The sequence below is a fragment of the Eupeodes corollae genome, chromosome 1 (assembly GCF_945859685.1).
Source record: "Eupeodes corollae chromosome 1, idEupCoro1.1, whole genome shotgun sequence".
Classification (NCBI taxonomy): domain Eukaryota; kingdom Metazoa; phylum Arthropoda; class Insecta; order Diptera; family Syrphidae; genus Eupeodes; species Eupeodes corollae.
This window is the reverse complement of record NC_079147.1, coordinates 6,306,050-6,438,497: the sequence shown is the minus strand read 5'-3', so window position 1 is coordinate 6,438,497 and position 132,448 is coordinate 6,306,050. Positions and strand designations below refer to the sequence as shown.

General features: G+C 34.6%; 11 protein-coding genes across 14 annotated transcripts in view; 3 read left to right on the top strand and 8 right to left on the bottom strand.

Annotated features, from left to right (window-relative positions):
- Window positions 1–10,969: 10,969 nt before the first annotated feature.
- Window positions 10,970–19,626, top strand: LOC129941460 (neuropeptide F). 3 transcript variants are annotated; one of them, XM_056050091.1, is made up of 4 exons: window positions 10,970–11,022; window positions 19,061–19,247; window positions 19,331–19,394; window positions 19,464–19,626. In XM_056050091.1, exons 2-4 carry the CDS (start codon window positions 19,072–19,074, stop codon window positions 19,503–19,505), a joined length of 282 nt encoding a protein of 93 aa, XP_055906066.1. In that variant the 5' UTR covers window positions 10,970–11,022; window positions 19,061–19,071; the 3' UTR covers window positions 19,506–19,626. The 3 variants fall into 3 exon arrangements, with proteins under 3 accessions (XP_055906066.1, XP_055906068.1, XP_055906067.1); XM_056050093.1 differs by having other exon boundaries at window positions 19,460–19,626; XM_056050092.1 differs by having other exon boundaries at window positions 10,976–11,022; window positions 19,047–19,247.
- An 83-nt stretch (window positions 19,627–19,709) lies between these two features.
- On the bottom strand, window positions 19,710–44,243 carry LOC129940968 (synaptic vesicle glycoprotein 2B). Of its 2 annotated transcripts, none has more exons than XM_056049500.1 (10): window positions 44,091–44,243; window positions 43,858–44,019; window positions 43,623–43,785; window positions 43,440–43,561; window positions 21,652–21,958; window positions 21,486–21,593; window positions 21,276–21,408; window positions 20,063–20,346; window positions 19,863–19,990; window positions 19,710–19,802 (listed from the first exon to the last, which is right to left on the bottom strand). In XM_056049500.1, the coding sequence occupies exons 1-10, from the start codon at window positions 44,209–44,211 to the stop codon at window positions 19,768–19,770; spliced, it is 1,563 nt and encodes a 520-aa protein (XP_055905475.1). In that variant the 5' UTR covers window positions 44,212–44,243; the 3' UTR covers window positions 19,710–19,767. The 2 variants fall into 2 exon arrangements, with proteins under 2 accessions (XP_055905475.1, XP_055905476.1); XM_056049501.1 differs by lacking the exons at window positions 43,440–43,561; window positions 43,623–43,785; window positions 43,858–44,019; window positions 44,091–44,243 and adding exons at window positions 35,866–35,987; window positions 36,047–36,209; window positions 36,283–36,444; window positions 36,517–36,700.
- On the bottom strand, window positions 26,493–27,063 carry LOC129940969 (uncharacterized). Its single transcript, XM_056049502.1, has 2 exons — window positions 26,817–27,063; window positions 26,493–26,754 (listed from the first exon to the last, which is right to left on the bottom strand). Exons 1-2 carry the CDS (start codon window positions 26,929–26,931, stop codon window positions 26,522–26,524), a joined length of 348 nt encoding a protein of 115 aa, XP_055905477.1. The 5' UTR covers window positions 26,932–27,063; the 3' UTR covers window positions 26,493–26,521.
- Window positions 44,244–53,080: 8,837 nt separating the features above from the next.
- Window positions 53,081–58,693, bottom strand: LOC129942522 (uncharacterized). The gene has a single exon (XM_056051503.1). The coding sequence runs from the start codon at window positions 58,691–58,693 to the stop codon at window positions 53,081–53,083; it is 5,613 nt and encodes a 1,870-aa protein (XP_055907478.1).
- Window positions 58,694–70,708: 12,015 nt separating this feature from the next.
- LOC129939030 (ATP synthase mitochondrial F1 complex assembly factor 1) lies at window positions 70,709–71,795 on the bottom strand. The gene is made up of 3 exons (XM_056046891.1): window positions 71,452–71,795; window positions 71,068–71,392; window positions 70,709–70,998 (listed from the first exon to the last, which is right to left on the bottom strand). Exons 1-3 carry the CDS (start codon window positions 71,691–71,693, stop codon window positions 70,735–70,737), a joined length of 831 nt encoding a protein of 276 aa, XP_055902866.1. The 5' UTR covers window positions 71,694–71,795; the 3' UTR covers window positions 70,709–70,734.
- A 13,609-nt stretch (window positions 71,796–85,404) lies between these two features.
- Window positions 85,405–89,715, bottom strand: LOC129942506 (uncharacterized protein K02A2.6-like). Its single transcript, XM_056051482.1, has one exon. It carries the CDS (start codon window positions 89,713–89,715, stop codon window positions 85,405–85,407), a length of 4,311 nt encoding a protein of 1,436 aa, XP_055907457.1.
- Window positions 89,716–90,734: 1,019 nt separating this feature from the next.
- LOC129938562 (DDB1- and CUL4-associated factor 13) lies at window positions 90,735–92,331 on the bottom strand. The gene is made up of 3 exons (XM_056046198.1): window positions 92,175–92,331; window positions 91,403–92,117; window positions 90,735–91,344 (listed from the first exon to the last, which is right to left on the bottom strand). Exons 1-3 carry the CDS (start codon window positions 92,242–92,244, stop codon window positions 90,795–90,797), a joined length of 1,335 nt encoding a protein of 444 aa, XP_055902173.1. The 5' UTR covers window positions 92,245–92,331; the 3' UTR covers window positions 90,735–90,794.
- A 9,429-nt stretch (window positions 92,332–101,760) lies between these two features.
- On the top strand, window positions 101,761–102,764 carry LOC129938947 (zinc finger CCHC-type and RNA-binding motif-containing protein 1-like). The gene is made up of 5 exons (XM_056046787.1): window positions 101,761–101,908; window positions 102,088–102,199; window positions 102,253–102,320; window positions 102,390–102,567; window positions 102,623–102,764. The coding sequence occupies exons 1-5, from the start codon at window positions 101,793–101,795 to the stop codon at window positions 102,731–102,733; spliced, it is 585 nt and encodes a 194-aa protein (XP_055902762.1). The 5' UTR covers window positions 101,761–101,792; the 3' UTR covers window positions 102,734–102,764.
- On the bottom strand, window positions 102,747–103,605 carry LOC129938948 (probable prefoldin subunit 5). Its single transcript, XM_056046788.1, has 3 exons — window positions 103,398–103,605; window positions 103,106–103,315; window positions 102,747–103,045 (listed from the first exon to the last, which is right to left on the bottom strand). Exons 1-3 carry the CDS (start codon window positions 103,485–103,487, stop codon window positions 102,887–102,889), a joined length of 459 nt encoding a protein of 152 aa, XP_055902763.1. The 5' UTR covers window positions 103,488–103,605; the 3' UTR covers window positions 102,747–102,886.
- A 17,736-nt stretch (window positions 103,606–121,341) lies between these two features.
- LOC129939748 (uncharacterized) lies at window positions 121,342–122,516 on the top strand. Its single transcript, XM_056047868.1, has 3 exons — window positions 121,342–121,705; window positions 121,845–122,267; window positions 122,340–122,516. The coding sequence occupies exons 1-3, from the start codon at window positions 121,463–121,465 to the stop codon at window positions 122,409–122,411; spliced, it is 738 nt and encodes a 245-aa protein (XP_055903843.1). The 5' UTR covers window positions 121,342–121,462; the 3' UTR covers window positions 122,412–122,516.
- Window positions 122,517–123,646: 1,130 nt separating this feature from the next.
- Window positions 123,647–132,448, bottom strand: part of LOC129940671 (T-complex protein 1 subunit alpha) — an 8,826-nt gene continuing 24 nt past the window's right edge. Inside the window, exons 1-8 of the mRNA XM_056049073.1 lie at window positions 132,298–132,448; window positions 131,827–131,980; window positions 131,676–131,763; window positions 131,369–131,602; window positions 124,597–125,165; window positions 124,351–124,531; window positions 124,142–124,282; window positions 123,647–124,067 (exon numbers count right to left, since the gene is read on the bottom strand). The exon at window positions 132,298–132,448 is cut by the window's right edge and continues 24 nt beyond it. Of these exons, the coding sequence (XP_055905048.1) occupies window positions 123,834–124,067; window positions 124,142–124,282; window positions 124,351–124,531; window positions 124,597–125,165; window positions 131,369–131,602; window positions 131,676–131,763; window positions 131,827–131,980; window positions 132,298–132,367 (1,671 nt within the window). The 5' untranslated portion in view covers window positions 132,368–132,448 and the 3' untranslated portion in view covers window positions 123,647–123,833. The remainder of the gene's footprint in view (window positions 124,068–124,141; window positions 124,283–124,350; window positions 124,532–124,596; window positions 125,166–131,368; window positions 131,603–131,675; window positions 131,764–131,826; window positions 131,981–132,297) is intronic.

Below are 132,448 nucleotides of genomic sequence, written 5' to 3'. Positions count from 1 at the left end.
AAAGATTTCATCTCCAAAACTATTTTGTGCAACGAAAAATAAAGTTTTTAACATCTGCTAATCTTTTTAGAAAAATCGAGTTGACAGTTGTTTTTTATAAAAAATAAAAACCTAAGAAAAACATTACTCATAGTTGGTAAACATTGAATTTCGACTCAAATATTTTTTTTTAAAACTTGAAATTATGGCTGCAAACTTATTTAATCTTTTGAAAAATATTGTTTTCAAAATTCTGTGAAATTTTGAGAAAAATCGAATTGACAATTTTTTAAAAAAAAAAAAGCTTGAATGAAAATTTAATAAAAGTTCGTAAAAATTGATTTTAAACACAAACATCTTTTCAAAAATTTGAGATTATGGCTTCCGACTAATTTTAACTTAAAAGAAATATTGTTTGGAACATTCCGAAAAACTTTGAAAAAAAATCGAATTTACAGTTTTTTTTTACAAAAAATTAATAAAAGTTGGTAAAAATTGATTTTTAACTTAAATATCTTTTCAAAACTTTGAGATATTGGCTTTAAACTACTTTTATCTTTTAAAAAATATTGTTGTCAACATTCACTAAAATTTTGTGAAAAAATCTAATTGACAGTTAATTTTCCAAAAAAATTAAAACCTTAAAAAAAAAAACAATACTAAAACCTGGTAAAAATTTACTTTCGACTTAAATAGCTTTTCAAAAATTAAAAATATGGTCTTCAAACTTTTTTTATTCCACAGAAAACATTGTTTTCAAAATACAGTTGTTTTTAGTATAAAAATCCAACAGTCCATTTTTTTATAAAAAAAATAAAATCTACAACAAAAAGTACGCAAATTTGGTAAAAATTGATGTCCGGTTTAAATTTAAATTTAAGAAATGCTACTTAAATTTTTAAAAATTTGTTTTCGACTAAAAATCTATTTAACAAAACTAAATTTTCGAACTAAACCATTTCTTTATATGAAAAATATTGTTGGTAATTTTAAATTTTTTAAGAATAATTCCACTAACAACTTTCTTAACCCAACAAAAACCTACAAACTTTTAAGCAAATCGACAGACAGGATGGGAAGTTATCAGTGTGAGTCGCGTCTCAACCTCTTTTTCGAATTATCAATTAAAATCAAATCAAACCAAAACCAACTAAGGTTTTGTATAACTTAAACAGCAATAAAGCTCTAAAATGGGTATCAAGCGAGTTTTAAGTGTGTCAAATATAATATGTAACTTTGAAGATACGAAATTTATTAAAAAATCTAATCAGCCAACTCATTTTAAAGCATAATTAACATTTTGGTGTTCTGAATGAGAGTTTTCGAGATATTCTTATCTTACTTGGCAGCTTATTTTGAAATTCGCTATGATTTTGACATTTATAATACTTTTTCCAACATCATGATCTAGTAAGAAATTGTTTTTATACTAAACATAAACTATATTAAAACACTAATTTAAACTGTAAAAATACATTAAGTATTGTCTACACGTTTTTAATTAGCTTGATGTGATTCTAGGTACGCTGAAATCTAGAAACTCAGGATTTACAACAACGGTCCAATCTTTTAGAATTTATAGAAGTGGAAACAATATTGTCACTTCCAAAAGCCTTAAAAAGTTTATTGGAAGAAGAATGATTCTTGAAAATTTTAATTGGAATTTTGAACTTTAATGACATTTTTGAAAATGTATTTATATTTTGATCAAAAAATGAAAAAATATAACAAACTGTAGTTTTCAATTAAACTAAAGCAATGTATAAATACATCATACTTTCTGATGCGGAATGAGGCCAAAATCAATACTATACCACCTTTTTACCTTAAGTTATAGATAGTCTTCTTTGTTTTACAAAACGAAACATACATTTTTGCTTTTTGAAAAAAAAAATCAATGATAATTTTGATTCTTTTTAGCAGAAAACCGTTTGACCTTCCATCACATTAAATCAGTTTTATTATTTCAAAATGGTCATTGAACGAATTTTGTCTAAAAATAATAATTTTATGTTAAAGGTTAAGTCAAAAATTTGTTTGATTATTGCTTGGACTTTATGATAATTCAAGTCATTAGCTTTATTTTAGTATCACAATATTCATTGATCTTGTTTTCAATATTTACAATCAAATATTGTTTGACGCCAAATATAAGTATCAAAAAATAATGCAATGTTTTTTTATTCTAAATGCTTGCTAAATGCGGAGATAACGACGAGATTTCTCAAATAATTTTTTTTATAATCAACAATTGCAGAAGAATATTAAACACATATTGGTGTAATTTTGTAGATAATTGTATTATATTGTGTTACTCTGTTAATCGAATTAAAATATATCTTTAATAAACTGACAAACAATGCCCATTACTATTAAAAAATATTCGGCAAGCATACTGCAAACAATTCAAACTGACCAGTTTTATTTAAAGTGATACATTTTATTGTAATTTTTTTTTCAAAAAGTTTCTTTAACGAAATCTGAAAAGCAGCATTTTGATGGTTTTAAATAAAGTGACAGCGTATTTATCAAAATAGGTTCATAAATACCCTGCAAAGTTCAAATTTAACTAAAATATTTTGTTTATTTGAATTGCAAATAAGTAACGAACTCTAAAGAAAGGTGGAACATTCCAATCAGCATTTCCGCTTTCATAGTTGCGCCATCTATTCTCCAAAAGCTTAATCACTAAAGCACTACCTACACTAAAAAGCTTTGTTCATATTTAAACACAAACAGTTAAATTATTCAAATAATGTTATGAAACAAAAGTTCAACGTTTTTTATTTTATTGTGTGTGCAAAAAAGTTGTATTACCATTTTTAGAAAATTTTACATAAATTTAAAATTGATTTTTTCGTTATTGAAAAAATTCTAAAGGTAAAAAGTGAAACCAAAAAAGTCTGTTAAGAAGCAACATTTTGAACACTATTTTAAGTGTACGAGACAAAGTTTCGAGATAAAGAAGAATCAAGCCTATTGAGCAGATTGCCTAAAAGATTTAGGAGAGTATAACATGTAACTATAAAACTTCCGTGTTTGGTGTGTTTGGTACTGTACCGAGTGTTCTTTAATTAGCGCACACGCAAAGGGTTTTTATACCTTCAATTCGCCAAGGAGTTGTTTCACATTCGCGTAGTACGGCTTAAAAAGATCTCTAAATTTCATGGTACGGCTGAGGTTAGGATCAAGGTTATGCTGATGTAGGCATTGCTAGAAGCGCAATTATTACTATTAAATTGTTTAAGGGAAAGAATGCAATTTGACCTGAGAAAAGTCCGTTTAAAACACAATTTTCGAGTGGCGTAATTGAGTTTATGAAGTTATTATTACCAATCATTTAAAAAACTCTTCTTTGAATACAGTCTAAGAGGCAAAAGTTAGCCACTTCAGCAAAAGCAGAAAGTAAATTTTTACCGAGTTTTAGTATTGTTTTTTTTTTTGTAAAAAAAACTGTTAATTTCATTTTTCTCAAAATTTGTCCTAATGTTGAAAACAATATTTCTTATACGAAAAAATTAGTAAGAAGCTATTATCTCAAAGTCTTTAAAAGATATTTGAGTCGAAAATCGTTTTTTACCAACTTTTGTTAATTTTTTTTTCGGTTTTTAATTTGATTGTAAAAAAACTCTCAATTCGATTTTTTTCCAACTTTATCTGAATGTTGACAACAAGATTTTTTGAAAGGTAAAAGAAAATTATAGCCAATATCTCAAAGTTTTGAAAAGATGTTTGAGTCGAAAATCCATTTTTACCAACTTTTATACATTTTTTTTTAGGTTTTTATTTTTTGGACAAAAACTGTCAATTCGATTTCTCTCAACATTTTTGAGACTGTTGAAAACAATATTTCTTATAGTATAAAATAGGCTTGAAGAATAAATTTCAAGTTTTTGAAAAGATATTTGAATCGATATTCAATTTTTACGAACTTTGAGTAAATGTTTTTTTTAGATTTTTACTTTTTATAAAAAAAAACTGTCAATTGGATTTTTTTCAAAATTTTATCAGATGTCAAAAACATTATTCTTCGTTGCACAAAATTGTTTTAGAGATGAAATCATATTTAAGTCGTAAAATTTTGGAGGTGACAAATTTTTTTTTCAGTTTTATTGATTTATAAAAAAAAACGTTATATTGATTTTTTTCAAAAAATATATCTGTTTGATATCAAGTTACAATATACTATATAAAATTTAATTCAAGTCTCTAGCGTTTTTGGTTCGTAAGATATTAAGGGTTAACCAAAATTTTCACCTTTTTTTCAAACTGCTATGGTGAAAAAACCACCCACGCAATTTTCTTAAGAGCCCTTTCTGCATCTTTCTGCCTTTTTATCTATATAACAAAATTTATTTGAAGTCGATATCTCTTCTGTTTCTTGAGCTATAGCCGACAAAAAAAACGTCGCGAACGTACGTACACACGCACGCACAGCCATCTTTCTAATAATCTTTTATTTCGACTCTAGGGACCAATAAACGTCGGAAAAAGTCAAAATTTTCAATGCGACAAATCCGACCCATTGCAAAAACTTCCTATGGGAAGTTAATAAAATTAATCTTACAATATTTATATGCATTTTTGAAGTTTTTTTAAATATGTATTTCGAGACATCGTTCACAATTTAATTTGATAGATATTTACATTGAATAATAATTATTATATAACCAAAAAAATTCAGTGATTTTGCCTTCACCTTTCCTGTACTTTGACGTAAAGCTTGGGTTACGCCTTTTTGACCATTCACATTAGTCACTCGAGTTGTTTATGGTTAATTGGGACAGTTCTTTTAAAAGAGTGTTGAATTCCGTTTTAAGCCATGTTTTATACCGTTTTAAAATTCGCATTTTGTTGTAGCTGCGTTCTACAAATCTGTTGTTAGTTTCAAAAAAAGCTTTCGAAAAAATTCAAACAACTCTATTCTTTTTTTGTCATATAACATTATTTACTACCCAAAAAACACAAGCAGAAATAAGGATTTCTTAAAAAGTAGTCACAAAAAGTGTTTTTTTTACACTAAAACAAGTTTTTTCAAAGATTTTCTTAATGGTTAACCTTTAGTGAACCAATTTTATACCTTCAAATCTTATTTGGAAAAGATAACATAATAAGAGCCTGAAAAAAAGCAAACAACACAAATGCATTAAAATTCCATTAAAAAAAAAACATTCACAAAAATGAAAAAAAAAAAATCACCAAATGTCCGGAATTTTGTTCTAGACGTTCAACAGCCCTGAGATGAGAGCTATACTCAAGTCTTACTAAAGTTTTTATAGAGTGTAGCCAAATCAGTAGGTGAGACAAACTTCTTGCGTGCGTCATCTCAGAAAACCCAAATATCTTTCGGCATCTGAAGCGACATCCCGTCTGTGATCACAAGTGGTTGCTGATGCCCATACCGAGACTATCGAGATATTCAGTGTAGGTTGCAATTTAATGAGGTTATGCAGTTCCAGGTCCGAAGAGGAATATGTCTGGAAACAAATATGAAAAAACTAACAGTGTTATCGTCAGAGAAACAATTAACTTGATAAGAAGTGGCAGACAGGAAATTATGTACAAAAATTAGGAAGAGGGTCGGAGACAAAATAGAGCCCTAGGGCACGCTAGCATTGTAGGTTTCAGACTCGAATGCTTCTAAAATAATTTGTATTGAAACGTTTGACAGAGCATTTCTAATCCAACGAATAATACTTCATACAAAATGCACGCATTTTCGATAAGAGAATAAGATGCCAGATTAGATTTTATCAAATGCCTTTGAAATACCAAATAATATCACACACAAAAGTAAAGTTATGTGAACAAGTGAATCCGAGCTGGTAGCTCAGCCCGTAGTATTGACAAAAACTGGAATTTTTGGAACAGTGCATTCCGCAGATATGACTAGTCCATAACTAGCAACATATAACATATAATAGCTGAAAGTTCCTAACCATGTTAAATATACATATCTCAAAAAGGGGATCACAATTACTCACCGTGTCGCGTCCTCTTGAGATTTAACACGTTTCGATTTTTTTGTATAGCAATGTGAAAGATAAGGGATAAACCAACACTCCACAATCACGATCTTATCGACAAATCGGGTGTGAAAATTCTTCTTCAGCGGCTGCCCGTGATGGAGTAGGAGACAGAAAAACGCCAGCAAAGTCAGGAAACCTTAAGGATTTAGCTACATTTAGGGACTCAGAAAAGATCCCACAACCAACTCCGTACTTCATCTTTGAGTGATTTCACAAATCACAGACGTGTACTTCCTGACACCAATAGCACCAAATCATCCGCATAGGCTTCCGCCTTCACTCCACATCTCTCTAATTTAACGAGAATCGTATCCATGACCAGAAGCCATAGAAGAGGCGAAAGGACACCACCCTGGGGTGGGATTGTATTGCCTAGAATGGCTCGAATCTTCCAACCACTGAGCATGGAAATAATCCATTCTCGAATGAAATCTTCTACACCGAACTTAACGAGCGATTCTTCTATGGATTCGGTAAGGACGTTGTTAAAAGCACCTTCTATGTCTAGGAAGGTAAAGTAAATTCTTTATAATGGATTGTTTGTTCTACAGTACGCACTACCTCATGGAGGGCAGTCTCCGTAGATTTGCCCATAAGATAAGCATGCTGAGAGCTTTCGAGAGGTCGTCCAACTATGATTTCTCTAATATGGTAATCAAGAATGCGCTCCAAGGTTTTAAGCACAAAAGATGTTAAGCTTATTGGTCTGAAATCCTTCGCGGATTCGTGACCTCGCCTACCCACTTTCGGGATATAAACTAATTTGACCTGTCTCCACGACATGTTTGAGAAGGAGGCATCCTTTAAAAATTTGTTCTACCCATGGAGCTGCCACATCATGCAACTTTTGAAGCATAACTGGCAGTATGCCATCCATGCCTGGGGATTTATATGGAGAACAAGTGTTGATGGCCCACAAAATATTTTCTCTGGTTATAACAGAATTGACTTGCTCTACATGAGCTACGTTTAGCTCTGTGGTTTCAAGCGGTTCGGGGTTATCACTCTCGCAACCCGAAAAGTGCGTTTTCATCAGTAGCTCAAGAGATTCGCCTGGATAGGTTGTCCAGGTTCCATCAGGCTCTTTTAGGAATGAAGGATTACAATGTTCCTTCCATAAAACTTTGCTGAGCCTTGCGGAGTCCTTTATGTCTTCGATTGATTGACAGTTTTCTCTCCAGGCTTGTCTTTTGGCTGATGACAGGGCTTGCTTGTAAATTTTAAGAGAGTCTTTATACGGTTGGTAAAACTTATGTTTGAGGCAGATATTAAAAATTGTCCTCGTCATTTTCCTAAGACTGGACAGTTCTTCATTCCACTACGAAGGAAGGATTTTACGGCTATATTTAACTGGGCAAGAGACACTAAAAGCTTTACTTATAGAAGTTTCAAAGGTTTTCACCTTTGATTCAAGGTCTCCTATCGATTCTGTGAGATTCGGTAAGTTGCTTAGTTTGGAATTCGCAATTTGACTGAATTTCGTCCAGTCAGTTCTTTTGGGATTTCTGTAAGGCGGAGGGTTTTTTGACTCGAAATTAATTTGAAAAAGAATCCAATTGTGATCCGAAAACGAATTCAAAGGGGAAACTCTCCAATTCTCCACTAATAAATTACGGTTGTTTACTAAAGTAACATCAAGCACATCCTCCCATCCATCATAGTTTTCCGAGCTCGGAAAGACGAAAGTGGTTGTATTGCCTCTGTTAAATCATAATGGTCATATGATTTTCAATAATAAAATCAAAAAGTGAATCACCTCGTTCATTTATCACAGAACTTCCCCAAAGGGTACCGAGCATTTGCGTCGCCTATGATCAGAAGGTTTGCCTTTTTGATGTTAGCTTCGGTTATGATTTTGCACACCTCCTCTGGAGGTGATGGTGAATTATGGGCAAAGTAAAAAGAGGCCAACAGCAAACCCTGTGTATTCTAATCTTCAAATCTGACAACTATCAGATCGGAAGTGCTAACATTTGGACATGAAAAACTTTTTAAATGTTTCTTAGCTAAAATACAAGTTCCGGGATTACCTTGGTCTTGATCTGGGGTTTTATAAAAGAGGTCGTATTGGTTGTCTTGGAGGCCTTGCACCTTGAGGCCGTTTATCCACGGTTCTTTGATAACGCCAATGTCGAAGTTTTCCTCCCTAAGGAAAACTCTCAGATTATCTGAAGCACATTTAGAGTGCTTCAGATTTATCTGGATGACCTTCAGCGCGTTTTTTAGTTATTTTTAGCTGTAGAGCTGGGGCCCGTCAACTCGCTGGGGATGTCGACTCCGCTTATAACATCGTCAACCTCGACATTGTCATCACCTTTGTCGGTGTCTGTTCGCTGACTGTGCAGAATTTTAATTTTGGGCATTCCTTATGCCAAAACTGAGTTTGTATTTGGCCTTTTCGAGAGCCCCTAGACTCTCTTCGTTAATCCCCAGAAGGTAAGAGGCGCTGGTTTTCTGCGGTTCTTCTGCCTTAACTACAGCCCAATCGTCGGATTTTGCCTCTGAAGACCGCAGATCAGCTCCTGTCCGCTAGCCTTCGGTTGTCTAGGGATGTCCATAGCTGGGATAAACTTGAGTTTCAAGCCCTCCCAGTCATTGCTAACCTACGCAATGCTTTCACTAAGGAAATCCCTTGAAAACCCGTCAGCACACTTAATTACCTTATACCCCCTGAGCATCTCGCCAGAGTCAAAACTAGGGTAGGGGCCCTCACTGTTTGATATAGTGTATGAAAACACCATCTCAGAGAGCTTGCCGTCGATAGAGTTCCACACGTTCAGCAGACCTTTGCTGTTTGTGGAGAGCTCATCCGCAACTGCTACTTGGAGGTCATCCCTGACAACTTCACTAAGAGTACGCAGTTGCGCTTCTCCAGAAGATGGTGCTTTCACTGGCTTTGTCCGGTAGTCAAGCTTGGTCTTTTTCTGAGACGTGCAGCTATTGGTTTGCTTAGTATATCAAGAGGTCTTAGGTAAACTAAAGGGTCCAGCGCCGTAGATTGGGTAATAATCAATCTGAATGTTGGACTTCATTTATAGTTTGTTGCGGTCTATAGCTTTTTCTAAAGCAATCTGTGAAATTACCGATGTGTATAAAACTAATGCGTAATTTCGGATTGTAAACGCCATTTATTAACAATAACTTCTATATAAAAGCAAGCTATAGTATCTTTTTTGACTCTTTCTTGTATATTAAATTTCCAATTTAGTTTTTCGTCTAAAATAAGATACAGGTTCTTAGCCCCGTCTGAGAACTTTAATTGGATTACTTAAATTATAAGGATTTTTGTATTTCCTCTAAGACATTACTAATTCGTTTTCGTGTCGGTTAACACCTAGACCACACCGATCAACCTGAAGTAAATGTTTTTTCAAGGCATTTTGTAATAGTTGCTAGATTCCAGACAAGAGAAACATACCCTAAAGATTGTCTTAAAATATGTTAAAATAAAAACAATTATAAATGTAAGGTCATTAGCAATTTGAAAATTGTTAAAAAAAGATTGTCAAAGGGATACATACAAACTACAGTTATAATACATTCGAGTACATTTCTCGAGATTAAGTCTTAAATCAATATTGTTCTTTAAGATAGCTTAGAAGAACTTTTAGTTTACCTTGCTACATGACTTATTAAATTCAATGTTCCAAGATTGACCAACTATGTCACTATATTTGAAGATCATCACACATCATAATACTTCCTAAAGCGATAATAATGCTCCCAAACCACTCCCAAGTCATAATAAACATATTACGTGAAATTATATATAATAAACATTTACTGCTCCAATTCCGGTATTTTCTATACAAACTCAATTATAGTTAAATAAATAGCTCTCGGTAATCTCTCCTTCTCAAAGGCAGATCATCAGCATTCCCTATAACCAAACAAGTAATCCCCTAATTACCCATTAAACACTAGAAATCTCATTTAAACCCCACATCCGTATATATAGAACTATCCCATAGAACTAATATCTTCAACCAAATCACCCAATAATAGCACATCAGTCCCATATTTTAATTATAAAACATTGAAAATCAATTTAACACTTCGCGATCCTAAGCCCCTTGCTGATAAGATTAGATATAGTTTATTGATGACGATATTGCAACTAACTTACCCGCGTACAACAGACCAAATGCATCATTCTACAGCTACATGAGAATTTATATCTATACAAGTAGATAAGTACGAGATACATGCCTTTAGATACATTCCTACATTCTACTAAACGCATTGTAAATTTTTACTATAGATGTAGACTAATTTGTGGAGATATCAGTAGGAACTATTTGCGCGGCGCAAACAAAGGCTTAATATCCCATTAGAGAGAGTTTATGAATTATCAAAAACATTCCCACCGACCCACCTAATAACGATTTTTTGTGTACTCGACTCGTTGTCCCAGGTGGGTCTAGCTGGAAGTTCAAAATCATAATTAATGTTTTGCGACATTTTGCGATCCAAAAAATAACTAAGAAAAAAACATATCCGTGGACAAAGCCACTTCACCGTTTTCCGTTCACCCACCGACATTTATTCGACACATCTCCATAACCGTCACCATAAATTACCATTGACAGTAATCAGAAAACTTAGTCCGGATTCATCATTCCACGATATTTATATCCACAAATTAATATTCAGATAACTCGTATAGATGGAAGGACTAATTTAAAATTTGAATTCTTCATCTGTCTAGGGGGTGGGCAACCCGAGCTCCGACCCTAATATGAGCACTGAGCAGCTCTATGGGCTCTGCAAGCGCATAGAGATAGGTACTATACTGTACTCTTTAAAAACCAACCCCCCTGATGGATCAAATCGTATACCTCCGTAGGTGGATTTCGGTAAATATAAATGAGGACTTCTTGTGGCAAAAACCATCATTTGTCAACAGGACCCTGAAGTGAGTGTACCTTTTAAGTGCGCGCCAAATCGAAATATAATAATACAAATTACTATTTTATTCCGCCAGAGGGCATCGCACGCATATTATAAATAAAAAGTGAGTGCAATTTTTAATTTTGTTTGAAAAATGTTTAATTTTACATAAATTAAAGTCATATAGTTTTAACTTGGTAATTAGAGTGTAAACTGGATCTGTTATTGATACCAAAAATATTCAAATAGTTTGGAATTATTATACTTTTTGTTTATGTTTATTTTTTGAGGAAGAAGTGTGCTTTGAATAACGTAGAAATTTCATTAATAGATTCATATGTTTATGTGAAATGCTAATGTACTCTATTTCTACTATGAATTCAAGCATGCTAGGAATTTAAATGATTCTATATTCGAGGTAACAATCTACATATTTTGAACTTTAAACTTAATAATCCACAATGTGGAAGTTTAATAATGTTTTTATTAAGTATTTTGTTTGATTTAAAACGAACAAATGAAAATATGTACATAAAGTGTTTGTTTGCTTTGTTTGTTTGTTTGTTTGGAAAGAAGAGTATATTATTCAGTACTTGTTGGAATTTTAATTGAAAAAAAGAGTTTTTATCTATTGTAGAAGTTAATATAATTCCAATTATTAATTTCTATTATCTTATCACATTAGGGAAATTTTTTTTTTGCAATTCAGTTAATAATTTCAGTAGCAAACAAAAACAAATCTACCTTTCATTCATAAAAAATCAAATCAAATTTATATTACTATATCAAACGTATTTTTTTACGAATTTGAAAAGCGTAGTATTAATAGTTCGGTGTATTGACAGAAATTTTATCGAATTTAAAGTCTGCACCAAATGCGAGTTTGAGTAAAGAACACAAATATATGTATACACTTTTAAAAAATTTTGACGAAGACTAACCTTAAGAGAGACATTTATTAACTCGCCAACGGTGGTCTAAATGTCTTTGAGACCAGGCTGTCATGTTATGTTGAAATTTTGAAATTTCATAACTTAATCCCTACTTGAGAACATGTTTTTGATACAAACCTGGTCTGTGATTTTTTCTAAAAAATTACCAACACTATTTTGCATATGTTGAAGTATGCAGTTTGATTTCAAAATCTATTTTTGTTAACGAAATCTTTAGTCGAAAACCAACTTTTAACAATTTAGATATCATTGTTTGACAATTTGTATACAGTAAAATACATATTGGATTTTTCTAAGAACAATATGTTATGTTAACAATAAAATTTAACACAGAATGAAATCATTTTGAATTCAATTCCTTCATTTATTCAAAAGATGTCGAAAATCGAATACAAATTTTTAACAATTCTGAGTACTATTTTTTGTGAATTTTGATTTTTATGTAAAAGCTAGCTTCTAGATTTTTATAAAAATTGTATGGAATATCAAAAACAATATATTCTATATGAAGAAATTAGATTGAAGCCAATATCCTACGTTTTAAGAAAATATTTGAGTAACAAATCAATTTTTAATAAGTTTTAGTAATGTTTCGTTAGGTTTTTATTTTTTGTAACAAATTTTTTCAATTTAATTTTTCTCAAAATTTTACCAGATGGCAAAAACGTTATTCTTAGTTGCATACAATTATTTTGGAGATAAAACCGTTTTTTCTGACTGACAACTATTTTTTTCAGTATTTTTGCTTTGTTAAAAAAGGCTTGGATGCGACCCACACTGATAACTTCCCATCCCGTCTGTCGATTTGTCTTGCTTAAAAGTTTGTAGGTTGTCAGTTGAATTATTCTTAAAAATTTTCAAATTACCAACAATGTTTTTCATATAAAGAAATAATTTAGTTTGAAAATCTAGTTTTTTTAAATATATTTTTAGTTGAAACCAAATGTTTACCAATTTTTGTAGTGTTTCTAAATTTTTACAAATTGGATGAATGAAATTAATTTGAGATATCAAGAACCGAACATCAATTTTTACCAAATTTCTCTACTATTTCTTGTAGATTTTTTTTTTTTTATGAAAACAACTAACTTTTGCATTTTTATAAAAAAAAACTACTGAATATTAAAAACAATATTTTCTGTGAAATAAAAAAAGTTTGAAAACAATATTTTTAATTTATGAAAAGCTATCTGAGTCAAAAGTACATTTTTAACAAGGTTTAGTAATGTTGTTTTTTTAAGTTTTTATTTTTTGTAAAACAACAAAAAACTGTCGATTTTTCGCAAAATTTTACGAGATCTTAAAAACAACATTTTTCAAAAGATAAAAGTAGTTTAAAGCCAATATCTGAAAGTTTTGATAAGATATTTGAGTAGAAAATCAATTTTTAACAACTTTTATTAATTTTTTTGTGTAAACAATATTTCTTATAAGATAACATAAGTTAGAAGCCATAACCTTAATTTTTTGAAAAGATATTTGAGTCGAAATTCAATTCAATTTTTAACAACTTTGAGTAGTGTTTTTTTTGCTTTTATTTTTTATTAAAAAAAACTGCCAATTTGATTTTTCTCAAAATTTTACCAGATGTTAAAAACTTTATTTTTGTTGCACAAAATTGTATTGGATATAAAATCATTTTGTATTATTAAAATTTTCGAGGCGAAATCCATTCATTGGATTTAAAAAAAAATTCTTGTTTGGTATCACGTCACAATATAATTATACTTTCTTGTGAGATATTTTGGGTTAGTTACACACTCAATTTTTTTGAGACGTACATACGTACAAACGCACGTACAGACATCTCTCTAAAATCTTTTACTTAGATTCTAAAAGACTTGAAACGTCGAGAAATGTCAAATTTTTTTAATTCGATAAATCCGATAAAAATTTCCTATCCTATTGGAAATTAAAAATATTCCCTTCAAAAACAAGGTCTGCAAATGACCAACGATGTAAGTCAAATTGACGTCACAATTGGCGGGTTAAGCATTTGCTCAAATGTTTTCTTAATTTGGAGCGGAGCAAATAATTTAAAGGGAGGACATGAAAGGTTCCGAAGTATAGTATATTTTTTTGAAAACTCTCCGAGAACTACTTAAAAAGGTTAGGAACTTCATCAAAAAAAAAAGTGAAGGAACTTGAAAACCCCAAGTCTTCCAAATCTCATTTTGACAATGCAAGAATTTTGGACCGCTAAAACTTAAGCAAAAATGAAGGTACGTCATTTAAAGGGTAATTGTATTGTACTTAATAATTTAATATGGCGCTAGTTTGTTCTGGTCCCAACCTAAAATATGGATCTTTTATAAGGACTTTTTTACCACAAAACCAATAGAATAAATGTTACCCATCGAAAATAATAACACGAGAATTTCTTAAGAGTATAGTCATTCTTCCTAATACTTTGGGACTTTTCGGTCTTAGCTTTAAATTTGTCAGAGTGTCGATTAATCATTCTTGTAAATAGCATGAACTCATTCCTTAAAAATTGTTGGGGGAAGGTCCTGCCTATACAAAATTTCTTAAGATAGCCTGATTATTTCATTATTTAAGAGTCAGCAATTATCATTAAAACATCAGATAAAGAACGTTTATGAGTTAGTTCAAGTTTAAAATTTGCAAAATTCATATTATAGCCATAAAATAATATAATCATTTAAATACATAAACAAAAGACACATATTACACCACATAAAATATTTCACTGTTATTGCACGACTTTATAAATGGAGGTTTTACTCGAAGTTTGTTTTTATGTTTTTATTCAAAAAATGTGCAATTAACTCTTAAGATATTTCACACTATTGGCCAGAGAAGAGGAAATTTAGAAAAGTGGCACTTAAGTCACTATACATATATTAAATTTGAACAATTTATTAACTGAGTCTAACCACAATCTCTTTCATGGATTTTTAATCTTTCGTCAGGCAAAGTGCAATTCTTGGGTTGTTGGAAGGTTTCTTATCTTTCACCAATTTTCAAATCGAGATCACAGAATATAACTAATCAGAGACCCATATATGTAAAGTTTCTTGTATTCCGAAAATATTTGAAAAGTTAGCCTTTAAAAGTTTAACTGAGTTATTTCAGAATTATGTTCCAGTTTGTCAACATGAGTTTTGGCTTTAATAAGTAATTACATCATAATGAATATGGAGAATCGCCTTCAAACAGATATTATTTTTACAAATTTTGCAAAGGCATTTGATAGAGTCAACCACCAAATCCTATTGAATAAACTTAGTTCTCTAAGCCTTTACTCTTCTATATTGAAATGGTTTAATGAATAAAGTTGATAGTTAGCTTTCAAAATTTGTTTCGTTCCAATCTGATGTACAACAAGGAAGCCATTTGGGTCTATTATTGTTGTCATTTGTAAGCGACACACCGTATGTTTTTCAACATTCAAAATGCATTTTTTTCACGGGTAACCTTACTCTTTACCGTAAGTTATCTTTTCAAACTGACTGTTTTCTTCGGTTTAATTCACAAACGTCAAATTTTTTGGTAGTGATCAGGCATCACTGATTTCTTACGATGATGATCGTTGCTCAGCTGATTGCGATGCAATGTTAATTAACAGTTTTACGTTTAAAAACAACTTTTGCTTTATGATGGATGTGATACTAATAAAAACCCTCATTGTAATTAAGATCTGGAGCCACACATTTTATCTCCTTTAGAACTTTTCTCCACAATACTGACTTTGATTTTCTGCCGGTAATAAATTCACATTCATATTTTAATCTGTTTTCTATTAATAGTTTAATTTGTGCGCAAATAATTTACACAAAATTTAGAATTTGATTAAATACTTTTCATTGTCTCTAACTCGCGTCGTCATCAACAACTTATCAAGAAAATTCTTGATGCTTTTTTTGTTTATATTTGAGCATCAGTTTATCGAACTTTGCAATAATAAACAGTTGAGTTTTTAACTGATGCCAATTATTTACGTTTATGAACATTCTACAGTGATGATCGCAATATTTCGAAATGTCAAGTTTTGTCGTGTTTTTTCCAAAATTGTGATCCCATAGTACCCCTGTTTTGTTTTAAAATCTATCAATAGTATAGTAGGATTTTACACGAATAACGAAAACAATATCCCTAGTATAAATACTACCGATAAAATTTAAAGTAGAATCTTGCTACGGATGGGTTTTTGGCATTTATACGAGTCTCGAATGGTATGTCATTTTGTTCTCAAATGTTGGTACGATTGATATTGCATTTGTATCTCGATGGCTGTGTTCGTTGAGTCCTTGTGCATTTGGAATTATGTGTTTTCCATTGGGGAAAAAAATCAATCTGTTGCTGTTGAAATTATTTAGTTTTGTCAATTTAAATGGACTTACTGAGCTTATTTTGCAAGAGAAAACAATAGTTTTCTATTAAGTTTTGCTTTGCTTCCACCAAAGGTGGATCTCAGTTTAGATTTAATAAAACTGAATAGTTCAGCATCATTTATTTAAGAATATGCTACCTACTCCATGTACATTTTTTTTGTTAGTTTGATTAAAACAAAATTATATTTTTTGTACACAAACATGCAAATAAACAGACCTTAATGCATTATCTGTAAAACCACTCCCCCAAACAGGTTTTTCTTCACAAATTTTTGAATCAAGCTCATTTCAACTCGATTCAAGTATAGGTATAAGGAATAGAGGCAAGCTTCAAGCTCACTTCAACACCTCATGTTAATGTAGTAGTCTATGAACAAATCCCCTTCTTGAAGTTTTTATTTTATGTCAAAAATGCAATTGTTAAATGAACTTTTTTATAGAATCTCAATTTTTTTTGTAAAGTTAATTTTAACTTTTGATTTCCAAAAAACTTTTTTTTATTATTATTATGACCGATCTTCTTTCAACTGTACCAATTTTTAAATCAAAAATCTGACTTCTGTCGGTGCGTTTTTTTGGGAATTTTCTACTATACTATTTATTGAATGCCAAAAAACAAGGGAAGTGTTTGATTATAACATCAACCACACAAATTTAGAACGTCTCACTAGGACAAAGGATTTTGGAATAATCTTAGACACAAAATTTAGGGGTAGACATAAATATTTACAGATATTTGAGTTATAAGTTACTAATTAAAACGACCATGAATCACTTAACTAGAAAAAAATTGTATGCTTATCTTAATGCCTCCCTGTACACTACGTTGGTTGTGGTATTTTTGGGTGGCAACAAAACGTATTTATTTTCAGGAGATATTACTTGAGAAAGTGCTACATACAATTACCTTTGGGAAAAGCACTATTTATTGTTAGGGCAAATGATATTTTTAAAGGGAATTGTAACCTTTTAAAAGATATGGGCAGTTAGTATTATCGGGATCCGCGGCACATGTGCGAGCTGACCGGCCGCGTGACTTGTAAATCCGTAATGATAGTTGCTACAATCACATTATCTCTTAATTCTTTGATCAATAGTCTTTTACCGTTACACGTATTGGGAGGGATTTAATGTCTTTAAAGCATTACGAGCGTATCTATTTTTAATTTTAGTACATGAGGTGGCAAGCCAGCATTGAAGGAATTTAAAAATTCACGGTTTCAACAGATTTGTAACATTTAAAATCACCTGGTACTTTTTCAATAGTAATTTTGTTTATCTCATTTACTGAGTCGTTTCTGGGTGACTATATCGCTCTCGAACAGATCCAATGGAAATTTCTTACTGACTGAACTTTGACAAAAAGTGTGATTCCTAATACTAAAACTAAATAGCTCCAACAAGAACTTTTTAAGTAAAGCATTAAAATGTGTTTAAAAAAAACTCTAAGTATTCAATGTGGCTTTTGTCCACTGCGTAAGGAGTTCATAATGGTGGACTCTTCTCCGGCACTGCCCCTCTCTCGACGAGTTAGTAATTCGATGTGCTGCATGTATTTTATCCGATTTCAATTATTCATAAAGAATTCATCAGGTATTGAGACAGTCTTGAATATTAAATTATTTATTTGGATACAAATGTATAAATTGTATCTATAACACGGTCTGATTTTGATCGGTATTTCTATCAATTTGTTAAATGTAAAAAAGTAGTTATAGTGACGTAACTACAATAGTGAGACATATGGTCTCGCGAAGTTTCTTGTGGATACTGATATATTCTATAATATTGTCGAACATTTGTTTGTCTTATTATTAATACTCTTCTCAGCGTATGCGATGAAAGACATTTTATGGCTAATTTTTTTACACCTTCGGTTGGTTTTAATAGGAATTTCTAAAGATTTCTATATTATCTAGTACTAAATATAGCCTATGCTACTTAGTGATAATGTAGCCTTCTAATGAAAAAAGAATTATTAAAATCGGTGCAGTACTTTTTGAGTTTATTCGTTACATACAAAAATACAGATCTGTCCTCTTTATAATATTAGTGCAGACAAAGTAAATCAAATGCTTGGTTTTGGGAAGAGGAAACACGAAAGAATTCTTTGATTCAGATTCAAATACTTTAATCTCTTTACAATTCTCAGTTCTTGAATATTGTAGAATTGCTTAAAACCCATATTATAATAATTCAAAAGACAAAATTGGAAAAAAGTTCAGAAGCATTTTACAAATTATAAGCTCAACTGAAGAATTGCAAGGTCTTCCTTTTATAGTAGATGTTTGTTATTTGTTGTCAACTAAACTAAACTAAAGTGTGATATAGATAAATTCATGTTATTTTCCACCGAAAAACAACTAATAATAGAAGTAACATTAAGCGTCAATAACACACTTTTCTATTTCTGATAAGAGATTCTCATTGTTTTATATAGAAAAATGTATGCACACATTATTTCAGCTCCCGTTTTGAAGCAAGTTTTACAAATTTTAATTTAAAATTACTTGAATTACTCTACTGTCCTTGAATATTTTTCATTAAGAATATTAATTTAAATAAAGATATATTTTTCATTTCTTTCTTGGATTCCTTAAATTTAGAATATAAGTTCAACCAAAAAAACCCTATGTTCCAAATTTATTTGACGAGCCATTAGCATCGTTACCTTTTTTTATGGTTTCTTTCTCCAAACTTTTTTTGTAAATTTAATTCCATATTATCCGTATACATGGTACATACGTTCAATCTTCAAGCATTAGAATATATGATTAAAAAAGACCACATCTTTTTATAGTACCCCAACTGCAAAGTAAATTTTTATTTTTTAATCAAAGAGTTTTCTTTTTAGAACACACAAAAATGGCTTCCCAGACAGTCACACGATTCGGTATCTTCATTTGCATCATCATGTTGGTTAGCTATGTATCCGCTTCTATGTCTCGCCCACCAAGGAATAACGACATCAACAATATGGCAGATGCTCTGAGGTATCTCCAAGATTTAGATAATTACTATGGTGACAAGGCCAGAGTCAGGTATGTAATTCATACATTAACTAATTTTCTCAATTATTGTTTTCAAACAGACATATCAAAATATTAAACTTAATTATTTTAAGGTTTGGAAAACGGGGACCACTATTGCTTAGAGATAGGCTAATGGAGGAAGCAGCCGCCGATTTGGTAGGAAATATTCAATATTACTCATAATAAAAACAACTATAATAATTGCTTTCGTTTGCAACCAGAAAGACTCACAAAGGCATTACAGCTTCCGAAGATGAACCATTCTAATCCTAAAATATACGGCCAATGATAAAAACCAAACTAATAAAACTTCTTAAAATTATTAATTGTCATTTGATGTTAATGTTGATTTTTGTGAATACTGTTCAATATTTGATCAATTTGAATTTCAATTTGAATTTCAATTACTCAGTCTGAGTTTAACTGAACAAAAATGTATTAGAAAAATGGATTAAATAAAACACAACACTATTTAATTAAAGTAAACTTTTTATTTAATTTACAAATGAATTTAAAGGTTATATGATTTTTAGATGGGCAACACTAGAGTTAGCAGTGAACAAACTGAAATATGGATTCGTTTTTTAAATAAATTAAAACTAAATATGAGATTCAAAAACTTACGAATAATAAGTCCCGAAAATATGTAAAATGTTACTTCACAATAGGTCTCCAAGGCAGCTCCAATAATATTATTGCCAACCACACTTCCAAGCCTTCCAATCATCAGACAAATACATACGGCTTTTCCTCTGTTCAAAAAAGAAGAATGTTTTAAGATTTAATTATTTTAAAATAATTGCTTCATCAAGCATTTACTTTACCTCAAATGAGTGGGTATAAGATCAACAACAGAACCACTCAAAACCGATACACAAAGACCTGATAACATGAGATAGCCACAAAACAAGATTACTATAGCTGTGGGTTCATCAACCCATTGCAAGGAAAGACCACAAGCTCCAGATATGCCAAGAGCACCGGCTAGTACTGCTTTTCGTCCCAGGGGATTTATGATCATTCCAAGAAGAAGGTAAGCCACAACGTAAGATCCTCCTAGAGTTATGCTGTCAATGTAAGTTTTTGTGCTTATCTCATCATTGCAAACCTTTGGAATGAAAAATAGATGTTTAAAATAAGGTCAACAGGTTTATGAGGCCCAGTTTTTTCTTTAATGCGAAATGATTCTTGTTCTCTTCACAAATGAAAAACGACTTCTTCTGGTAAAAATTCTAGATTCTAATGATCCTAAAATTGCAGGCTATGTATTTGATGATTCACTTTTGTGGTTTTAAGAGCATAAGGCCAAGCTTGAAAAGCACCTTTCACAATTTTGCGATATTTTTGATGAAATCTCCAAATTTGTTAAGTTTCTGCATTCATTTTTGAGGTCAGATCTCGGGCCCAAACATTTGTTCAACTTAAATACCAATGCTCTTGGTATGGTGGTTAGTACGTTGGATTGTCATGCCAGAGGTCTTGGGTTCATTTCCTCCCTGTGACATCTAGTAACTATTGTCATAGAAAGTGCTTTTTTCAAATTAGCGGGTCGGATTTGGCTTACAACTGTAGGTCCCCTCCATCCCTAACAAAAGTACCCGCACACAAGAATAGTTGAAAGTTATAAGTCACTAGGCCCTCATTTGCAACGGACTGTTGCCCCACCTAATTTATTTTTATTTTAAATATTAATCCCAAAAAACACTTTCTATTACTCAAGTTTACGTGTTGCTATTTGTGAGATGGTTTTACAAGCTTTGCGGACGTAACTTATCCCAAATCAGGTTTTCAGTCTAAGCTATAATATTTAAACCTACATAATTGCAGCTAACTCTTCTGCTTTTTGAACTATTATTTCTGAATAATTCATCTTACCACTGAAAACCTAAACAATTTGTTCGGTACAGGAATATTCCAATGACAGCGTTAACTTTGTAAAACTCAAATAATTGGTACTTAAAAAGCTTTTCTATCAAATAGTTTTCGTCTTTTGGTCAGCTGTACTTTAAAAAAAACTGGGCCTTTAATTTTTCTTACAGGTTCCATTGTATCATCGATTGTCACATTAGGTTTATCATTTATAACTCCACAGATGGTTTTTTGTGAATTTACTGTTCCGAATCCAAGACGATTTTGAATTTCCGGGTACCACAGACCCATTCCAGAAGACCTAAAAAATATCAAATAAAATAAAGATTATACCAAATCCATTAATCAGGAATCAAAATTTAAATCAGAAATACTCACGAGAAGAACAAACCAAACATTACAAAACAGCAAACGCAGTAATTCAAAGCATGAGGTGGTTTGAAAAGCGGCACAGTTTGTTTCCACATCGATGATATTATTTCCCATCTTTCGAAAACAAAATTGTAATTAAAATCACTTTTTTTAATCAAAACAAAAAACTTACACTGTCTTCTTTGTTTGAATAGTTTGTATAAAAGCTGCATCCGCTTCCGGAATAAGTCGTTTTACTTCAAAGTCTTTCGAAGGCTTTCCAGTATTTCTCTCATATATCCAATACAACACTTTAAGAGCATCAGCATCTTTTCCATGGGATAAATATAATTTTGGGGTTTCGGGAAGTGTCCAAATCCAAATGGAACCAATTAAACCAGGCAGAAGATTAAAGAGTATCAACAATCTCCATGGTCGAAAATCGAATATTCCAAAAAATGAGAAACTCCATGTTTGAGGTAAAATAAGCCATGCAATAACTTGAAAAAGAGATCAAGAAATTGGTGAGATTAAAGGCTGGTCGATTTTAAAATTGAATTAAAGTTGAATTTAAGATATCATCAAGGTTTTATATTTATTTGAGAGCCCTATAAATGATATGTGTGAAATATAAAATGTTTTAAATGGGTCCAGTTTTCTATGACAGACTTAATTCGACCGATGTTGTGTTAAAGATTTGCTGCTCATTCGCATTAACCTACGACTTACGAAATTCCATCAAAAAAAGTCCGAAGGGGTCAAATCACATGATCTTGGTGGCCAAATGACGTCGTCTCTGCGCGAGATAAACATGTTAATCCGCTCGCGGAGAATATATATTGTGTCTTGAGCTGTGTGGCACATAACCCCATCTTTTTGGTTTCCATGTCATATAATTTAGGCGAACAACTTATAGCCATCGCCGCTGACAGTATCATGGCTGGAGAGCATCATTTTCGAAGAAGTATGTACGTACCGATGACGCCTGAAGCCCAAAATCCACACCAAACAGTAACTTTATTTGGATACTTAAGCAGCTTTTAAATCTCACGTTGATTGGTGTCGTTTAATTTAATTAATTTAAGATATTTTGACAGAAAGTAAAAGAAAGAATATGGACGCCACCAGATATAAAATTTGTAATGTTAAATAAAATAATCAAATATCATATTATTATTAGGTATGTTTTTGTGCTGGTACAAAGGGAAGTGCTGCCTTTTTACAAGAGATCGAAATGAACGCAAAAATTGAACGTCCTTTAAATGTAATGTCTTCTAATGTTTGAGAAGGAATTGGAACATCGGTTTAAATTAACTTAATTCTCAAAAATTACTTGATTGATTTTAATAAAATTTTGCAAGACCCAATAATTTTCAACATCTAATGTTTATAAATGAAATTCGAATCCTTAAATAAAAAAAAAGTCTAGGGTGTGACCCACACTAATAACTTCTTATCTTGTCTGTCGATTTGTCTTGCTTAAAAGGTTTGTAGATTTTTGTGTTTTTTTTTTTAAAGTTATCAGTTAAATTATTCTAAAATATTTAAAAATAACCAACAATTTTAGTAGCATTTCTTAAAAGTTTTTATTTCTTATATAGACAAAGGCTGAATTTTATGAATACAGCACTGACATTTTTAAGCAGATATTATCAGAAGCTCTGAATATAATTTTCAAATTTGGAACTGTACCAGATCATTTCTGTGAAGCTTGGCCACTATTTATTTTTAAGAAAGGAGATCCAAAAGAACCAGCAAATTATCGAGGAATATCTTTCTTAAATGCAACTTTAAAAATGTATTCATCTCTGCTTTATAACAGGCACGACAAATGGGTTCAAGCTCACAGGAAATTAAGTGAATTTCAATCTGGATTCAGGAAATAGTACTCCACTATTGATAATTAATTTGTGCTTTTTTTAATGCAACGGCAAATTTTACGGAGCCCAGGCTTGAGGAATGCATAAATTTGAACCAGTGGAATATCTATTGAAATTTATTCTCAGAAAAATTTTCTACCTGCCTATAAGTACCCCAAAGCATATGTACTACCTGGAAACAGGACTCTCAACGCTTTTCATTTTAACACTGAAATTAAATGCAGATTATATACTAAAACTTAAAAAAATGGAGGACACTAGGCTGCCCAAACTTATTCTTCAATATGGAGTTCTTAACAAAAGGCTATTTTGTAAGGATTGGATTAATCTTGCTGCCAACTGCGGTATGACGATTAATTTCTTGGACATGAATGCTGACAACTGGAAACGGTCTTTTTACGAAGTAATATCTGTAACAGACGAAGATGAGATATACTCATTCATTCATCGAAAAGGTAAGTATGTCGACTGAGAGAAAATTGTATGCCAAGAGTTTATATAATCTGAATGAGCGGAACTATTGCAACAATGCCGACTCTTGTTTATTAATAGGCACAGTATTCAAAATAACAGGAGAGCTATTATAATTGAATTACTCGCCACATCGAACAGAGAGAGCTGAAACATCTGCACGAAAATACATTGGGCGACTTGCCCTATACTTAAAGAGATAAGGCGATATCACTTTGGGAAAAATAATCTCACACAAGAAGAATTTTTCAACTATCTGAATGGTGCAAATTGGATGCTGCTCTACAAATTTACCATTGAAGCCAAGAACTACAGAGAAAAAATCCAAAAAGAAAATTTTTAAAAATTCTAAAGATCTATTTTTGCTTGTTTGATTTCAATACACGTAAAGTAAAGTTTTCAAAACCATTTTCTATTTTGTGTTAACTGAACTAAAAATTACTTTTATTTGATATTTTTTTTAACTAAACTGAAAGTTTCATTTTTTTGCTATTTTGTTTTAACTAAACTGAAAGTTACATTTATTTACAAATTTTTTTTGACTAATCTAAAAGCTCCAAACATACTTAAATTTATATGCCAACTAAATCTCAAATATCACAAAAAGAAAGCAACATTAATTTAATAACAAAATATAAAATGAAATTATCAACTTCTTTAAAATTTAAAAAAGAGGCAGGGATGCGACCTACACTGATAACTTCCCATCCCGTCTGTCGATTTGTCTTGCTTTAAAGTTTGTCTATATGTACTCGTATCAATTTTTAACAAATTTGCGTGCTATTTTTGTAGATTTTATTTTTATGAAAAAACGCACTGTTGGATTTTTGTTTAAATTACTGAATATCGAAAACAATATTTTCTGTGAAATAAAATAAATTTGAAACCAATATTTTTAATTTTAGAAAAGCTATTTTAGTCGAAGGTAAATTTTTACCAATTTTTAGTATTGTTTTTTTTTAGAGTTTTATTTTTTGTAAAAAAACTGTCAATTTGATTTTTCTCAAAATTTTACTGAATGCTGACAACAATATTTTTTGAAAGATTTAAAGTAAATTAAAGCCACTAGCTCAAAGTTTTGAAAAGACATTTGAGTCGAAAATCAATTATTACCAACTTTTATTAATTTTTTTTTTAGGTTTTAATTTTTGTAAAAAAACTGTTGAATGTTGAAAACAACTTTTCTTATAAGATAAAATAAGTTTGAAGCCTAAATTTCAAGTTTTTTAAAAGATATTTGAATCGATATTCAATTTTTACCAACTTTGATTAATGTTTTTTTTAGATTTTTATTTAAAAAAAAACTGTCAATTCGATTTTTCTCAAAATTTCATAAGGTGTCAAAAACATTATTCATCGTTGCACAAAATTGTTTTGGAGGTGAAATCATATTTTAGTAGTAAAATTTTGGAGGTCACAAATTTTTTTTTTAGTTTTTTTTTATTTATAAAAAACCGTTACATTTTTTTTCAAAAAATATACTTCTTTGGAATCACGTTACAATATATTATATACAATTTAATTCAAGTCTCTAGCATTCTTGTTTTGTAAGATATTTGGGGTTAACCAACATTTATACCTTTTTTTTAAACTGCTATGGTAAAAAAAACTACCAACTCAATTTTCTTGAGATTCCTTTCTGCATCTTTCTGCCTCATTATCTGTATAAAAAAATTTATTTGAAGTCGATATCTCTTCTGGTTCTTGAGCTATTGACGAGGAAAAAACCCTCTAACGTACGAACATACGTACACACGCACGCACAGACATCTCGCTAAAAATCTTTTATTTCGACTCTAGGAACCTTGAAACGTTCGAGAAATTTCAACATTTTCAATTCTACAAATCCGACCCATTACAATAACTGCCAATGTCCAAATGGAAGTTAATAATACTTTTTTATAGTTTTTCCTTTTTCATTTGTCCACAGTTAAATTGAAATTCTAAAATTACCCTTTTACCCGGTCCTTAAGCTGAGCTTACACAATGTCTAACCGATGAGTTGACAATTAAACGTATGTTTAAACGATTATTGCAAAACTACATGAATGTAAGACACTGCTTACATAATTTAAACTGACCGATTTGACAATGTTGTAAGACTTGTCACCGAGCGTAAACTTATTTTCAGGATCATTTACACACTTAGCTTTAGCCAATTTAAAGTTCCGAACAATGAACTACAATAACAAGTTCACCTCGATTCTTATTCTAATTATATTCCTCCATTGAAAGAAGAAGAAGAAGAATTTTGAACCTCTTAGTTTATAAAATAAATTCTTAAAGATCCAAACAATCCTGTTTGAAATAAAAAAAAACTTTAAATTACCTGAGGAAAAAATCAGCGATAATCCAAGTGGTATTGTCACATAATTTATAACAGCGGGACGATATTTATTTGCATTGAATTCACCCAAATAAGGATAAATAGTTGAAGTTGAACCAGCGATTCTAAAATAACATATGTGAAATTAGAACATTTTCTACACCCAACACAGGACATATTCTTACGCAAGCCCGGTAAAAAAACGAAACAACACGTAATACCACTTATTCAGAGCAAACATTGATATAAAAGAAAATATCGTGGAACCAGTTGTAGTGCATAACAAAACCGTTCGTCGTCCAAAAATATCAGCTAGATGCCCCCATGGATATGATGCCACAATTAATCCTATACGAAGTCACAATAATTATAGGAAGTCATTTGATTTAATTTAAATTTCTTGTTTTGAAAGTTGTTGAAATCCTTCGGAGGTCAAAAAGTTTTTCCGGGTACATACCAGCGAAGACAGATGTATTCATTATGGCTCTGTCCAGTGGAGTAGTTTCAAAATCGCATTGTGAACTGAGGACTACAAGGGACGAAGCAATTGTTTCGTTGATAATTCCTAGGACGACTAATCCGCATACAAATAGTATTTCAAAATGCACTTTTCCAAATCCTGATTAATATGAAAAGCTTTTCGAATTAACAAAATCTCATCAAAAATATGCAGACACAAACCAATGAAAGCGAGAGCGCGTTCAAGGGAATATTCTTCATCGGGTTCATCGTTGAGCTCAATTTGAGTAATTGGTTCAAATTTGCGCTTTTTATCGTTTAGGGCCATATTACTCATTATTAATCACTTCTCAAATTAAAAGTTCTGTTTTGTCTAATTTTGCCGCGTTATTTTATTTGCATTTGTTTTATAAATTGAATCTAACTGTAATGAACTTCTTACTGACAAAAAAAATAACTAACTAATCACTAAGAGTTGGAACTGTGAAGTGTTTGCAAATACCTTTGGAAGTTATCATTTAAGTTCTTGCTGGTCTACCTGGTTTACAAATTTTAAACAAAATAAACAAGATCAGTAGTAATACATATGATAATAACCGCGATAAAAATTTTAATTGATGGTTTATATTAACTGGTTTATTGGATATATTTTTGTTTTGATCAAAGTTGCCACTTAATTTAATTCGGACTCGAATTTTGGTATAAACTTCCCTAAGGTATTTATACTTAGTTAACAATACTTGACGATAAGCTGAAGACAAAAGTAGCCCATTAGTTCTCTCCCTCGTGCGCATTGATTTTGAATGTCTGCACATTGTTATGAGTGGGAAATATTGAGACTGAGCTTGAGCTTTCCACCTTCGTGCAGCGCGACTTAAAAAAGAATGTCTGTATTTTACAGTACCACCGAAATTGGGCTCAAGAGTTAACTGATAAGCATTCCTAGAAGAAAGGGTATTACGGTTGAATTATTGACGGGAGGAATGCAACTGGCTAATTAACTAGAGCATTGTTTATGAAAATATCGATAAGACAATGACAGACATGAAATATTACGAAGACCGTGCTCAAGAGATATAAAAGTTTCAGTTAAACAACGATAACCTATCATTTTTAGAGGTTTCTTTTGAATTCAGTCCAGAAGACTAAGGTGGGTTATTAAAGCATGCCCTGATATGGAATATAGGCTTTATAAATTATAGCCAGATCAGAAGGGTAAAAAAAGTCTTCCATTGACGAAGAAAACGGAAGATGAAATCGAATTTCGATTGTTCGATTGATGTTTCAAGCCCTGGTGATTGCAAATATATGTATTTTATTTTGCTTTTTTATACCATAATTGCCTTTATTTGCCTTTCTTCGCCATTTTTGCATTTTTTTGCCTGATTTTGCTTTTTTATTAATTTTTTTTAGAAATATCTAATAATTGGTTTAGCAAGAAATGAACATTTTCTCATTCCGTTGAAAATCTTTAGTTAAAAATTTTGTACAGTTTCAATCTGCGCAAAAAGGCTTGGTAACTCTTCCTCGCGTGCCTTAAATGCATACCTGTTGGCGTACTTTAGAGTCAATTTTGGGTTTTTAGTCGATCCGAAAAACATATTTTCAAAGACCTACAAAAAACAGTTATAGTTGAGAGTCTGTATGTACTTATTATTTTAGCTAACAATATTCTTATCAAGGAACATCAATTGGCGAAGTGCTGCCATTGAAGAAAATTAAAAAGAAAAAAGGAGCATATTGCTCAAGAAGTCTTAAAGAAGTTTGCTGCCGTTTCAATGGAAACACAGGGCTAAAAACGATTGAGCAGATAAATACTGTAATAAACAGCGACGTGGATTCCAAACCTATAGGAAACATTGAAGTGAATAATGTTGAAAGTCTAAGATGGGCTCCACTTGTTTCAGCTTTTCAGAGATCATTTAGCTCCTTTAATGGCCTTCTAAGGGACAACCGAAGAAGATTTGCTACCTGAGAACTTTAAAAAACTATTTGTAGTTTCATGTTACTATAATTAAATGTATTTTTTTTTATTTTCCTAGTATGCCTTTTCTTTACCTTTTTAACTTCCCATAGGAAGTTATTGTAATGGGTCCGATTTGTCAAATTGAAAATTTTGACATTTCTCGACGTTTCAAGGTCCCTAGAGTCGAAATAAAAGATTTTTAGAAAGATGTCTGTGCGTGCGTGTGTACGTACGTTTGTACGTCCGTACGTCCGTACGTCCGTATGTCCGTACGTCCGTACGTCCGTACGTCCGTACGTTCGCGACGTTTTTTTCGTCGTCCATAGCTCAAGAACCAGAAGAGATATCAACTTCAAATTAATTTTGTTATACAGATAATAAGGCAGAAAGATGCAGAAAGGGCTCTCAAGAAAATTGCGTGGGTGGTTTTTTCACTATAGCAGGTTGAAAAAAAGGTGAAAATTTTGGTTAACCCTAAATATCTTACGAACCAAAAACGCTAGAGACTTGAATTAAATTTTATATAATATATTGTAACGTGATACCAAACAGGTATATTTTTTGAAAAAAATCAATATAACGGTTTTTTTTATAAATCAATAATACTGAAAAAAAAAATTTGTCACCTCCAAAATTTTACGACTGAAATATGATTTCATCTCTAAAACAATTTTGTGCAACGAAGAATAATGTTTTTGACATCTGATAAAATTTTGAGAAAAATTGAGTTGACAGTTTTTATTACAAAAAATAAAAACCTAAAAAAAAATGTATAAAAGTTGGTAAAAATTGATTTTCGACTCAAATATCTTTTCAAAACTTTGAGATATTGGCTTTAATTTACTTTTATATTTCAAAACATCTTGTTGTCAACATTCAGTTAAAGTTTGAAAAAAATCGATTAGACAGTTTTTGTACAAAAAATTAAAAACCGAAAAAAAAATTAACAAAAGTTCTTAAAAAATGATTTTCGACTCAAATATCTTTTAAAAACTTTGAGATAATAGATTCTAACTAATTTTTTCTTATAAGAAATATTGTTTTCAACATTAGGACAAATTTTGAGAAAAATCGAATTGACAGTTTTTTTACAAAAAATAAAACTCTAAAAAAAACAATACCTACTAAAACGTGGTAAAAATTTACTTTCGGCTCAAATAGATTTTCAAAAATTAAATATATTTGCATCAAACTTATCTTATTTCACAGAAAATATTGTTTTCAATATTCAGTTATTTTTATATAAAAATCCAACAGTCCGTTTTTTTCATAAAAAATAAAATCTACAAAAAATAGAGCGCAAATTTGGTAAAAATACATATAGACAAACTTTTAAGCAAGACAAATCGACAGACAGGATGGGAAGTTATCAGTGTGGGTCGCATCCCAGCCTCTTTTTAATTGTTTGGTTTTGCCCTTTTTTAATTTTGTAAAAATCCTAACCGTGCTTATCAGCATTTTTGGCTACTTCATATATTATGTGCTCACACCACAAGAGATCAAAAACGAATATAAAAAACTGATACTGTCATCCGCGAAACAATTTAGTGGGTTACAAGTTTCAGAAAAAAACAACAAGGAAGTGATTCATCAAAACTAAAAGCACGCATTTTCAAATATCAAGTGCACTTACTCCAAAACGATGTAAAAATTTGTTCCACTGTGGTCGGTGAGATAAACCATAAGATCACCAATTGAACTATTGCCACAAAAGCCATACGGCTGGTCATTAAAAAGCTTTCGTTCTTTCAGATTTTTATAAAGTTCATAATCAGACCTTGGAAAAAAAGACACAGACGTAAGTACAATTTGACGATATTAAAGGGTGAGAAGGGTTCGCCGGTTACGGTGTACAAATGAGTAGGACAGTTGGAAAAGCTTGCGCAGTGGTTTTGCCAGCGTTAAAGATAACCTCTTTAGAACAATACCGGAGATACTATCCACGCCAGTGGAATTGTGAATCTCAATTACTCTAACAACTGAATGAGTGCGAAAGAAAATTTGTCCCATATTTACGCTTTCAAGTACAGGCGGAGTCATGTCACTCAATGGTAGCATCCGAATTAACATCAAACTGGGCTGCAAGCAAATTGGCTTTTTCAATCGAGCTTAAAAAAGGCATGTTGTTGGAAACGAGCGTCGGATCTTGACCTTGACATAGTGTTACGTACATTTGTTTTCAAAAGACCAGACATTTTTACTACCTTTAGGATATTGTGGTATTTTTTGCCGTAATTTCAGCTTAATTTCTATGAATCTTTTCTTAAAATAGAAATTGGTAAAATTGTTTGAATTGGTTCAATTCATCTTATTAAAATACTATATTAAAAGTTATATTAAAAGTAGGTCTAATGAAAATATAATTTGGTTTTATAATTGTCATTCAAATTAATTTCCAAAAATAAAGAAAATTCGTCCATAAAGGCCTTCATAGCGAAAAAGTGTAATCTATACAAAGAAAAGATAATCGCTTATCTCATAATTAACGACAGTCAAATCACCAGTTTTTCAATCTTTTAAAATACTTATTTTTTTTTTTAATTTTAATGAATCTCAAAGACTTTTTACACCAAACCAAAAACCCGCTAAGTTATCGGTGTTGGCCGTAAACCTGCATCGGAAAATCAATCAAACAAACCTTTCGAAACATTCAGCGCTCAGCTAAATGTAAGCAAAATTTAATTTTAAAATAAAATAGCATAATTATACATACGTGAGTTCACATAGAGTAGAGATATTTGATTTAAATTTATTTTGCTTTACAGAAATCAATATGTTTTGAAATTACTTTAAAAAAAGAGGCTGGGATGCGACCCACGCTGATAACTTCCCATCCCGTCTGTCGATTTGTCTTGCTTAAAAGTTTGTCTATATGTATTTTTACCAAATTTGCGCACTATTTTTTGTAGGTTTTATTTTTTATGAAAAAATGGACTGTTGGATTTTTATTAAAAATTACTGAATATTGAAAACAATATTTTCTCTGAAATAAAATAAGTTTAAAGCCAATATTTTAAATTTTTGAAAAGCTATTTGAGCCGAAAGTAAATTTTTACCAAGCTTTAGTATTGTTTTTTTTAGAGTTTTATTTTTTGTAAAAAAAACTGTCAATTCGAATTTTTTAAAAATTTTACTGAATGTTGAAAACAATATTTCTTATAAGATAAAATAAGCTTCAAGCCTAAATTTTAAGTTTTTGAAAAGATATTTGAATCGATATTTAATTTTTACGAACTTTGAGTAATGTTTTTTTTAGATTTTTATTTTTTATAAAAAAAACTGTCAATTCGATTTTTCTTAACATTTTATCAGATTTCAAAAACATTATTCTTCGTTGCACAAAATAGTTTTAGAGATGAAATCATATTTCGGTCGTAAAATTTTGGAGGTGACAAATTTTTTTTTTCACTTTTATTGATTTATAAAAAAAACCGTTGTATTGATTTTTTTCAAAAAATATACCTGTTTTGTGTCACGTTACAATATATTATATAAAATTTAATTCAAGTCTCTAGCGTTTTTGGTTCGTAAAATATTTAGGGTTAACCAAAATTTTCACCTTTTTTTCAAACTGCTATGGTAAAAAAACCACCCACGCAATTTTCTTGAGAGCCCTTTCTGCATCTTTCTGCCTTATTATCTGTATAACAAAATTTATTTGAAGTCGATATCTCTTCTGGTTCTTGAGCTATGGACGACGAAAAAAACGTCGCGAACGTACGGACGTACGGACGTACGGACGTACAAACGTACGTACACACGCACGCACAGACATCTTTCTAAAAATCTTTTATTTCGACTCTAGGGACCTTGAAACGTCGAGAAATGTCAAAATTTTCAATTTGACAAATCGGACCCATTACAATAACTTCCTATGGGAAGTTAATAAAATGCACGACTGGGTAGAACGAACTTGCTCATGTCTCCAAAAAATATATTTAAAAATATAGTTGCAAAAAAATTTTGTTTTCAAAAATGTAAACTGCAAATAGCTTTTCCTTTAATTAATTTGTATATATGTACATATATAAAACTCTTTCAATTTTAGTTTAAACATATTTTCGGAATGCAGTTATTTAGATCTTTTTAATATACATACGTTTTACATTTTAATTTTAAATAAAAAAAAGACATTTATTGAAATCGGTTGATTAGTTCTTGAGAAAACTGAAAAATAAATGAACGGTTCTATGGTGGGTTACCTTCTGGAGCAATACAAACATTTTTTGTTTTATAACGAAAGAAGTCACATTAAGAAAGGAAAATAAAGAAAGTTTAAAAAAAATTACTTTGAAAATTATTCGAATTTTTGATTTTTCAATAAACAGTTTTTGTGGGAACTAATGTTATTTTTAGCTTAAAAGAAATCGCCTAACGGCTCAGGTCTTAATTTCAAAATTTTAAGTCAATCGACCCATTGTTTTGGACTGTAGTTGGGTTTTTAATATACTAGTATATCAATTGCAAAATTATATGTTGCTTGTTACAGATATTCAAACGTAAGAAAAAAATAACTCACTTGAAACATTTAAAAATAGCTGACGAAAATATTTGTGAGCTCGAATATTTTACGAATACAAATTTGTAGTATCAGTACTACGATGACACTGTTGTTGACATATAAAAGTTTTTCTTAAATATCAAATGGACAGTTTTGTTTACAAAAAATAAAAACATGAGCAAAACTAGTACTAAAAATCTTTCTTCTATATCCTTAAAAGAAATACAAGAGTTGCATTAAATTTTATATTGTGTACAGTGTATTGAAACAATTTCTTAAAATATCTATACAAATTTTAAAACTACAAACAAATCTTGACAAAGTTCTACTCTCTAAAACTAAAGCCAACACATTTCTTCACCTACTTTTCAAGTGTTAGAAATCTGATTTAGGTCTCAATTTGAGATAGAACTTCGATTAATTAGACCCTTCCAAATGCCTTATTTTTTTTATTCGTGCAGGTTTTGGATTAAATTTTAGATGCTTTGCGCAATAAAAAGAAATATTTTTAGAAAAAACATTAACATGGACCCCAAAAAGTCTTAAATAGGGGTTGTATAATGTAAAGTGTTGTGGACACTGAACATTTAATAAAGTTTTAAATTCACATACGCATTTAAACCCATGAAACTATTTACTTTTCCTGCACTTTATAATGAAGAAGAATATTGAGTCTGCACGGTAAGACTTAAGAACTATTTAAATTATGTCAAGATATAGCATCAAATCTAAAATATTGAATATGTATACAATATAAGCAAATAAAAGTGTAGACAAATCTAAAAATAAACGAGATAAACGCCCGTTTTGAAATTATGTGCACCTGAAGAAATATTTATTAACACTTAAGTTCTATCAATACTTTTCCGTTGGAAATCCCAAAACTATTCTTTGGGTGCAACTATTGAACACACGATTTCTTGAAACTTTTCAATATAATACTTTGAAAATAAGCTGTTGAAAGAATCTCAGGCAGGCTTTAGATCCGGTTACTCAACAATCGATCATATCTTTGCTTCAAAAAGCATTGCGGATTCATTTATAATGAGAAGTAAAAAGTTATATGCGTTTTTCGTGGATGTTAGGTCTTTTCTATTAGCTCTTTGGTATGGGAATGTCGTTAAAATTTGGAAGAGTCCTGCAAAGCCTGTATATGAATACTAATTCAGCAGTTTGGAATGGTATAGAAAGGTCGGGTTACTAATGATAAACCGGATTTTTGAGTACTGCAAAATATGGAACCCAATATAGTAAACATGGAAATGTCCAGGATTATGATTTTCAAAAACGGAGGAGCTAGAAACTGCCTTAATGAAAAATGGAAGTACAATGGTGAAAGTATAGAGATTTTTAAAGAGTTCAAATACCTTGGAGTGATTTTGACAAAAATTTAAGTATGGAAAAGCATCTGAGAGAAATGCTTACAAGTACAAAAGCCGCCAAAGCGCATCTTGGAGTAGGTGTTTCTCAAACAAAAATATCGCACGCAGCAGTAAGTACACTAATTTTAAGACAGTAGCAGAATCAATCTTGTTCTATGTAGCTTAAATTTGAAAATTGATACGCTTCTACGTTAAAAGGATCTTCCGGCTGCCACCAAATACGCAGAACTATATAGTTATGTTGGAAACAGGACTGCAGCCACTCTTTGTACGAACAATCCGAATACAGATTGATTGGAAACTTAAAATCATGAATATGGATAATTACCGGTTACCGAAGATAGTGGCACTTCAAACTGTTCCAGAGAGGTCGGGATGGTATGCAGAACGGATGAAACTTGCTAGGGAGAGTGACATGGACCTTAACATAGATAAGTTCGATTTCAATCAATGGAAAAAATCACTGTACCACCTAATTGCAAAAGTATGATATGTTATATTATGCTCCTTATGTAATCTATAAGTGAGAGAAGATGTACCTATTTTACTTTACTAAATGTCTAATTCTCAAAGACATCGGGAGAAATGTTCTTGGAACGGACGTTTTAAACGAAAATGAAGTCGACGGAAGAATTTTTAATGAGAGTTTCAGAAGGTAATATTTAATTTCAGTAGTACACTTTTCAAAAAAAAAAAAATTAAATCATGTACCTAACTCGTTTATTTATAAATTACATTTTATAGAAAATAAGTTTCCAATTTATATTTTGTCATCTAGGCAGGCGACAGAATGCCATGTTTTTTTTTGATTTTTGTAAACAATGTAAATTATTTAGGACGAGCAATAAAAAAAAAATCTAAACTTGTTTTCCAATTTTGTTTGTAAAATGTCAAAGTTTTGAGTCAGGGGTGCAACAAAAATAGCAAAAAATACGTTAGAGTTCAAAAATGATTTTGAATTTAGTTCTAAAGATATGATTAGATGTGGAGATATGCTCGAGTTCAAAGTATTTTAAAAATGAAGTTCCATAGATAAACCGATAAATACTAGTATAGTTTTCGAAGTTAATTCTATGCCAATTTTTTTACAAAACAATACAAAAATATATCAATTCCAAAAATTTGTAAGCATCATCAGTGTTGGTTGCATCCCAACCTTAGTATATATTTACATATAAAGCACATAAAGTCTTAATGAAATCAATGAATTGAATAATGAATAAATAAAAACCAAAGAATCAGTTCTTTGGCAATAAAGCTTTGTTTAGAATATAAACATAATAATAATATCAAAACAACTTTTATAATACTTTTTAAAAACCATGAACAAGTTCACTTTTTCAAACACATTTCAATATATTAAAAGTTTTCTTAAATTTAGGTGCCATACAAAACAATACTTATTAAATAATTTCGTATTACCTCCAGAAAACACGAGTGAAAGTCCAAGTGGTATTGTCACATAATTTATAACTGCAGGACGATATTTCATTGCATGGAATTCACTTAAATAAGGATATACAGTTGAAGTTAAGCCAGCAATTCTAAATCGTATTTGTATATCATTTAAGCTCGTTTTTCTGTTAAAAATATGAATTCTTACGCAATACCAGTTAAAAAACGAAATAACACATATATCCATATATTCCAAGCGAACATCGATAAAAAAGAAAATATTACTGAACCAGTTGATGTCCATAACAGAACTATTCGTCGTCCGAAAATATCAGCAAAATGTCCCCAAGGATATGATGCCAATAGTAATCCTATACACAAAGAGACAACACATTTAACAATAATTACAAGTTATTTGTCCGATAAACGAATCCGGAACCATACCGATAAACACCGATGTATTCATTATGCCTCTCTCCTGAGGACTGCTTTCGAAATCACATTGGGATGCAAGGACAACAATTGACGAGGCAATTGTTTCGTTCACTATGTCTAGGACAACTATTGCACATGCTATTAACAATTCAAAATGCACTCTTCCAAATCCTGATGATTATTATAAAGATAATTTGTTTTAATTTCACAATTTTGATAAAATCAAAGGATTTAGTGACAAACCAATCAAATCGAGTGCATCGTCGAGGGAATATTCTTCGCCACGCACACTTCGACGCATTTTGTTATCCGCCCGGACACTTAATTCACTTGAAGTTGAAGCCATTTCGCACGAAAGATTGAAACTAACAGATAAATATTTTTATTTCATTATTTGCTCGAGTTATTCTAATTTTTATTTTCATTTGATGATCTTTTATTTTGCTATAAAAGAATGCGAATCACGAAGAGTTTTAACTTTGCAATGTTATTAACAAATACTTTTGAAAATCATAACATACTTGTTTTTATGCCATAAGATGACCAGAATTTGAAACAAGATCTGCGGCATGATAAAATATGGTATTCTACGTTTCACACGAGTAAATTCATTTTGTATTTAATGAAATAAACTGGTATTTTGAACTTTGTTTTAATTGACGCAATGTTACCAAAGTGTTACTTTTATATTTTTTTAAATTCCCAAACCAGCAGTAAACTTGTTATTTTGTTGACTTCATATAGTTATTGTGATCGGTCTTATTTATCGAATTGAAAGTTTTGACATTTCTGGACGTTTCAAAGTAACTAAATTGAAAATAAAAGATTTTTGGAAAGAATGTCTGTATGTGCGGGCATCCGAACGTTCAGGAAGTTTTTTTCGTTATCCATATCACAGCAGAAATATTGACTTCAAATAAATTTAGTTATCCTGATTATAATGCAGCAAGATGCAGAAAGCACTCTCAACAAAATCGAGTGGGTGTTTTTTCTAACAATAGAAATTTACAAAAAAAAAAGGAAAGATTTTGGTCAGTCCCAAATATCTCATGAACCAATAACTCTAGCGGCTTGAATTAAATTTTATATTTTATAATGTGACGTGATACCAACCGAATTCAACTTTTAATTAACGTTAATTAATTGTCACCTAGAATAATTTACGAATAAAAATAATTTCATCTCCAAAATAAAGATGAATAACGTTTTTGAAATCTGGTAAAATTTTGATAAAAATCGAATTGACAATTTTCTTTAAAAAAAAAATTAAAATAAAAAAACTTGGTAACAATTGATTTTTGGCTCAAATATCTTTTCAAAAATTTAAGGTACTAACTTCAAACTAATATCATCATATAGAAAATATTGTTTGCGACACTTACATATTTAAATCTTTATAAAAATCCAACAATCACTTTATTCAAAAAATTTAAATCTACAAAAACTTGTACGCATAATTGGTAAAAATCTTTATTCGATTGTCAATATGTCGTGAATAGGTATTGACTTTAAAATGATTTCGTTCTGTCTTTAATTTTGTTGTTAACGTATGTAAGTCATTGTTCTTAGAAAAATCCAATCTGTATAAGATATAGAAATTTTTAAGAAATGCTATTTAAATTGGTAAATATTGGTTTTCGACTAAAAATCTCGTGAACAATAATAGATTTTGAAATAAAAGTATTTCATCATGTACAAAATTTTTTGGTAATATTAAGTGATATAATTTCTTAGAAAAATTCAACTGACAACTTATTTATCAAAACACGAAAACCTAAAAAAACAACAAAAAACTGATAAATGGTTTTCGACTCAAGTATTAGAAGAACAAAGAAAGATATTGACTTCAAATTATTTATCTCACACAAAATATTGTTATGAATATTTTGTTAAAGTTCAAACCCTAGACTTTTGTACTATGAAAATTCTATTTCATAGAAAATATGATGTAGGTTGCTGAAAAATACGATTTTAATTTTTAAAAAAGTACAAGTTTTGCAAACAAGGTTATTAAAAAACAACAATGTTTTGAATAATGTTAAATTATTAAGATTTTTTATTTTTGTTTAAATTGGACTGTGTGTTCTTTGACGTTTTTGGAACGTCCAGTGGATGTCGAGGGTAAAAAAGTGTCATCACCTTCATTTTCTTTTTCATCATCACAAAATCCTGTATGAATATAACATTTTTCGCAAATCCTTGCGTAGTGCTTTGTACATGTAGCTACATAGCAAAAATTACGAACGGCTTTTGGTTTGTTATCTATTTTAAAAGTTTAACAAGTTTCACAACGTTGTCTTATATTGTTTTGTCTCGCGACTGGTAACGTGGAAAGAGTTTGAATCTCATAACCTACTAGTTTTTGAGCAATTTTCACTTTTGCTTGAAGTGTGGGCTTTATAATTCGTGTTTGAATGTGTATATCAGCAAGTTCCAATGCAAATTCTTTCAGAAAAAGTTTTTTTTCTGATCTTTTTTACTTGTGTACCAAGTGGGGTTAAGAATATCAAATATTCTGTTAGCAGCAACTCTAGTAGAATCCAGAAGATTATAAAATAAAGTCAGCCACCTGTTAGTTTTACGTTTACTGGTGTAAACTGTCACCATCCGATCTAGAGTGTCAACGCCACCTTTAGTTGCGCTGTAATCTAAAATAACTTGTGGTTCTCTCTTAGCTTGGTCAATTTTATCTTCTTGGGTTGTTGTCGATAACAAAAGCACATTTTTTTTGTATTGCTTGCGGAACTACACAATTGCATACATCGTGATAAGCAAAATACGGACTTTATCTTATTTCTGCTTCTTTTCAATTCTTTGTCAATGGGTTTAAAAACTTTTGGTGGTTCTTGCTTATTACTTTTTATAGTGCCGACTAATGTTGTTTTTTTTGCATCAAGTCAAGGCATTAGCCCTACACTGAAGTAATATAGGATATACTCTCAGACGATCATCGCCTGGTTGTTGCTTAATATATACTTATTTCTCCTTGTTGAAGGAAATTTTTTTAGCATGGCCATATTTTCCGGGTTTATTAGGCATGTACATTTTAAATGGGCACTTACCCCTTGTTGAAACCAGCTGTTCATAGATGGCCAGTTCCTTTGTTGGTTTATCCAAAATCCCACCAGGTTATTTTGGAATAAGTCCCACACATACCTTAAAAATAATCATTGTTTTCATACCTAATGGCAGCTAACTTATCAGTTTGTAGTCGAAATAGACGAGTTCTTCCATCACCGAAACGTAAAAACCAGTTCATCTGTTCAAACCTTTTTAAGGACATTACCGCGCGATAAAATAAAATATTACTCTTGACTCTACCCTGTATGTTTTTTAAATACCAGCGAACAGTAATAAGGCAATGTACGCATACATCTCATCCTCTGTTGTTTCATACCACCTACTCATTACTTTAGGTTGGTCAGATAACCGATTTTCGTCGTAAACTCTTTCGTCTTTCTTATTTGTTTCCAGAACTACATTTTGGATTATGTTTAGAATGATCAACGTTTTAAAACATTTCATTTTTGACGCAAATGTCCGAGAACATGAGGCGTTTATGTTTAGTCTTTTATTACGAGCTCTAGCTGCTTTTCGTGTTTCTCATTCATCAGGCATTAACCACCAAATATCAGAGAATTGTTTATTTCGAGCTGAGTATTGCATTCCTCGATTAGGTGCTGCAGGTTTATGTGTTACTGATTCCACATGACGAAGCTCTCGTTTTTGCTGCGATTCTACTTCTGCCTCTTCCTCCATACCCAGCCTCATGAACACGAATGTCCAAAATAGATTCGTTTGGATCGTAATTTGGATAATCAGCATCCGAAAAACCTGAAACATTTTCGCCTTCGTCATCAACAGAGTTTTTTGGACTAGCCACTTAATCTGTACTCTCTTCATCGTTCAAAAACCTATCATAGTGTGCAGTGCATCGAAAAATTCCTGCTCTGCTTCATTCAAATCTCGGCTCAAAGATGCAATGAACAGTATACGATTCATAATATTATTATCTATATTCTACCGAAAATTCATAAATATGAAAAAACCATATAGGTAGCTTCACACAGTAGAAAAAAAAACACTTTGTTCTCGTTATATAAGCACAAACTAGAACAGGCTCAATTATTATAGTTTCTTATATTGCTAATAAACAATAAAAAAGACACCAAACATTATGAAAACACCGTTGTCAAAACCGTTCAAAAGAACAAAAAAAATATCAAAAAAATAAATGCAAAACGTTCTGTACTTGGGTACTGTTAATGTATACCTGAAAATAAAATTCCTTTAGGCAAGTTACAGGGAAACTTATAAATTTTTTTTTGTATTTAAAAATTGTATAGGGCACTGAGTGCCCATGAGTGCGCTCCCATTTCCTCAAAAAGTAGGCTTTACGAAAGACGGAGCAGAGATGTTTAACAAAAAATTTTTAAGTCATGTAACTTAAATTTGTTGGCCTTCGTTCAAAAACGAAACAATCTTAACCAATAGAAACTGAAGTGGTGAAATGGTCTTAAATTGGAAGATTTTTATATCTTTTTAATTTCAATCCAAATAAATGTTGTAAATGTATATTAAATAAAATAAAATTGACCAAATACATATTTAATGCTTTATTACTTTTGTATTTTGTTTACTTAAATTATTTGCGAAAGCAATATGAGCTGCAACTGTTTAAGTATAATTGGAAATGGTCAAAAATGTAACTCAATACTTTGTAAAACAACAAAACAGACAATTTTTACAGCTGTAGTTTGCTAGAGCATTTTTTGGCGACGTTAGAAGTTCAAGTGGAAACAATAGGCGGGTGTCCCGTATTTTTTTTGTACAGACAATGTTACGAGAAGCATACTTGTGAAGTTCCATTGCCAACTTTGGCTAGTTCAGATTCCTCAATTACATTATTATTTTCATCATTAAAGCAGTTCGATAATTGCAAAAACCAAATTTTAGGTTTGTTTGTTGCAGAATTTTGGAATTTTGTTTGTAGTTAGTTTTGGAATTACAAATTTGAGGGAACCATGTTTTAAAAATAAGTTGCTTTGTGTAAAGCATCTTTGGAATAGAAATAGGCACTATGATTACACACAATACCAACTAGATAAGTGCAATAAATAGATTTAAGTAACTTTTTTTATTCCAGTATGGGGAAACCGAACACACTATAGAAAAAAAATCGGTGAACGCGCAAAAATGCTTATATACTTCTTGACTAAATAATGTTATCTTCTATGCTTACGAATAAAATTACGAATTTTGTAGCATATGAACATTTCTAGACATTTTACAATGTTAACAATTAAATATACTATGAAATAATTGGCTGCTATTATTGCTAATTTTTCAAATAGGTGAAGTTGAGCTGAAGCGGAAATTTCTTTAATGAACATACCTATAATCTTATGGGTTTTCAAAAATATTTGTCTACACTTATCTCTGCTTTATATCTGAAAACTATTGTTTATGTATATTTTCTTCTATGTTCTGCATTTATAAAATGTAATCTATGGAAGTATTTATTATATTAAGAAAAACATTAAAAACATTATTAGCAGCACTTTTATTAAACATACCCTTCAAACAATAATAAGTAAACTTGAACTTTGGTAACTTAACATTTTTAAGGAATGAATGAAAATTATATTTTGCGTTATACTGTGGGAATTCACTTCTATACCTCAACAATAAACATTCATGTCGAATATTTATTAATCGAAATGGAGTTGAGGAATAGTTGCAAGCTTAAATCATTAAAAACAAACTAAAAATATACTTAGATTAATTAAATTGAAACAAATTTTAATTACTTGCAAAAAAACTATTTGGGCCTTTCATTAACGAAAACTTAATACAATTCAATAAACTGCGCTCGCACCCTTAACTTAATGGTTCTTCGAACGCATCTTTAATATAATAATAACCGAGGTTACTTATAAAATTTTAAAGAATTTCGTAGTGATTACTGTAAGTTGGTGAATTAATTATAATAAACTGTTGTTGAACAAGTTTTTTGAAGACAAAATTGTACATTGGTTAGCTATCAAGAAAATAACTGCGAAGTTAAAGCTTAAAACTGAATTTTCATCGAAAAAAGTAAAATCCGAAAAAAAGCTTATAAACCTCCCCATTTTGTTTTTACTTTGCAAAGTGCAGCTAGCCCTACTCATCGTTTTTTTATCTATTCATGTATCAATTGTCAAAATTACAAATACAACAATGTAAAAAAAGGGGTTTTGAAGATAGAATATACAAAAGATTCCCATCTTGGTAATTGAAGTATTTTTGGTTATAACCTCTTAGAAAAGCAACCAATTGCGACTCCTTAGTTTTGTTTGAATGTTTTACCAAAGATTTAGTAGATTGTACCTAGTTAGGTAAACGGTAAATGAATTAAGTGTTTTTAAATACTACTGTCAAATACTCTCATTGGCAGCCCTGATACCCGGAAGGAAGGCTTAGTAGCAATAAAAAGCTTTCAATTCTTGCAAATTTCAAATTATAACAGATTTAATCTCATCGTCTTATGTCCCCAAATTTATAAATCATTTAGAATATCAATTCAACAAATTGTCAAACCAGATTTTAGCATCAAATTATAATCTAGAACAAATTGCACTTTTAAGTTTTTGTTATAAACAAATAATTTTTAAAATGATAATAAATAAATCTAGTCGATCGGAATGGGTGGTAACATTTTAAGTAGCAAGTCATCAAGAACTCGGATACACATTTTAATTTGTGGTTTCGTATTATTATGAAGTAATTATAAATGATTGATTAGAGGTGAAAGAAAGAACCTGTTGAGAACCCCACTCAGTTCAATGTTCTGACTTTACAAAACGTAGATTTTATAATTTCAAAAATCCGAAGTAAGTGGTTAAAATAAAAGCATAAATCAGCGCAAACCATGGATCGAGTTTTGAATTAATTTTTAAGCATTGTACAAAATTTCAAGACTTGCAAAGCTTGTTACCAGTTAAGCTTCATGCCCAAAATAAATATCAATATGCAATTATAATATTTTTCTTTTTGAATCACAACTGATGCCGAATGATGCCACCTGATCATCGCATGTAATAAAATCTTTATAAATAATTAACTGATTCCACCTCAAACAACTAAATAATAATAATAAAATTATATCGTTATTTTCTATAGATTACCTGGAGAATAAACAAGGGATAGACCAACAAATATGCTGGCGTAGTTGATAACTACTGCGCGGTATTTCATTGTGTTGAACTCTCCCAAATAAGCGTAAGTAGTTGCTGAGGCACCAGCAATTCTAAATCATTTTTTAAAAATTTAAATTAATTCTATTTATTTAATTTATCGTCTCTTCTTACCCAATGCCAGTTAGAAATCGAAGCAATACAAAAAGCCAAAAATTCGAAACAAATATTGACATAAATGAGAATGTGACTGCCGACACAGTTGCTCGAAAAAGAACTGATCGCCGTCCTGAACTATCTGAGGAATATCCCCAACCATACGATGCAATTAGGATACCTTTGAATTGAATAATAAATCACGTATTGATTTTTTGTCAAGGTTTTGAATTGCTAAGTTAGTTTAACATACCGACAAAACATGCTGCACCCATAATAGCTTTTTCCTGAGAATTCGTATTGAAATCGCATTGGGATGCAATTGTTAGAATACTCATTCCCATTGTCTCGTTAATCACCAACATTAAAAGAACACCACTAAACAGCGAAACTTCCACTTGCACTTTTCCAAATCCTAATTACGTAAAATATTATTGGGTTAGTCCTTTAAGTTTTTATACTTTCAACGGTAATTTATTGACGAACCAATTAAATTAAGGGCATCTTCGAGGGAGTACTCTTTAACGACTTTTTTATTGGCCTCGACATCAAATGAATTTCGATTTGGACTATGAGTCAGGCAAACATCAAACCCGTTTGGAGGCATTTTCTCAACTGGATGTCAGATAAATTTCACATTACGGTATTGAGTGTTACTTATCTCATCATTTAATCACTGTACGTCTTTTATCATTACACGTCTTGATAAGACTTTTTGCTATAGTTACTTAAGATATATAGGGAATCAAAGTTTTGAGATAATCGTAAGACTAATTAGTTCACTTCTAAATTAAATGCCTTTTAGATTTATAGGCAAATAAGTTAGGTGAAAGATGACGGTGATGCAACAAATAATAACAACTTTATGAGCCTTTTATCACTTTGTTGTTTTTGTGCAGGGGACTTTAAAGAATGAAAACAGAACTTACGCTTAATAGAGATTAAGTTTTGCGTTACACTTTGTTCACACCTCTTTTCCGGTCCAAATCTTTTGTGAAAACAAGCACCATTAGACATTAGAATCATGAAGATTTATAAGATAGTTGTATATTAATTGATACCGTTTAAAGACCAAATGAGTAATCGAGTAGTTCAAAAACGTAAACGTTCAAATGCGTAACTCTATATCAGTTTTCTTTTCAATTAGAATTCGAGGACTTGTATTTCCGCTGTACAACATAGAACATATGATTACTTCTGCATTTAGATGTATCCTTGAAATTACAACAATTAAGACTTTCCATCGTTAAGAAATAAGGAAGTACCTTATTTTAGTACATAAAATAAAAAAACTTAAAAAATAATGCATTCTTTTGTGAATTTAACCTTGAATAGCTTGAATTTAAAGATTTCATTCATAAAATTTACCTTTAGACTTTGGGATAAGTCAATAATAAATTTCACAAGAACAAGATTGCAGTCATTTTCTCGCAACATTCGAATGCAATCAGTTATGACTTAAATTAATCAATGTGAGACCATTCTTTTGTTTAATTGGTTATTTATTTAAGTAACCAATCTAGGAATTTACATTCAACAGATTTCAAATTAAGTTCATATATAATACAATTCAATTTTTAAATACATATTATATATACAATTTAAAATTGAAAAAAATTAAATAAATAAAGTGAATAATCGACTTTTAAATAAGTTTCTGGGCATTTATATATATAAATTAAAATAAATAAAAACAAATTAAAATAAAACATATTAAATAAATTACAACTTGCGGAAATCGGTTCACGTTGTCCATATAGCGTATGATGGGAATCAATTGACAAGAGCGGTCTGGCTCTTAAAGAAATTGAAGGAGTATACAGATGTAAGCAGTTAAGCAAACTCTCACAATCAATAGTTGAAGTCAAAACATCACGAATAAACATGACACTATACATTTTTCTTCTCGACTCAAGAGTTTGTATTCCAAGTAATAGGCCTTTCGAATTATAAGAATAATGAAAACATTCTATAATGTTTTCATAAATATTTCGAAAAGCAAATCTGAGAAACTTTGTTTGCACATTTTCAATTCTCTTTTTATAAAACTCAGTTGTAGAGCTCCAAACAACACAGTTATATTCAAGAATAGGACGCACAATACTGCAGTATAAAGATTTAATGGTGTAAAGTTTCCAATTAGTTTTTTTTATGAATCCAAGTAAAGAACTTGTAACGGTAAATTATTTAATGAATAGTTTGGAATAATATTTAACAAAGTTCTATTGTATGCCATACAAGCACACTTGTCAACATTTAACAACAAACCATTTGACTTGCACCAATCAACAAATGAATTTAGATCATTTTGAAGCAGAAGACAATCATATAAATTATAGAAATCCAAGAAAAGAACTTTATGTCATCCGCATACATAAGGCAATCAGAATTTTTAAGAACATTCAAAAGATCATTAATAAAAAGTAACAATAATGAAGGAACCATATGACTACCTTTTGGAACACCAAAATTACCTTAATCTCTTTTGGGAAACTGTCTCCGATCTTTACATATTGGTTTCGACCAAGTAAATATGAAGAAAACCATTGAAGCATCGGTCCATGGAAGCCATACGCTTGAAGTTTTTTTTAAAAAATGTGTAAATTAACCCGACTAAAGGCTTTTGCTAAGTCTGTATAAATCACTTGAACTTGTTTTCAATTATCCAGAGTTTTAATGATAGCATTTGTGAATTCTACTAGATTAGAATCCTACCTTTCCATAAACCATGTTGATATTTACTTACATGTTGCATTATACTCGTAGATTTAAATTTATCTTGAACAAGGCTATCTAAAAGCTTTGGAACAACAGAGTGTTTAGATATTGTTCTATACTTCGTTACTAAGTTTTTTGATCCAGATTTAAAAATAGGATCAATGACAGAGACTTTCCACGCATTCAGGAAAATACCATTGGAAATAGATTCATTGAATAGATGTAATAGCGAAACAGAAAGAGAATTTGCACAATAACAGAAAACAATAGGGAAAAATCCTAATATATCTGCAGTATTTGAAGGTTAAAGTTTAAGCAAAACATCTTCAATATCAGTTAAGTCAAATTCTATACTAGAACAATCAAAAATAGATGACAAGGAATTAATATATTGATAATTTATTGTTGAAGATGTAGAAGATTATAAATATTTTCAAAAAACTTTCCGAAAAAATCTACTCGTACAACTATTTTTGGATCACTAGTTTTATTATTACCAAAAACATAGTTGTTGGAAATAAAGTAGTACTTTGTGAAGTATTTATAAATTTCCATTCAATAGAATGAATGTAATTACAATAAAGAAATTTTTAAAGAAAACAAACTCTTTCCTGATACAGGAAAAAACTGCATAAGAATCATCGGAAGGTTTTTCTTTATATTTTTTAAACGCTGCATTTTTTAGCTTTTTTCAAACTTAATATTCTTTTGCCAAACCGGATGAGAGCTTACTTTTCTGCTATACATAGCAATACAATCATTTAAAACATTGTTAAAAAAGAATTTAAAACAGTGGAACTTTTCATGTATATTTTTATCCAGAAACTCATTTGACCAATTACTATTACTAAAACAATTATTCATCAAAGATAAACTATGAAAATTAAATTTATAAACCGTTTTAGAACTATTAAATTTGCTAAAATTATCATAATTGTACTTTTTACGACAAATATCAATAGATTTATGGTGAACAGAGTGCATTGCATTGCATTGCAGAGTGACTTAAATTTTTTAAACAGCTACAATATTATGAAGCTTGAAGTTTAACCAAATCCAAAAACAGTTGAACGTGGTAGAAGCACTTTTCAAATAAATAGTCGTATGTTTCTTTTACATAAAATAACTTATAGCATCATAAGACTTAGAGAGCGTAGATCGGTCGATTGGATGTATGTTGCATTACCCATAGTGAAACCTTTTGATTTTTGAATTGAATGAATTTTGTGCAAAATCAATTTCCGACTCAAGATAAAGCTAACATAATGTTTTCGTTAGAGAGGCTTGAAAATAAATAAAAGTAATCTTGGAAAAATAGTACCCATCATTCTGCACTAACTTTCCCTAGAAAAATCCAATCTGTAATTGTTTGTATATGAAATAAAAACATTCAACAAATGCTATTAAAATGTGTTTTCGACTAAAAATCTCCCTACCAAAAATAGATGTTAAAATCAAACTATTAGAAAAATTCAAATGACAACTTTTTGAACAAAACAAACAGAAGTCTGATAAGAAATGGGTTTCGACTCAAGTGTTAGGAAAAAGATATTGACTTAAAGTTATTTATCTGACACAAAATATAGTTATGAATATTTTGTTAAAGTTTTAAGCAAGACAAATCGACAATCGGGATGGGAAGTTATAAGTGTGGTTCGCATTCCAGTCTCTGTTTTTTATTTTGATTTGTTCATCAAAAACTAATTTTTTGCACAACAATTTCCGATACCAGATGAAACCAAAATCATGTTTTCGTTGGAGACAAATGAAAATATTTTAAAGTAGTAAATAATATCTTTTGTGACGAAATATTATTGTACTGTCATTATTAGGCCGAAATTCTTAATTGAAAATGTTAAACTTTAAAAATATACAATTAATAAATTAAGCCACTTTATCTTTTTTAGGAGAAGCCACATTTAAATCAGACATTAAACGAGTAAAATAAACACACTTGTACTCTTATATTTGATTTAAAATGAAATAAAATGTTTGTGCATATTCGGTGATTTTTTTTAACTGTTAATCATAAAATTTATTCTGATTTTGCCCAGAAGCAGTCAAATAATCCTGTTGGTATACGTAAAAATTACGCGTGTTTTGTTTGAAAATCTATCAATAGTAAGATTTTACATGAATAACAAAAACAATATCCGTAGTGTGAATACTACCGATAAAAGGAAAGGTAGATCTTACTACGGATAGGTTTTTGACATTTATACGAGTCTCGAATGGATCTTATGTGATTTCGTTCTCAAAATTTGGTACGATTGATATAGCATTTGTATCTCTGTTTTCTTTTGGGGAATAAATGAATCTGTCACTGTTGATGTTATTTAGTTTGGGCTTATTTTGCAAGATAAAACAATAGGAAAGATAATTAAGTTTTGCTTTGCTTCCACCAAAGGTTTATCTCGGTTTAGATTGAATAAATCTGTTTGGTGTTTCCACTGCACGAAAATATTTAAAAATGATTAAGTTTGACAGAACTTTCTAAAATGCAAGTAGTGTTTCTAGGTTGCTTATGAAGTACAATTCAGATACATAGTTTGATTCGTGTATAAGAATATACCTACTCCATGTGCAATATTTGTTTTGATTAATACAAGACTATATTTTTTGTACACAAACATGCAAATAAATAGACCATAACGCATTATCTGTAAAACCAACTCCTCCACACAGGTTTTTCTTCACAAATTTTGACTTGATTTCGATCGGGGAATCAAACTCATTTCAACTCGATTCAGGTATATAAAGAATTAAAGTGAGCTTCAATTTTTTCTTAATTTTCATACGAATTCCTTTGAATTCAAAACTAATAGTTTATCGTTAATGGATATGACCACACTTTTATTTTTGAATGCTTATTTTTTATTTTTGTACACAAACTTTTCAAGGTAAAATTGCTTTGGATGCCGCACTATAGTTCCTTCCCAACTTATTTGTTAACCTTACTTTGTTTTGATTTATCTAAATTTTGTACCTAAATGTACAAAGTTCCTTAAATTCAAGAATTCTCTCCAATATTTAAGTTTTGTTGATTCATTTTTGCCGAAAGCATTTGCAAAAGATTCACACAAAACTGTAATTTTGTATTTTTATTTTTACTAGCTTAGGCTACAATCTTCGAGTAAAGCCTAGTACGCTGCTGATGCGAAACGAAATTTTTCGGTGGTCTCCAAGTGTAGAGCGAAATTAAAACGAAAACCACAACGGAAAAATATTTGTGTAGAGTTCTGTCAGCTGTGGAAAACAAAAAACAAAAACACCGAAAGTCCGAGTAAACAATTTTCAATTTTGATTTGTAAACAAATTTTTCCAATAAATAAATTAAACGTCAAAATTTCGCAAGCAATTAATATACCGGGCAATTAAATTGAGAACGAAAAGAGTGGAGAATTGTACTAAAAAATCTAGTACAGCTATCCACTAAAATGACACATTTCGTTGTTCAGCAGCGTACTGAAAAACGAAAAGCACAGCGAAATTTTTCGTTTATGATTTCGTCATGTCATTTTTGTATGGGAAATTTCGTTTCGCATCAGCAGCGTACTAGGCTTAAACAGAAAATGATTGTAATAATAGACTCCCGGAAATTGCGTCAGAAGGAAATACGCCAGAAAATATACTGGTCTGTTTTATTTGTCTGGCAAACTTTCTCATTTTCTATCTCTTTGAAACAAAACACAATTTCTTATGAATGAAACCAAAGCCCCTTTAAACTATTGTACGTTAGCTCAAAACTGTGCATATTATGAAAACTGCTGGAATCTTGGAATGCTTTCATATTACATTAATTAAATGGTTAGACCTTGCCTTGCTGGTCAACAGTGTTCTTAAAGAATCCAATAACAAAAAATGTCACTTAAGCCCTTTTGAAATATTAAATATAAAGTTGCCAAAAAATTAGTAATATTTCATTGCATTACAATATACAAGCCGTTTTGGGCTTGTAGCTTGCTTAGTTAGTGTTTTGCAGACATTGATGTTTTTGGTTGGTTTTTCACGCCCAACAGGAAATGGAGCTTTGTGAAGTAAAGTTCCGAGTTTTGAATTTATGACAATTGAAGAACTAACAAGTTGCCTTGGTCAAAATGTACGTACAAAGATTGCAGTTACCTACAAGTTAAGTTCTTAATGTTTTTTGAACCTACACATCGGTAGATTGACAGATCAACAATTTCTACAAATTGGCTGCGATCAATCTCAGATAGAGTATCCGGATACCTTGTAGTTAGTGTTCTACGTGTAAAATAACAGCTGATCAAAAACAGCTGAGATGTCAAAAAACGAATCCGAAGGTATCCAAGAATTTGTGGAGTATGTATGTATTGTAGGTTTCTGACAGAACAGCTGATTTAACACATTGAATTTCAAGAAACTTGAAAATTGATTTCAGCTATTGTATTTGTTGGTGCATGAAAAAAAACGAACAGAACTTTCACCTGTCTCCAGCTTATAAGAAACTTTCTTGCTTACTCAAGATCCAAACAAAAAAAGATTTTTCTTCAAGTTAAAAGTTCTTTTATTTTGCTGCACTTGCACTTTGTGCAAGAATTGTCTGTAATTTCGACAATTCGTTAGTTGAACTCCTTACCACTGGTGGGGGGAAGTAAAAATCACGAACTGGTAGTTTGCCGTTTTAATAGCAAGTGAACTTTATTATTGTGAATTTCCTACTTTTATACAAAATAAATGCTTACTGAACTATTTTAAATAAATTAATACTGACAAAAAAATGAATGAATGAAATAAGATCATGTTGTTTTTAAAAGTGCATGGCGTTGCGTCGCGACGACGACGACAACGCGTTTGCACACTGCTGTTTGCGGGTGGTGTCATCTTCGTTGTTGTTGTTGTTATCACAACATGCTGGGCCCCTCAGACTGGAGACACAGAGAAATCGATATCTTCAAAGACAGCATCAGCTATTGGTGGTTCCTTGAGTACTGTTTCAGTTCTTTTTGTTTGCTTAGATAATTGAGGTCTTCTTCGAACTATGATAACCACAGTTATGAGGCAGATTATAACCAGAAACCCAGTAGATCCAAATAGTGAGTACTGATGAATTCGGTGGGTCCTGATTTCTTTCAAGATATTTTCTTGACTTCTTTGAAGCTCTATTGCCTGCTCCAAGCTTGATATTTCCAAAGAAATATTTGACTGCTGTAAGATCGGTTGTTGTTGCTCTGTTTTAAAAATAAGCGAACTTAACTGCTCAGAGAGGTTGAATGATGGCAACACTGAGGATTTCAATCTGCTTGTCATCATTTGTCTTCCAATAATTGTTGTAGTCTGGTCATGAATCAAGCAATTTGATGGCAGCTTCATTATCCCACAACCTTTTAAGATAGTTGGTACTGAATCGAAGTCGCAATTGATGTTAACTGTTGTAGACTTTGGGACACTATAAATCCAAGTGTTCTGTTGATGCATCTCAATCCAGTAGGTCTTTAGTGGGATATCTTTTACCAGACATGAATCTATTGGTTGTCGGTCGTTTTGAATTATTTTCATTTCACATGAACTGTCTGAATATCCACTTGTGTATAGCGGGTGTTGGAGAGTACACCAGTAAGTTTCAAATGGCCTTTCCTTGCAACGCGAAAATTCGTCTTTGTTAATTGGATAGTAGTGGTTTCGTTGTAAATTAACCAGCAAATAGTCTGATGATGGAACGATGCAAGTGAAATTTCCATTGTTAAAAGTTGGGACTGCGAGCACCTTATATAACTTAAATTCTTCGTTGTATAGCAAAGGTAGTGTAATTTCCATTATAATATTGCTACCAGTCACCCTTCCTCTCAAACTTAAGGTTTTATATAGTTGTAGGATTGATTCGTGATGCCTCTCTCCAGGAATCATCAATGTCCGGGGGATATTTTCATGAATTTTTGTTAGTTCGTTTTTAAATTGTTGCACTGTAAGGATAAGTGGATGAATCCTTCCAGTATGTGTTGAGAGCAACATCTCGAGTAATATGTTTTGAGTCGACTTATAATTTATCATTATAAGGATGGCATTTAGAGCTGCTGAGGAAAACAATTTCAGGTTTTCGTACCTTTTTGTTTCGTTTGAAAGTTTAGAAACAATTGTACTTAATAGCTGGATTTCTTTCTGGTTTTCTAATTGCTCCTTCTTAAAAATGTTAACAGTTGACTCAATAATCGTCGTTTGATTTTTCATTAGGTCTATTATCTGTTTTTCATTTTCGTTTATCGTTGCAATTGTCTCCTCATACTTGTCAGCGAATCTTTGATCAAGTATTCCAAAAAGTTCGTTGGTCACCGTTCCAATAATATCAAATGGTGACCGTTTTTGCCTTCTTGCCGAGTCCTCATTAGCATGAAGAAGGATTTCGTTGTTGAGTTTGATTTGTTGAAGTTGATGTTTGAATTGAATCAACGTTTTGTCACATAAAGTTGATTTGACTTCAACCAGGTCTGTTGATCCACAAAATAATTCCATTGAGTTAATTAATTTTGTGAACGTTTGGTACTCGTTCCAATAATTACTCATGTTGAAAAACACAATCATTTTCCAAGAACTAGAAATTAAATTGGCTTGTCCCACATCTTCGAAATAAATTCCTGGCTGACTTTCAAATGGTGTGATTTCGACCTCATGTTGACGGGTTGTGGCGAAGGAAGTAGCCAAGCTCAGTACTCCGAATAGTATGAATAGCCAAAAGAATGGCTTAGCTATATTCGTTGATAAGTTGACTTGTCGGACTTGTGTTTCTAGTTGTTCATTTTCTAGTCAAATGGTGTGATTTCGACCTCATGTTGACGGGTTGTGGCGAAGGAAGTAGCCAAGCTCAGTACTCCGAATAGTATGAATAGCCAAAAGAATGGCTTAGCTATATTCGTTGATAAGTTGACTTGTCGGACTTGTGTTTCTAGTTGTTCATTTTCTATGGGCAATCGACACAGTTTAGTGATGGGCCGTTTAAAGAGTTTATTTTTACTAAACACTGTAGCTGTTCGAACACATTTGTCGGTGCCGGGGTGAACTTCTGCTATTTTTCCCATCATCCAGGTTGTTGGTGGTAGCCGGTCTTCTTTGATGAGCACAATGTCATCAACTTTGATGTTTTCTTCTTTTTGTTTCCATTTGGGAAGTTGTTGCAGCTGCGAAAGGTATTCGGATGACCAGATCTTCCAAAAATCTTGAGTCATTTTTTGTATCAACTGCCATCGAGATCGAAATGTTTTCTTTTCGTCTATAATTGGTTCGGGTACTGCATTAAGAGCAGCTCCTATCAAAAAGTGTCCAGGAGTCAGAATTGTGGTGTCATCAACATCGTTTTCGATTGCCGTAAGTGGTCGAGAGTTTAAACAACCTTCTATTTGTGTCAGCAGGGTTGACAGTTCTTCAAACGTAAGCATTGTTTCACCGATAACTCTTTTTAGATGATATTTTGTCGACTTGACACTTGATTCCCAAAGTCCTCCAAAGTGCGGTGATGCGGGTGGTATAAAATGCCATTCGATTTCGTCTTTCACAAGTTTTGATGATGCATCTTCTTCATGACGCTTGATGATTGTTTGCATTTGTTTTTGGATTTCCTTGTTGGCCCCAACAAATGTGGTACCATTGTCACTATAGAAATGCGAGCAAAGACCTCTTCTTGAAGTAAATCGTTTCAATGCAGCCATGAATGCTGCTGTGGTAAGGTCGCTCACAAGTTCAATATGGATAGCTTTGGTAGCGAAGCAAACAAATATGGCGATGTAACCCTTGGTCGATCGGTTTCCTCGCCCCTTGGAGATTAATATTTGAATTGGTCCAGCATAATCAACACCTGTGTGTGTAAACGGTCTTGATGGTGTTACTCTAGCTGCTGGAAGTAGTCCCATTTGTTGAGTTTTTGGCTGTGCTTTAAAACGGAAGCATTTCATACACTTATGTATGACTTGTCGAATACATCTTTTAGCTTGAATGACCCAATAGCGCTGCCTTAGTTTCGCAAGTGTAAGTCTGATACCACCGTGCAACGTTCGTTCATGGACATCTTCAATTAGCAGTTTTGTAAACCACTCTTCGTGAGGCAGGATGATTGGATGTTTTTCTGTGTTATTAAGCTCCGAATTTTGTATTCGGCCGCCAACAACAAGGATATTGTCTTCGTTTAAAAGTGGATTTAAGGAGAGTACTTTACTCCTTTTGCTGATGTTCTTTCCACTTCGTAGGCATTTTAGTTCTTCGGAATATACCTTTTCTTGAATATATCGTATAATTCCCTTTGTCGCGATGTTCAACTCCTGAACTGTTAAAACACCAGTTTTAATTGGATTGTTTAGTTTCTTGCTTCTGCAGTTGTTCTTATATCGCCTACAATAAGCAGCTACTCTTATTAACTTATAGTAGTTAGAGAATCTTTTGGTGATGTCACTAGTTTCCTCTGCTGCAATTGTTAGGACTTTTCTTGTTTCAGGAATATCAATCACTGCATTCGTTTGTTGTTCTTGTGAGGGCCAATGATCTGAATCGAATTGCAGCCAATCAGGTCCAAACCACCATATCTGATTGCTGGACATTTGTTCTGGGAAACAGCCTCTTGAACCAAAATCAGCTGGATTGTCGGATGATCGTACATGCCTCCAGCAAGTTGTGTCTGTTGCCTCTTGTATTTCTGAAACTCGGTTTGCAACAAATGTCTTCCAAGTAGATGGGCATTTTTGAATCCAAGCCAATGTGATCGTGGAATCTGTCCAGGCAAATATTTTTTCCACTTGTGAGCCAAAGGTTTTCAAAGTTTCTGCCAGTAGTTTTGACAGCAGATGAGCACCACATAGCTCCAGTTTTGGAAGAGGAAGTTTCTTCTTAATTGGTGCTACTTTTGTTTTTGCAGTTAAGAGTGTTGTAGCAAAATAACCAGTTGGTAGAGCCACCCTTGCGTATACCACTGCTGCATATGCTGCTTCGGATGCATCACAGAATCCATGAAGCTCAAAATGTTGGTTCTTTGTAATTTCTATCCACCTTGGGATTCTGATGTCTTCAACTGTTATTAAATTCCTTTTCAACTTGTTCCATTGTTTTTGAAGTTCTATTGGAAGTGGGTCATCCCAGTTGATTTCAGATTTCCAAATGCGCTGCATTAGGATTTTTGCGCTAACAGTCACAGGGGCCAACCAGCCAAGGGGGTCAAACAGTTTGGCTATTTCGGATAAGGTTTTTCGTTTTGTGAGCATGGTATCCACGCTTGTGTCCAAGCTGACCTTGAACTGGAAAGTGTCATTTAAAGGATTCCAGTGAATTCCCAAAGTTTTTATTGTCTCTTCCTTCATGACGTCTATTTTCTGTTGATTTTGTAATTCCAGGGGTATATGTTGAAGCAGTTTTTTGTTGTTAGCAGCCCATTTTCGGAGATGAAAGCCTGCACCACTTAACATTTCATTAAGTTGCTCTTGAGCTTTTCTGCACTCTGCCATCGTATTCCCTCCGGACATAACATCATCGACATAAAAGTCATGTTTGACTATTTCTGCAGCGATAGGATACTTTTGTTGTTCGTCTTCAGCTAGTTGTTGAAGAGTCTTAATGGCCAAGTATGGAGCAGATGCCGTTCCATAAGTGACAGTAGTGAGCTTGTACTCTTTAATGGGTCGATCATTAGAACTCCTCCACAAAATTCTTTGATAATCTTGGTGGTCTTCGTGTAGTTCGATTTGGCGGTACATCTTTTCTATGTCAGAAGTAAACACGTACTTATGTTTCCTCCATCTCATCAGAATTGTTGTAATGTCGTCTTGTAGTTTTGGGCCAACTAACATTAGTTGGTTTAGGCTCACTCCTGTGGTCGATTTTGCCGACCCATCAAATACAACTCTTAGTTTTGTTGTTGTACTTGTAGGTTTAATGACGGCATGATGAGGCATGTAGAAAATATTCTCTCGGTTCGGATTGTTATAGTCAACTTCTATCATGTGCCCCAGCTCTAGAAACTCATTTATTACTTGTGTATATTCAAGTTTAAGATTCTGGTTCTTGTTCAATTGAGTTTCTAATTGACGGAATCTCGCTATTGCTCGATTTTTGGATTCGCCTAGTTGCATAGTTTGCATTGTTTCTTGGTTGAATGGGATTTTGACAACGTATCTCCCATTTGGTTTTCGATAATGTGTTTCCTTGTAAAATTGTTCACATTGTTTGTCTTCTATTTTCTGAATTTTTGGTTGGGAAACTTCTTCTAGCTCCCAAAATTTTTCAAGTACATCGACTGAAATCTGTGTTACTAGTCCAGTGATACTATATTTGTTAGTTTCTTCATTTGAAGTTCGCCCAGATATTAACCAACCTAGCTGTGATTTCTGTGCTATCAGTGAATTTGAATCATCTCGTTTTATTCCGTCAAGAATTATGTCACCATATGCATCAGCACCAATTATCATGTCAATCGGTCCAGGAACATTAAAGGTAGGATCAGCGAGTTTTAACTGATCTAAATTTCCAATTTTAAGGCAACTTGTAGTCTTGGAAGGAAGTTGTCTTGTAAGTTTGGGAAGTACAAGAGCTTCTAATCCGAGACTAAATTCTGAGGTAAAGTGAGGCCTTATTTTGACATTGACCTTGTTTTTTGCGGTTCCTGCATTTGTTGCACCCAAGCCACTTACTTCAACAGAAACATTTTGTCTTTTTAGTTTAAGTGTTTGTGCTATGGATTCAGTTATCAATGACGCCTGTGATCCAGGGTCAATCAGTGCACGTATTGTTATAGTGCGGCCAAGTCCGTCTTCATTGTTTATTTGTAATATGGCTGTTGCAATTATTACATTTTGGTCCTGCTCACTGTGGTTAACTTGTCTGGTTGTTTTTATCACGTCTTTTTGAGCTGAGTCTGTTTGTTTGTTTTGGGGGAATCGCTCAGCCCAATCCATATGTAGAAATGAATGATGCTTTTTGTTGCAATGATGGCAATTTCTTTTGCTAAAGCATTGTAATTGCTTGTCATGTCGTAAGCAGTTCAAGCAGAGCTTAGCTTGTTTGGAAAGCTGCCATCTTTCTTTTGGTGTCGCATTTAAGAATTTTTGACATGTGTATATAACATGTTCGCCTTTGCAAATGGGGCATTGGAGGTTTTTCGTATCGATGTGAAAGTTGCGAAGTGTATGTTTCGGTTCATCAAAAGATTTGTTTTGCTTCTTTGTGGGAGCGAGGACATCAAGGGCTTGGTAACGCCTTTCTAGAAAATCCAAAAGTGTCTTCAAAATTGGCATTTTGTTTGGTTCTGCTAGCCCTTGTTCAAACAGGTTTCTGCTTTCGGTATCAAGCATTTTAGTCGTCATGTGTACTATAATTGGGTCCCATGATGTGGTATCGAAACCCATGTTTTTGAGTGCTGCCAGTCCTTCTTTGATGGCATCAAAAATGTTTTTGATCGACGTTGCTGATGGAATGTTAGTGGGCTGTCCAGCCTTAAACATCTTTTCTAGATGAATAGATACAATCTTTCTTTCGTTATTGTAACGGTTTTTTAAGATTTCCCACGCACTATTGTAGTTTTCACTTGAATATGTAAGATGTTTGATTAAATGGAGCGGCTCTCCCTCTAAATGTGTCTTCAGATATTCCATTTTTTCTGATGTGTTGAGGCTACTTCTATTGTGTATGATTGTGGAGAAAAGATCATAAAACGGTTGCCATTCTAAGAAATTTCCTTTGAAGGTCGGAATCTTCAGCCTCGGAAGCATTGATTCGGGTTTCGCTTCTTTTGGCTTGTTACTATTGTTGCCATTGACTAAATTGGATGCCATTTGGTGAAGGAACCTATTAATGTCCTGTTTTACACCCTTATACTCGTTGTTTGCCACATACGGTACCTTCAGATCTTCCTCCGATGCATTTGCAATAAAGTCTTCATGCAGATCGGTGATGTTTCGAAGTTGTTCAAGTAACATTTTTTGTTGGTACTCATATATTTCCTTGGAGTAGTCATCGAAAGTTTGCTCAAATTCTTCCAAGTTCTCAACTATGGCGGTGACTTTAAGCCTTAGTTTTTTCAACTTTTGCATCTGAAGAACATCTGCACTGTCTTTGGGTTTTCCTTCACTTTCATTCCTTTTTTCCAGTTCTGGGATAATTGCATCTAATTTTTTTCTTAGTTCTTCGTACACCGATTTCACACGGTTATATGTATCCCTTTGCATGTAAGGAGTGTCCTTTTTTACTGTAGACACTATTTTTTGATGGTTTGAGTCAAACTCAGACCATAGAGCACTTAGACGTTGGAGTCTTTCTTCTTTGTATCTGAGGGTTTTCCTTGACGCACTGTCCTTACCAACATTTCTGTTCAATGTTTCGATATCTTCAGCCAAGGTTTTTTGCTTGGCTACAATAATAAAAACTTCAGTTTCGTCCAACATGATAATAGCACTTTTTTTTTTTTTTGTATGTATCGTTTTTATTTATTTAATTTATTCGTTGCGTAGTTTTATAATCGTATAATAGCTTCACTTGTATTTGTTCGTAATTTGTAGGTAATTTTTCTCGATTTAGATAACTTTTTTTTTTTTTTTTAGATTTGTTATTTAAAATATATACCAATGTCAAAAGCCTTGGTAACGCTTCACTGTTTCTTCTTCTCGAAGGACCAATGTAATTTCGACAATTCGTTAGTTGAACTCCTTACCACTGGTGGGGGGAAGTAAAAATCACGAACTGGTAGTTTGCCGTTTTAATAGCAAGTGAACTTTATTATTGTGAATTTCCTACTTTTATACAAAATAAATGCTTACTGAACTATTTTAAATAAATTAATACTGACAAAAAAATGAATGAATGAAATAAGATCATGTTGTTTTTAAAAGTGCATGGCGTTGCGTCGCGACGACGACGACAACGCGTTTGCACACTGCTGTTTGCGGGTGGTGTCATCTTCGTTGTTGTTGTTGTTATCACAACAGATACTAATAATTTGAAATCGTTAATAAGCAATTAATTATAGATATCAAGACTAGTTTGTTCACATTTTATTGGCTATTCTAGTTGATGGTGCCCCTTGAATGGTTTTTAAAGAAGCGATGCATAACCAAACGAATATATAATGCAACAAAAGTTCTTGCGTTGGTCCCACCATTAAACTGAAACTTTATCTACTGTGAACAAACCAACTCAAAATCTTACTGCAAACCAACTTCTGCTCATTCGGAAATGGGATCGATAGTCTTCCAAACTATATCTAGGTATTGTCACTTTATAACAGCCCTCGTTTTTGTTAGGATACTTTTCTTTAAAACGAAAATCGTTAAAAACCGGAGATTTCGCAAGTAAATTATTAATCCCATAGAATTCCAATTTAGCTAAGAGGACATTTAAAATAGATCATCGTTCGACGAACCAGTTGAATTATCCATTAAAAGTTTTATCTTACAACAATTTTGACTTCGAAGCTTAAATGTTGCTCTGATTTTTGTGAACGGATGAAAGTTGTTTTTATTTTTTGACAGCTATCTCAATACAGCTATCCAACTCGTTCAACAAGGTATCTAAAATCCACCTATCAAATATACCCTATCCAACAAGAGATTGAACGCAGCCATTGTCGTTCTTAAATGATTCTTTCAAATTCCAACAATTCGTAGCAATGACACTTGAAGGAAATTTTTTGACATGAGAACAATTGTTCAAAGAACAGACCCCTAGGCCCCCGATTGTTGTATTTTTACCCATGTTTTAAGGAAATGCAATTTCTAAATCTAAATCTTAAAATCTTACCCATGGATACTGTCTATTAGGAGGAATCGACAAATCATCCAAAAATAATTCGTAATGAAAAGTGCTTTCTTAAATTAGCATTTCGGGATCGCATACAACTGTTGGTCCACTCCATCCCTGAAATGACTCGCAAATATCAGTATTTGAGAGTTGTAACAACACATCAAAACCCCTCTTCATTATGAAACCCAAAATTTGAGAAATTAAACTTTTTTTTTGGGCTTTTTATGGTCCTATTTAATATTTTTGAGGTCTTACTTCTTTTGGCTTATTTTCACGTAACCTTGAAGTTGCAGTTGTCTAAGCTCTATTTTTTGGTTTCACTGTTCATCGACTTCGAAATAAGCTTTAACAAAAACATTATTGAAACACATCCTCAACTTTGTTTGTTGTTTTTAAAAACCATTTCTAAAGTCTAGTATTGAATGTGTGTTTGATTGTTTAAATATAATACTTATTTATTTTTGTTTTGTTAATTATTATGTTAGTTTGTATACCTTAAAAGCGCTTTAAAGCTTTCACAATAAATGAAACATTGTATCTTTATGTGTATTACATTTCTAAAAAAAATAAACTAAACTTTTCACCAAGAGTTTCAAAATAAATATATTTTAATTCTTATTTTACAATTACCTGGAGTATAAATAGTTGAGACTCCCACAAAAACACTTGCATAATTAATCATCACAGGACGATATTTTGGTGTATTAAATTCGCCGAGGTAAGCATAAATTGTCGCTGATGCTCCAGCAACCCTAAAGAAAGTAACGTGGTATTAGGTATATACAATAGTTTTAGGTTTTATTTATCTAAATATTAACAAATCCCGAAAATTGTTTATTAAAATAATTACCCTATGCCAGCGAAAAAACGAAGAACAATAAATATCCATAAGCTTGACACAAACATTGATATAGTGGAAAAAATTATAGCTGCTATAGTTGCTCGAAATAAGACTGTACGTCTTCCAAAAGTATCGGAAAGATATCCCATGAAATATGATGCCAGTAGAATTCCTTTGAAATTAAAAATTCAATTAGAAATAAATAAACAAACATCTTCTAAGGAATTCATCGTTATGATCGCAGAATGAAAACAATTTGTTCTTCTTTTATATATCATTCCAAGATGATAGCGTACTGTATACCTAGGGTATTAGATACATAGGATCTTATTTACAACGAATTCTGGACTTTATGTGAATAATTACCTGTTACACACGCCGTTCCCATTAGAGCCTTCTCTTGAGAATTGGTATTGAAGTCACATTGAGAGGCAATACTGATTATGCTCATACCCATAGTCTCATTGACCACCATCATCAACAACACTCCAAATACAAACAATATTTCGATCTGAGTCCTCCCAAACCCTAAATTCATTATTAAAGGGTGTCATTAAAACACCAAAAAATTTAATTTCAAGGCTTAAGATAACAAACCAATCATATCGAGGGCATCATCAAGATAATACTCCTTTTCCTTTTCTCCAACTTCAACATCTTCAAAAAGGGATTCTGTTGATTTGCTTATTTTACTTTGTTTCAATTCTTTTGGAGTCATTTTTGAAATTTGTCATTAAATACAATAATTATTGCAATTATTTAAATTTATTATCGTTTTACTTATGATAAAGAGTTATGATAACGACTTCAGTCAATGTTACACAATAGAACAATTTAATTTTTAGATAAATTAACGGTTTTTACACTACGAGCGCTTATTTCCGACTATCAGTTCAGTAAATCACAAATCTACAATCTAGCTCACAATAACCGTCTATTTCTGAAAATACTTTTGTAAACAAAGTTCGTGCAGTTAAAATGTGACTTAAGTGTAAACAATAGCGAACGTATTGATTCCCGTTTATAATAAAGCGTTTCTTTTAGGGGATATCCGCTGTCGCCTACAGTCTAGCGTCGTCGGTCGTCGTCTGAAGCTGATTCGTTATTGATCAGCATAGAGTCTAGAGTAAAGTGTTCGATTGTGGAAATGTGGAGAACAGCAATCGAATTAATGGATTTGACATGCTTCGGATTTCATTTCATCAAAACAATTATTGAACTTTTTGGTCAGCAATTAAAAATTATTATAAACAATAAATACTATCTAAGCGATCAGTATCATTTAACTCAGTTTTAACAATAGCTACATACATACGTTTGTCATGCATGTATAGGAGTAGTAAAATTCACTTGATGTTTTTTGGCGGGAAATTGTTTCCTATGCAGTTTTATATTTTTTTAAACTGAAATAAATTGTATGAATAAATGACGCATAGAATGATAAGATTTAAGAAGGTAACAATCAATATTCCATAAGTGACTGGCATTATCGGGGAAAGTCCCATATATTTCTCGTATAAGCTTTTGCTGCTGCTGAAAAGCTTAATTTCTTAGGTCCACTCCACATTTCTATAGTCGATATTAGTTCGTAATAATAGAAACAATATTTATAAAAAGAGGCTGAGATGCGACCCACACTGATAGCATCCCATCCTGTCTGTCGATTTGTTTTGCTTAAAAGGTTTTCGTTTTTTGTTAAAAAAGTTGTCAGTTGAATTTTTCTAAAGAAATAACTAAACATTACCAACAATATAGGTAGATTCAGATTTTTAGTCAAAAAACAATTTTAGTAGGATTTCATAAAAGTTTTTATTTCTTATATAAACAAATAAAAATGGGATAATTGAATTTAATTTGAAGTCAATATCTTTTATTATTCACGAGATATCGATAACCGAACATCAATTTTTACCAATTTCGCGTACCATTTTTTGTAGTTTTTATTTTTTTATCAAAATTTTTTATACAAAAAATTACTGAATGTCGAAAACAGTACTTTCTTTGAGATACAATTAGTTTAAATCAAATATTTTTAATTTTCAAAAAAAGATATTTGAGTGGAAAGTAGATTTTTACCAACTTATAGTAATGTTTTTTAGGTTTTTATTTTTTTGTAAAAAAAAACTGTCAATTCGGATTTTATCAAATTTTACCGTTGCATAAAATTATTTTGGAGATAAAATCAATTTTTGCTCTTAAAATTTTCTAGGCAACGACTATTTATAAGTTGTAAGTTGCATTTTTTCCAAAAAACAAATTAGTCACAATAAAACACGTTACAATATAAAATATTTATATAAAATTCTCCTTTTAGTTTTAGTTTATTTCATCAATAAGATTCAATCTTATAGACTAGATACTAATACAAAATATAATATAATTGTTGGTGAAAATATACCAATATAAATAAATATTACATTTTTTAATTATAATTTACAATTAATAAATACAACTTAATGATTTAAAACAAAAAATATTAAGTCTTAACATTTTTAAGGATGTAACAGTTTAAATATTACTTAAAACATATTTTTTAAATGAATCTCTCGAAACATCAAGATTAAAATCAATCTTGTTGGACATTAAATTCACTTCTCTTGTGCAACGCGTAATGGGTTCATAAAATCAATCTTATCGCAAATTAAATTCACTTCTCTTGTGCAACGCGTAATGGGTTCATTCCTGCCATAATTTGTACGATGAAACTGCTCATAAAAATTAAACTGGTAGCGTGTAGTTCTAGAGGGTGAATTTACACAGTTAACTAGTCTTCGTAGAGGAGGACAATTGATATGAAATGTTACAATGTCTCTTATAAACATTACTGAAAAATAAGCCCTACGATCATAAAGAGATTGGATACCAAATATTAAATAATAAGCATCGCGTATAATAAGAAGGACTTACAATCCTCCAGTTTAGCTTATAAAATGCGTACCTTGTAAAATGTTTCTTCTATCTATTGAATTAATGCTACAGTATTCAAGAACTGACCTCACTAGTGAATTGTACAAAGATTTTAAGGTATATGAATCTGAGAATTCCTTGGTGTTTCTTTTTAAGAAAGCATATAATCATAGTGCGGTAAGAAGTAAAGTAAATAATAAATAAATAAATAAATAACTTACATGGTTGATAGTATAATCAAACACTATGGGATTAGAACTTCGGGAACACGACAAGACTTGACATTTAGAGGCATTTAACAGTAGGTGATTTAGCTTGCACCAATTATCGAGACTTAACAGATCTTCCAAAAGAAGAACACAGCCGGCTTGACAAGAAATCTCACGATAAAGTTTGAGATCATCCGCGAAAAGAAGGCAGTTTGAATTATGAAAAATATCAGGCATATCATTTACAAATAACAAGAATAATAATGGACCCAAATGGTTTCCTTGTGGAACACCAGATGGGACCGAGATATATTTCGAGAGCGAGCTATCAACTTTTACTATTTGAATTCTACCAGGTAAATATGATTTAAGCCACTTTAGTAGGGAAGAGTGAATACCTAGAGAAGTTAGTTTGTTTATTAAGATTTTATGGTTAACTCTGTCAAATGCCTTTGCAAAATCTGTAAAAATAACATCTGTTTGCAACCCTTTTTCCATATTTTTAATAATGTTATTACTTATTAAGGCTAAGTTTGTTGCGGTTGATTTCCCTGCTACAAACCCATGTTGAGAAACCGAAATATAGTTATGAAATAACACAGTTAACAAACTAACTTTTCCAATACTTTTGGAATGCAAGAAATTTTACAAATGGGTCTGTAATTGGTTACATCCTGCTTCGATCCCGATTTGAAAATTGGCGATAAGAATGAAACCTTCCATCAATCCAAGAATTGCCTTTTGGCTATTGAAAGATTAAAAATCCACGAAATTGGTTGAGCAATTGCAATACTACATTTTTTTAACAAAATAGCAGGGATCCCATCAGGCCCTTCACTTTTATTAGCATCCAATTTAGATAAAACCTCTTCTACTTCAAAAGGACTAAAATCTAAAGAACCTATATTGACCAATCTACTCATAAAAGGTAGTTTCTGGATAGGGGGAGTATCTTAAGAGTAAACCAATTGAAAATAGTCCGCGAATAGATTACAAATTGTAGGTATATCACTAGTAATTGTATTTTGATACCTTATACAACTAGGTAATCCGCTCGATTTACGCTTTGAGTTTATAAAATTATAAAAACGATTAGCATTTAAGTAGATGTCACATTCAATAGAAAAAATATAATTTCGATATAAGAATTTATTGAGAATATCGAATTCTCGTTGAAGATTTAGATATGTAGTTTGCGCGAAGCTCAGAATTATTTTTATCAGATTTACATATGTACATACATATGTATATAATTTGTATGCCTTATTTTTTATGTTTTTGAGATGGGTCAACCTCCCATTATACCAGATAGGACAAAAATTATTTTTAGAATGTTTTTAGGCACAAATCTATCAACACGCTTACAAAACTAGAGTACACGCTACATAAAAACATAATTCAGATGAACAAAAAATGTCATTCCAAGAAAAAGACAAAAGATAATTAACCATACCGTCATAATTACTTACGAAAGGTGGCGCTACAGTCCGGGGTGGACCTGGGCCTCAACCAACAAGCGTCTCCAGCCAGCTCGTTCCCTAGCTAGCTGTCCCTCGGGATTGGATTCGAAGACCTTCCGGGCTGGAGCGTTGATGTCCATCCGCTCTACATGACCTAGCCATCTAAGCTGTTGGACTTTAATTCTGCTAACTAGGTCAGTGTCGTTGTATAGCCCGTACAGTTCGTTGTTATATCTTTTCCTCCATTCTCCATCTATGCGTAGGGGCCAAAAATCGCCCGAAGAATTTTTCTCTCGAAGCAAGCATCGTAAGACGCTCTAATCTTTCTTTGACAGGGTCCAGGCCTTAACGCCATAAATGAGAACGGGAATGATTAGTGTCTTATAGATGGTGATTTAAGATGCTCGAGAGAGGACTTTACTTCTCAATTGCCTTCAAAATCCAATGAAGCAGCGATTTCCAAGAGTTATTCTTCGTTTGATTTCAGCGCTGGTGTCGTTGTCTGTGTTAATAGCGGTGCCTAGGCAGACAAAGTCCTTAACTACCTCAAAGTTATAGCTGTCCATGGTGACGTTTTGTCCAATACGTCGTTGTTCAATGTCCTTTTTTGATGACAGCATATACTTGGTCTTGCCTTTATTGACCACTAAACCCATCTTCTTCGCTTCCGTCGCTCCACTGACATCACGCTTCGATGTTCCAATTATGTCAATAATTGGATGGACCTTTGGAAGATTGTGCCTCTAGTGTTGACGGTTGAGTTTTGCACAATTCTTTAAAAAACGATGTTGAAGAAGTCGTATGACAGTGCATCGCCTTGTCTAACACCTTTTTAGACATCAAATGCTTCGGTGAGATCTTTTCCGACCTTGATACAACAGCGTGCATGGTGGGTATCAATTTGAAGCTCTTGGGTTTTTTCCAAGATTTGCCGTAGTGTGAATATTTGGTCGATAGTGGACTTTCCTGGTCTGAAGCCACACTGATAAGGACCTATCAGGTTATTGACAAACAGCTTCAGACGTTCACATAATACGGCAGAGAGGAACTTATATGAATGTTGAGGGTCTCCTTTCTTATGTATTAGGCACACTATGTTGAGATTCCACTCATCGGGCATGCTTTCTTCCGACCATATTTTGTAGATGAGTTGGTGCATGCTCCGTACCAAGTCATCGCCTGCTGCTTTGAATAGTTCGGCAGCGATGCCGTCAGCTCCAGCAGCTTTGTTTGACTTAAGTTTAGATATAGCTATCTTCACTTCATCAAGGTCGGGTAGGCGGAATTGTTGATCTGCGTCGCCGAGGTTGAGTGGTTCTATCTCCCTTACAGAGGAATTCGGTTCGTCATCGCCGTTATATAATTTGGAAAAGTGATCTTTCCATATTCTCAGCATCGACTGCGGTTCTACTACGATGTTCCCCTGATAGTCTTTACAGGCTTCGGTTCGTGGCTGGTACCCTTGGGAGTTTTTTTTTACCTTTTCGTAAAATTTACGAACCTCATCCCTATTTTGACATCCCTCTATCTCCTCGATCACGCACTTCTCATGCTCTCTTTTTTTTCATCTATGAAGCTGGTGTTCCTCTCTCCTTTTGTACAGCGCTGTTTTGTATGCCTGCTGTTTCGCTGCGTGCGCTTGCCGGCATTCGTCGTCAAACCAGGGGTTTCGCTGTGGTGGCCCTGTGAAACCTAGCACTTCAGATGCGGCATCCCTGATGGCTGCAAGGTAATGTTGCCACTGGTTTCCAATGCTTAATGAAGGCAGCATAGGACTCCTTAAGAGGTTATTAGAGACTCGATCGGAAAAGGACATGGCAGTCTGTTGCGATTGTAGCGTACCTTGGCTACAATGAGGTAGTGGTCCGACTCAATGTTGGCCCCTCGGAATGTTCGAATATCCTGTATTCTGGAGAAGTGTCGATCGGAAAAGGACATGGCAGTCTGTTGCGATTGTAGCTCACCTTGGCTACAACGAGGTAGTGGTCCAAGTCAATGTTGGCCCCTCGGAATGTTCGGATATCCTGTATTCTGGAGAAGTGTCATTGCGTCGATCGCAATGTGGTCGATCTCGTTGACGGTTGATTAACCAGGAGATTTCCATGTCCCCTTGTGGATAATAAGATGCGTGAACTGCGTACTAGCTACCAGAACACCTCGCCCCGCAGCGAAATCGACCAGCCTGAATCCGTTGTCGGAGGTGGTGTCGTGCAGGCTGTATCTCCCGATTATCCCACCAAAGATGTCTTCTCTTCCTAGCTTGGCATTAAAATCTCCTAAGACAATTTTAATGTCATAGCCAGGGCACTGCTCATATGTCTTGTTCAAGAGCTCGAAGAATATGTCTTTGGTGTCTTCATCTTTCTCCTCTGTTGGGGCATGCGCGCATATTAGGCTTATGTCTAGTTCCAACAACAAATCCACACCCAAATAGACGCTGTCTTTGTTCTCGTAGCAGTCACCGTAGTGTACATTGCAGTCTTTTAGTTTGCGTTTGCCCGGTCCATCCCATCGCACTTCTTGGATGGCGGTTATATCTGCCTTGCAGCAGTTAAGGGCTTCCGCTAATTGTTCGGGACCTAACATTCCACGTACATATCCGAAGTTCGTTGTCCTTATTTCGTTTGCGTGGGTTGTCAACAGTGAATCCATCCATATTCGAGGCTTGTTGGTGCTTCGCACCTAAAGGTATTGTTTACGTGGCCAGGAAGTCAACCAACCTGGAGGGCCAGATCCTTATAGTATAACTCCAAGAACAGGGAGCCGGATAAACTGCTCCTTACAGGCCTGGGCTCCGAATATGTCGAAGAAGCCCTATAAGATGTTCACTCAGTAGTTCAACCTTACTGGAACTGTAGATTCCATCTCGAGAATTCGTCGGCTGCAGTCTGGATAAGGAGAGGTACCTTAGTGGAAACACCTCTCCCCCCCCCCCTCTCTCGTTTGCTGCCCCCAACAACTTTCCACTGGGGTAAGAACCCAATCTCCAGGAGAGGTACTAGGCACTCGATGTTCAACGTGGGGAGGTGAAAGTATGAGTTGATAGACAGAGGTGTGTTTGAGAAAAACCTGTGGACGCTTGTGTCTTCTTGAATGCATATGTCTACCATTTGTTGGGTCAGCTAGTATAATATAATATTTAATTCAAGTTGCTACCTGAAGAAAGGCTAGAAACATGACCTGACCAGCTTCATTTAAGTATAGAACACATTTATGACGTCAATAATTTCGCTTCTATTGCAAATATCTTCATTTTGTACACCTTGACTTGGTCGTATGTTCAAAATGTTCCTTTCCATTTTGGTCTGACATGTCCTTACCGGGTCAAGTGTTTTTAAAGTCCAGCTCATTATTTGAAGCCCGTAAGTAAAGATCGGTAGAATAGCAGAGTCGAAGATCTATTTCATAGTGTCTACACTTTGGTCCAATTGTAAATTTTGTTTAAGGCTCCAGAATTGTTTCCAGCTGTTTGTGATGCGTCTGTTAATTTCATTATTTTCCTGGTCCTTAAATGATTTAGTTGACCCAAATATATGTAATCTTCTACGTAGGAAGTTGTCCAGATATCCTTAATCTATTATTTGTCTTCCAATTAGTTTTTTTTTGTTGTAAAATGTCTTCCAGAGCTGAACGGGTAAAAGCGGATCTCCTTGTCTATCTCCTCTTGTAATAGTAAATGTTTGTGCTATATTGTCTGTTTGAATTCGTGCTGCGTCATTTTTGTACATAATTTTAATCGTTTCATTCAATTATTTCGTGTTCAACGGAGCCAAAAGCTTTACTAAAATCAATAAATAGAAAATAAGTAGTCTAAATTCATTGAATTTTTCCATTAGCTGATAGTCTGTCAGTGGTGTGTTGTTGAGAATCCTTCCCTAAATCCAGCTTGTTCTCTTGTTTGATTATTATAAGAGTCTTCTTAGATGGTCCTGTAAGGGTTTTTGGAGAAGAGCTTGAGCTTATAAGATTTTTTGACCTTAATCTGTTTTGCTAACTTTTCATTCCTCCCCTGCACAATTTTTTACATGCCACATGAAACGCGCCCAAAATGCTTCTAAATTATTGTATATTAGCTCTTGCATAGGGCATATTTAGAAAACTATTGGAATCTTGTAATGCTTTCTTATGTTGGGAAGGGAGTGTTCTAAAAGAATCTAATAACAAGAATTGAAGAATAGTAAATAGTAGCCTCTTTTTAGTAATATTTTGACCCTCTCTAAATAAAAGTCTGGATCCGCCCTTGATCAGACGATGCACGATATCTGGCCGGCGTTTTTTTTTTTTATGCGCAATATACTTTTGTTGGATATGGTTTATCTTGCAACACCCACTAACATACACTCATAATTATACACCCATGAAAACGTTTACCTGGCTTTCGAGCCACTTCCATTTAATTTCATGATCGTTTTCGTAGACCATCATTCCTACTCTATGGATCTCTTTCAGAGCGGTTGGAAATCAACATTTATGCAGCCTGTCCCTAAAAAAGTAAATTATCCAATAGCACTAACGGTCCTACTTTCCCAGGTAATAGAGTCGCTGATAAATATAGAATTTAATGCTTCAAAAACTCAATGCTGTCTCCTGTCAATAAAGCGTAATCGACCCACAGATGCAACTATTAATGAGTAGCACTTGGATCCGGGAAACAAATCAATTTTCAGTACTCGGTATGTTTATCACAGATCACCTCTTATGGAAAGATCACATATTCGATATTTCCAAAAGTGCTTATGATTTCTCCGGAGGTGCAAGAAATTGTTCACCTCTTCCGATCTAGGTGTAATTATCAAGGCCCTCTTTCATCGAAAACTTGAATATATAACATCATTTTTAGGTAGACAAGCCTTAAACAAGCTTAAGTCTTTTAGATAGGATCCAAAAAAGAGCTTTGAAAGTGATAGGAGATAGATCTATAACCGAAACATCACTCGAACACTTCCACAATTTGTCATGCCTTTCGTTGTTCTACCGTTATTTTTACAAACATTGTTTTGTAAATCAGATAGTTCCAGTCGCCCTCCCCTCAATTCTTCTAAGAATGCTCATCAGTTCAACCTTGAGCTCAATCCAATCAATATCCCTCTCAAACAACAAAGCAAGAGCATTTAAAAAACAAGAAAATTACGTATTCGCCACAGTACTCCGCTAAAAAGTTTTCAGTATTGAACTTTCGTGCTAAGAAATGGATTCAGATAAATTGTACATTTTGAAAGTGGGATATTCGAAAATAAAACAAAGTTTCCGTATTTCAGGGTATCAACATTTTATTTCAATTGAATTTCTTCAACTTGTTTGATAAGATCCATGTGTTTGAAACTATCTGGTTGTTTGGTGAATGTCTCCAGAACATTTAACTTAGCCTCGTCTTGCATACAATAGAACATTTGAAGCTCATTGGCTAAACACTGTGCTTCCTGACCGGTAAGAACTTTGCTATCATATTCACCACGCATCAGCACTAAGCCTTTGTCTTTAACTTCCGTATAATGGACAATGTTGAGGCATTCCGGTGCATTCTCAGCGTGAATCTACAAAACATTTTAAATATGAGAACGTCTTAGAACAAGCAATATAAAACCAAGTTTATGTCAACATACCTGATAAGCAAGAAGAGGTGTAAAATGAACAGTATTGGCAGAAAATTGCAGCAAAATAAATTCAAATCCTTCACTCCGAGGCAGAGGGAGGATGAAAATGGGATGTAGCTTTGCCCGAGTCATTAATGTATCATATTGTTCGACTGTAAGAGTCGCAGCGATCACATCCTTGGTTTTGTGATACTCGTACCATATCTGTTTTAATTCGTCTGCAGATTTATCTTGCACAAGTTCCAGCTTCATGATATCAGATAGTCTCTTGTGGGGAATTTCTGATGGCACCTCCGCGACAGGCTTCTTTGGATTCAATAGCTCAGAGTAATCACTGAAATCATACAAAATTTAGCTTAATCTTAACACAAGTTTTCATTTCAGAACCTTTACCGTGTCTCCTTCTTTTGCTTTGCTTCCTTAACCGTAGCAAACTTTTCCATTCGTTCGACAAACTCTTCGGGTGAGGTTTTTTGTAGAGCTGCTATTTTGGAAGCATACTTCTCGAAGTATGGGTTCTTCGTCTTGATATCATCAAGAACTTCTTCGGCCCTCAGTTTAGAAGACATCATGAAAGAGCGTTTGGTTAATGAATTCACAAATAGGGAAGGCAGTAATTTACGAGAACATGCCATAACAAATCAGAATTAGAAAAGACACAAAATGTTCCTATCGACCCGGTCGCCCGCAGCAATTTTCTGAATTCTTATTACACAACAGGGAACAGAAAAAAAGCAGAAGAAAACAGTAAAACATATGGAGAATTTTTTGACAGATATGTCATCGAAATAATTCTCATGGTAAATTTGGTTTTTCACCACGGGAACAGATTTATGGTTTAAGGTTGAGACACATTGGATTTTTGATGTAAGTTGACATAACGTACGCAATAAGGAAGAGATTCAAAAACCTGCTTTTAGTGACAATATTAAAATCTTAAAAGCTACACTTTTTTGGAGCCAGAGGTGTCGGAAGATCCCCAGTCACCTCACTAGGAATGGTAAACTAAAGTGGAATGTGTTTTATAAGAAAACAAGTAACAGGGTCATGATTCCTTGTCATAGATCGTTCAAGGAAGCGTTATAACTTTTTAATTTGAATTAAGTGTTTTTGTTCAATAAATTTTTAAAAATTTTGAACATTTTGTACATAATATTTCCAACTCTGTTTTGAGTTTCAGTAAACACAAAACAATTCTTCGTTCTTGGGTTAAGTGCCTAAAAATAGACCTTCCACTCATAAAATTTCGTGTCCGCGTCAAAAGTATGGCACAGCTAAAGCTTTGAGGATTCTCTACTGAAGAATGTATGGAGATATTAAGACAAATAAATGCAACTATGAACATGTAGTGAATGTAAGTCGAAGAATTTCAAGGTCATGACGTGGCAACCATTTTTTTTTGGCAATGCGCATTACGAGTATTCATCAACTTTTAGAAAAATCAAAACATCAAATTCTGAAGCAACGATACCAAATTTTTAACCAAATTCTTGATCGAAAATCTGAGATTAGTGATCCATGAGTCATTCTTAATCAATATTTGTCGTTTTCGTTACATATAGACTACATTATAGCAAGGATAAATTCAAAGCTTGGTTCCGTTCAGCGAAACTGCAGTGAGTTCTCCAACCCTTATGAGTAAGGGGCTGGTTATATGTAGCTATCAGTAAAATCCATCAGTTAAATTTGAAACAGGAGGATTCTGAAGTGTTTTACTGATGATCGTTTATAGCAATCATTAAATTTACGTCATTAAATTAAATGTCACTTTGAAGTTTCTATTTGAAGAGGTTATTTTCTACTGTTGCTTTTATCAGTAAAATTTTAAATGATGTTATCGGAACAGTACAAAATTGGAACACCAACAGCGAGCGTTAGGAAAATAGGAAAGGATTTAAAAGGAGATACCGGTGCACATTGGTCTTAAAGTTTTGAAGATCAAAATGGGAGGGAAAAACAGAGTTGGCCAAGGCATTTCACATTCTCGATGTGCGTTTTAAGAAAGAATCTCTGTACTTGACAGTACGCCCGAAATTGAGCTCAAGGGTAAACTGATGAACATTCTTAGAAGTGCGAGTATTACGGCTGAATTGTTTAAGGGGTGGAATGCAACTGGCTAATTCGATAGAACATTGTTTGTAAATATATCAATAAAATAACGAAAGGCATGAAACATGGCGACGGTGTTCTAGCGATGTTAATGTTTCGATTATAGTTCTGTCGCCTTTCATTTTTAAAGCCCTTTTTTGAATTCTATCCAAGAGATTTAAACTTGTTTTGGGGGCACCTGCCCAGATATGCGAATTATATTTAAGCTTTGGACGGATAAATTCATATTCATACCGAGTACTAAAAGTTGATTAGTTTCCCATTGGACAATGCTGTGAAGATCAGAATTTAATGAGCTTATCATACGCTGCCGTTTAAATTCCACATTCGAAGGACAAGGATGTGAATCTAGAAACGAATGTGTAAAGCCGAGGGTACTGTCGTCGGCGAAACAGTTTAATGGATTAGAAGTGACAGACAAAAGATCGTTTATGAATATAAGGAAGAGAGTCGGAGACAAAACGGAGTCCTGGGGTACACCAGCATTTATTTTATGAGTTTCAGACTTGAAACCATCCAATACAACTTGTATTGAACGGTTAGAAAGGTTATTTCTAATCCAACAAGAAGAGATAAGCACTCATTTTCGATAAGAGAGCTTGGTGCAAAACTCTTTCAAATGCTTTTGAAATACCAAGAGCAATAATCTTACTTTCTCCAAAACGATGTAAAGATTTTTTCCACTGTTCGGTGAGATGAACCATGAGATCACCAGTGGACCTATTGCTACGAAAGCCATACTGTTGGTCATTAAGAAGCTTCCGTTCTTCAAGATATTTCTTAAGCAGAAAATTAATTAGCGTTTCCATGACCTTAGAAAGAAGGGACGTAAGTGTAATTGGACGATAGTTTGAGCGAGAGGAGAATTCTCCTTTTTTAGGGACAGGCTGGACAAATGCAGTTTTCCATCCACTCGGGAAGAGACCTGTAGAATAGGACAGATGGAAAAGCTTACGCAGTGGTTTTGCCAGCGTTGAATGTTGAAGTTATGTACTTGTAGATAATGAGTGATTTGTGAAGGCCATACAAAAGAAACACAGGACACAATTTATTTTAACAAGTGTTTATTTAATATTTAGGTTGGTAGGTAAAACATATACAGTCTCTGTACTTTTGATTAATTAAATTTACTTTATGGATTTTGTTTTATAATTGTAAAACATTTGCAGATGCATAAAAAGACTACTCAGACTAGAGACGAGACAAGACGGTTGTAAAATAAATTTAAAAAAAAAATGTAAGAGACAGAACATAAAAGAGACAAACATAGAATTTTGACTTTACAAAAGAAAGGATGAACAATGTTACCAAATAAAAAATAATTAATCTCAACACTCCTCCTTAATTATTTTATTTCTTAATTCTTGAAATATTTTCCAAGTCAAAGGCTTGGTCAAAACATCAGCTAGTTGTTCAGAAGATTTGACATGTTTCAAATTAACCGTCTTTCCAATATGTTCTTGGACAAATTTTCTTGAAATTTCAATGTGTTTCTTACCCATGGTGATTTTACCCTCATGTGTATTTTTAAGCATGTGTATAGCTAACTGGTTGTCCACATACAATGTTGTTGGCTCATTTGAATTTATAAAGCCAAGTTCTCTGCCAATACGTCGAATCCAGCAAATGTCATCAATTGAAGAAACTGCAGCACGATATTCTGCTTCAGCAGATGATGTTGCAACAAGACGTTGTTTTTGAGCATACCAGACAATCGGACCTCCTCTGATAATAAGAACACCACTTGTTGAGTGACGTGTAGCAGTGTCTCCTCCATAATCAGAATCAGTGTAAGCGACCAAGTTTTCATCTCGATTATACAAAATACCACAGTTTACTGTCCTTTGCAAGTATTGAAATATACGTTTAACCATCTTCCAGTGACTGTTCATTGGGTTGTTACAGTATCGACTCAGGTAACTAACAGCAAAGCTTATATCAGGGCGAGATACTGTAGATAGATATAACAAACTTCCTATGGCTTCGCGATAAGGTGTTGATTTTTCCAGTGGCCTGTCGTTCACGAGATTTTCTTCATCAGTTATCATACCACGTTCCATTGGAGTAGAAGCAGCATTAGCAAAATTGAATTTGAATCGTTGTAAAATTTTCTCAGTGTATTTTGGTTGATTAACGAAAATACCATTTGCACTGTCTTGTATTTGCATACTCAAATATGATAATCGACCTACACGAGCAGCATCAAATGTCACTTCAAATTCACGATTCAATCTTTTGAGAACTTTTGTCATGTCTTCATTATTTTTACCAGCAATCAATCCATCGTCCACAAATAACGCGAGAATCATACTTCTATCTTGATTGTAGTAAACACACGGATCATCATCGGTATTTTCAAGTCCAAGTGTTTTTAAAAACTTCATTATTTTGTCATTCCAGTTTTTAGGAGCTTGCTTCAAGCCATACAGGCTTTTGTTTAACTTGCATACGTCACTGGTACCATTCTGAAAGCCTTCGGGTTGATACATAAATATTTCCTCTTGCAGATCACCATACAAAAAGGCCGTCTTAACGTCAAAAGTCATCAATTTCATGTTGCTGGATGCAGCGAAACTGAGAATTAGTCGAATGGAAACATAGCGAACAACTGGACTAAATGTGTCATTATAGTCTATTCCTTCCTTTTGTTCAAAGCCTCTAGCCACAAGTCTAGCTTTGTATCGACCATCATTTTTCTGGCGTAATATCCAACGACATGTTAAAGGCTTGATGTAATCTGGTGCTTTTACCAAATCCCAAGTTTTCATTTTGGTAAGAGATTTAAATTCTTCAGTCATAGCTTTTCTCCACTTTTCATTTTTCAATGCTTCAGACACAGGAATATCTTCTACTTCTCCAATCATAGCAACATTTGATTCGTTTTCAAAATAATTATCAAAAACATAATCATTTAATCTTTCAGGCTTCTTCAAAGTGTGACGATCACGTAGGTTTCGACGAGTTGAATTATTTTCGTTTAATGGCTGGCTAGTACTTGCATCAGGCAGGAGTGGAACGTCATCTGAAGTTTGATTTTCACGGCCTTCTTCTTCAGGAGTTTCATAATTTGAACTTTCCAATTCAGATTCATCAAATTCTCCACCTGAATTTTCATTTCTTGTGTCCAGATTCATTTCAATATTTGTTGAATTGCTGTCAGTCTTCTCGTCAAAGATCACATTCACGGAGCTCGTTACAACTCGTTCATCAGGCAAGTACACTCTATAACACGGAGAGTCCAAGTCATACCCAACAAATATTCCTTTCTTAGATTTCTTTCCAGTCTTCAATCGCTTGTGGTCATGTATCAAAACATAGCAGTCTGATCCAAACGTCTTTAGTTTAATGATGTCCATTTTTCTTCCAAACCAAAGCTCGGCAGGACTCTTGCCTTCACATGAACTTGTTCCAGTCTGATTAATGGTGAACACAGCATAATTCACTGCTTCAGCCCATAGATTTTCGTTTAAATCACGTGCGTGTATAGCTGATCTGGCTGATTCTACAACGGTCCGCATCTCTCTTTCTATCCTCCTATTTTGTTGCGGGGTGTAAACATTTGATTTTGTATGAAATACACCAAGCTCGTTCAGCAGTCGTCTCGTGTCAGCATTTTTAATTTCTGTCCCATGGTCAGACCTTAAACACTTTACTTTTCTGTCGAATTGATTTTCTACCATTTTCATGAAAGCATTTAATTTTTCAGTTGCCTCATCTTTAGTTCTCAAGAAATAAACTGTTCGATAGTGAGAAAAATCATCCTTTAGCAAAAGAAAATATTTGGCTCCTCCCAATGAGGGCATATTCATTTCACATAAGTCAACATGGATCATGTCAAAAATATTTTCAGCAACCTTTGGATTTATTGGATGTGAAATTCGATGTTGCTTTCCATACACGCAACCTGTACAAACATTGTCATTCCAATCATCAACATATTTTATTTTATGCTTTTTCAAAATATTTCGGACGTACTTAATGTTTTGATGGGCAAGTCTTTCATGCCAAGTCTTAATTGAAACTGTCACCATGCACTTTTCATCTAGTTCCTGACGAAACATCATCTTAAACAAATTTCCATCACGCTCTGAAACAGCTACAATTGATGTTTGATCTGACGTCTTAAATAAAGATCCATTTGAATCAGCAGCCTGCGTATAACCTTTGTCCAGCATTTGAGTAACCGAAAAAAGGTTGAAGGTCATCCTTGGAACATAGAGAACGTTTTTGAGAATAATTTTGTACCACTCATTTCCATCAAAGGCTTCCAGCTTAACATCACCACTGCCGATGCCTTCTAATTTTGTTGCATCACCGATTATAACAACAGCAGGATCTTCAAATGCAACAAAGTCTATCAGCCAATCTCTTCGTGAAGTCATGTGTTGGGTTGCAGCACAGTCTTGATACCATAGTTCACTTCTGTCATGATTTGAATTAATTTTATCTACATTTGCAGTCGTAAGTCCAAGAGTTATGAATGCACGTCGGTTCAAATTTGTAGATACATCTTTGCTGTTACTCAGATTTTCTCTTGGACAGTCTTTGGCAAAGTGTCCTTTAGCATTACACTTGTTGCAAGAAAAATTCTTTTTACAGTAATCCAAATATTTTGAACATGGTCTGTTTCTGCAATATTTCTTGACATGCCCCTTCATACCGCACTTAAAGCATTCAACTGACGACGATGAGCAACCAGACGATTGTGTTCTCGATGATTTGGAGCTTTGCTTCGACATAAGAGCATTTTGGGCAAACGACTCATCGCATACTTTGGACTCAGTTAATCTGTCTTCTTCGAGTCTCAGGCGTTCGAACATTGTTGTCAGACTTTTGTCAACACCACTGACATTATCCCAAGCAGTACGAAAATGATGGAGTTTGGGTGGCAAAATACCCAAGATTCTGGTCATAATCCAGCTCTCTTTTATGTCTTCACCTTCGGCAGCTAGATCCTCGGCATATTGTTGGATTTGAATACAGTTTTCAATCGCTGATTTATTGCTATCGTATTTAAAATTAAAAAATTGTCTTTGCAGACCCTCAATAGTAAGATCTGACTTTTTACCATACAGTAATTCCAATTTACATAACATTTGATATGCTGTCTGACAATTTGAAATTTTAATAGCAATATTACTACTTACATTCAGTCCAATGAGAGTTTGTGCTTCAAGATCTTGTTTGACCCATGCTTGAACTGTAGCATTTGTGTCTATTCCTTCGGGTTTAACTTTCACTCCGGTTGCAACTGGAAACAGATCCTTCGATTTCAATGTTAAATACAACTTGAACTTCCATGAAACATAATTAACATTGCCTTGCGAGTTTTCAGACAGGGTTTCCAGATGAGACTTGACGGTGTCCATGACGATTTTGAGACTGGTGGCTGACGGGTACGAAATACTAATTTCTGGCAGGAAGAGTTCGGACTTCACAATCTCTCAATAATCTCTTACATTCAATACAGCGCTTCTGGGCCCATAACCTGTTGAAGTTATGTACTTGTAGATAATGAGTGATTTGTGAAGGCCATACAAAAGAAACACAGGACACAATTTATTTTAACAAGTGTTTATTTAATATTTAGGTTGGTAGGTAAAACATATACAGTCTCTGTACTTTTGATTAATTAAATTTACTTTATGGATTTTGTTTTATAATTGTAAAACATTTGCAGATGCATAAAAAGACTACTCAGACTAGAGACGAGACAAGACGGTTGTAAAATAAATTTAAAAAAAAAATGCAAGAGACAGAACATAAAAGAGACAAACATAGAATTTTGACTTTACAAAAGAAAGGATGAACAATGTTACCAAATAAAAAATAATTAATCTCAACATTGAAGAACACCTCTTCAGAACAATAAGGGGAATACTATCTTGTCCAGCGGATTTGTGTATGTCAAGGTCTTTCAGTACTCTTTGGACTGCACGAGTGCGAAAGAAGATTCGTCGCACAAAATCATTCACGCTCTCAAGAACAGGAGGGCTCATGACACTATCCGGTAGCATCGAATAAACAGCAAAATGTGCTGCAAGCAAATTGGCTTTATCAATCGAAATTACATAGGGAGTGTCATTGTGAACGAGCGTTGGAACCTAGGATGACGTGGTGTTTCGTACGTTTTTTACAAATGACCAGAAATGTTTACTACCTTTGGGACATTGTAGTATTTTTTGCCTTAATTTCTGATCATGCAAAAATTTGGTTCGTCGAATATGACCATTACAGGTCTTTCTAGCTTGTTTAAACTTATTCCGGGTTTCCTCAGTCGAGTTGGCTTTGTAACAACCTCTTTACAGCTCGAATCAAACTATGAGTTCTCTTTGGGTTTGATAGATTTCACCCTATTCGGGATAAAATTTCTCATTCCACAAAGAATTAAATTTGTTACCATTTCTGCGCTGGAATCCACGTCACTATCGAAGAAGCATAGTGACCAGTTAAAGTTCCTGAAGAATTCATTGAAACCGTCCCAGTTGGATTTCTCATATGAGTTTTTTCTTTAACTGGGTTTTTTCGACATGAGAATTTTGCAGATACGATACAATGGTCTGATGTGCCTAGAGGCGGGAATACATTAATTGTGTATTTATTAGGGTCAGAGGTAAGAAACAAGTCTAGGGTGTTGGTGGATTGACCTGCAACGTCAGGGATGCGAGTTGGCTCATCGACAAGCTGAGTTAATTGATTTAACTCAGCATAGATCTCAACATACCTTCCTTCCGGTGTTGACTGGCCAGAATAACGAAGCCAAGAAGAATTGTGTACATTGAAATCCCCGCAATGACGATTTCAGGGTAAGGATAATGGACAACAATTCTTTGAATGGAGTCAGACAGAGCATTAAATTCGTTAAATAAAACTTGAAACGCATTTTTTTTTTTTGAAAAAAATACTTGAATATAGGATTCATCTTATTGCATCAATCTTTTTCTAGAAATTAATCTGTAACATATTTAAAAACTAAACACAAACATTTTACTGATAGCTGTAACTGGCCCCTTACAAGATTTGTAGTCAGCCAACTGAGGTGCCTTCACACCCATTTAGGTGTGCTTTAAACTCACTTAATTCCTTTTTTTAAAAAAGGCAGTATCTACCACCAAATCAAAAATATACAGCCGCTTCTTTACACCAAGCTTTACGAGAGATAAGAAACAGTTCCATGGGTATTCGAGCAGCTAGTAGGGCATTCGGAGTCCTTATTACAACTCTGCATGATAAAATTAAAGAGAGATCTGTGGACGAAATGCAAAACCCAGCCAAGCAAGCTTCTTAACTGAAGTGGAGGAGAGTAAAATTTGGTATGGCTAACAAATATTGCCTAATGTGGGTTTCCACAAAAAGCCAATGAACTCCTCAATGTTTTCAAAAAAATCATAAGAGGCAGGAAACGAAAGGATCATATCAAGGGTGAAAGGCCAGGCAAAAAATGGTATTACAGTTTTCTGAGCCGACACAAGGATTCATTAACCTTCCAAACCCCCGAGATATATCGAAAGCCAGAGGTGTTGTGTGAAAATTGTCGAGACCCCTTGAATGATGCAACTTGCATTGGGCGCGTTCACAAAGCTAGTGGCTACGTAGTCAAAACTCAACTAGCTTTGTGAATGCGAAACTACACTTCAAAGAAAGTCAATCTGGAACTGTCATATTATTGAAAAATGCAATTATATAAAATAAGAAACATTTTTGATTTGATAACTTTAACTAATCTTTTCTCTTTTTAAATTCCATAAAATCAAATTTAAGACACATTTTGAATGATTTATATTTGTATTCAAATACTGAACGATTTATTTTATTTTGAATTCGTGTGTTTTTTTTATCGAGCAGCTGATAGTGAAACGTCAAAACTCAAAATCATTCTTCACTAACTTTGTAGTCGAATTTTGTACACTATGTCGGAGTGGAAATTTCTACTTTTGTAGTTAGATTTAGCCAATCAGAATCCGTTGACTACGTAGCCACTAGCTTTGTGAATGCGACCATTTTCAACGGAGATGAAACGTTATTCAGCTTGACAGGAAATGTCATTGGTCTAAGAGGATAGCGCAACATATTTCACATAAAATGTTCTAACGAAAAAGAAAATATAACAGTTCTTCTGGTTTCTAATGCTAGTGGTGAAACATTGCCACCGGTCGTAGTTTTCCCTAACCAAAAAGTACCATCGAAAATAATTAATAGTATGCCAGAAGATTGGGTCGTTGGTCGCTCAGAAACTGGGTGGATGCGTACAGGAACATTTTTTGAATACGTTGCGAAGGACTTTGCAAATTGGGTAAATCATCATGAGATTAAAGGATATTCCTTTTTTTAGTTGATTGACACAAGTCTCATTTATCTATGCACAATAGCAAATTCTGCTCAAATAATCAGATCATTTTATATTCCCTCGCACCTAACACAACGCATATAATGCAGCCTGCAGAAGTGGGAGCTTTTAAATTCCTAAAGAATGACTACAAGAAAATTATGTAAGGGAATGTTGCATTGACAAAAACGAATTTTTGAAAACTGTTAAAAATTGTGTTAGACAAGACTGATGGTTCCACAGTGATAAGAAATGCATTCCGGAATTGTGGCTTATTTCCGTTCGACCCCGAAGCCATTGACTACACAAAATGCCTTCACAAGAATTTGGAGAGAGTAAATGAAACCAAGAATGAAATCACGGACGTAACTGCCAATGAAATGGAGACAACGAAGAAAGTTTTGTCATATTTCGAAAACAAAATTATCGAAAAAGAGATTGACTGTCAAAATACAATGAAAACTATCACAGATGTTCACAATAACCTTCCGAGTTCTCAGGTTCCTGAACTACTTTAAATGGAAAATAGTCCAGTGCATTTAACATCTTCACAAACAGCCAATTTAGACCTTATTGTTAAATCAGCTCAATCAACCAATGACGATTTAGACCTTATGTCAACCTCACCTCAAACAACTAATGATGTTTGTATAGACGAAGATATTTTGGTAGAATCTACAAAAGAAATTTTCAACCCCCATAGAGAAGTCTGTAAGTAAACCTACATATCTCAAATATTCTCGTGAAATGGTTACAAATTTTTATGATTTTAGCTAACACTTTTTCAAAATCAATCACTGCCGAATGGATCTTCGAAATTTTCCTCTTTGTGTCTTAACATCGATGACATTGAGGACTCTTCTTAAGAGCCACTTTTGAGGAGGTAAATTGTGCTCATGAATGATGACGAAGTTGCCGATAGCGATATTTGTCCGTGATGACTTCACCGCATCCAGAAATGGTTTTTAATGGCATTAATTCGCCATAGGTAATGTCCAAGACTCAGCCCCTAGGGGCCCGTAAAATTGAAGCATCATTTCTATTCATCATTAACATACCTATTCCCACTTATTTTTAAAGGCCCGAAAATTAAAAATCATTCATGCTTTAGCAATCGTACCCCTGTTTGCATTTTATCTACCAATCTATCAGTCACAAGCTTGCCGATCTGGGCCCCTGATTATTATTGTCGTACAATTTTGTTAATATTTTATGAAAAACTGAACTTTAAAGACTTATTTCAAATACTTTAACTTCACTCTATTTAATACAAATTTAATTATCAGTTACAAACATGATTAACACTTTTTTTTGGTTTTGAGTGAGACTACAAACTTATTCCTTATGCATCATACTCTCCATTCAAATTTAACTCCTTGCGGGAGTTTCCTTTTTCCAAACAAGAAGAAATGGCTTGCAGGTCATCGCTGAACTACACGCTTATTTTGAAAGATGAGTAATCGTATTATTTGGAGAGGGCATCATAAAATTAGATAAAGGTTATCGAGTTCTAGGAGATTATTTTAAAATATAAAATATCTTTCAGATTGATCTCATTTTTCAATTAATGAACCTCGAATATTTGCAATAGTCATCAAAAACGGAAGAACGCTATTAAAATTATATAACGTAGCATTAAAACATTTGGTTTTCCCACTTCAGAACCTTGGATCTTAATTTAAAGTATTTTTTCTAATACGGCGTAGAGCTATCTAAAGCACAAAGTACTTACTTTCTTACTTAGGTCTTCAGACCTGTTAAGTCTGTTGGGAACCCCTTAAGACCTTAGGGGCGTATGGCCTCTTATACGCCTACGCGCCATCGTGTACGGTTTCCGGAGATGTGTTTCAGCTCCCTCCAACTTTTGCCTAGTGCTTCTCGGTCGTGCAGCTCTTCTTCCTTCTTGTGTGAGCGGATTCCACTGCATTACTTGGACTTCAATGCAGTCGATACCTTTTTCGAAGCGTATGTCCAATCCATTGCCACTAACGTCTTCGTATTATAGATTCTATAGGTTCCTGACCTGTCCTTTTAGAAGGACCTCATTTGAAGTGCGGTTTGGCCCTAAAATCCTTAAAATGTTACGAAGACATCTATTTACGGAGGTTTGCAGCTTTCCTGTTTTGGCTGAAGTAACGTTTCAAGTGCTGCACACATGAAGAACTTTTTCACACGGAAATACAAGATCCCAGTAATTGTACCTCCTTCAATAAAAGGTGTTTCACAGATTTTTACCAATGAAGCTAAATACCTTGGTCTGCTATTGGACAAAAAATTAAGTTGGAAAACTAATATACAGGAAAGAGTTAAAAAAGCTACAGCAGCTCTTTTCCTTTGCAAGAAGCCATAGGTAGTAAAAGGGGTTTTCAACCTCGCATTACCTATAGGATATACACATCGGTCATCCGACCAATACTTATGTACGGGGTTGCAGTATGGTGGACTGCACTGGAGAAAGTCACATACTAGCACAAACTCAGCAGAGTCCAACGCACTGATGCATGTCTCTGCATAAGCGGGGCATTGAGAACCACACCCTCAGCAGCGTAAGGCACTCTCCTCCATCTGACACCCCTCGACATCTTCAGTAAACAAGTGGCAGCGAGTACAGTGATAAGACTAGATGCCTCATCTCAGTGGACCAACAACAATGTTGGGCACTCCATCAGTTTGAACCTCTTTAGTTCTATACCAAGGTACATAGACTACACTATTCCTAAACCCCTATTTGGAAAAAACTTCCAGGTATCCATTCCATCCAGAGATGAATAGGAAGACAAAAAACTCCTGGATAACAAAAGTATTCATTTTTATACAGATGGTTCCAAGACAAATGAGGGAGTTGGTAGTGTTGTGTACTCAGAAAAGCTTAATCTAAGCATCTCATTCAGTTTCCTTAATAATTGTAGCGTCTTTTAAGCGGAAATGTTAGCGATCAAAGAGGTTCTCTCCTGGCTAAGAGAAAACATGATATCAACTTCTGAAATCCGTATCTTCTCTGACAGTCAGGCTGCTATCAAATCCCTTGACGGCGTCTCAACCAAATCTCTAACGGCCCTCGATTGTCGATCGTCTCTTATGGAGCTGGCGCAGCAATTTAACATTCACCTATGTATGTTGGGTGCCGGGCCACAGAGACATCACGGGAAATTGTAGAGCCGATGAACTCGCTAAAAAGGGAACCGTCATGCCTATTTCACCTGAAAGGGAGGACATAGGTATACCGATAGGTACATGTAAACGTATGCTAAAAGAAACAGCTTTTGCGATAGAAAATTATAGGTGGCACAGCTTACCAACATGCGCAGCCACAAAATACTTGTTATCTCAAAGCAGACTTCATATTATCTCCTTAATAGGTGTCCTTACCGGACACTGTCTTATAGGCAGACACACAATACGACTTGGTGTAGCCTCAAATGACTTCTGTAGGAGCTGTATGGACGAAGAAGAAGAGGAAACAATCTCTCACCTCCTCTGCACTTGCCCTGCTCTTTCACTCAGACGCAAACTTCATCTGGGGGACTTCTCTTTTGATAATCCCAGTTAACTAGCTAAAAAGGATATCAAATATCTTCTTCGCTTTATAAAAAGCTCAAAATGGTTCGACTAGTAAGAAGTAATTCTCTAGATTCATGTGGTATCACAATGGGCCTTTCTCTTGGCCTAAGTGTTATGTTTTAAAGTCAGTAAACAAATAAGTTTTAAGATAATAGTTTTATTAATCAAGTAAAATAGAATAAGAATCAAAATTAGTAAATTTAGTTTATATTTAAGATGGCTGACAATTCAGAAGTCACGTCCTTCCTGGTAGAGATCACAAAGCTGACTGACTTCCTTCTTCCATTCTCTTCGTATTCGCAATTCAAAAAGTAGTTGGTTTGGCGTTGCCAACATCCCTCTGTGTTGAATTAAAGATCAAGGCGAATCGGAGGACGCCTTATCCTTGTAGACCTGCGTAGTACAGGACTGGTTAACTCTTCTAATCTTGATGCAGTGGAGTCTTGAAGTTCATCTTCATTGCGTTCAATCGGGTTTCTAGTTGCTTCAGAATTGGGACTAGTAGAAACGTCTTCAGTAGTGGGTTGAATATCATCAGGCTCAAAATTTGTTGGATATGAGTCGACCGTAGGCATATCTTCAGTAAAACGTTGCTTCAGCTGATTTGTGTGAGATCTTATCAATTGGTTTCGTCGATTTGTTTGAATTAGAACGTTATACAACACTTGGCCTATTCTTTCGATAATCACACCAGAACTCCAAAACATTTTGTTACGCTGGAATGTCTTTGCAAATACTTTATCACCTGCTTTGAAGTATCTTGGTATCGCCCCGTGTTTTTTGTTGAATGCTTCTTCCATAGATGAATTCTTCATTAGATCTGTTGTTGTTTTCGGTTTCAATAAATCCAAAGGAGTTGAAAGTTTTCTACCGATGAAACATTCAGACGGTGATTTACCCTCAGATGCGCTTGGATTAGGTGTAGCACGATACTGGGAAAGGAATACAAGCAAGTTTGCTTTGTCATCCGTGGAGTACTCGGTATATGATTTAGCTAGAGCTCTTTTTATGATGTCAACAAAGCGCTCAGCTTGCCCATTGGACTGCGGGTGGTAAGGTGGTGTTCTGATATGCTGAATTCCCCTTTCATCGCAAAATCTTTTGAAATTGGAGCTGGTAAACTGTGTACCGTTGTCAGACACAATTGTTTTTGGTTGACCATATCTGCTCACAAATTCGTGTAGTTGATTTATTATTTCAGTTGTTGTTATTGTCGTTATTTGCGCTACTTCTGGCCATTTGGAATAAGAATCTACCATTACTAAGTAATATTTACCTCGAACTGGTCCACCGATGTCTATGTGAATCCTCTCCAAGGGTTCATGTGGTACTGGCCAAGAACTGAGTTCTGTTTTTGTCGGAGATTTTGCAACGGATGCACAATTTTGACACTGTTTGACATGGTTCTCGATGTCAGTATCGATTTTGGGCCAGTAAACGTATGATCGTGCTATGGATTTCATGCGCTGTATTCCTTGATGACCTCTGTGTAGCTGTTTCAGGATCCTTCGTTGAAAAATGGCAGGAATAATAACTCTATCTAATGTCATAAGGCAGTTATCTACTATGGTGATGGTTTCATGTCGGTTGAAAAATGGAATGACATCTAAAGGAAGGTTCTTCGAAGACTTTGGCCAACCATTTTCAATGCAATTGAAAATTTTGAGAAGCGTAGTGTCTTTGCTTGTTTCTTTTCGTACCATGTTGAGTGTGACTGGCAGGTGAACAATGTTGTCTTCAAGAATGGTTTTTATTTCACTTTCGATTTGTGCCACTATGAAATCTTCTTCGATCTGTTGCTTTTGTCCATCGATGAGTCTTGACAAAACATCAACATTTCCAAATTCCTTTGTAGAAACATGTTGTATTTGGAAATCATAGCTCATAAGAATGAGAGCCCATCTCTGCAACCGGTTGGCGGTGTGTGTAGGAATACCCTTTTTTGAACCAAATATTTTGAGAAGCGGTTTATGATCCGTAAGAAGAGTAAATTGACGACCATAAATCATTTTGTGGAACTTTTTACATGCGAAAACGAGAGCAAGACCCTCCTTCTCAATTTGACTATAACGCTTCTCTGAAAGTGTGAGTGCGCGTGAGACATGGTATATTACTTTTTCTGTTCCATCAGGCATTTTGTGGAAGATTTGAGCACCGATGCCTACCATTGAAGCGTCTGCTGCTACGAAGATTGGAATTGTTGGATCGTAGTGTGTAAGCAGTAGGTCGGAAAGTAAAATTTCTTTAAATTTCTTGAAGGCACTTTCACATTTGTCGGTCCATTCCCAGCTAGTGTCTGCTTTCAGCATTTCATCAAGCGGATGTCGAAGCTGTCTCATGCTAGAAATGAATTTTCCATAATAATTCACTGCACCCAGGAAAGAACGTAGTTCAGAAATGTTGGTTGGTCTTGGCATACGTTGAATGGAATCGATTTTTGCTGGATCTGGACGAATTCCATTGGCATCGATTATGTGTCCAAGATATTTGATGGATGTCTTAAATAATTCACATTTTGACCAGTTGATGGTAAGGCCATGATCATTAAGACGTTTTATGACTTCCATAACAACGTTGTAGTTCCCGTGCAATGTTTTTGTTGCGATGTAGATGTCGTCAAGGTATGCAGCGACTCCATCAATGCCTTGCAAAATTATTTCAATTGCTCTTTGAAACAGTCCGGATGCTGGCTTCGATCCAGGAGCTAAACGATTCATCAAGAAGAGTCCCTTGTGTGTGTTCATGGTGAGAAGTTTCTTCGAATCATCATCTACCTCAAATTGCATGTATGCATCGGAAAGGTCAATGTTGCTAAATATTGTGCAATTTGATGTCTTAGCAAACATTTCATCCGGAGTAGGAATTGGATGAGCATTTGGTTCCAAGCAGTTGTTTAAACCTGTGGAGTAGTCTGGACAGATACGAATTTTATTGTTAGGTTTACGTACCACGACAATAGGTGCTGCCCAATCTGAGTGTGTGATTGGTGTTATGATACCAGAGTTTTCTAGTCTCTTCAATTCAGCTTCCACTAGATCTGCAACTCCATATGGAACATCTCTTTTTGGAATGTAAACGGGCTTGGAATCAGGTTTTAGCTCTAACCGCAATTGAAATTTGGTACAGTGGCCTGTTTTTGAAGAAACCACATCCGGAAACTTTTGCTGGACCTCTTTGAGAACTAAATCCTTACTCATATCTGCTGTGATTGCGTTGCAAATAGAGTTTATGGGTAAGTTCCAGTAGCCAAATTTTTCAATTAGGTCAATTCCGAAAATATTTAAACTGGGAAGACTTGTTACATAAACTGTAGCTATTTTTACTTCGTTCTTGTGCCGGATTTGTGTAGTGAACATGCCGATGAGTGGAAGTATATTTCGTGATGCATCTGATGCGCTGCGCTTACATGGCTGTAGATTAGGACGACCCAATTTAATCCAGTTTGTTTTCGAAATAATCGTGATGTCTGCTGCTGTATCGAATTGAAGTTTAATTTGCTTCGCAGATATTTCGACTGTGACAAACTTTCGGTCCGAAGTGTAGTTGCCAACACAATGTATGGTGCTATGCGGACTTGATTTTATAACATTTTGCCTGAAGGCTTGCTTTTTGTTGCTGTTGAATTTGTTGTTAGCGTTTTTGGGCTTTGCTGTGTTGGGCCTTGAGGTGTTAGGTGAATCCCCTTGTGTTTGTTTCTGGAAACATGCACAATAGCCATCCTTATGCCCTTGCTTGTTACAAATGTTGCACTTGTGTTGTGTATATGTGCAATCTTTTACAAAATGCATGGCACCACATTGCCAACATGGTCTTCTTGGTGCGTCGATACGTTTATGCTGAACTTTTTGATGATCACTAATGCTGTTGCTTGAAAATTGATTGCGAGTGTTTTTTTTAGAAGAAACAGCATTGATGGCTGTATCTTTTGCTTCTAAAAGGTGCGAATCACTTTTCACTATCAATATTCGTTGAGTCTCTGTGATCAATTTTTCTAGTGTTATTTCAGCATCTGTATCAAGCATTGTAAGTAATTTGCTACGAATATCATTATAAGTGGATGAATTTAATCCAATTATAAAGATCAAACATTTAAATTGATTTGTCGACATGGCTGCATGCTTAAAATGCTCGCATTGCTTGTTTACTTTGCCTGCATAGGCAATAAAATCTTCAGCATCATTTTTGGTAATTTGTAAGCATTTGTAGCGAATGCTGAACAGCGATTCTTTCGTGTCAAACAGCTTCTTGAGTTCTGTGACTGTGTCCTCGAATCTAAGTTCTTGTGGTTTTCTTGGCAAGATACAATCTGCATACCGTTCATAAACTTGTTGACTAAGTCTACGTAACAACAACCGTACTTTCGAATCATCTGGAAGCGTTTTTGCATCCTCTTTGAAATGCATTTCGTAGCGACCGTACCAATGTGAAAAAGTGCTGTTATTTTCAGGCTCATACCTAAACTCGTGTATGCTTTTTCCAATTACATCCATCAATGCTTCTTGTTGTCCAGCTTGAAGTTGTTGCTGTGGTGCCTGTGAAGCTTTGTTGGAGGAATTTTCCATTAGTTTGGTGAGCTTTTCAATTAGATGTTGTTGGCGCTCAGCAGCCTCCTGTTGCTGTACTAAAAGCTTTCCAACCACTGAATCAAGTGATGTAGACATGATTTTTTTTTTTTTTTTTTTTTTTTTTTTTGAGTACCGCGTGTAATTACTTTAAATCCTCGTCGCCACTTTGTTATGTTTTAAAGTCAGTAAACAAATAAGTTTTAAGATAATAGTTTTATTAATCAAGTAAAATAGAATAAGAATCAAAATTAGTAAATTTAGTTTATATTTAAGATGGCTGACAATTCAGAAGTCACGTCCTTCCTGGTAGAGATCACAAAGCTGACTGACTTCCTTCTTCCATTCTCTTCGTATTCGCAATTCAAAAAGTAGTTGGTTTGGCGTTGCCAACACTAAGTGTGTGGATTCTAATCCGCAGCTACGTTAACCTAACCGAACCTAGCCCATAAAGAAGCACAGATTCGACATTTGTGCGAAACAGTCGTAGTTTTGTTTTTAAGCTGATTGAGTTATTCCTCCAAATTTTTGACAGCATACAGAAATCCGCTTTTGCTTTGCCGATGTGGCAAAATGCGTCTTGTTCGGTTACGTATTCGATGTAAACTAGGCTTCCAAGGTATCGAAAGCTCTCCACTTCGTTGCGATGAAATATTTATTTGAGAGGATGGTCGGGTTGCGAGGCTGATCATTTTTTTTTTTTGCGGAATTAATTTTCAGCCCCACAACTTCTGCCTCTCTCCACACTTGTTTTCATTCGATGGAGATCCATGTTCCTATTAGAGAGTAAGCAAACATCGTCCGTGAATCCAAATGCTTTAAATATGATGTCAAAGTCCATTGGATAACTCCGCTGTCTGACAAAGCTCGCTTATTAACAACAAAAACAATAAGCGATAGAATACAGCCCTGTCCGACTTCGCTTCAGATTTCAAAGTCATCTGACAACCTACCATCCTGCAGAACGTGACACTTGGATCCACCATATGCTGCTTTAATAATAGCAATTAGTTTTTTCTGGGATGACTATCCTCCGTAAAGCTAACCAGATATACTCATTGTTAACGATATCAAAGGCTTTCGGATAATTTCTTGAACTATAAAAAAACCAAACCAGATTAATTTTTTAATTGAAAATTTATTTATCCTTAATACAAATCTACACAACACCACCAGCTCTAATCTTCTCGTATAACCAGTTTTTTCTTCTCTCCAACAAAAGGCTTAGTATGGGGCTTGGAATGAGCCCGAATGTTGGCTTCCTTTTCTTTGGCCTTTTGCTTAATGGCTTGCATCTTCTTCTGTGCATTGAGCACGTGTTTGGGCACCTGTCTATGGCGAGCAATGCGTTTGATTTGGGGATGAGCGGCGAACTTCTCCTTCAGGGAATTCTGGTAATTAAAGTTTGATCTTTCTCGTGGTCTAACAACACCGAGTTTCTCCGAAGCCTGAGCCTTCCAAATGCGAATATTCATCTCGTCCGATCCGGAGTACACGTATTTGTTGTCCAAACTCCAGGCAACACACGCGATACGTTGCATTCGCTTGGTATGATAGATTTCTCGAGAATGGCTCTTGTGAACTTCGTACATACGGATGGTCTTGTCGTAGCTCCCACTGACGAACTCCTTGCCTGTTGGGGCGTAGTCGACGTCAGTCACTGCCGAAACGTGGTCGTAGTGAATTTTGATGGGATTTGTCAGTTGGCGGGTATCAAATGTGTACAAGCTGTGAAAGGGAAAAGACATAAGTACAAAAAGACGAATCGAGGAAAGAGTAAACTTACTTGCAATCCTCATTGGCAACTGTGAAGTTGAAGGCCTGCATGGGATTCCAGGAGAGTTTATTGCTCTTCATTGAGAGGACGAGTTTGCGGATGGGCTGCGACTCACGCTTGTCATACAAAATTATACTCCTGTCGCTGCCGCACGCAGAAAGCAAAGACGTCTCTACCGGGTTGAAGGCTATGGCATGTAGATTGTCAGTGCCCCATTTCAGAGTCTTGAGTGGATCATTCCTATTCACGTCCCAGATCGTACACGCTTCACCGCACGTCGCAAATACACTTTCTTTGATGCTGTGAGAGATGCCATTGATCATTGTGCGAGACATGAAGGTGTTTGAGGGCTCATCGAATTCTACGTCTTCCACGTTTCCCAAATTCCACACTTTTACAGTCTTGTCGTCACCGGCTGTGAACAAATTAGCGCCATTTACTGAGAAAGCAATTCCCCGCACGAATCCACTGTGGGCTACGAAACTCTTTATGCTAGCTCTGTTGGCCAAGTCCCAGATTCGCACTTCTCCATCGTAGGCGCCACTCACAAGTGTTGACAGTCGTTTTGGGTGTTTTCCGAAGCAGGCAACTCCATCACGGTGGCCACTTAAGTTACCTACAAACGGTTTAGCAAAGACTCGATCTAGTTTGGTGGCATTAAGAGCACGGACGTATTCTCGGACCGATTCAAGCGGATGCTGGGAGGGATCATAATTTCGAGGAACTAGGAAAAAGAGCGAAACTTAGTTTAAAGCTGAAGTTTGAGTAGATTTGAACTTACTTCTGTGTAAATCAGTTTTTGTTTCACGCATATAGTCATCGGGATTCCGTGAAATTACTTTAACTTTCATATTTTATTTGAAATGTTTAACTTTTTCTTTGATTTAATAAAATTTAATAACAATACAAAAATACCACGCACATGCAGAATATGACATTTGCTATTTACAGAAGACGTACGAAATAATGAACAACTAAATAAATGTCAAATATTCCAGTAACAGTTCCAGTGGCAAATTTTGAAGGAGAATTTCACCGATAGGTTTACCATCCATGATTTTATCTTTTAGTAAATAAACTATCTAACTTTTAACTGAAAAGTCATAATTCACGTGGGATAAAACTGTGAAGGGATTTTTATTACATCTCCAAGTTTATTTGTACTCATTCAAGTGCCATCATGACTTTTAGAATTAGAATAAGGGTCTGTTTCACTGTGAAAAAGTAAAGTTAGGAGTAGTAACCCACGACTTATATTACTTTTTAGTTAAATAAACACTTACTTGGGGAAAAGTAATTTATGTTTGGGTAATGACTTGTAAGTTATTCCAATTTTCCAATGCTGTTAATGTTTTTTTACAAATAAGAGTTGCGAGAAAACTGCAAAATCGTTCACTGTTGGATTTATTGCAATATTATTTAAAAAGGATGTGATTTTTCGTTTTCTATATTGCATTTGTAAGGGATACTATATTAACTTCAAAATTTGGATCACGGACCCTCTCTTCAAACGAAAATGTGCCCTTAAGTCGAATTCGTACAAAGGTTCGATTTAGTTAGTTCTCATCCATCCAAAAACACATTTCGAATATTTGTTGCTCTTCACAATAGACATTAGGCAACTTCAGACATTTTAAGGAACTTCACTTTCTGCCTTCCATTGAGCGTGCAAGTACTACAGCAAAAACATTATTCTCTACGAATTACTTCTCAGGCAAGCTACAAGTCCATCATGATTTGTATTTTGTACAGCAAATAACTATTAATTATCGTTTTATCAGATTGAATTAAATTGTGCAAAAAATAAATAAATCATAGGGGGAAAATGTTCAGCTTTGACATAAGCAGACTAAACTTGATAGTAATTGAGATTTTTTTTAATGTCATCTGAACCTACCTATTGTTAACTGTCAGTTACCTACTATCATCAACACAATAAGTAACTTGACACATTATCTTCCAGTTGTTTTGAAACGTGGCATGATGGTTATTTCGTTGGACGGTCATGCTAAAGGTCTTGGTTTCGTTCTTCCCTAGTTCTCAACGGACTGTTGCGCCACCTAATTTATTTATTTTGTATGTTTTGAAACACTAAAATAAATTACATTTCCTGATAAGATTCCAACTGTGAACAAACTTTTATATTTTGGAACGGGTCCTAAATGCAAATAAATACTTAAGGTTTACATTGAACATTTTCGATGACAGGAATATCGGCCTGTCATCAGATAATCCAATAGAGACAAACAATCCAACATACAGTCCATGATGCGGTCATTGCAATTTGGATTTTTCGATCGGATCAAAATCCTATCATCAAATTTGACTTTTGTGTTTAATTGTCGTCGAGTGCGGTCATTTTTATATTAAGTAAGCCTCAAAATCAAGAAGTCCCTTACTTTGAGAAATGGCTTCACCCAAAACTTGTGTTTTCTATTATCCTTTTGAATAGTTAGCTGTTTTAGTTCCTCCAGCTTCTTCACCAGCATTATTTTTTTTTTAAAAGGTCTAATTTTTGTTAGTTTAAAGTAAAATAGTCAAATGTGACATGGGAAGACATAATAAGCGGAAGAGAAGTTGGATTGGATTTTACTCTTGTGGAGCCTCAGGGATATGATAGGTGTATTCATGTAACTTCAAATTAAATGAGGCGTTTCCATATGTCAACAAACAAACGTCAAATTAATAGGTTACATCTTGTGAATTTAATACAAATAGTCAAATTCCAAAAAAAACAAAATTATTCTGTTCATAGTCTATGAATACATGACCTTACTTACTTACTTACTTAAGGTGGCGCTACAGTCCGGGGCGGACCTGGGACCAACATGCGTCTCCAGCCAGTTCGATCCCTAGCCAGCTGTCTCCAGTTTCCCAAACCAAATTGGTTGAGGTCTTCACCCACATGCGTGTGCCACCTAAGTCGCAGTCTTCCTCTACTGTGCTGCAGTCATTGACTTTACTTCTTAATTGCATTCTTAGTCCAAAGAAGCAGCGATTAGCAAGAGTTATTCTCTGTTTGATTTCAGCGCCTGGTGGTGTCGTTGTCTGTGTTTATAGGGGTGCCTAGCTAGACAAAGTCCTTAATTGCCTCGAAGTTATAGCTGTCCATGGTGACGTTTTGTCCAAGACTTCGTTCTTCAATGTCCTTTTTCGATGACAGCATAAACTTAGTCTTGCCCTCATTGATAACTAAACCCATCTTCTTCGCTTCCGTTTCAATGCTCAAAAACGCTCCACTGAAATCACGCTTTGATCTTCCAATTATGTCAATATCATCTGGGTATCCGAGTAATTGGATGGACCTTTGGAAGATTGTGCCTCTGGTGTTGAAAGTTGAGTTTTGCACAATTTATTCTTTCCAGAACGATGTTAAAGAAGTCGCATGACAGTGCATCACCTTGTCTAAAACATTTTTTGACATCAAATGCATCGGTAAGATATTTTCCGACCTTAACAGAGGAACGTGCGTTCTCCATCGTCATTCTGCACAAACGGATAAGTTTGACAGGGATGCCAAAATACACGACCTACTTATTTAAACATATGATACGAAGTTAAAATGTAAGATCTGAGTAATAAAAACGTGTGGTATATAATTTCTTTATTAAAATATAACTCTTATTTAAAGACTACAAATCTAATTCGACTGGCTTGGGCGCGTCCGTTGAATAGAATAGACGTTAGAATACAAATTTTTATGAGAGCGAGCCAAACAACCTTTTGTCTCGCTTCTATGTCTCAGGTTTCAGAGTTTCGCGCTCAGCGTGCGACATCTAGCTACGAAACTCTGAAACCTAAACATAAGGGGAATTACACATTATTAATGATAGTTGCCTTAATTTTATACTACAACTCGGCCAATCTGACAATTTGATCGCCCACGATTAAATTAAACAAACAAGTCTTAAGTTATAATCATGAGATGGTAGGTGTCGCCCTTAATCAACCGAACCTTCAGAGTCTCGATTCTTCCAAAGTCGAATATTTCGAGACTCGACAATGCCATCATATGGCAGCTGTGTGATTTGACAACCTTCGATATCGCGTATTACGTATCTATCATTAGGTAGAATTTTGTAAACAACGTATGGGCCTCTGAACTTTGGAACCAATTTCTTATTTACACCGGTTGTTGTATCTACATTTTTTATTACTACATAATCACCCTCATCGTATATACGTGCCGGGTTATTATGCTCATTAAAATATTTAATATTATATTCCTGAATCTTAGTGATTGCTTCTGAAGCCTTTTCTCTTGACAATTCAAGATTTCTTTCCAGTTGACTTAATTGTTTATCATCAAGAAATTCTGTTAATTTGTCGATTACTACTCCCCTTTGGTTAATACCAAATAACAATTGACTTGGTGTATTTTGAATAGCGCGATGTATAGTGTTATTTAGTCCGAATTCTATTTGTGTTAAAGTAACAACCCAATCTGAGTGCTCGATTGGTTCCGAAAGCTTAGCAAGCATGCCAGTTAATACCCTATTGACTCGCTCTACTTGACCATTGGCCTGTGGCGAATGAACTGCCACCTTAACATGATCTATATTCTGGTCTATAACAAATGAACTAAACTCTAGTGATGTAAAGCAGGTTCCCCTATCAGTAATTACTCTTGATGGCCTACTGTAATACTCAAAATATTTTCTTAGTGCTGCACATACTTCTTTTGAGCTTGTAGATACAACTGGGTATAATTTAGTGAACTTTGTAAATGCATCTATTACCACTAATATATGTTTTCTCTTTGACTTTATTGAAGGGAGAGGACCAAGATGATCCAAGTGTATTGTATGGAATGGAATGGGCTCCTTAGGAATATTGAACAAATTGCGTATATTAGATCGAACTGGTGCTGAGTGCATTATGCAACGGATACAATTTTTAATGTATTTTTCAACTTTTTCCTGAACATTCGGAAACCAATAGTGACGGCCAATTTGATCAGAGCTTTTTGTTACACCTAAATGCCCAATTTTCTCATGGATCATTCTTATAACATTAGTTTCCATTTCAGATGGGACATAGAATCGAAGTTTACCATTTTTATTTTTTTTGAAGACAATACCATCCTGAACTAAAAACGAATTATTATCTTTTAAATATAGTTTGTTTTTCATTTCCAAAATCTTTACATCTCGATTTTGGGCTGCTCTGAGTTGGAAATCAACATCCTCAGAGTCAATAACGGATATAACATTACATCTGCTTAAGGCATCAACATGATTCATATTGGCACCACTACGATGTTTGACCTTATAATCATAATCCTCCAGCTCTAAGGCCCATCGAGCAATTCTATGATTAACATTCTTTTTGTTCAGTGTCATTGTTAAAGAACTGCAATCAGTTACGATTGTAAAAGGAATACCTTGCAAATAAACACGGAACCGACGTAAAGCTGAAATTATGGCTAAAGTTTCCAATTCAAAACTATGGTATTTGGCCTCTTGATCAGTGGTGCTTTTAGAGAAGAATGCTACCGGATGTAATTTATCATCTTCTTGTCGTTGGAGTAGAACTGCACCATACCCTAATGAACTTGCATCGCAATGCAGTTCTGTTTCTTTCCTTGGACTATAGATTGCCAATACAGGTGGAGATGTTAACCGTTCCTTTAAAGTCTGAAAAACATCTTCGCATTCGGAAGTAAATCTAAAAGGAGTTTCAGCTTTTAATAAATTATAAAGAGGTCTTGCTATTCTTGAAAAGGATTCGACAAACCTGCGAAAGTATGAACAAAGTCCTAAAAATGAATGCAATTTCTTTCTGTCTTTAGGCACAGGATATTGAGCAATCGCTCGAATATGGGAATCACTAGGTTGGATGCCATGTTCCGTTACTTTAAACCCTAAGTAATCAAGTTTCGAATATGCAAAGCGACATTTTGACAAGTTGAGCTCCAACCCATTCTTCGCTACACAACATAAAATTTTAGTAAGTATCTCAAAATGTTCAGTAATAGTTTTACTAGCAATTAATATATCATCTAGGTAGACAACTATATCTCCTCTGTCTATAAATTCACGAAAAATTTGAATTATGAATCTCTGAAAAACACTGGGCGCATTCTTAAGGCCGAAAGGCATTTTAAGAAATTCCCATTGACCGTTCGGGGTTACGAAAGATGTTAATTGTGTTGAATCTGCTGCTACCTTTACCTGGTAAAACCCACTCTTAAGGTCTAATAAGGTCATAACCTTCTTCCCCTCCAGGTATTCAATGCAATCGTCTATCAATGGTATTGGATGAGGATCTCTTACTGTACGTTTGTTCAATGCTCGATAGTCTATACACATTCTGGTTTCACCAGATTTTTTCTTAACTAAAACTATTGGTGCAGCATACGGAGAACTACTTGGCTGAATAATTCGTTTTTCCAATAGGTCTTTTATTATTTCACTCACAGTACCTTTTTCTGAGACTGATAGCCTTCGCGGAGCAAAACAAACAGGAATATCAGATGTAAGTCTAATGTGCATCTCAAAATCCTTTGGTGAAACCATAGTTTTATCAAAATTCAAATAATTTTGAGATACTATATTTTTAATAGTTTTTGAAATGTCTAAACTAAGATTTGAATCAATATCTATATAATCTTTTCTATCCCATATAATCTCAAAAGCATGGCAGCCAAATAAATCACTATCTACCTCAACATTATTGTATTCTCTCTTCACATCAAGATCGTCTTTAAGCTTAATCCGATCATGATCAAATGTATTCAACTTGTCTTTGAAGCAATCACTAAGTTCTTTAGGTTGTATCTTTAATTCACCGGCTAATACGCTGCTCCCAAAAACATCATTTATGTTGTTCTTATAATGACTACACTCTGAAGGTTCGGTTTTTTCATCAGAATAAGTGCACATATACAATTGGTTAGAAAGAAAAACTTTATTCGAACAAATTTCATTTTGACACTGCTCAGAAGTTATATTAACTTTATTACAGTTCATGTTAAGTTTTATATTAAAGATTTCAAGGAGATCACGACCAATAAGTAAAGGTATAGGAGTTACTTCATCTGGAATAACCATAAGGGAAACAAGATTTAAATTATCTTTTATATTAATATAACAATTAATCGTACCGTACGTAAAGAGTTTAATGTTTCCTAATCCTTTAAATCTTGAATACGTTAATGATTCTTGAACGTTAATTTCTTCAGGCAGAACAGACTTTCGTATGAAACTAATCGGACTACCGGTATCCAAAAGAGAACAACAATCGATAAATTTTGTGCACTTATTCTTATTTGTCATAAAGGCGACACTCACCATCTGAACAGCATCCAAACTCTGAGTCAGCTCCTTGGTGTCATCATGTAGGGCATCCCGGTTCACGGCTCCAACTCTGGTCTTCACAATATAAGGGCAGTTTTTGTAAGTGTGCCCCTCGTCAGCACATTTGAAACAGGATCCAGCTGGTCGTTGCTCCTTTGGACATTTTGCTGCGATGTGCCCATACTTTGAGCAATTAAAACATCTCTTGGACTGCTCGTTGTTTGATGCTGAAGTTGAGGGAACCATATTTCCTCCAGAAGTTGTTGCCCTAGCAACCATAGTCCTCGGAACTCTTCTTTTTTCGTATCGTGGCAAGAGGTTTTTGAGCTCTACTATAGTTTTGGCGGCAAAAAGAATAGAGACATTTGCTGGTGAATCCCTCAAACCATCGATAATGAATTCGATCAACTCTGCCTCATCGATTTCAGCATGTGACCCAAGTTCTTGCATACATATGACATATCGAAGAAGTGGCTCGCCCTGACGACGTACTCTCTCACTCAGTTGACGATAGACCTGCTGTCTGCTCATCTTATGGTCGAATTCTTTGATAAGTATTTGCTTCAAAGAATCCCAGTTGTCAACGTAGACCGTGCGTAACAGCATTTTCGCAGTTCCCTGCATGAGACGGCGTGCAGACAAGTACTTGCATCGGTCATCGCATCCCAGCGAGTCGGTCACATCTTCGTAGTCAACTATCCATTTAGTGATGCTGTATGGATCGTCACCGTTGAATGCAGGAACAGCATTTTCGATGTCTGAGAAGTCCACTGCACGCCATGGTGCAACCGAAGATGTTGTGGGCGCTTCCATCTGGTCCAATTCTTTCCTTAGCTCAAGGATTTTTTTCCGACGCTCAAGTCTGGCCAGCTCTTGTTCTTCTTCCAAGTCTTGGACATCAGAAGCTGTATTACTGTGCCTGTTATCAGAAGCGGCCAGTGTTTCGGAAGTATTCTCTCCATTCGGAGATGCAGAAGGTGGAGTTTCCTCGGTTAGCTCAGCAGAAGGTGGAGTTTTCTCAGTTAACTCACCAGAAGGTTGTTGGGGTGCCACTGTAACTGTACTTTCATACAATGCCCGAAGTTGAGCTAGAGAAGCCGTGTCTGGCACATCTACTCCAGCGCTCTGAAGTGCTTCAACCAATTGTGCTTTGTTGAGTTTTGTCATAGCTGGCTTTAAATCCGCAAAAAGAGGTAATATACACAATAATTTAGTTTTCTTTTGGTGTATTACCCCACATCTGACGTTGTGGTATATAATTTCTTTATTAAAATATAACTCTTATTTAAAGACTACAAATCTAATTCGACTGGCTTGGGCGCGTCCGTTGAATAGAATAGACGTTAGAATACAAATTTTTATGAGAGCGAGCCAAACAACCTTTTGTCTCGCTTCTATGTCTCAGGTTTCAGAGTTTCGCGCTCAGCGTGCGACATCTAGCTACGAAACTCTGAAACCTAAACATAAGGGGAATTACACATTATTAATGATAGTTGCCTTAATTTTATACTACAAACGCGTGTTTCTTCCACGAAGGTTAATCAAAGAAGAAGGATATAGTTTATTAACTTTTAGATTATAAGGTTGTGGTTGACTTCAACACCACATATATGTAAAATATTATAACTCCAATATAATATCTCAATTATTGTCCTTAAATTCAAAAACAACATTGTCCGTGTTTTGTTGGAAAATCTATCCATAGTATAGTAGGATTTTACACGAATAACAAAAACAATATCTATAGTATAAATAGGTTACACCGATAAAAGTTAGAGTAGATTCTTACTATGGATGGGTTTTTGACATTTATACGAGTCTCGAATGGATCTTATATGATTTCGTTCTCAAATGTTGGTGCGATTGACATTCCATTAGTATCTCTATGGCTGTGTTCGTTGAGTAGTTGTGGATTTTGAATTATGTATGTGTTTTCTATTGGCGAAAAAAAGCAATCTATTACTGTTAATATTATTTTTTTATTTGTTTATTTAAGTAACCAATCTACGAATTTACATTCAACAGATTTCAATTTAAGTACATGTATAATACAGTTCAGTTTATAAATACATAATATTACATACTATATATAAAATTAAAAAAATCGACTTTTAAATAAGTTTCTGGACATTGATATATCCAAACTAGAATAAAACATATTAAATAAATTACAACATGCGGAAATCGGTTCACGTTGTCCATACATTTGTTAATGAAAATGAGAAAACAATAGAAAAGATAATTAAGTTTTGCTTTGCTTCCACCAAATTAATCTTTTTGGTGCTTCCACCGCACAAGCAGATTTAAAAATGATTAAGTATGACAGCACTTGGTGGCCAATTGACATCGTGACTATTGTTTCGTTAGCTGTGTGGCAAATGGCACCGTGCAATGAAACCACATATCTTTCACATTCATAAAGTTCGATATAATCTCACGATAGTAAACAGAACACCACATACAGTAAATGTGGCCTGATCGGCCTCATTTTAGATAAAATACAAACTGTCACTCTCTGTGGGTGCATTTGTTTTTTGACAATCACTCTTCAATTGTCATTCGCCCAAATTTGGCAAATCTGCTTATTGACGAATCCACTGAGATGAAAATCTGTCCCATCACTGAACCTGATTTTCTTCAAAATTTGATCATCCACTGTTGCCATTTATTCCCACTACTCTGACCATTAACCACAATTGAAGTGTTCAAAAGGCTTAAGTTCAATTGCACCGTGTAAGCATGTAAATGCAAGTCTTTATGCATAATGTTCATCAACGACGAGTCAACCGAAAAAAATCAGGAAGTGCACGATTTCCATTTTGATTTGAACTTTAAACTCCCATTTTAATAATAACGTTAATGCGTTGCTTGCTAAAACACGCCTTTAGACATGGACGAGTTAAATTTTGACAGCAAGTTAATTTACATATTTTTCAATACACCCACTGACTTCCAGGTGATGTGGAAAGCAACTAACCAGTTGTCAATAAATTGGAAAATTGTATCCAAAAAGTACGCGAACAAGTCTTTTTTGACAGTTGTTGTTATTGTTGTTTTGTTTATTTGCAAATAACTCAATAAGTTTGATAAGATGGTTAAAAATGAGTGGAAATCAACATTCACCCAGCCGGAGCACAGTTTATGCCTCAAATTTACCATTTTCCTTAACAAATAACGATATTCATAAAATATTTGAAAAATATGGACGAATTATTAAGTAAGTAGCATGGAGCCATCATTAAATTAATGTGTGTTCCGGAGTATTCTCTTTTTTTCACTGTTAAACTAAACTTTTTTCTAAAAGTATAAATGACCATTTCTTCTCTTATGTTTGTAATTCCCTTCTTTTAAAAATCTTCTAAGCCTTTAAAATATAACCTTACCTTTTCTCTAAAGGGTTACTACTATGTGTGACAAGATTAGCAGGAAATCCAAAGGAGTCCACTTCATTCACTTCTTGAAAGTACAAGACGCACAGAGTTGCGTGGACGAACTTAATAACACACAGGTAGAATTATTCACACTTTGAGACCTTAATTTAGTTAAATTATTTTCTATCAGCTTTTTGGAAGGGTTATCAAGGTGAGCATAGCTAAAGACAATGGACGTAGTACTGAATTCATTAAAAGGTTCGTATTCCCTCGACGACGTAACTATTCATTCCTTGTGAGTTAAATGTGGCGACTTTCTTTCTCTAGGAGGGAATATACGGACAAAACAAGGTGCTATCAATGTGGCGAATTCGGACACTTGAGTTATAAGTGCTCACAAAACGTGCTAGGAGATCGAGTGCCTGAACCACAATCAAGTCGAAGGCAAAGGACTACGCATCGTCGCAGCAATGAAATACAAGGACAAGAGCACCAAAGTGAAGAGGTAACACGCAGCCTCTGAAGTTTTTAATCAATTTTTAAAATCAAATTCCTTTTAGGATGAACCTCACCCTCAGTTTTGTGATCAAACTTCCATCGTAGTTCCCAGAAAAAGGTTCAAAAAAGACTCATACTTCAGCGACGAAGAGGAAGTCGAAGAGAACGAATGAGAAAAAATACATATTTCGATTTCGAAACTCACTTCTGGTTTCATTTTTAATTTTATTTCTTTTTCTTAAATGCTTATTCTGAATTGCTGGTGTTGGGCGTGACAACAGAGAATCATTTTTCGTTTGTGATGAAATGGGTTGGATTCGGGTGCATTAAGCTGCTTGCTTGGCCATTTGCTGCTTCTGTTCCATGACACTGATCAAAGCACTCAGGAATCTGCTCTTCTGGTATTGGATCTTCTCGATTTTCTCCATCTGTTCCTGCACGTACTCTACTCGGCGCTTGAAATAGTCTTTCGACGTTTCGAGATCCTTAAAAAAAAAGAGAAAGACACTTTATTCAACTGTTCGGATACATTTTGTAATTCTCACTTTTTCAACATAGTAGCCAGTTCCAACATCGATCACATAATTATTCATGTCCTTGATTGTTCCGGGGACGTACATGCTGCTTGTCAGTGGGACAAGGATCTCCTTGTCCTGCCAGTCGGGTTGTACTTGTTCGAGGGCTTCTTTAGAGGTGGCGTACTTGGCTTTGCAGTTGTAGAGGGTTTGGATTGAGTCTTGGATGGCTTCAACTTCCTGCAAAGGAGGATGACACATAAAGGCGACATTGAAAAAGAGGTTAAAAATTGACAAATGAATTGGGAATAATGATGCCTACGGATTGGAATTCAGCTTTGATTTGTTGTAACTGCTCCATGCTCAGTTTCTCCAGATCTATTTGTTCACCACCTGAGGTACTCGATGCCATTTTTGAATATTGATTTGTTTTCCGAATAATTTATTTAATTCGACAAAAACGAAACAAATGGTCCTCGATTGATTTCTTTTCAAAGAATCAAAGGCAAAGCACAAGGGAACTTTCTGGGCATAGACAAACCATATAAAGACCGGAATCTTTCGTACGTTTTACCCTCCAACACCCATTTGTTTACATTGTTGTATTTGTAATTTGTCATGACGTCCATTTTGAAATTTGAAATGCAACAACAATTCGATGCGGTGTATTTACTTGTTTTGACAGATGTTTTTTTTTTTATTAAAATAGCTGTGGTGAGAATTTGACTTCTACGACGAATTGTTTTGTTTACTAAAATGCCGCAAAATACGAACATTGGAACTCACTTGGTCATGTTCTTAAAAGTTTTTTAGATTTTTACAATAAAGTGTGAAGGCATTGTTCTTACTCACACTTCAACAATTCCAGGAAGGTATAAACCATTCCTGTAGGTACATTATTGTACCAAGGACACGACCGATTGAGTTCCAATGTTCGCATTTTCCTATCGAAAATGTTTAAAAATGCAAACATTGGAATCCATTTGGTCGTGCCCTTGGAACAATAGTGTACCTGCAGGAATGGTTTATACCTTCCTGGAATCCTTGAAGTGTGAGTAGGCACTTTGCGTTCACACTTTTTAGTAAAAAACAAAACAACTTAAAAAAGCACCTCCGAGTGAGTTCCAATGTTCGTATTTTCCTATTGAAAAAGTTTAAAAATGCGAACATTGGAATTTTTGTTGACGTTTTCAAACTCACCTCGAAGAAATAAACATTTAAGTTATGTGTGATGTTGAGGTGATGTCACACTTTTATTATTTATTTTTATTTGAAAAACTAAACTTATATTGAAATTGTTAAAACTTGGTCACTGTTTTGTAATTATCAAAATTCTTTTATGAAATAGTCATCGTTTTTAAATTCGATAAAAAAAGAATTATTATAACATTCAAAAATATAATTTTTGGAACGTTTAATTTTACCTCAATCAGAACTCTATATTAGATTCAAAATTAAAAAAAAATAATGTTTTACATTTTCGCTAATATATTTCAGATTTTCTTTACATAATACAACAAATGTATTGAAAAGTGTATTATACGTAGTACACACTTTTAAATATAGTATTTAAATATATAAAAAATTAACAATTTCTTGCCACTTCTTCTTACAAAAGTTTCTTTAGCATTTAAATAAGCTCTATTTAAAAAAAAAATTATTTATCTTGGGTATACTTTAATAAATATTCGATTATTCCTATCAAAATAAGACTACGTATGTAAATACTCAAGGAAGGAAACAATAATTCAATTGAAATATATTTTTTTGGTAATTTTCTCAAGAACAAGAAGACATAAAATCATCTGGTTTTCAGTTTTTGATCAAAAACAAATATGAACAATGAATTCTAAAAACAATAATAGATAATTTAAGTATTAAAAATTACACTTCAAAACTTTTTTTTACCTTTTTTGGCCAAATTTTGAGCTTAAAACAATTTTTTTCAAAAACTATGCAAATTAACACATCTATTCCATTATTAATTAGAAAATATGAACCAAAATGTAATAATAAGCATTAAGCACGATCCTCTCGATCATAAAATATGATATTAAATATTATGTTACATTTCAATAGAATTGCGTAGGAACATGTTGTTTTCTTAATAAGTGATTCATGTATAAGAAATCATAAGGTCTTTCTTAAACAATATTTAACGACAGTTAACAGCAAAAATGTTTTTCGATTTTAGTCTTAAGTTGGCATCTGAGATGTTTCGATTAATAAATATTTATTTAAAAATGTAATATCTCAAGGAACTATTCTAATTTGCATAGTTTTGACTTGATTTCAAAAAAAGCTAATAGACAAAAGTGTTGGCTTTGAAAAATTTATAAAACTTAGTTGTAAGTATTACCATTATTTTGTTTCCATTTAACTTACATATTTTTTTAAAATGTCCCTACCTCCTAAATGGGGGGAAACAGACCCGCTCCCGTAGTAAAAAATACTTGTTTTTAACTGTTCTATACAAATCCGTCATCAAACTTTGTCGCCTGAGCTATCGTACTCTTCCCAAAAAATGCAATAGCTAATGTCGCCGTAGCCACTAGGTGCCACCCCTAAAGAATTTCTCAGCACTATTCCTTATTTTCGTGGTGAATTGACTTTAGAGGGTGGTGAATTGATGTTAGCAGTGGTGAATTGATGTTAGACCTAAGGGTGCGTGCAAGTAGACATTTCAGCTTGTAGGCAAACCAGATTGACAGATTTGTTTCCGGTCTTTATATGGTTTGTCTATGTTTCTGGGCTTTGGGGGAAAAATATTTGACAATTGGAATGTCAATTTCAATTGGTGGGTGTGTTTGATTTGCATTTGGAGTTGATTTAAGTCATTAGCAGAATGGCAGCGGCAACTAGGGGCCTACATCTGCTGGAGAACTACCGTCTTTGTATAGTTAATAAGTATTATGTTTTTATTCGCAGCAGCCACGAGGTATCGTTGGAAATTGTGTGCACAATATGTGAAATAAAAAAAACTGAAACAGAGGCCGTTTATAGCTATTGGTAAAGTCCATCAGTAAAATTTGAAACAGGAGGAATCAGAAATGTTTTACTGATGAGATGAGCGTTTATTTCAATAAGTAAATTTACGTCATTAAATAAAATGTCTCTTTGATGTTAATGAAGAATTTGTTTTTTACTGTTGCTTTCATCAGTAAATTTTGTAATGATGTGATCGGAACAGTACAAAGTTGGAACACAAACAGTAAGGCTAGGCGCGCACATGCAACTTTTTCGAAACCAAATAGTTTGATCGTTAGTTGCCCAAACATCGCGCACATAAGCAACTCCAAAAGCAATCAACGAAATAAACCAATACACAGAAAACATTAATTCACTTTTTCTATCTCATATACACGAAACGAAATTGTTTCAAATCTGTCCTATTCTTTTGATTATGAAAGAAAAGATTAGATATATTGTTGGAATTCAAAATTATATTTTTGTTTTAATACCATAATACAAACTTCTGGAAATTAATTTTTACAAATTGGCACAAAACAAAATACCCCCAAAAAATTGTGGACTGCGATTTTCCTTTTTTTTGGTTTCCTTTCGGTTGCCAAAACGTTTTTTAACACTGCCATTTTTGATGGATGTTAACTTTTTTCAATGAAAATAAAACATCTTTTAATTTTACTTTACATATTTATTTTTAGTGATATAAATATAATAGATCTTCAGTAACTAATTTTATGCTTATACCTTCTCATACCTCAAATAAATGACATTCATTTCATGACGAATCATAAAATGAACTTATTCCTTTATTTATTATTATTTATTTATTCCTTTTAACTTAAAAAGTAATCAGATTAAGATCTCGTGGTTAACTTAAAAATTTAGTCATACTGAATGGTCGATAATACCGCGACCATTTGGTCCCATCGCTCCCACACTATGCGCCGCATCCAAATACAAATAAGCTTTGTATTTCTTCATTAATGCAATAACCTCAGGCAATCGGACAATCAAAACCTTCATACTGAAAACACCTTGGACAATAATCAACATTTTTTTCATGGTTTGCCTGTTTTTGGCTCACCATTAATTGTACATTGTCGCAGAACACTGTCCAGATCTTTCACTTTTTGTTTTCTGAATACTTTTGTTGTGGCTCCTGACAATCAAATGCCAAGTATAATCGATGCATGATTCTTTTCCCAAGTAGTTGTACTTTAGATTCAGTCATCGTGTTTCTGTTCCAGTGAACTCGAATGTTCAACCGTAGATCCTTGAGGGTTACCTCCGCCCCAGAGACACTGCAAATCGGTGGATTCCAGCAATCTCGAGCCCTCCAATAGATATAGCGTGATAAGAAGCTCTCGAAGGCATCGTAAAGCGTAACATAACCCTAAAAACAAATCTAATTTCAGTTCGTGGATTTTAAATCGATTCAAATCGTCATCTTACCTCTCGATTATTTTCTTTCGCGACTTTTGGGTCACACATCAATTGATTGATGAAGCCCAATATCATGAGCAGGTAAAATCCAAGATATGTTCGAATGAAGATTTGCTCCGATTAGGATCATCATAGAATCCTCCTCTTCCTGATACTGCTGCTCATGTGGCTTCCGTTGCAGTATTGTTTATGTTACTTTTTATTGTATAAATTTCCATTTGCAATTTGGTTAATATCATTCGGATTCGACGGCGACAGCGTTGTTTTACTCTTAACATTCCCATTTGTGAGAGGCAAAATTCCATTTGAAATAATTGTGCCGTTTGATGAGGGATTACGCTTTATTCCATTTTTTAAACGATGACGCACTTTGATATGATTGAAGTACATAATAATCTGAAAATACAAAAATTAAAAATATGTTTTTTTTGGAGTTACAAATAATAATAACCACCTCCTTTCAGTATATAAATACATTTGACGTTTAAAAAGTAGCAAATTGAATTATGAAAACAAACTTACGAGAAGGATATATTATTCTGCGCGTCTGGAAGTATCCTATTAGCCTCGTCACACTTTAAAGAATCATTTGACTGAAATGCACTAATACAAACATACGAAAGAAACTATTTAGTTGCATGTGCGCGCAGTTACGTGTATCATAGTAGGATACAGACATTTTTTATGGGTTTAAGCAACTAATAAATTTTCGCAATCAATGTATGAAAGAGAAAACTAGTGAAATTGAGATGTAAGGTGGTACTCTTCCCTCAGAATTTTTTGTGAAAGGAAAATATTGCCTAATTTTTTTTCTCTCTTGCACTTAAAGAAAATTGTTCAACGATTTAGTTGAAAGTGCGCGCAGTTACCTAAAATTCCTTGAGACACAAACTAAGAAATTGATTTGGGGTGATCGTTTAGTTTGTGTCAAAACACAAACTAAAAAGTTGCTCGAATGGGCGACCGAATAGTTTCTGCATGTGCGCGGACTCTCGTATAAGTCTATAGTGCTCAGTTTAGAAACCAAACAGTTTCGAAACTAAAAGTTGCATGTGCGCGCCTAGCCTAAGCTGCCAGTTATAGCTATCATTGGTTTTCAAATTTAAAAACAAACATTGGAATTTTTTGACAGGTCGTTTATAGCTATCATTAAAAATGTCTGTCATTGAAAAATGTTTCCTGATTGAAAGCCACCGAAAAATGTTTACTGACAGAAATCTGTCACACACAACACAAATCAGTGGAACGATTCGTTGAAAATGAATTAACGTTCGGAGAATAGAAAAATACATTTTTAGAGGAAAATAAATGCGTAATTACACTTTTTTTCTCAAAAAAAATCTTTGTTTGATTTCCGATCGATCAGTACATATGTAATATTCATTTCTACTCAAAGAAAACACCGTCAAATATCGATTCAAAAATTTTTCCGGATCGATTTCAATGATAGTTATAACTGCCGCCTAAAACGAAATTGATTTTTTTTGGCTTTTGGCAGTCAGCTGTTCAGTAAAATGAAATTTCATCATTCAAAAAACTAAAATGGATTTACAAATTAAATAAAGCTTTTCTTTTCTTTTCTTTTCTTTTTGAAAAAAAAACTTGAACATAGGATTCATCTTATTGCATCAATCTTTTGCTAGAAATAAATCTGTAACATGTTCAATAACTAAAAACAAAAGTTTTACTGATAGCTATAACCGGCCCCTGTGAGAGGAATTCTACGAATAAAAAGGTTTTATTGAGGATATGTAGGAAAAACACGTCTTGTATCTTTTAGGATCACGTTAAAATTCCAATTCTTTATTATACCAGTGTTTCAACTTAACAAAAACAATATCTAGTATTGCCAGAAGGGCTGTAATATTAAAAGTTAAAATTTATACAGGAAGATGTCGCTGTGACATGGCATTTTCTTGAGAAATTGACTCTGTCAATTAAATTTCATAGTCATCTAACCATTTCGGTGTTCTTCGTGCGCGAGTGGATATAAAATTTTCCAATTCTTCACTGCTGTCGTCTTCGTCGTTCGCTTGTGTATTAACCCTTGAGTTAACGTCATTACTTTGAATTCTGTCATCACTTTGTCCTGGGTATTCTTCTTCGTTGAGTTCGTTGAGTTGTTGATCGGTGTCAATTAACAGCTGGTTGTCATTTTGTTTGTTGAATCTTTTTATCTGTCCTGTGTGAACTTGTGGCGGTCCTGACATCTATATGACAACTCTGATGACTAAACTCAAAGTCACCGCTCACTCACAGGAGGCTCTGCAATCGGTTGAAAGCAAAATTCAAATATTGTGACCAACGATTTTGTCTCAGACTGCAGCTGCCGATTTTATAATTATAAAGATTCAATAAAAACTTCGATGTCCAGAGTGGTTTAGTTTTTGTTATATTCCGAAAAATAAATATTTTAATTTGTAATTTATTACATCTTGTGTTTCATTGGTACAACACACCAAAGTGGTGACCCCGACGTGATCTCGTCATAATTAAGCACAAGTCTACAATTTATTTGCCTTTCCTTTTTTCTCTTTTTAATTTACGAGGACATGGTGGATCAGGATCCTGAAGCAGCTGGCCAAGCAGCAAACGCTGCTGCACGGGCACCATTGATAGCAGAAATCGCAGCATTGAAGAACCTCAAGATTCCACCATTTTGGAAGATAAACCCAGCCTTGTGGTTCGTGCAAATTGAGGCGCAATTCCACAACAATAGGATCTCTTCAGATAACAGCAAATTCAATGCTATCATCGCTGCCCTGGACCCTGAGATTTTAAATGAGGTTTCAGATCTGGTGCAGACACCACCAGCCGTCGACAAATATCTGGCTTTTAAGAGACAACTGATTGCGCGGTTTACTGAGTCCAAAGAGCGGCAACTGAACAAACTAATGACGTCACTCGAACTCGGCGACAAGCGTTCGTCAAGTCTCTTGAGAGAGATGAGAAGGCTGGCAGGAGAAAATGTGCCCGATGACATGCTCTCCACAATTTGGATGTCGAGGATGCCAAATCATGTCCGTGGAATTTTGTCTGCCAACCTAAACATTGACCTCGTCACCTTATCAGAGATAGCAGACAAGATAATGGACAACATGTCAGCAACAACATCAAACCAGGTTTTCGCTGCGAATGTCGATGAGTGCCAAAACAACTTAACTCTTGACCAACGCCTGACTGAGGTGGAAGCTACGTTGGCTAACTTGACTACGATGGTACAAAGCCTAAAAGCCGACCGAAACAGATCTAGAGGCAAGTCTAGAACCAGATCGTTTTCTAGAGACAGGAAGGCCTCGTCAAAAGGAGTATGCTTCTACCACAGTAAGTACGGCGAAGAAGCGAGGAGGTGTGACAAACCTTGCAGTTTCCCCCAAAAAAACTAGCAAGTCTGTTGTCACCCAAGGCGGTTGACAACAGCCCACAGATTTGCAAGGAAAGCCGCCTTTTCATTTTTGATAAGGAAACCCATCAAAAGTTCTTGCTCGACTCTGGCTCCACAATATGCGTTTTGCCTCGCTCCAATGATTGCTCAAACCAGAGAGGAGAAACAACACTTCTCGCGGCTAACAACTCGCCAATACATACTTACGGCAACAAAACCCTCATGCTCAACATCGGTCTTTGGAGAGCCATCACTTGGCCCTTCATAATTGCAGACGTCAAAACAGCAATCATTGGAGCAGATTTACTGGCACATTATGGCCTCTTGATCGATCTTAAGGCTAAACGCATCATCGACAGGACAACAACACTGACGGCGCTTGGGAGAATTGAGTCGACCGACGTCACCAGACTACTTTCCATTAATGGACCTGATACCTACATTAGTCTGGTGAACCAATTCATCCTTGCCAACAATAACAGTTCCAAACCGAAGGCCACTACGATGCAACACCATATAACAACCACAGGTCAGCCAAACGCCGAACGTCCGAGACGACTCTCTGGAGAAAAGTTGAAACAGGCCAAAACCGACATTGAGAACTTCGTAAAAAAAGGATATTGTCGCGTATCCAGTAGTCTTTGGGCTAGTCCCATCCATCTCGTAGAGAAGAAAACCGGCGGATGGAGATGTTGTGGTGATTATCGCCGCTTAAATGCACAAACTCAGCCCGATAGATACCCGATACCACACATCATGGACTTCACCGAAAATCTGCACAACAAATCTTTTTTCTCAATTTTGGACATGGACAAGGCGTACTACCAGATTCCAATGGCACCTGAAGATATCGAAAAGACAGCGATCACAACTCCTTTTGGATTGTTTGAGTTTGTGGTAATGCCATTTGGACTGAAGAATGCGACTCAAACATTCCAAAGGTTTATGGATATGGTTCTTCGCAACTTGGACTTCGTTTTCTGTTACATAGACGATATTCTGATCGCCTCAAACTCAGAAGAAGAGCACAAACAGCACGTCAGTCAAGTCTTGCAACGTCTCCAAGAGTATGGTTTGGTAATAAACATATCAAAATGCCAATTTGCGAAGTCTGAGGTCATATATCTTGGACACACCATCAACAAATTTGGTTGCAAGCCACCAGAAGATCGAATTGACGCCATTTCCAACTATCCAAAGCCAAACACCATAGCCGAACTACGTCGCTTCCTGGGAATCATTAATTATTATCGTCGCTACATACCAAACTGCGCCCACATGCAAGCACCATTGAATGGACTCATCAAGGATTCAAAGAAGAACGACAAACGGCCTGTTCCTTGGAACCCTCTTGCTGAAAAGGCTTTCCAAGAGTGCAAAAACAGCATCAAAGAGACAACTCTGCTTACACACCTCAACCAAAATGCATCACTGGTACTCATAACGGATGCTTCAGACACCGCAATCGGTGCCAAGCTAGAGCAAAAAGATTCCGACCAGAACAAACCCATTGGATTCTTTTCCTCGAAGCTTTCAAGTGCTCAGACTCGGTATAGTACTTATGATCGGGAGTTACTTGCCGTCTACCTTGCCATACAATTCTTCAAGCACATACTGGATGGTCGTCGCTTCGTAGTGCAGACTGATCACAAGCCATTAACCTACGCTTTTCAACAACGCTCAGACAAAGCTCCTCAACGTCGATTGAGACAATTGGATTTTATATCACAGTTCACTACCGATATAATTTACCTCCCCGGACAAGACAATACCGTAGCTGATGCGTTATCACGAGTGAATGCCATATCAATGCCTTCGCAGTTCGATCAACGGGAATTGCATCTTTCACAACTGCTCGACACCGAACTACGCGAACTTCTAAGGTTTGGGAACACTTCCCTCAAACTAACCAAATTGACCTTGGAACCTGGTGTTAAAATCTACTGTGACATTTCGGACAACGCAATTCGACCCTACATACCATCCACTCTGCGTCGAAAAGCTTTCGAATCCATACACAACTTGTCTCATCCCAGCGGAAGATCAACCAGTCGACAACTCAGAGAAAAGTACATTTGGCCGAACATAAAAAAAGATGCACTGGAATGGTCTCGCACTTGCATCCAATGCCAACGATCGAAAGTGAGCCGACACACTAAGCTTTCACCTGAGTCAATCAACGTTCCAGACCAACGTTTCACACACGTACACATCGACCTGATTGTTCTTCCACTGTGCCAAGGAAACCGATACTGCCTAACGATGATCGACCGATTCAGCAGATGGCCGGAAGCCATACCCCTACAGGACATGAGTGCAGAGACAGTCGCAACAGCGTTCTACAACCATTGGGTTGCTCGATTTGGTTCACCAACTACTATCACAACCGACCAAGGCACCCAATTTGAGTCGGCCCTCTTCTCAGCACTGATGAAGATGATTGGAACAACGAGGATACGAACTTCACCTTACCATCCTGCCTCAAACGGACTAGTCGAACGATGGCATCGTTCCTTGAAGTCCGCGCTCATGTGCCATGAGGAAACCAACTGGATACAAGCGCTTCCAACAGTGCTAATAGGTCTTCGAACAACGTACAAAGAAGACATCAAAGCGTCCGCAGCCGAAATGCTTTACGGAACGAATCTGACGATTCCTGGTGAGTTTTTCGTTGACCAAGACATTGTTTCTGACCCACAGGTATTCGTCCAAAAGCATCGTGAAGTCATGCGCAAGTTTCGTGCATCTGCGACATCAAATCACCACACGAACTCGAAGTTGTTCATCCCACCTGATCTTCAAAAATGTTCACACGTTTTCCTTCGATGCGATGCGGTGAAGAAGCCACTCGAACAACTATACACTGGCCCTCATCCAGTTTTAAAACGAATCAATGACCGTCTCTTCACTATCAACGCAAATGGAAGAATTTTAAATATCTCGACAGAACGTTTAAAACCAGCACACATTTTTCCCGAAAACTGCGCCAGAGAAGAACAACAAACACCATCATCATCAAGTATTGGTCATCAAACACGAATGGAACCACCATCTAATAATTCAACAAAATATCTTCCAATCTTAAAGAAATTTTCTCAACACAAAACAAAATTTGATAAACAACAAAAAGTTCAATTTGTATTTGACACATAAATTCTATCGTCCCTTCGGTACTAGAGGAGGAGTGATGTGGCGGTCCTGACATCTATGTGACAACTCTGATGACTAAACTCAAAGTCACCGCTCACTCACAGGAGGCTCTGCAATCGGTTGAAAGCAAAATTCAAATATTGTGACCAACGATTTTGTCTCAGACTGCAGCTGCCGATTTTATAATTATAAAGATTCAATAAAAACTTCGATGTCCAGAGTGGTTTAGTTTTTGTTATATTCCGAAAAATAAATATTTTAATTTGTAATTTATTACATCTTGTGTTTCATTGGTACAACACACCAAAAACTATTCTTGTGATTTCCTGGCCGAGATGATTGATCCTTCGAATTTTAATAACATTTTCACCCAATATGTCTATGATTTCAAATGGATTAGCTTCGTATATGGGGTTCAGTTTATTTGTTCTGATTGGGTTCAATGCCAGCACTAAATCTCCAATCTGCATTTCAAAAGACTGTCGGTGTTCATCAATTTTAGTTTTGTTTTGGATTTGTGACATTTTGAGTGAATTGATTGCCATTTCCCTGTCTCGGTTGAGTCGTGTGAGTTTCTGAATTCTATCAGTCGTAGTATCCTCCACCGTTCCCAGAAGAACTTCGTCTCGAATTCGGGGCTCGAATCCATGTAATAGGTAATGTGGTGATTGTTGTAATGATGAATGTTTACTCGAGTTTATTGAGAATATGGTTTCAGGAATATAGGAGGACCAGCGTTGGATGTTCCTTTCCGAGATGTTCTTTCGAAGGATTGATGAGACAGTTTTAACTTCACGTTCTATTAATCCGTTGGACTCTGGCCAATAAGGTGGTGTTGTCAAACCTTTGATACCAAATGCGGTTAAGAAGTCTTGAATTTCTTTTGATGTGAAGCTCGTGGCATTGTCATTGATAATCGTTGTCGGAGGTCCGTGAATTGATATTATTTTGTCTTTGATTAGTGATATTACATACTTCGAACTGACATCGGGTGTGGATTCTGCGATGACGTACCGAGTTGTATGATCAATGATAATGAGAATATGCTTTTTACCTGATGCATCCTGTGGGAAGCTGCAATGGTCCATGGAAATTACATCAAAAGGTCTTTGAGGTATGCTTCTTGGTTTATGTAGACCAATCCTTTTACACGTTCTATGGTTAAACAGTTGGCATGTACGACAGCTTGCGACGTAATCTTTGCAGTCCTTCGACGCTGAAGACCAGAAGTATCGATTAGACAGCTTTGAAAATGTCTTTTCATGATCCATATGGCCACTGTGGTCATGGCACATCTCAAGAATACTTTGTTGTAATGACTTTGGTACAAGAATTCGGCCGAAACCTTTGTTGTTTTTATGTAGTAATATGTTATTTTGAATAAAATATTTCTTTTTTATTAATTCATGGTGTTTTGTATTTATATAGCTGTTAATTATCTGGATCAAAAATTAGCATACTGGGTCATTGTTTTGAGCGTAGGAAATTTTTGTCTCGTCATTCGATTTAAGAATTAGATGTGCCAAAATGTTGGTTGGGATCCTTGAGAGGGCATCCGCACATACGTTATGCTTTCCGGATTTGTGTTTGATGGTAAAATTGTAAGATTGAAGATCCAAGAGCCATCTTGCAAACTTTCGATTAAATTTACTGTTTTGTAGCAAGCATGCTGTTGTCCAGTTGTCAGTAATTAAGGTGAAGTTTTTTAAACCATAAAGGTAAATATGAAATTTTTCGGTTATGGCCCAATGAATGGCAAGGCTTTCGATTTGGTTAATATGAAGGTTCTTCTCGGAGTCCGCTAATGCACGGCTAGCATATGCGATGACGACTTCTCGTTTGTTTTGTTTTTGTATTAGGATGGCTCCTAATCCGCTGAGTGAAGCATCGATTTGAACCTCAGTTTCACAATCGTTTATAAAGTGTGCAAGTATCGGTGGTGATTTGAGTTTTTGTTTCAGAATTTCAACGGCATCTGCTGCTTCCTTAGACCAGATGAATGGAGTCGAGTTGTAGGCATCACGTATTGGCAGTGAAATTTTGGAGAAGTCTTTTATGAACCTTCTGTGGTGGGATGCGAAGGCGTGGAAAGACTTGGCATCTGTTTTGGACTTGAATTCTCTGTTATAACGGTCGATGGCGTTTATGCGATTGGGATCTGGTCGTATTCCTTCAGCTGATATGCCATAACCAAGGAAAAAAATTTCACTTTTAAAGAGTTGGCATTTTTGAAGTGAAATACGAAGACCGCTTTTAATTAGATTGATTAGTGCATTTTCAAAATTATTCAATGCCGTGTCGACGTTCGATGCTGATTGGCCAATATCATCCATGTAAGTTATAGTGTTGGTTGTGTTTTTGAACGTGTGTCGCATAATGCGTTCCATTGTTTTTGGAGCGTTTGCTAAACCAAAAGGCATCCTCAAGAACTCGAACACTCACTTACTTTCACCGTCATAAAGGCAGTTTTTATGTCCATCACATTGAATAGTTTGGATTCGGGTTGGACAAGTTTTTCTATTACGTCGTCGATGTGTGGTGGTGGAAAATTGTCTTTTAGTAGTTTTTTATTAAGATGTGTATAATCGATAGTCAATCTGCGCGGTGTACTTGGATGGTGGGGTTGGTTGACAATTACAACTGGTGATGCATATTCGGATTGTGAGTCTCTAGCTATTTTGAGTTGCTTCCACTTTTCTACTGTTTCATTTATAAATTGCCGGTCGCTCCAAGAATAGCGATATGGCTTTCTAGAAACTGGAATGTCGTCACTCGTATTCAGGGAATGATCACCTATTGTGCAGTGGCCGAGAACATCATCTTCCGTCGAAAATGCTTGTAAATTATCGTGTATAATTTGTTTAAACCTCAAAATCTGTATGGTCGAAAGATTAGTAAAAGTTGTTATTTGATCTTCGATTTCTTTTGATAGGCACTTCGGAATAGTTTGAAAGTTTATGATAATACATGAGTTGATGTTAAGTCTGGTTTGTGGGATCAAATTTTTTTGAATTTGGATATCACCGTTTGGTTCGATGGTTATCGTTAAATGGTTTGCTTTTCTCCAATCGCTACCAAGTATGAGTGGCACTGGGCTGTTATTGATAACTGCGACAGGTCCAAAAGTGCAAGATATCTCTCCCACAGATATGAATAAATCTATTTGACCTGTTGGGTGACACTCGTAGCCTATAGATGAAATAGAGGGTCCGTCGTATTTTTGAATAATTTGGTTTGGTGGTATGGATCGACTGTCGATGACCGATTGTTCTGCCCCACTGTCGATGAGAGCTGATATAGGTGTTCCGTCAAATGCGATAGCCTCAACTATCGGAAGACCACGGTCGCTACATTTTGACTTTATAGCACAGTTAGCTTGTTTTGAAAGGAACTTGTTTGGGCAGTTGTTGATGGAGTGGCCTGTTTTATTGCAAATATGACATGGTAAATGACATTGGGAAACTGCATGTGAATTTTGCTTGCATCGTGGACATTTGTAGTTATTTTGGCTATTTGGCATGAATTTATGGTAATTTTGTTGTGGATTGGATAACAATGGATGATTATTGTACGGTTGTGGGGCTTTGAATACGTATGGTTGCGGTTTATGTGAAATGTCGTTGGGAAGGTATTTTGCGATATGTTTTGTGTCATAGTCCAAGGTTTGTCCTATCTCAAACAATTTAGGGATGGAATTTGGTGCATTTATGCGCATAAGTCGTCGATCTGAATGGTCGACCGCTTAGATACTGCGTGATGGTTTCGTTTGGTTGTTGAATCCGAGCGTTGACGCGTTCGTTCCACTCGCGCAAGGTTGGAGGCTTGACAAAGCGTGTCTTGAAGGCTTCTAGCCATGATGATCAGTCCTTCTTCTTTTCACCTTCGAAATTTTGCCAGTTTCTTGCGATATCAGTTAGCTTGCTTCCTCCAAAAGTGAGCATAATTTCATCACTCCACCCATTGACTTTTGCTGCTTTCTCAATACATTTTATGAAATTTTCACTGTCGTTGCTATCTTCGCCGCTGCATTTTTGGATTGTTTGGGTCATGTCGGGATTAAGAACAACATGTTGGACGTAGGGATTGGGTTGAAATGTTTGGACATTTGAGATGCTTGCAAATGAGTCATCTTTGCTTTGGACGCTACATAGAAGGGTGTTGTTTTCAAGTATTATTTTGATTGCATCATTTTTGTCCGAAGGCTTTGCCTCCAATCCTCTTTTTTTAATTTCATCCTTAAGGAAATCTAAGGTGAATCGACTTAGAACGGAGGATTCAGTTGTTGTTTGGATCAATTGTTCCAGAAGGGACATTATGTTTATTTTTTTGTTTAACTTGATTTATTGTCTTTTATTTATATATTTTAGTGATTAATGAGCGAGATTAACAAGTTCGAGTAACCGACTGCGCCATGTGAGAGGAATTCTACGAAATAAAAAGGTTTTATTGAGGATATGTAGGAAAAACACGTCTTGTATCTTTTAGGATCACGTTAAAATTCCAATTCTTTATTATACCAGTGTTTCAACTTAACAAAAACAATATCTAGTATTGCCAGAAGGGCTGTAATATTAAAAGTTAAAATTTATACAGGAAGATGTCGCTGTGACAGCCCCATAGCTAATTTTGCCGTGAGCACTAGTTGCCGGGTGTCATCATAAAATCGAAAAATTGTACAAAATGTCAAATCTTTCATATATTTGTGTGTCAAAACCTCCATTTTCTACAAATCGACGAAACTAAAACGAAACGATCTGCAGTGGCGATTATAATACAAAATGGATGACCATTACAAATACAAATGAATTCTGTCATACATTTAGGAAATTTATGTTTGTAATGAAAACACTTTTTTTGCCGTTAATAACTAGCACTTTCCTTTTCACTGATCTGACAGCAACTTGTCTACTTGTGTAATCGATTGTAGTACCCGTGTCATTATGGTAAGTGCGCAGTCATGAAAAGTACTTTCTCAATTTAGCCGTTAGGATTTGGCTAAAAACTGTCGTAGGCCCTAGTTGTCAATGGACTGTTGCACCACCCTATTTATTCATTTTATTTAAGCGTTTGTGGGTAGGACTTTCTGGCATGGCATGGCTTCGACCGCTAATGTGCCGCCTATAATGAAAACTGTACATTATATCTAACCGTACATATCTCATGGAAATGATGTATAGTTGTAAGTTTGAAGACCATAAAATCGTTACGAACATTTCTGTATTTTCAGAACTTTAAATAGTTTTTTCTTTTTAAATTCAATAAAACCAAAGAGAAGATTATAATATAATTGATTTATATTTGTATTTAAATATCGAAACATTAATTTCAATTTAATTCTTGTGTTCTTGTCGAGCAGCTGATTGTTAAACGTCAAAACCAGTGTGCACTTACTTTGTAACCGAAATGTTTACACTACGTCGAAGGGGAAATTTCAACTACTTTTGTAGTTAAATTTATCCAATCAGAATCCCTTGACTACGTAGCCACTAGCTTTTTGAATGCGACCATTTTAAAAAGAAGCTCCGAATCAATTCGCCACTCATTCGTCGTGTTTTGTACTCGGCATGATTATTTTTTCGGAACAATTGAGAAGTTTGTTTGGCTGTTTAGTTATTTGAACTTTTTGAAAATAAATTGATAACAAGATGTTTCTTGACAAAAAAAGTACTTACTAAACATCTAAATTGGTAATTTAGATTTGACAGAATTTTTTTCCGAGGCTCTACAAGAGAAAAATCCAATCCAGCTTCTCTTCCGCAATCTCATCCTCAATTCATTGTTTTTTTTTACTTGGCATATTATGTCTTGCCATGAGCAACTTCAAACGTCACATTTGACATTAGAAACGGTTAATCTGTTGTTTACTTTTTTGTTGATTTACCTTTAGTGTCAGTAGTTATTGGTTTTGGGTGAATCCATTTTTCAAAGTAAGGGAACTTCATGATTTGGATCGCACCTACTCAAAGACTTATTATGGAATAGTAGAATACATACAAAATGAGACCCTCTAAATTGCACCAACTACATAGGAATCAGTCTCCTTAACATTGAACATAAGATCCTATCTGCGTGTTATGTGAATGTCTGAAGCAATTCGTCAACAACCTGATAGGTCCTTGTCAGTGTGGATTCAGACCAGGAAAGTCCAATATCTACCAAATATTCACACTACGGCAGATCTTGGAAAAAACCCAGAAACTTCAAATCGATACATCGACACTTAATCGATTTTAAAGCCGCGTATGACAGCATCTTCAGGGAAGAGCAATGTCTAGTTTTGGCATCCCTGTCAAACTTATCCGTTTGTGCAGAATTACGATGGAGAATGCACGCTGCTCTAACAAGGTCAGAAAATATCTTACCGATGAATTTGATGTCAAAAAAGGTTTTAGACAAGGCGATGCACTGTCATGTGATTTCTTCAAAATCGTTCTGGAAAGAATTATGCAAAACTCAACCGTCAACACTAGAGGCACAATCTTCCAAAGGTCCATCCAATTACTCGGATAAGCAGATGATATTGACATAATTGGAAGATCAAAGCGTTTTATGTAGTCTGATTCTTCTATAGTTTGTGCAGTTAAAAGGGTCTACTTTTGTCAGTATCGGTCAAACAATACTGAGATTCCATTCCTCGTCAACTATCAACCCCATAAAATTGAATTTGGAGGAAAATGTGAAAATTAAAAAATAAATAATAATCCATTAATTTAATTTGTATATTTTTTTTTGTATATTTAATTATTCCTTCAGTTTGTTTTCTTCTTTTTAAAATCTGAGGTATCATGTTTTGCCTTGAGTCTGCACATGAACATTCACTAACCGCTAATCGGGTTTAAAAATCTGTTAAGAGTAGAGCAAAGTGTTTCGATCTAATTTGGCGATAATAATTTTGGAATTTTTTGAAACAAAATTCATAAACTTATGTGTCAAGAAGCTTAACACAAATTAAGTAATAATAAACAACCTGTCATGAGCTTCAAAATTCAACCGTTTTCAAAGTTTCTTCCAAATACCCTGAAGAGATAACGTACTCGTATTATTTTAAATTCTAATGGGCTTGGTTCTAAACATTTAGCCCAAAATGTTATAAATATTGAAATAATTTGTATTATTTAACGTATTTTATAACTACCTTACCTTAAAAATGCTTTTTAACAACTTATAATACTAACCGCTTTCAAAATAAATTTTAAATTTCCAAATCTTCCTCACATTTTTCTCTAAAATGTGTTTAGAAATCTTTTTGTGTGGTAAAATATCTGCCACGCAGAGTTTTCTAAAAATAGAGTTTTCGAAAAAAAGTCTAAAAATAAAGAGGCACAAAAGTTTTCAGAAAACGCTGCCACCACCTCATCACCTACATACAATATTAAAATTCAATTGCAATAATATTTTTGAAGTGCAATTCAATTTTTAAAAAATAAGTACTTTTAACAATTATGGGAGATACTATAGACCAAAACAATAATCCTGAAGAATTGGTGAACTCCATTCAAGTTGATTTAAATCAGAATCATGTCGAAAACATTAAATTTGAGGAAAGTGGAGCAGTTGGTGGTGCAGATGTGAACACTAATAAGCAACAAGAACTTCTTGATATGGTTTTTTCATTGGAAAGCGAAAAACAATCCATAATCGAGGAGTCCCGCCGAAGGATAACCCAATTACGAAAGGATCTTGAAGTGAGTTTTCCATATAAAGTGATCAAAAAAGTTAGAGAATGCTCCTGGAAGTTATTGATCTTTTTTGATGGATTTTGAGGTTAAAGTTTAGGACGTAGTAGGTATCAACTTTTTTGAGGTTTTTTATGAAATTTTTTAGGAATCTTTAATGGAGAACGAAAAACAAAAGAAAAAAATCAGTCAATTGGAGCAAACTCTTGTTCAATCGGCTGCTTTGGGTGGCATTGAAGGACCCAAATCGAAACAAGACCAAGAGGAACTTTTACTTCGGGCAAAAACACTGCTATTTGAAAAGACAAAAGTTTGCAAGCAACAGGAACAACAAATAGCCACCCTCAAGACACACGTCGATTCGATGAAGGATGTTGTTGCCGTCACCAAGGATATGTTGAATCTTAAAACTGCCGAAGCCGATCATACACAGTCTCGATTAGACACTGCTATGTTAAGAATAAAGGCCGAACGGGACAAGTGTGCCATTTTCGAGAAGAAACTTGCCATCTCACAGGCTGTCTATGAGAAACTACGATCGGAATACGATGTCCAGTCTAATATTTTCAAGGTAAACTGCATACACTGCAATTTTTGAAGAAAACTTTAAAATAATACAAAACTTTTTGTTTTGAATTTTCAGGGATTGAAAGAAGCCTACGAACAGAAAGTCGTCGTTCTTTCAAATGCATTGGAGCGCGCGAAGCAAGATTAGAGATCTCTTAGATTGATTTTATTTCCACATAAATATCTATTTCGTTTAAATAAAAAGATGTAGAAATTTATTTTTTAATTTGTACAAAAAAGTAAGTGTTCTTAATTGTTTGTATTTTTAGTGTTTATACAGTATAAACCTCGTATTTCAAAAATTTGGAGAGATAGGGCAGGTTCATGCCACATAAGGGACTTAAAAGTAAGGCAAGTTTCTAGCATTTGATTAGCCAGCTGCCAAAAATGCCTTCCAATTAAGGCAACTTTATTGGAAAGTTGTCTGGAAAGTTAGTCAATAAAAATCTCTTTAACTATCAAGTCAAGTCAACTTATGTCAAAACGACAACTGATCATGTTTTTTCATTCAAGTGAAAGCTGAGCTTTATTTATTTTCTGCAAAATTCCATTTGTTTTCTGTAAACGTGCTCTTTGTCAATTTAAAAAAGAAGTAAGTAATATTTCTCTACAATTCAAGACAAATCGTAATGGACTTGTAGCTTGTCTGGGGAGTGTTTTGAAGACAAAAATGTGTTTGGTAGTTCTTGCACTACGAACTTAAAGTAGAGGTTTGTGAAGTAAAGTTCCGAATTTTAAATTCACGACACTTGGAAAACTAACTAGTGGCCTTGGTCCGTTTAAAGAATCAAGTTGACTGCAAATGAAGTCCCTTGTGTTGCTTGAACCTGCCCATTGTCTTGAGAAATAAGGGAAACAGATTTACAGGCCATGGTACGACCCTCAGTTGAAAATAATGAACAAAATTTACCGACGCTATAGAATTATCATTTTTTAGAGTCTCATGAAAGTTCCTATTAACTTCAATTCATTAACTCAGTTATAGACTCCATTTGTTTGTCATTCCTTCACTTTCATATTTCTTACATCGGTCTTGAATCTGTATGCTCCAAAATGTGTGTTTATAGGCAGACCCAATAAATGCATGAATGTTTCAGTTCCAAAATATATCTCACTATCATTCTGGAGGCGGAATTGATCATACCCCTTATGAACTTGCACTCTGACCCGAATGTTCGTACGACACACAAAATCCCACAGCCAAGTCTGTTGTTTGTCCTTAACATGGAAAATCTACTCGAAGGACTACACAGTGTCCCAATCGCTTGGGCTAGCTCCTTTTTTGGCCTTCGACTTTAAGAACATACATCTTCAAGTAGAAATTTGAAAGGTTTGCTTTCAAAAGAGAACCCACTTATAATTTAAAAAAAAAAAACATTTAAGTTCATTTGTGTTTTGTTTTTTAAGACCACTTGGACATTTTTATTCTGTGTGTTAATGTTTTTTTTTTTTTTTTATTGTGAGTACGAAAAATGCATCAATACATAAATGTTGGTTTGTGAAGGCTAAACAAAATTAATAAGTAGTAAAATAATATAGAACGCTATGAAATAGCACTTGGAACACTAATCTATCCATCGAGTTCACCCGAAGCACAAGCATCAGCATACGATTTGCCAGACTTATCTTCGGGGTTAAGTTTGATCATGTCATCGATTCGCAGGATAGTAATAGCAGCTTCGGTGGCAAATTTCAGAGATTTGATTTTGGACATAGCCGGTTCGAGGACACCAGCCTTTTTGTTGTCCTTCACAATACCTTCAATCAAATCTAAACCAGTCCACTTGAGGTGAGCATGCTCAGCCTAAAGCAAAAAAAAAGAAAAATTGCAAGCGTTAAAAATCATGAATGACTTGTTGAAAAAAGTTTAAATTATACTTTTGTTTGACTGGAATTGTGGTAAGCACGGAGTTTGGCAACCAAGTCGGTGGCATCCTTGGCGGCATTCACCGATAGAGTTTTAGGAATGACCAAGAGAGACTTGGCAAACTCAGCAATAGCCAGTTGCTCCCTGGAACTCTGCAAGTTTAGAGAAAGAAAAGTTCAAAACACTACTTCACTGTTTTTCCAGACAAAACTAAACCTACCAATGAAGTGGCAAAGTTCTCCAAATAAATCGAGAGAGCAGCTTCAACACATCCACCACCAGCGACTACCTTTTTGCTTTCCAAAACTCTCTTCACTACACACAGAGCATCGTGAATGGACCTTTCCATTTCGTCGCAGTAGAAATCATTTGGTCCACGGAGGATAATTGAAGCAGCAGCTCTGTTAAATCATACAAACCAAATTTTACACATTTTCCAAATATACACAGAAATTCAAAAACCAACCTCGCTTTTGTACCCTTGATAAGAATGAGTTCATCATCACAGATCATTTCCTGTCCAACTTCAGCAGCTTCACCCACCATTGACGAATCAAAGCTCTCCTCACCGTCCATGTTTGTAAGTGATGTACAGAATGCGGCTCCAGTTGCCTTGGCGATAATTTTCAAATCGGTTTTCTTAACACGACGAACAGCCATGGCTCCAGCTTCAACGAAGTATTTCATGCAGAGATCATCAACTCCTCCCGAACACAAGATCACATTTACTCCGGTAGCAAGGATCTTTTGAATTCTCTCCTTGGTAATGTCCAATTCACGTGCACGGATACCTTCTAGCTTGTCGGGGTCATTGATCAGAACCTGAACACCCATCTTCATCTTGGTTTTTTGGAGGGAGAAATCCAAACAGGCGATCTTGGCGTTCACAATCTTCTTGGGCATTTGTTGTGAGGCAATGGTGCAGTTGAGAGCATAGCCGGGAATCAACAAACTCTCCCTGGCTGACTTACCATGGGCCTTTAGAACATTGACGGCCTTGATCGAGTATGCAGCGTTGCCTTTAGGATCAGTAATCTAAAACGATAAAACAAAGTTGATATTTTTATTTAAAGTTGTCTTTTAATGAAATATGAAATTAAATAAACATCACATTGAAATGAAATGGGGTGGCGCAACAGTCCGTTGTGAACCAAGGCCTAGTGACTTACAACTCTCAACCATTCCTGTGTGCGAGTATTGTTGTCAGAAATTGAAAGGACCTACAATTTTAGGCCGAATCCGAACGGCTAATTTGAGAAAGGACTTTTTCATGACAAGAATTAATCTTGAAGGATTTGTCAACTCCTCGCAAGAAAATTAATTTTTTTTTTTTAAATTAAGGTGGCACAGGCAGGGATTGAACCCCGACCCCTTGCATGACAGTCCAACGCACTAACCATCAAGCCACGGGTAGAAAAAACATCAAATTAACATAACAAATAAGCTCAAATAGAATTGACAATGTTTTAGAAACGGGACCTCATTGTTATACCAAATTTTTGGAAATTTTAGAAATTGCTTATCCACTTATACACATAAGTGGAAAGAGGAAACCACAATGGTGGGCCTCAGAGCTTGACTTGCTCAGGAAGGAATGCAGGAAACTTTTCAACCGGGCCAAAGCTGCAAGACTAGCCTCTCATTGGGACTCCTACAAAGAATCAATAAGAATCTACAAGAAGGCACTAAGGAAATCCAAGCGATCTTCTTGGCGATCCTTCTGTGCCATGATAGAAGAAATTTCTGAAGCCTTTAGGTTACGGAAAATTCTTTCAACTAATCCAGCTATGCCAAGCTGCTTGAAAAATACAGACGGCTCCTGGACAAATTCAAGTAATGAATCGCTGAACTTACTATTGGACACTCACTTTCCTGGTAGTTCTCTTACCGAAACTTGCAACAGTTATATACGTTCAAGTTCAAATACAACATATCCACAAGGTCTGATCACAAAGGATAAGTTACAATGGGGTCTCAACAGCTTCAAACCATTTAAAGCTGCAGGACCAGATGGAATAATACCAGCCGAATTACAAAAGACTTCTGATATAACCAATCCTTGAGGCAATTTTTAACAGCAGTCTTTACCTGGTCCATGTTCCCTCGGCATGGAGAGAAGTTAAAGTTGTTTTTATACCTAAAGCAGGTAAATGCTCCCAAGTCAATCCTAAAGATCTACGACCTATAAGTCTATCATCATTCCTTCTTAAGACCTTTGAAAAATTGATTGATATTCATTTAAGGGCACGTATCGATAAAAGTCTTGTCATCGTCTCAACATGCCTACTGTAAAGGTAAATCGGTGGAAACAGCGTTACACACTTTAGTACGCACCATCGAATATTCCCTCCACCATAAAGAGTTCACTATGGTTGCTTTCCTTGACATCGAAGGTGCCTCTAACAACGTGGACACATCTGCAATCACATCTGCACTGACATCTCTAAATGTAGAGTTCGCTTCGGGAGTTAATTCATTTAATGCTTACTAGCAGAATAATTAACTCAAAACTGGGCAAGGTGGTGTTCTATCCCCTCTCCTCTGGAACTCAGTGGTGAATGAAATCCTAACTAGTCTGGATGCGGAGGGTTTCAGAGTGATAGCCTATGCGGACGACGTTGCTATAGCAGTTTCAGGAAAGCATCGTAACATCCTAAAAGAACTCTTACAAAATGCCTTGGACAGACTAATACTTTGGGCTGATCGGTGTGGACTGTGGATCGAGGAGATACAAAATTCCATTTGTCAACCCTCCCTATATTAAAGGAATCCAATTAAAATTCTCAGACGAGGCTAAATACCTGGGTTTTGTCTTAGACAGAAAACTAAATTGGAAACGCAACGTACAGGAAAGAGTCAAAAGAGCTACTGTAGCTTCTTTTCTTGCAAGAAAGCTATTGGTAATAAATGGGGTTTACAACCCAGAATCACGCATTGGCTATACACATCGGTAATCAGACCGATTTTAACGTATGGTGTGGAAGTATGGTGGACTGCTTTAGAGAAAGGTATAAACAGGGATAAGTTAAATAAAGTATAACGTTCAGCCTGCCGAAGCGGATCGCTTCGCACGACCCCGTCTGAGGCACTGAACACCTTGCTCTACCTTACACCTCTTGACATATTTATCAAACAAATAGCTGCAAGCTCTGCTATTCGCCTCAATGCTTCGTCGCAGTGGACTAACAACAACATTGGCCACTCCGTAATTCTAAGGTACTTAGAATCAATTCCAAAGCACACAGACTACACTATCCCCCAACTACAATTCCACAGAAACTTCCAGATTTCTATACCTACCAGATCTTTTTGGGAGGATAGGACATTCTTGGAGAATGAGTCAATCCATTTTTACACAGATGGGTCAAAAACAAAAGAAGGGGTTGGTGGAAGTGTGTACTCTGACGACTGAAATTAAGTCCTTAAGTATGGACCGTTGTAAGATATTTAAATTTATTTATTTTTATATTCGCTTTTTATTGCAATGGAATACGCAAGCTTAGGTAGTTTCTATTATTATTCCCATTATTGTATATGTGAAAATGAGCAAAATACTCGTTGCTCGTGCGAATGGTAAGTTAGGCATTTTGGTACAAGTTTGATACTTTTTCTGAAAACTCTTTCAATCTTCAGGTACCTCTACAATCCAAACCGTAAAATGTAATTTAATATCAATTTATTTAACTTTCTCCTTAAACCGACCCTAAAAACCATTAATTTCATCTCTCAAATGACCAAATTTAAAGTGTTTATTTTTATTTTTTCTTATTAGAGTTTTAAATTGGTAGTTATGTGCTCCTGGTATAGGCAACTCTTTCCGGGTAATTTGGTGCTAAGATATAACGTTTGGAGAAATAGTCTGATTTAAGGTGCTTTCACATGCATGTCCCCTTAAGATTCCTTGTCTTGTTTTGTTGTGAGCAGTTACTAAATGATTTTTGTGGGTCGAACTAAATCTTTTCACATGTATTTTCTTTAATGATTTCTTTCTATTTTAAAATATGATCAATTACCAAACCAAGATATACATAAGTGGAAAATTGAAAAGTCCTTTTTCACTGAAATTCCATGAGGAGAGGTAATTACACTTTTGCAATTTACAAAAAGGATTCAATGGGCTTCGAAATCAAGTGAATTTGAGGGGTCTGTTGAAGGAGTCTTAAGGCATTCAAACAAACCTTCAATATTGTTGGAACTATCCACACGCGTCTTTCAACCAGAAGTTAACGCAATTGGAAAATGCCCAGAATCTAGTCTTAAAAAATGCCTCAGAAACTAAATCATCTCCATCATATAAGATTCAAATTATTATAGGAATGTGTGGGTAGACCGAAAAAGCTTGGCAAGATCAATCTCACTTTATTGCTGGAGTGATGCTCTAAATAAAATACAATCACAATAATTGCCTTCAATAGATAAGAAATTACTTTTAGGAAAAATTTCCTGCGAACTACTTTTGTGTTCCGAAATCGGATTCTCCAAAAGTTTGCTTTGACTTTAACAATAAATTACATCTCAAACCCTACTCGTCTGTGCGCTGTCTACATTTGTATGCTTTTGAAGGAAATATGGGAAGAATTCCACAAAAAATAAAAACGATACAATTTATACCACATCATTATATTAAACTAAAACAGTCTTTCTAATGGTCAAACGTAAACATCACCACGAATCTGTAATGGTTTAATTTAAAGTTTCACTCCAAAGTGTCCCATCGTGCTATTTTTGAAAGGGAATGTGAAAAGTTGTACCATAGAGATGTGGTAGAGGGTTTAACATGGATTCTTCTAGAGGATTTTGGTGAGGTAAACAAAGCCAAGACAACAAAAAAGTCATTTAATCAACATCATAGGTCTCAGGTAAGGTATGGATTGAAGCTATCGGGGACTGCAATTTTAATACTTAAGATTATTTTTTGAATGACTTCTCACAGACATTTTTAAGTTCTAAATATAAGAGTTAACTAAAGTGTCAAAAACATCAATAGAACAGGCTTTCATTTTAGCTGAGGGAAATTCCTTTTTGAATTAAAGTAATATTATGACCAAAAAATGACACAATGAATGCAACATATTATGAGTTATTGTCTTATGGCGTTTTATGCTTCCAACAACTTATGGCACGACTAGGTATAAGGTGAACTAATAGCAGAATCTTACATACTATAACGTTAAAAGTTATGTTTTTTAAGGTGCGTGTCCATTTGAGAGTACTTCTGCTAGTTAACTCTCGAGCGGAACTTTCGGGGGACTTGAAATTTTGCTATCGCGAGCTCACTGCTAGCATATAGAGGGTTTTCTTGCTGAGGGTACTCTCATAATCGTGTCCACTTGATAGATTTCTTCTGCTAGCATTTTATCAGTTGGTCATGTATTCTTACAAGTAAAGGGTTGCAGCTGCTTAAATTATCTTCATTGTTCTTAAAAAGAAGAACAAAAATGTTGGGTCAAATTGTGGGTATATAGCCGTAACCAATTCGTTGCGTCTGCTCTTTTAATAGAGCTTCAAATCGAAGATCCTCAACAGTTTCAAAATGTTTGGCGTTTGTCAGTCAGTGAAATTGAATTTTTAATACAAAACAATAGGCCCATCATTTTTAAAAATGATACCCAATTAAGGGAAGCCATGCTCATATATTTCAAGAAGTTGATTCGTTTCCTCCAATGCCCACTGCTTTGCCATGTTTACTCTCAACAGCTACTCGCAAAAGTGTTCGTATTCCGCGAATTTATCTCGGATAGTGGTAAACACATGTGTCCATTTGCGAGTGACTTTCAAAAAGATCGAATGTCGAGAGTAATTAGTCAACTCTCAGCGAGCTACTCTCCAGGGTAGTCATTCCGTAATTTTCAAAACGATAATCGTCAAAACGATTATCATTAACGATATCGTCAATAATTTGGTTCACGTAACTTTATCACTATCGTCTCGTTCAATCGTATTCAGTATAAGTTCGTTGAGTATATTCCAAATGTCAAAATAAACTCAACGAAAGATAATGCTTGTTCAATAGCTTGAAAATGTTATTAAACTTGGTTTTTCTCTATGGGAAATTTTGAAAATTTGCAAAAAACGTATTGTTAATAAACATACCAATTATTTTGCGATGTTTGTTGTTATTGTCACTTTTTGTGTTTTCATTTGTTGCTGCCGAAGATAAAACAATAATGTGAAAATGTTTGTTCAATGTCTTATATTTTTGTAAATCAGCTGCAATAATAAACCCAATTTGGTCAAAGGGAAGGAAGTGAAGACTTCATTTTATCCACAGGGAACATAACTTGGCTTCAAAAATATTTAATGTTTCCAAAACTAATTTGGATTAGTGCTTTGTGCAAGAGCGATACAAAAATTGTTGCCTATCGAATATACCAATGTTCCTACCCCCCAAAGTTTCAATAGTTACAACAAATTTTAATATTTTATGTATATACATTATGAATGTAGAACGACAACCGTCTGGCAAATTTTTTCTTTATAATATCATTATAAAGTCCTTTTTTGCAAATCCAGAACTACAATTGTTTTATTTATTTAACAACAATTAAGAGAGATTACAAGTGTTTTGTAAATAAAAAAATGTGTAACCGAATTCATTGTATTTTTTTGTTTTTATTTTCATTTTGTAACAAAACTAAACTACACCGAAACTTTTTTGCTTCAATTTGCTTAGTTGTCAATTGAAATTATTAGCAGACGATACCTATTTAGCTATCGTGCAAACGCTATCGTTTTGACGATATCACTTTGACGATTATCGTCTTACGTGAAGTGAGACTATCGTCGAAACGATATCGTCGAACGATTATCGTTTTACGGAATGACCCCCCAGACTTTCAAAAAGATCGAATGTCGAGAATAGTTTGTCACTTCTCCGCGAGCTACTCTCCAGACTATGTCCACTTGCGAGATCGCTCTCGAGAGCAGCTGGAGAGCGACTCTCAGCATGTTTACTCTCAAATGGACACCCACATTTAGGGAAACAAATTTGAAGCTTATAATTTAGAACAATTACTTAACCTGCCATAGATCTCTGGTCTATATATATTGTTGAATTTTTGTATAATGAACACTTTTGACATTTGATTTCGGGACATTGGAAATTGGGGTCGTAAATGATTCATACGTTTTAAGTTGAAAAAACAGTGTAGATAAAAGTTGTCAAATAATCACACTCAATATTGTACTTCTTACTAATTATTGTTAATAAATTTAAACGTTATTAAAATAATGTTTACCTTTACAGCTTGGGCAGCATCCACAACCATGGCAGAGAAGAAATCAGCATCGGCTCCGATGATCTTGGAACTCATCGATGTCTTTGCAATGTTGATGAGACAATCCCTTCCAAGTTCATCGACAGGTGCAGTTAGATGCTCGGAAATGTATTTGCAGGCTTCCTTGCATGCTAACCTGTATCCCGAGATTATTGAAGTTGGATGAATTTTCTGTTTAACTAATTCGTCAGCGTTCTAAATTAAAAAAAACACAAACCATATTGTGTTAAAGCTTCAATCATAGAAAAATAAAGTTCATAAAATATACCTTCAACAGTTCAGCAGCCAAAATGACAACAGATGTGGTACCATCACCGACTTCTTCATCTTGCAGTTGAGCCAGCTCAACGAGAACCCTACATATTGATTGAATTTGTCAATAAATTACCTATCCCATTGATGAAATTATAAAATCTTACTTTGCAGCTGGGTGTTCAACTTCCAGAAGCTTCAAGATAGTTGCTCCATCGTTAGTGACTGTGACATCACCGATATCGTCGACGAGCATTTTATCCAAACCAACTGGACCCAAAGAGCTCTTTACGATGTTGGCAATGGAACTTGCAGCCATAACTGTGAAAAATCAAGAAAACAATCAATGAAACACGAGTTTTTCCAAACAGATGCCAGTCATAGACACAAAGGCGTATCTTAAGCCCCATGGCGTGCAGGGCAAAGTTAACCTAAAAAACCTCAATCAAACAACTGTGTCCTGTTAGCTTTCTTTAAAGCATTTTACTCATTTGTTGCAAGAAAATGATTTAAAATCATAAATTAGTTTAGAAAAATTGCATGATTCATGGGAAATAAGTTAATTTTCTTTAGTAGTCGCACATTTTTTCGGCAAGATGAACGAATGGTGCGTTGGTCGTTTGAAGGCTTATTCTTACCGTTTTGAGTTCGGACTGAAGCTCCGGACTGCCGGGTTCCGGCAATGGACAAAGGAGCGGCCATGGACATTTTGAGATAGAACACTTATTAAAACAGAGGGTTTTCAGTTAAAAATTCAATAAACGCACGGGTTCGGCCTGACTAATACGT

Bases quoted from the DNA above. Each gene is read 5' to 3' on its own strand.
- LOC129942522 (XM_056051503.1), bottom strand. From the start codon at position 58,693: ATGTTGGACGAAACTGAAGTTTTTATTATTGTAGCCAAGCAAAAAACC.
- LOC129942506 (XM_056051482.1), bottom strand. From the start codon at position 89,715: ATGTCTACATCACTTGATTCAGTGGTTGGAAAGCTTTTAGTACAGCAA.
- LOC129939748 (XM_056047868.1), top strand. From the start codon at position 121,463: ATGGGAGATACTATAGACCAAAACAATAATCCTGAAGAATTGGTGAAC. The intron at 121,706-121,844 runs GTGAGTTTTCCA...GAAATTTTTTAG, and splicing joins AATTACGAAAGGATCTTGAA to GAATCTTTAATGGAGAACGA. The intron at 122,268-122,339 runs GTAAACTGCATA...TTGAATTTTCAG, and splicing joins TCCAGTCTAATATTTTCAAG to GGATTGAAAGAAGCCTACGA.
- LOC129941460 (XM_056050091.1), top strand. From the start codon at position 19,072: ATGGCTTCCCAGACAGTCACACGATTCGGTATCTTCATTTGCATCATC. The intron at 19,248-19,330 runs GTATGTAATTCA...AATTATTTTAAG, and splicing joins GGTGACAAGGCCAGAGTCAG to GTTTGGAAAACGGGGACCAC. The intron at 19,395-19,463 runs GTAGGAAATATT...GCAACCAGAAAG, and splicing joins AGGAAGCAGCCGCCGATTTG to ACTCACAAAGGCATTACAGC.
- LOC129940968 (XM_056049500.1), bottom strand. From the start codon at position 44,211: ATGCCTCCAAACGGGTTTGATGTTTGCCTGACTCATAGTCCAAATCGA. The intron at 21,959-43,439 runs GTAATCTATAGA...CTCTTTTTCAAG, and splicing joins ATCCCTTGTTTATTCTCCAG to TTATTGCATGGCTTATTTTA. The intron at 20,347-21,275 runs GTAAGAAAAATT...TTCATTCCAAAG, and splicing joins TCGATGATACAATGGAACCT to GTTTGCAATGATGAGATAAG.
- LOC129939030 (XM_056046891.1), bottom strand. From the start codon at position 71,693: ATGGCATGTTCTCGTAAATTACTGCCTTCCCTATTTGTGAATTCATTA. The intron at 71,393-71,451 runs GTAAAGGTTCTG...GTATGATTTCAG, and splicing joins AAGCAAAAGAAGGAGACACG to TGATTACTCTGAGCTATTGA. The intron at 70,999-71,067 runs GTATGTTGACAT...AATGTTTTGTAG, and splicing joins CACCTCTTCTTGCTTATCAG to ATTCACGCTGAGAATGCACC.
- LOC129938562 (XM_056046198.1), bottom strand. From the start codon at position 92,244: ATGAAAGTTAAAGTAATTTCACGGAATCCCGATGACTATATGCGTGAA. The intron at 92,118-92,174 runs GTAAGTTCAAAT...TCTTTTTCCTAG, and splicing joins AAAAACTGATTTACACAGAA to TTCCTCGAAATTATGATCCC. The intron at 91,345-91,402 runs GTAAGTTTACTC...TCCCTTTCACAG, and splicing joins GTTGCCAATGAGGATTGCAA to CTTGTACACATTTGATACCC.
- LOC129938948 (XM_056046788.1), bottom strand. From the start codon at position 103,487: ATGGCATCGAGTACCTCAGGTGGTGAACAAATAGATCTGGAGAAACTG. The intron at 103,316-103,397 runs GTAGGCATCATT...CCTCCTTTGCAG, and splicing joins TCAAAGCTGAATTCCAATCC to GAAGTTGAAGCCATCCAAGA. The intron at 103,046-103,105 runs GTGAGAATTACA...TTTTTTTTTAAG, and splicing joins CTGGCTACTATGTTGAAAAA to GATCTCGAAACGTCGAAAGA.
- LOC129938947 (XM_056046787.1), top strand. From the start codon at position 101,793: ATGAGTGGAAATCAACATTCACCCAGCCGGAGCACAGTTTATGCCTCA. The intron at 102,200-102,252 runs GTAGAATTATTC...ATTTTCTATCAG, and splicing joins ACGAACTTAATAACACACAG to CTTTTTGGAAGGGTTATCAA. The intron at 102,568-102,622 runs GTAACACGCAGC...AATTCCTTTTAG, and splicing joins AAGAGCACCAAAGTGAAGAG to GATGAACCTCACCCTCAGTT.
- LOC129940969 (XM_056049502.1), bottom strand. From the start codon at position 26,931: ATGAGTAATATGGCCCTAAACGATAAAAAGCGCAAATTTGAACCAATT. The intron at 26,755-26,816 runs GTTTGTGTCTGC...CATATTAATCAG, and splicing joins ACGCGCTCTCGCTTTCATTG to GATTTGGAAAAGTGCATTTT.